Here is a 138,154-nt window from a genome sequence, read left to right as displayed (position 1 = left end):
CATTTTAGTTGGGTTAAGTGGCCGTTTTAGGCTTGTAAATAAATGTTATGTCATATGGACACTTATGAGAGATTTCGGTTTGTAGTAGACCATTTTAACCCTTTGTTGTGCAACCGTTCAGAGTTTTTAAAGTTTGTTTGTAATTTGCATTGGCTATGAAGTGTTTTCTTAGATGTTTGCTTGTGGATCCCGAGTGATGTGCTTTCTCTAACCCGTTTTCTCTTTTGTAGGTCCTAGGGACCATGGGAGGTTTCGAAGAAGCTGACCTTTGCGGACGGAAATGCAAGGGTACCGCACGACTTAATCAAAACCAGCTAAGTTCATGACATATGGTATCAGAGCGGGACAAGCACTCATAAAAACACTTGGCATGCAAATGTGGGGGATCTAGCGAGGCTGCATTGAGGGCTGCCAGCACACATGACCGTTTTGGGAAAAACGAGCATTGAGATGTAGGGAAATAGAGTTGCTCAGAGGAGCAAACATCTGAGCTTGACATTTAGAGGAATGGCCAACCCTTCGTGCAAGAGGCACCACGAAAACAAGCAAGCTGGGAAGAAAGTGTAGCGCACAAAAGTTAGGATTACTGAGTTTGAGCTATGGCTCAATGTTGGCAACTATACTTGATGGTACTCAAGGCAAGCGTGGCGCTTGGTAAAGAATGAGACAATGCAAGGCGGAATGGGTTGTTTAGCGATCGAAAGAGTTGTACAAAGCTCACAAAGGTGAGGGGAATTGCTAACTTGAAGAATTCGGTACTCATGCAAGGTCTTGTATACGAACGATGGAATGTTCATGGCCATCCCAAGGCAGCTGAAGCTCGGCGCCATGGAGCATTGAAACTTTCTCTTCGGTATGAGAGGGATACGTCCGTAGGAGGCTGAAGTGTGTAGTAAGTTCAGCATGTTACTAGGCCTTGAGGGGTGTAGCAGGGACTATATTAACATGGAGTTGCAATCTAGTAAGTGTGTTTGCAGGAGGCAAAACAATACACAATTTGTTTAGCAAGGCGGAGTAGTCCAAGGGGATGGTGGTCTCCGAAACATTCAAAGAGAAGGAAGCGAAGAGAGAAGTTGCTTCAACGGGATAGATATCCAGGAGGGATAAGTCCCAGCTCTTCAGAGGGAGAACTAAGTGCAATGGACCGCACATATTGAGGAGTACCTCAAAATCAACTTCACAAAGCTCAATTGACCGAACGAGCAATGTAGAATCGTTGCATGATCTCGCTTGAGAGAATGCATTGGTGGATGCATTGCGAGATCAAGTGGGGGAGCGACTCAAGGCAACACAAATGAAGGCACACTTAGAGTCGATATGGAGATCAGACTCAATGGAGTTGACCCGTGGAATGGTGGGCGCGAGGGCCACCATCAACTCAATGCAAAACAAGGAGCGAAAAAATTTAGGTTTAACTTGGCGATGTACCCAAGCCGCATGAAAGGAGCTAGCATAGAAGATGAAATATGGAGCAGAGGCATTGAGCTTTCCTTGGATAGAGGTCAATGACGTGAACTCTTGCAGAGGCAAGAGCGAGATCATGTCGTTCCATGGGTCCCTCATTCTGATAGAGTGGGCTCATCCTACATGGTGCCAAAGACGAAGAGAGCTTTGAGGCATATGCACCCTACCTTAGAGAAGCATTTGATGGAGGAACTGGGGTGACTCAACTTGCGGAGGCGAAGTTGGGTTCATAAGGCCTTGGTACGGGACAAGAGGACGCGGAGGCGAGTACTCTTGAAGAATATATCATAGCGTTGCCATTCAAGTTGCCATGAAGGAAGCGGTGTGCAGTAGAGATTGTGCTAGTAGGGTAGAGGCTCAGAATCTAAATAATTGTACACCAATTTTAGCGAAGTCGGTGGACTTTGGGAGCTACTAGGCGACGGATTGTCATAGAGCTGTGTTTCATCTGAGTGTGACCTGAGAGCGGGTGGATGAAGGTCGATTACCAAAAGAGCGAACAAAATCGAAGGTGGAAGAGGCCCTACGATATGTTGGCAGAGGACACACATGGAGGGATCACAATCCGAGTTCATCCCACAAGGATCAGAATGCAATGGAGACGTCACCAGGAGGCAACATGGTGCAGCGGATCATGGTGGAACAGTTTGTGGTAATGCTATACACATGAATATAGTCCCATGAGGGACTATATCATACGGAGGTACGATCGGGAGCTACTGAGAGCTCCACTTCGGTGAACAATACGATAGCAAGAAGGGTTATAAATTCAAGGGGTTAAGGCCATGGAACCGTAGAGGCAGATCTTCCGTGCGTGCATCGAGTTTTGCATCGGATGAAAGCCTTGGTCATCAGCATATGAGGGTTGTGTACCACTAAGGAAAAAAGTTTGAATGCAAGTAGCAGTGAATCCCATGGGAGGGACTTGATCATGCAGAGGTACGGTCATAGTGGCTGGAGAGTTGGACTGCTCTAGAGCCCATATTCGCTTAAGGGAGTCCGACAAGTCAAAGGACTAGGCCGAGTAAGCGAATATTGCTACCAAGGAAGCTAAGGAGAATAGAATCAATACGAACCCTACAACATAATGGCAGAGGTCATGCATGAGAGTTGCAATCTGTCTTTCCATCGACCAATGGGAACTGCTTGAAGAACATATAGGTGTTAAAGCAGAGGGTCGAAAGGTGCGAAGAAGCGACGACGAGTCTATAGGGACTTAGCTACCCAAAATAAATCATCGGTTGGAATAAAAGTGGACTCAAAGGAGTGCCATAGAGATAGATTTACCGATCATAAAGAAAAAGGGATGCTGATGCGAGGTCACGAATAGTAGGGCCATGGGCATAGCAGCGTCAAGGTACCGCAAAGGCGGGACTCCGTGAAGTCATTGATCCCTTATTCTCATGGAGGGAGAATGCTTGGTCGTGAAAGGGGCCATGGGGTGGGAGAATGCAGAGGCAAACTCCAAGTACTGAGACAAGGCCAAAAGGTAGAGTCTAGGAAAATTCGTAAGACCGATGTCAATGAGCTTCTCATCAAGATAGCCGAAAGTGAAGGACTTTAGGTCGTGCAAGAGTGCATGATAAAGGAACGAAGTAAGCAGTACGCGATGTTATACCTTTACTACTCTGTGGATTAGGCGGCAGGGTTGATGGAGAAGACGGTACAATCCCAGAGACTGATAGAAAATAAATAGACAAACAAGTTGCAGAAGAAGTTGATTGTTATTAACATATCCCCCTTCCTTTTATACAGGTTAGAATGGAGAATTTTCCTTAACAGGTTAGAGGATTTCCCTCAACAGAGTAGAGAGATTTCCTCAAACAGTTAGGGAAATCTCATCTACTTATCATGCCCCCGCAAGATGGTGCTCCTATCAAGGAGGCCAATCTTGGACTGATGTAATACAAAAAGTTTACGAGCTACAGGCTTCGTAAATGAGTCGGCCAATTGATCAGCCGTATGAACATGAGAAACATGAAGTTGACGGCGGACAACTTAATCGCGTACAAAGTGGAAGTCGATAGCAATATGTTTCATACGGGAGTGAAATACCGGATTAGCGCACAGATAGGTAGCTCCAATATTATCACAAAATATTGTAAGGGTGGAATCGATGTTGAGTTCTTGGAGAAGATTCGTAATCCAATTGAGTTCTGCAGTGGTAGCGACAATGGCACGGTATTCAGCTTCAGTGGTAGACCGGACGACTGTCTTTTGCTTCTTAGAACTCCAACTGATTGGATGAGCACCAAGGAAGATAATATATCCTGATGTGGATGTTCTATCATCAAGATTACCTACCCAATCAGCATCGGCAAAGGCATGAAGACGAAGTGGAGAGTTTTTACGGAAAAAGAGTCCATGATTTAGGGTCCCTTTAAGATATCGTAGAAGCCTCTTGACCGCAGACCAGTGTAGAGTAGATGGTTGCTGCATAAACTGTGATAATTTGTAGACAGCAAATGAGATGTCTAGATGCGTGAGAGCTAAGTATTGTAAAGAGCCAACAACTTGTCGGTATTGAGTGGGTTCCATAGCAGGACTTCCATGTTGGGAAATCTTGGGGGGCGACATCATATGCGCAGCGGAAGAACAAGAAAACAAAAATCCCCGATTCCCAAAAAGATGTTCGTCGTCGTGCGAAGATTGTTGCGCAAAAAATCCGCAAAACACAAAATTGCGTATAGAGATTGTGTTACCTAGGGAGATCGTATATCCCTGTTTCTTTGCAGATCCTTAGGAGAGGGTGAAGGAGGTCAAGCGTCCTCCTCTCTAGCGGTGATCCACACAGCAGGGTTCCGACGACGCTCCTCAAAACTCCAGGCCTACTCTGAGGTGGAGAGGGAGAGGAGAATAGGAAAGGCAAGCAAAGACTCTAGCCTATGAGGCTGTGAATCCCTCCTATTTATAGAGATCCCGTGTCAAACCCTAATGGTCCTTCCCTAGTGGGTATTGGATCTGCATCCAATAAGACAAGGGCTCCGTCGGATATCTCATATCCGAACCTCTACTCATCGCAATGCCTACCATATGTGTGTGACCCTCTAGGCCCAATATCGAGCTGGCCGTGAGTTATACCTGTCAGAACTCCTTCTAACTTAGTGAATTATTATCTCTGTAATAATTCACTCGACTCATCGACTACGGACGTACTAGGCCACTACGCCGTAGTCCCCAGACGATACAAGGGAATCCAATCCATTGGACCTATCTGTCCTCAGTTACCATGTACCTATAGTCCCTCATCCATCTAATATCCCAGAGACCGTATATCAAGCATGGTGTTGTCAGACCCATACGGTTTCTACTCGAGTCTCGCTCTAATCGGATTCTCCCGGAGAACTCTTTCTCTCTCAACCCGAATGACCCTGGCCAGGGATTTGTCTGAGCAAGAACACATAGGATATTCCTCTCATGACGCCGAGAGTGGATGATCCTCTATTGACACTCAATAGCCCTCGTAAGGTCGACTACCACTCCCAATGACCAGCTGTACTAGATCTGGGGACAGCCAAACCTATAAGTCTGGTATCAAAGAGTGGAGCACTCATACAGGACATCCTTGGTGTCTCAAGTCTAAGGACCAGATACACCACTAGGACTACGGAATCGTTGTCTGACAATAAGGCATCATCAACCATCCAGCATTCCGTAAGCGGATCAATCAGTGAACTCATTCTCCAATGAGCACCTGTACTGTATCCCTAGTGTCCCTACACGAGCAGCTATGAGACCAGCTGCATCCATCATATGGACGGGTATACAGCACACCAGTCTATCCGGTTATCACGATGTCCTTCTCGAGTAACCTATGACCGGGATTATTTAGGATATGTGTTTAAAGGTGAATCGATCTCATTATCGTGATCTCATCACGATCCGATTCCCATTGCACAAATCCAAGGATATCACAATATATATATGCACATATGCAATTGTTATAAAGTGATATACGCCAAAATATAATAAGCAAAAAGATTATGTATCAAGTCACACGTGCCATCACTCACGTGATTGGCTTGCTGGGCACCTATGACTAGCAATCTCCCACTTGACCTAAAGCCAATCACCTATGTGTCTGATCCCCATCAGACTCCTGTGACGCTCATAGACAATCTGAGACAACGGCTTTGTCAGTGGATCTGCAATGTTATCTTCGGATGGAACTCTTTCCACTACTACATCTCCTCGGGTTACGATCTCTCTTATAAGCTGGAACCTCCTCAGAACACTTCTGATGAGACCCGGGTTCCCTTATTTGAGTAATCACCCCATAGTTGTCGCAATATAAGGAAGTCGACTTGTCGCTATCTGTATCGACTCCCAAATCTGTGATGAACTTCTTCACCCAGACTCCCTCCTTTGCTGCATCTAATGCAGCAATGTACTCCGCCTCTGTGGTCGAGTCAGCAGTGATATCTTGCTTGGAACTCTTCCAGCACACTGCTCCTCCATTCAAGGTGTACACATACCCTGAATTCGACTTGCTATCATCGACATCAGACTGAAAACTTGAGTCAGTGAAGCCTTCAACCTTAAGGCTATTACCTCCATATACTAGTAAAAGATCCTTAGTCCTACTTAAGGATACACTTTACTGCTTTCCAGTGCTCCAAGCCTGGATCCGCCTGATACCTGCTCGTGACACTCAGAGCATACGCTATATCAGGCCTAGTACATAGCATTGCATACATGATAGACCCTATTGCTGAGGCATAAGGTATCATATTCATGTTTGCCCTTTCTTCTGGTAGTTTTCCATGTCAAACCTTTTGACAATGGTTTCTATATACCTGGACTGGGACAAGCCAAGCATCCTCTTGGATCTATCTCTATAGATTCTAATCCCCAAGATATAGGATGCTTCCCCTAAGTCCTTTATGGAGAAGTGTCTAGATAACCAAGTATTTACAGTGGATAGTATTCCTACGTCATTCCCAATGATGAGGATATCATCCACATATAACACCAAAAATGTGATAGCGCTCCCACTTACCTTCCTGTACACACAAGGCTCATCTTCGTTCTTAACGAAGTCATAAGATCTGATTGACTCATCAAATCTTATGTTCCAACTTCGGGTAGCTTGCTTTAGTCCACAAATGGATTTAAGCAACCTACACACTTTATTTGGGCAGTTCTTGGACACGAATCCCTCAGGTTGCATCATATACACCTCCTCCTCGAGGTTCCCATTGAGGAATGCGGTTTTCACATCCATCTACCAGATCTCATAATCATAGTGTGCTGCAATAGCCAATAGAATTCTGATGGATTTTAGCATTGCTACGGGTGAGAAGGTTTCGTCGTAGTCAACACCTTGCCTTTGACGATACCCTTTAGCCACTAGCCTTGCTTTATAGGTCTCTACCTTTCCATCTACTCCAATCTTTTTTCTTAAAGATCCACTTGCAACCGATGGGTACAATACCTTCGGGCGCATCAACTAGGTTCCAAACCTTATTGGAGTACATAGAATCCATCTCAGAATTCATGGCTTCTTGCCACTTCCCGGAGTCTATACTCATAATAGCCTCCTCGTAGGTCTAAAGATCAATATCCTCAGCATCCTCTCCTCTAATATGTCCCACATATCTCTCAGGAGGATGAGATACTCTATCAGACCTGCGTAAAGTTGAAACTTGTGTATTAGGTACCTGAACAGACTCGGGCTGTAGAGTGGTGCTTGAGCTTGGTTCTCTAACTTCGCTCAACTCTATCATTCTCCCACTGTCTCCGCCAAGAACGTGTTCCTTCTCAAGGAACACTGCTCTCTTAGCTACAAAGACCTTTTGGTCCTCGGGATGATAGAAGTAATACCCACAAGTTTCCTTGGGGTATCCCACAAATATGCATCGCTCTATCCTTGATTCTAACTTATCGGGGTTGTGTCTTTTAACGTGGGTAGGGCAGCCCCAAATCTTAACAACCTTAAGATCAGGCTTCTTCCCTTTCCATATCTCATATGGTGTAGACACTACCGACTTAGTTGGAACTCTGTTTAGAAGGTAAGCTGCGGTTTCTAGGGCATATCCCCAGAATGAGATGGGTAGGTCAGCGAAACTCATCATGGACCGTACCATATCTAATAACGTACGATTTCTCCTTTCAGAGACACCATTGAGCTGAGGTGTGTTAGGAGGTGTCCATTGGGATAATATCTCATGGTCCTTGAGGAACTGAGTAAACTCTGTACTTAAGTACTCACCTCCTCGATCTGATCGAAGAGTTTTGATACTCTTTCCAGTCTGGTTCTCCACCTCATTCTTATACTCTCCGAATTTCTCAAAGGCCTCGGACTTGTACTTCATTAAGTACACATATCCATACCTTGAGAAATCATCAGTAAATGTAATGAAGTAGGAGTAACCTCCAATGGCATGAGTTGACATGGGTCCACATACATCACTATGTATGAGTTCCAACAACTCAGTGGCTCTCTCTCCAGTTCCACTAAATGGAGAGTTGGTCAATTTTCCACGAATGCAAGGCTCACAAGTTGCATAAGACATATAGTCGAATGGATCTAGATATCCATCATTTAGTAACTTTTGAATCCTTCTTTCATGGATGTGACCTAGCCTACAATACCACAGGTATGCACTGTTCACCTCATCTCGTTTCCTCTTAGACACATTTACATTCATGATATGTGGAGTAGTGTCTAACATAAATAAATCATTATGCAATGTTCCTTTCGTGATGATCTTATCATCTAATAATATCGAACAACCATTGTTCTCAAAAACAAATTTATATCCACTAACTGTTAAACATAAAATGAAGATAATGTTTTTGATAATAGAAGGAACAAAATAACATGCATCTAATGCAATAAAAGCTCCACTAGGCAGATATAGGGTGACCTCGCTAACAGCTAATACAGCAACTTTTGCTCCATTACCCATCTTGAGGTCCATCTCGCCTCTCTCTAGTCTCTTAGGCCTTGCCAGAACCTGCAACGAATTGTATATATGATAAGCACTACCGGTATCCAATACCCATGTGTTATCATAAGAGTCTGACAAATGGAGACTGATCATGAATGTACCTGAAGCTTCATCAAGCTTTTGTTTCGCCCTTTCTGCAAGGTACTCTTTGCAGTTTCTCTTCCGGTGCCCATCTTTACCACAGTGGAAGCATTGGCCTTTGTCCTTTGTTGGGTCTTTCTTAGCAAACTTTGCTTTACCTTGTTTGCCCTTGCCCTTTCCCTTCTTAAGGGACCTTTCTGCTTTCCTTTTCTTTCTGGTCTCACCAGTGTAGAGAACTGGCTTCTCTTTCTTAATAGTACTCTCTGCCTCCCTCAACATATTGAGGAGCTCTGGGAGAGTCACCTCAAGCTTGTTCATATTAAAATTCATTATGAACTGTGAAAAGGAATCTGGTAGGGACTGAAGCACAATGTCCACACACAAGTTATCCTCTAGGACCATTCCTAGACCTGTGAGTTTCTCTATCCACTCAATCATTTTTAGGACATGGTTCTGAACCGGTGTCCCCTCAGTCATCCTAGCGCGGAAAAAGCTCTTGGATATCTCATATCGTTGAGTCCTTCCCTGTTCCTCAAACAATTTGCGGACATGTAGGAGAATGGATCTGGCATCCATCTTTTCATGTTGTCTCTGTAACTCTGGAGTCATAGAGCCCAACATATAGCACTGAGCAAGAGTGGAGTCATCAATGTACTTCACGTAGCGAGCGATCTCATCCTCGCTTGCCCCTTCTTCGAGCGTAGGCATCACTGTATCAAGGACGTACATGATTTTCTCCGCTGTGAGAACAATTCTCAAGTTACGGAGCCAATCCGTATAATTTGGACCAGTGAGGCGGTTGACATCAAGTATGCCACGTAAGGGATTTGAAAGCGACATTTTTTGAAAATAAAGATGTAGCAGAAATGAATAACATGCAGATTTTGCAAGAAATAAACTATCAAGATATGGACTTCTATCTTAATATGCTCCCACTATTTTACTAACGAGTCACGCGACACCCTCAGCACGTGAAACGGAAGTCTCCGGCAGACTTCTAGTGGGGATCAGGATCCAATCAGCATCTTAGTGTAACCTCGAGGGACTCGACCAATCACACTAAGCCTAAAAGGTAGGCAACTCTTGCCGATCACAACTCCTTGTGATTCCCGTCCTATTCGGCCTCCGAATCACCATGGCCTCGAGGGACTCGACCAACCATGATGCTCGGTTAAGTCAACACCTTCGTTACAAGATGAGTCTGATTTGATGATATACCCTCGAGGGACTCGACCAAGCATACCATGCCCTCAGGTCACCGGTGACATCTCTATGTCGTAAGCAAGATAGCGAATCGCGATATAGGTGAGTCTCGAGGGACTCGACCAACTCAACCTACACCGGGAATCGGTTCCTACTCATAACGATGGAAGGCCACGTGGGTCAATCTAATTGCCTTACGTTTACCGACTTAATATTATCGAGAGATGTTTCTATGATTTGGTCTCCTAATATGACATGTCACACATATACATATTTAATATATATCTACATCGCATGCAAATATATATACATATCTAGTATGTGCATAAGCAATCACATCAGATGATCATGGACCACAACCTAATATGATTAGACCCGAGCTAGTAGGCCTAATCACTCATATCAAGATCTATGTGTGCAACGGTGCATCTCCATGCCCTGTGATCGTCCATCTCGTCCTCGTCAGTTTCGTCGACATCTTGATGCATCTCCATGCATCACGATCGTCCGTCTCGTGGGTCCCGCTATCGCATCCACGCTCCCGCTGCACCTCCTCATATGATTACAACTTAATCATAGGCACGCAGGCCCGACAATAAACGAGAAATATAATGGAGATTCGCAGACCTCAATAATAATAATCACAAGTACACACATCACACGGTCCATGATCATCCGTCCACACATCATACATCACATGTATAAATAATCATCATCATGTAGGACTACTAGATAATAATAAAAATAATAATCAACTAAACCTTTTAATTAATTAATATTTTTCTGAAATCAGGGACATGTAGGGAATTTCTCAATTCCTAAGGGTATTTTCGTAATTTGGACAAAAGCAGAAAATGGAATTTCTCAAATTCCGAGGGGCAAAACTGTCTTTTTCCCAAAAAAAACCCTAATGCCCTTTCCCCCTTTCGCTGCTGCCGCCGCCGCCACCCTGCCGGCGGCGGCCTGTGCGGCGGGGCGAGGGCACTGCCCTCGCCTGCAGGCGGCACGCCCGCTGGCGGCGATGCCGCTGCGGGTGGGCGCCCCCTTCGGGCGCCGCTGCCTCCGCAGGCGGTGCTGTCCTGCCGGGCGGCCGCCCCTGTGGGGGGAGTTCCGCCCGGGGGAGCAGCGGCGGCAGGCATCGCTGCCTTGCGGCGGCAGACGCCGCTGCCCTTCGGCGGCAGGCACCGCTGCCCTACGACGCCTCTGCCCGCGGGCTGCCAGCCCCGCCAGTAGCAAGCATGCTGCAAGCAGACCGCCGGCCGGCTGCTGCAGGCACAGTGCTTGCGCATGCGCCAGCGCTGTGCTGCCTGGCTGCGGCTGCGGCTGCCGCTGCAGGTGGCTGCAGGCATGCAGATCGAGGGCAGCAACTGTTGCTGCCCTTCCTCGCTTTTGCGTCAACGATTTTGACGTCAAAATTCTTCCTAAACACAATACACGCAGTTCAAAACCAGAAACAAAAATCCCCGATTCCCAAAAAGATGTTCGTCGTCGTGCGAAGATTGGTGCGCAAAAAATCCGCAAAACACAAAACTGCGTATAGAGATTGTGTTACCTAGGGAGATCGTATATCCCTGTTTCCTTGCAGATCCTTAGGAGAGGGTGAAGGAGGTCAAGCGTCCTCCTCTCTAGCGGTGATCCACACAGCAGGGTTGCGACGACGCTCCTCAAAACTCCAGGCCTACTCTGAGGTGGAGAGGGAGAGGAGAATAGGAAAGGCAAGCAAAGACTCTAGCCTATGAGGCTGTGAATCCCTCCTATTTATAGAGATCCCGTGTCAAACCCTAATGGGTCCTTCCCTAGTGGGTATTGGATCTGCATCCAATAAGACAAGGGCTCCGTTGGATATCTCATATCCGAACCTCTACTCATCGCAATGCCTACCATATGTGTGTGACCCTCTAGGCCCAATATCGAGTTGGCCGTGAGTCATACCTGTCAGAACTCCTTCTAACTTAGTGAATTATTATCTCTGTAATAATTCACTCGACTCATCGACTACGGACGTACTAGGCCACTACGCCGTAGTCCCCAGACGATACAAGGGAATCCAATCCATTGGACCTGTCTGTCCTCAGTTACCATGTACCTATAGTCCCTCATCCATCTAATATCCCAGAGACCGTATATCGAGCATGGTGTTGTCAGACCCATACGGTTTCTACTCGAGTCTCGCTCTAATCGGATTCTCCCGGAGAACTCTTTCTCTCTCAACCCGAATGACCCTGGCCAGGGATTTGTCTGAGCAAGAACACATAGGATATTCCTCTCATGACGTCGAGAGTGGATGATCCTCTATTGACACTCAATAGCCCTCGTAAGGTCGACTACCACTCCCAATGACCAGCTGTACTAGATCTGGGGACAGCCAAACCTATAAGTCTGGTATCAAAGAGTGGAGCACTCATACAGGACATCCTTGGTGTCTCAAGTCTAAGGACCAGATACACCACTAGGACTACGGAATCGCTGTCTGACAATAAGGCATCATCAACCATCCAGCATTCCGTAAGCGGATCAATCAGTGAACTCATTCTCCAATGAGCACCTGTACTGTATCCCTAGTGTCCCTACACGAGCAGCTATGAGACTAGCTGCATCCATCATATGGACGGGTATACAGCACACCAGTCTATCCAGTTATCACGATGTCCTTCTCGAGTAACCTATGACCGGGATTATTTAGGATATGTGTTTAAAGGTGAATCGATCTCATTATCGTGATCTTATCACGATCTGATTCCCATTGCACAAATCCAAGGACATCACAATATATATATGCACATATGCAATTGTTATAAAGTGATATACGCCAAAATATAATAAGCAAAAAGATTATGTATCAAGTCACACGTGCCATCACTCACGTGATTGGCTTGCTGGGCACCTATGACTAGCATTCCATCCGATAATTTGAGAGAACCACTAGTAGAGATGGGGGTTGTAACTGCATTTGCATCCTGCATGTTTGTCTTTAATAACAAATCTTGAATGTACTTGCGTTGTGATAAAAGGAGACCGGAAGATGTGAAGGTAGCTTCGACGCCCAGAAAGTAGCTCAAGGGTCCGAGATCCTTAAGCGAGAATCGAGTTGCCAACTGTTTGATGAACGCTTGGATGCTGACGGGATTGTTGCCTGTGACAATAATATCATCCACATATACCAGAATATACATTGTGTTTCCATGATGATGTCGCAGAAACAACGAAGTGTCAGATTTGGAGTTAAGAAAGCCGACAAAAGTAAAAAATGAGCTAAGTTCAGTGTACCAAGCTCTCGGAGCCTGACGAAGTCCATAAATGGCTTTCCGAAGATTGCAAACATGCTGTGGATACTGAGGATGAATAAAACTATGGGGTTGTTGCATAAAAACATCTTCGGATAGAGATCCCTGTAGAAAGGCATTATTAACATCCAATTGTCGTAATTGCCAGCCTTGAGTGGTAGCCAGACTCAAGATAAACCGGATTGTAGTGGGTTTAACAACAGGACTAAACGTCTTAGTGAAATCAACTCCAGGTCGTTGATGAAACCCTTTGGCGACCAGGCGTGCCTTATATCGGGTAATAGAGCCATCTGGGTTCCGCTTAATTCTAAAGACCCACTTACACCCGATGATGTTTTGCGAAGGATGGAAAGGAATGAGATCCTACGTTGAATTATGGAGGAGGGCATTATATTCCTCACTCATGGCAGTAAGCCAATGTGGAGATTTTTGGGCTTGAGTGAAGGTGGTGGGTTCAACGTTGGGGGATGAGGAATTCATGATAGCTTGTAGGTTAAGTACCTGACGAGGTTTAAAAATACCATGCTTAGAGCGAGTGGTCATAGGATGATTGGAGATGACAGGATTGGGAGATGATATTGGGTGAGGATCTGTGACACAAGCCGGAACAAGTGGAGACACGTCAGGGGCACTCGGGCGAGAAGGAGGTAAAGAGAATGGTTGTGTTTCGGAACATATTGCCCCATCAATTGGGGAAGAGTGGAGTGGAGTAGGAACAGAGGAAATAGGCAAGTGTTGAACTGGAGTGATATAGTGCGGATCAGGAGGGGAGGAAGTAGACGAAGTCATGGGAGGCTCGTCCGATTGGTCCGAAGGTATACTCCAGTGAGATAGTGAAGTGGTCCGTATGGCAGGATATGGAAGGGTTTGGAAAGGAAAGTTAGACTCAACAAAGACAACATGACGTGATATGAAGATTTTGTGAGTGTGGAGATTATAGCAGCGGAAAGCATTATGTTCAAGTGAGTAACCAATAAAGACGCAAGGAGTAGATCGGGATGTTAACTTATGAGAGGCATAGGGACGTAACCAAGGATAACATAAACAACCGAACATGCGGAGTTTACGAAGGTTAGGGGGTTTGTGAAATAGTGTGTCAAAGGGGGACTGGTATTGTAGAACTGGTGTAGGCATTCGATTAATTAGGTAGACAGCAGTTTGAAAGGCTGATGTCCAAAAAGTGGAAGGCATGGAAGCCTGATGTAGAAGTGTGAGTCCAGTTTCTACTATATGCCGATGTTTGCGTTCGACAGAACCAACTAGTTGAGGAGTATGTGGGGGAGACTTGAGGTGTTGAATGCCACAAGCTGAGAGATGGGATGCCAGGGCTTGATATTCACCGCCACCATCAGAGTAGACTGTTTTAATGGTAGACTGAAAATAGTTTGCGACCAACTTCTGGAAAGTGGAAAAAATGCGAGAAATGTCTGATTTATGGGAAAGAGGATATATCCAAGTGTACTTAGAGAAGTGATCTACAAAAATAACATAAAATCGGAACTTATCAAAAGATAAGATTGGAGCAAGACCCCAAACATCAGTATATATAATTTCAAAAGGTTTAGAGGAGGAAATGGAAGAAGAGCCAAAAGGCTGCCGATGACTCTTATTACTAAGACAAGCATCACAATGCATCATAGAATTAGTGGACTTAAAAAGAGAAAGAGAGTGACGAGATAATAATTTCTACTGAATAAAGGACGAGGGATGACCAAGCCGACGATACCACACATCAACTAGAACCGCAACAGAAGAATGAACAGTGGGCTGGGTTATTCGAGAGGCTGACGGCCATTCGTAAATGTTGTCTTTATTCGGGCCTTGGACCAATGATGCCCCCGTGCTCAAGTCCTTAACAAGAAATGAATCAGGAAAGAATTCAATGGAAGTATTGTTATGTTAGCAAAATTGAGAAACAGAAATGAGATTGCGTGTAATATGAGGGGCGCATAAAACATCATCGAGAGTAAATGTATTAGAGTCAGAATTAAGCGTTGTGGAACCAGTATGAGTTATAGAAAGTCCTTTACCATCACCGATGATGATATCTTCATCGCCGCCATAGGGATTGTGAAGAGACAAATTCTGAAGATCAGCGGTGATGTGATGAGAGGCACCAGAGTCGACAATCCAATTGGACTGGCTAGGTGTCGGAGTAGTTAGGAGATTTGCCTGCGGCAAGTGTGACGGAGCAGGGAGGCGGGGACGAGACCGACAAACTTTAGCGGAGTGGCCGACTTTGTCACACAGTTGGCAAACGACCCGTCTCTGAGGGCTTGGTAGGGCAGGACGCCAAGACGGATGATGGCCGGAGTTGCCACTTTGCGAGAAGTGATGACTAGGAGGATAGGAGGGGTGTTGTATGGAACTCACAGAATCAAGAGGCGCATTAGCCAAACCTTGGGTGATGTTCGGCGAGTACCGAGTGCTCTTCCGTTTAGACTTGTGACTGACTTGAGCTGTGACAGTTGATCCAGGCAGTTTGTCCGCACGCTTCAAGTACATCTCGTAGTCAGTCGGCTTAATATAGAGATTTTCAAAAGAGACTGGCGAGTCGCGTGCCCGAATTGCAGCAGCCAATTCCTTGTAGTCGGTGTCGAGACCATTGATATGTTGTAATGACAACCTCTTTGTCACATAGGGAATGACCTATCAAGCCCAAGTCATCGATGATAACCTTGATATGTTGTAAATAATCAGAGATAGTACTTCCCTCTTGTTTTGTCACCATAAGCTTGGTTAGAAGACTGAGCTTGCGAGTACGCGAATGATTTGCCAGGGTGGTTTGCAGTTTAGACCATGCATCGGTAGCTGTCACACATGAAGATATCAATGGAGCAACGAATCCAGCAACTGAAGCTTGAATAGCTTGGAGGATGAGACGATATTGACGTAGCCATAGTTTTTGAGCTGGATTGGGTACTGGATTGGGATCGCCGGGGATGCTGAGCATGGCCGAAGGACAACTGAAAGAGCCATCAATGTAACCTAACAAATCGTATCCAAATAAAAGATTAGAAAATTGAGCTCGCCAGGACGCATAGTTGCCACCCTTTGATAACTTAAAGGGGATTAGCGTGGCAGCATTGATGGAGATAAGTCCTGTAGAAGAACAAGAAGTGGGAGTCCCTACAGGAACTGAAGCATCAGAAGAAGTGAACGAAGACATTTTTTTTTTTTTTCAGAACTACAACGAACCTTGTGTGATACTCACAGGTCACACAAGGTGAAGAATGAGGGAGGGGGCTGCTGCTATAGATTGCTTGCTTGCTGTAGCAGATTGAGCAATCTACAACAGTGCCCAAAGTCACCAGCAACTGTTGTGGATTGCTGCTTGCTGCAGCAGATTGTAGAGACTGCAGTCCGTCGGAAGATGCCGTGAAAACTGCAGCGGTACTCAAGACTGCGGTTTGATGCTGTGGATTGCTTGCTGTAGCAGATTGGGCAATCTACAACAGTGCCCAAAGTCGCCGGCAGCTGCTGTGGATTGCTGCTTGCTGCAGCAGATTGTAGAGGCTGCAGTTCGCCGAAAGGTGGCCGCGAAAATCTGCAGCGGTACTCAAGGAAACTGCAGTGAGAGAAATCTGCAGCAATTAGGTGTATAGAGGAAAGCGACAGCGAAAGCTGCTGCGGTAGAGGAAGGAAGATGCAGTAGTTGCGGCTGCTGCTGGCCAGGAAGTGGCTGCGACAGCGAAGGAGGGAGACGCGGCAGCCGTCGTTAAGCGAGGAAGACACCGCCGTTCGCCGCTATTGAGGAGGAAGACACCGCCGTTGAGGAGGTGCTGTTGTGTAGAGGGAAGCGACAGCGAAAGCTGCTGCGGTAGAGGAAGATGCAGCTGCTGGCCGGGAAGTGGCTACGACAGCGAAGGAGGGAGACGCGACAGCCGTCGTTAAGCAAGAAAGACTGAGCGAGGAAGACACCGTCGTTCGCCGTTCGTCGCTATTGAGGAGGAAGACACCGCCGTTGAGGAGGCGTTGTTACTGTGGCCGCTTGGCTAACACACGGCGATACTGCTGTCGCCAAGGAGAACCTGGCTCTGATACCATGATAGAAAGTAAATAGACAAACAAGTTGCAGAAGAAGTTGATTGTTATTAACATATCCCCCTTCCTTTTATACAGGTTAGAAGGGAGAATTTTCCTCAACAGGTTAGAGGATTTCCCTCAACAGAGTAGAGAGATTTTCTCAAACAGTTAGGGAAATCTCATATACTTATCAGAGGCGACCAAAACTTCTAGAGACTTACTCCAAGTTAGGGTGAAAAACTTCCTGCATTCCAGAAGTTCGATGGCATTGAGAAGGTGAATCACCATAACTAACTCAACGCAATGAGTGCAAACACTTCGAGTGCTTCAGAAGTATGAGCAAAGAGCAGGCAAAGGCTAGTAACCAGCTCGATGCATGGAATACAACCCTCGAGGAGGCGGGTGAAGTCAAGTAAACTTTGCCTTCTCGACTCTTAAGAGAATGTGCAAAACTGAGTACCTCAATTCTCTTATCTATCCAGCAGAGGAGCTCTACACAAGTTCAAAGACCCTTCGAAGATAATGAAAGATAATAGTTATCAAATCCTCACAATCGGTGATCAGTGCTACTGAGAGTAGATTGTCTGCTTTATTTCCCAACGAAATGCCAATTGAAAGCGGAAGTGATGTGAACCAACTTGGAAGGGACAACTAAGTGAAAGAAGAGTCGATGGACAAATTTTATGGAGGAAAGACCCAAAAACTTCAAAAGTTTACGAGACGATGCTCATCAAAGCTCCAATGAGCATCCACCCAGTTCAATCAGCATGAGGCATTTGAGAGACTAACGCATAGTAATGATGGTCTTTTCCTTCATTTGAAGGATTCATAGAAACCAACAGGGATCAACACAACTTATTCAACCCTACACTAGAGTCAAAGTCATTGACGAGTTGAAGCAGCATGGCGAATCAAGAGTTCGACTACTCAACAACAGTAGCAGAGAGCGGTTGAGAGCCACGAGACATATTATAGCTAGAGCAGAAGATTAAAGACTCAGCAAACGCGAAGAGTTACAATGTCGGCAAAGGATTCGATGAGAATGTCGAAGGAATAAGCGGGGGAGAATGTCACGGACAAAATTATAAATAAAATGAAGGAAAAGTCATTGACGGACAAAATTATAAATTATAAATAAGCAGGGATCAACACAACTTATTCAACCCTACACTAGAGTCAAAGTCATTGACGAGTTGAAGCAGCATGGCGGATCAAGAGTTCGACTATTCAACAACAGCAGCAGAGAACGGTTGAGAGCCACGAGACATATTATAGCTAGAGCAGAAGATTAAAGACTCAGCAAACATGAAGAGTTACAATGTCGGCAAAGGATTCGATGAGAACGTCAAAGGAATAAGCGGGGGAGAATGTCACGAACAAGGAATAAGGCGAAGAATTTCACAAGTCTTTTGGTTTGTTCATGCTTTGCACAACATTTAGATGGACGGTCAAAGGCTTGATAGCCTCATTTAGTTGGGTTTAGTAGTCATTTTAGGCTTGTAAATAAAGGTTGTGTCATGTGGACACTTGTGAAATATTTCAGTTTGTAGTGGACCATTTTGACCCATTGTTGTGCAAACCGTTCAGAGCTTGTAAAGTCTGTTTGTAATTTGCATTCACTATGAAGTATTTTATGAAATGTTAGCTTATGGATCCCGAGTGAAGCGCTTTCTCTAACCCATTTTCTATTTTATATGTCCTAAGAAAAATTTCTTCTTAAAATCTATATATATACACATCACCTTAATAAAAAAAAATCAAAACTCTTTACAAGTTCTTCAATTAATCATGATATCATAGCTCTTCTTACCTCAAGACTTCCCTCTCTTCATTATCTAGTGATAGTAGTCTCTCTTCTTCGTTGACCTATCGATTACCTCACTACTGATTTCCTCTTTTGCCCAACGGTCCTTCTCCAACGCCATCTATCGTAGATTTGTTCTTCTCTCTTACCATTACCCTCCATCATTGATTTTCTTATCTCACTAACGTGCTCGGCATAGCTTCCTCTATCTACAGTAACAACAACATTGCATCCTCGTCGCAGCAACAACGACAATGCGATCTCCCTTTCGTGATATGTTCTGTAGCAATAGCAACACTAGTCATCATTGGTCTGCAACAATGACACTGCCTCCTCGTCGTAGTAATAATGACAATGTGATCTCCCCTTCATGATCTGCGCAACAGATTTGCTTCACCACCTCGATCATTTTATCAATCCTCTGGTGACACTGATCTGATCTGCCGCCTTTGACAATTGTTACCCTCTCTATTACTAATATGATCAGTCATCCACCACACTGATTCAACTAGTCCTCTGGCAATCTACGATAAATCGTTCCCCTCTCTGATAATCTAATTTGATCGAAGGCCATCGTTGTCATTTCACAATGTGGCAATCTTAGCATCATTTGCTACTGTCCACTACTCTGGTGTGTCCTTTCTTCTGACTCTTTAACAATTATGACTTCTTCCTCTTCTAATTTTGATACTGTGATGTTAACTATATATTATTCCCTTAAGGAATAATATTTGCTCTTCACCTACAAGACTCATCTCTATTAATGCAACAACATCGATTCCCTTCGAACTCTCCAAAGGTGACAACTATATATCTTTCCTAATGGCAAATTCAAACCATAAATTATGGTTATATCAGGGCCATCTTATTCTATATGTCATCAAGCCCCAGTTACTGGCTCTATAATCCCACTAATCTCTTTCATACAATGTTATAATAGAAGCATGGTCTAAGTTATAAACCATCTTCATGAATCGCTCTCTCACTCGTAATGCCAAGTCTTTTTCTACTTCAATGAAAGCAATCACAAGAGAAAAGTTCTATTATTGATTATTTATAAAATCTAATAATTATTATAGATAATTTGATTTTAATAAGTTTTCCTAGAGTGATGAAGAAATCACTGTTCACACTCTCAATAGTCTAAGAGACGAATATAAAAAACTAGTGATAACAATTCGTGCACGTGACTCATCAATATTATTTGAAAAACTATATGATAAGATGATTGATCATGAAATGTATTTGAAATAAGAAGAGATGAAGATAGGACCAACTATTACAACTTAATTCAATCAAAAATCCAAAGAAAGAGATAATTAAAGGAGCAAGAACTTTAATAAATGACTGAACAAGAAGTCTCATGGATAATAAATAGAGACATCATCCTATATTACACAATTAACTCTCCAACCATGATGGTAGGTTCAACTCAAATAGCTCGGAAAATAAATTCAACCACACAACTTAGGAAATAACTCCATTATACTATTGGATTTTTTCTTGACTTGTTTATTATAAAGGATATGAGCATAGGGGCACGTTTAATCGAATGTCAAAATAAAGATAACATTTATGAACGATCATCAATTTCACAAATCATCAAACCAATCATTTTTGCTTCAATTACTGCTCCAATCAATGTGTGACATTGTCATCTTGGTCATTTGTCATCATGCAATCAACAATAGTTAATCTCTCCTTACTTTCTTCCAAATTTCAAATCAAATATAATTTTAATTCATTGTGATGATTATATTAGCAATAAAAGTCATCGACTATCTTTTGAAATGTCAGTCTAAGATTGACATCATTGACGAAAGCTCAATCTTGCGAGAGCATGATCGAAGATGATAATAAATGTAAACATAGAAAGATATTCTTATATTTGTTACATCCTCAATCAATCTTATATTTAAATATAAATTTGATTAAATAATTTGAGTACATTATCTCAAGACTTAAAACATGGAATGAGCTTGTGAGCAATGTACTGAGGAAACGAAATATGTCGTATAGCCACGATGGAAACCAGGAAGCCTCGAGTAGGGTTCATAGTCAAAGCCGGTCAACATTCGGTATAGTAGGGGATTTTTGGGTAGACATCTTATCGACGTGACCTCACATTTTCCAAAGTCGAACTGCATCGTAACGTTTTGGTCGTTTATTTCATGAGCTGATCTCCTCGTAGATGGGACAAGATGGCGGTTTAGTTGACCATGGAGAAAAGGTTTGACCAGGAACACGGCTTAGTTCCCGGTTATTTCCTCTGATTGGTATGTGAGATCTGATATGGAAGCTTGACGCAGTATAAAAGGTCCCAGTTGGCTCCATTTCTCTTCATCCGATCCATTCGAGAAGCAATACAGAAGCATAATTTTCAACCAGAGCATCATCTCCTCCTCGCTAGAAATGGCCATTCCAGTCATCGATTTCTCGAAGTTGGAGGGGAAGGAAAGAGCTGAAACCTTGGCACGGATTGCCAATGGATGCCAAGAATGGGGATTCTTTCAGGTTTGCATCCCATTTGACCGGTTCCTTCTTTGTCCTTACTGGGATCTTTTCGAGTTGACGCTGGTACTAAAGCAGAGGAATCTACCTGACCTGTTTGCAGCTGGTGAACCATGGGATTCCGGTGGAGCTCTTGGAACGCGTGAAGAAGGTGTGCTCCGAGTGCTACAGGCTCAGAGCGGAGGGCTTCAAGGCGTCCAAACCTGTGCAGCTGTTGAACAAGCTGGTGGAAGAAGAAAGCGACGCCGCCGATGCTAAGCCCTTGGATAACGTGGATTGGGAGGATGTCTTCCTTCTCCAGGATGACAACGAGTGGCCGGCCAACCCTCCAGAGTTCAGGTGATCATCAACTTCCACGCAGGGCTCGTCAGGCTAATTGATATGTAGTTATAAGTGCCTAACGTATGCGCTCTTCATGCGCAATCTTGCAGGGAGACCATGAAGGAGTACAGGGAAGAGCTGAGGAAGCTGGCTGAGAAGGTGATGGAAGTAATGGATGAGAATCTGGGGTTCGAGAAGGGCTCCATCAGGAACTCATTCTCCGGAAACGGCGAGCATCAACCCTTCTTCGGCACCAAGGTGAGCCACTACCCACCGTGCCCGCGCCTGGACATGGTGAACGGCCTTCGCGCCCACACCGACGCAGGCGGCGTCATCCTCCTCTTCCAAGACGACCAAGTGGGCGGCCTGCAGATCCTTAAAGACGGGCAGTGGATCGACGTGCAGCCAGTGGCCAATGCCATCGTCATCAACACGGGAGACCAGATCGAAGTCCTCAGCAACGGGTGGTACAAGAGCGTGTGGCACCGGGTGCTGACGACCAGCGACGGCAACCGCCGCTCCATCGCTTCCTTCTACAACCCCTCCTTGAAGGCCACCATCGCTCCAGGGACCAACAAGGGCGACGCTGCTACAGCGCTGTACCCCGAGTACGTTTTCGGGGACTACATGGATGTGTACGCGAAGCAGAAGTTCTTGGCCAAGGAGCCGCGGTTCGCGGCGGTGAGATCCGTGTGAGGATTGCAAAAGTGCACGTTGTTCATTAAGATATATTGTTCCTTCGATTTAATTCTTCGCATGAGAAGAACGTTTGTTTGTATCAGATTAATTCTTCATGTAATGAATAAAACGAGTCGTCTGCCTCTCAACATTGATGATATCCTTTCTGACTTCTTCTGTTCTTTCATCGTACGTTGGATTGCTGCAGTGGTGTAATTGATAGACTACGAGCCTCTCGAATGTACGGTATATATATATATATATATATATATATATACTGTTTGAGGAAAAAAATTATTTCCCATATAATTATATTTTTCAATCTCCTATGGTAAATGACCATTAGCACAAAATAATTATACTAATATTTTTTATATTATAAATGCTAATTATGTTTTCTATATTCTGCTTTTAATGTCTCTTTATTTTGCCTAATTTCCATTCCCTTCATATTAATGAATGGATTTACACCTAAATCAGGTTTGGACAAACTAAAAATGATCAATAGGTTTCTTGATATAGAAATGTTCAAAATAGTTGGTGAATATTTAGATTGATGTGGAGATTAGTTAATTTGCACCTACAATTATGTCACTCAAGATTTAAGGATGTACCCCTAAAGAATTAGTCTTGTAGAATTTGTATTCGATATTTTCTTTTTCTCTAATGAAAGAATGCGTATTTAAAACATTAATCTCGTGATAATGCATTAAGCTCGTTTATTAACAAATGAGGTTTCGAGACACAACATATCAACTTGTTTTAGTGGTGGCGAGATATCTGATTAATGAAATTAAATCTCATCTTACACTCGATAATAATAATAATAATAATAATAATAATAATAATAATAATAATAATAAATATTAATAAAAATAAAATAAATAAATTAGGTTAGGTATACACGGAAGGTTAAGCAATGACAAAGGCAGTACGAGTCGATGAGTTGGATATGAATCATCGTGGAAGCCTGTCATTTTGGTCTCATCCAGAGCGAGGGCCCGGCCGCCGGTGGTCGTAGCCACCCTATTAACGTGATGAACATTCTCCTTACCGAGTCAAGCATCCCTGTTTGTCCATTTATCTCATGAGTTACTGACTGTGACTTTGATGCTTGCCGTGTGGATGTAATGTTGGTCAACGTCTCGTACTACAACCGCGGAAAGAAGGTAGATCTGCAACTCCTGGGGTTACTTCCTGGTTGCTTCTTCTGATTGGTACGTAAGATCTGAAACCCATGCTTTGCGCACTATAAAAGGCCCCCAGTTGCCTCCATTTCCTTTCATCAATCACCATTCGAGAAGCAGTATAGTAGCAGAGTTGGTAACCGGATCACCCCATCTGTCTTTTGGAGAAATGGCCGTTCCAATCATCGATTTCTCGAAGCTGGAGGGGGAGGAGCGAGCCGAAACATTGGCACAGATTGCCAATGGATGCGAAGAATGGGGATTCTTTCAGGTCTGTTATCATGGCTTTGTTTTCTTTTTCCGCGGGTCCTCTTCTTTCTCCTTCCGATGTTCTTATGAAGTCGATGCGTTTGCAGCTGGTGAACCATGGGATTCCGGTGGAGCTCTTGGAACGCGTGAAGAAGGTGTGCTCGGAGTGCTACAGGCTCAGAGCCGAGGGCTTCAAGGGGTCGAAGCCTGTGCAGCTGTTGAACAAGCTGGTGGAAGAAGAAGAAGACGAAGCTGCCGACGCTAAGCGCTTGGACGACGTGGACTGGGAGGATGTCTTCCTACTCCAGGATGACAATGAGTGGCCGTCCAACCCACCAGAGTTCAGGTAATCATCAGCTTCCTATCGAGAATTGTTAGGCTGATTGATATGTGGCTGTACTCCGTCTGTCCTAGTGCTGAAAGTTTGCACGATCATGCAGGGAAACCATGAAGGAGTACAGGGAAGAGCTGAGGAAGCTGGCGGAGAAAGTGATGGAAGTGATGGACGAGAATCTGGGCTTCGAGAAGGGCTCCATCAGGAACTCATTCTCCGGAAACGGCGAGCATCAACCCTTCTTCGGCACCAAGGTGAGCCACTACCCACCGTGCCCGCGCCTGGACATGGTGAACGGCCTTCGCGCCCACACCGACGCAGGCGGCGTCATCCTCCTCTTCCAAGACGACCAAGTGGGCGGCCTGCAGATCCTTAAAGACGGGCAGTGGATCGACGTGCAGCCAGTGGCCAATGCCATCGTCATCAACACGGGAGACCAGATCGAAGTCCTCAGCAACGGGCGGTACAAGAGCGTGTGGCACCGCGTGCTGACGACCAGAGACGGCAACCGTCGCTCCATCGCTTCCTTCTACAACCCTTCCTTGAAGGCCACCATCGCTCCAGGGACCAACGAGGACGACTCTGCTGCAGCACTGTACCCCAAGTATGTTTTCGGGGACTACATGGATGTGTACGTGAAGCAGAAGTTCTCGCCAAAGGAACCCCGCTTTGAGGCAGTCAAAGCTCTGTGAGGATCGGAAAATGCATAATTGTTGGAATTTACTTCTCGTATATATATATATATATATATATATATATATGAATGATTCTTTGTGGTGTTTTATGAACATGTGTAATTTAATTAATGGTTTTGTTTTGACTTGGCATAAATAAAATAAAAAAATATATGTTTTGATTTATACATTCAAAATCCATATCAATGATGTGAAGTAAGTAAGTGATTTTTTTAAATAAAATTATTTATCAACTAAGTCAGTTAATATCTTCGAGGACGTAATGATTCAAAATATTATGGAGCATAAAAAATATTTCAGAAAATCTAAAATTTCAAAACAAAAAAAAAAAGATATCCTGTACCCAACCCGGCCCCAAAGAATAGATCATAAAATTAGAAGAATCTGATTGTGTTTCTAATGACATTTTATCTGACACAATTAAATAGAGTCTGAGACAGCAGTTGATGGGAACCCTTCTTGCTCTCACGTCCCAATCTCCAAACCGCAAATCACAATCTTATCTGCCCGCTGTGTGTGTCGTGTCCTCAGCTTGGCATGAACAGCCTGCCGACAGGCGTCTTTGGGAGGGAGTGAGTGGCCGGAATGGTCGTGTTGTGGGCGGCTAAGCTTGTCAACCTCTGCTTCCTTACTGACGTAACCAATAACGTTGCTGATGACGTCCGACGGTGAGAAATATCTCCCTCATTTGGCCAATATTGAATCTAAGAAATATATTGCATCCTTTGTACCAGTATTTTTCACTGGTCCTTCCTTTAAAACTACACAAGGACTACTGCTGACGTGACGTCACCAGATATAATATGTTTAATAATTTTTTTATTATCAAAATTTATTGTGTATGAATAATATATATCGATCTAATAAAAAATTAATATGAATGATACGATATTTTTCATGTCGATACGTTGATACATATCATAATCGATCGATACATTGGTATAAACGGATCGATAAGATAAATTATATTTATTAGTATGTCAAAATTTTTGATTGATTAAAAATAATAATAAATTTTAATATTGTTTGAAAAGGCATGATGGTTTGGGATTGGTCAAGTGTTGACCTTCGATGAACACCTCTCCCTTCGTTGCTGTCATTGGCTTTCTCACTCATCCTCGATCGCCATCAGTCTTTCTCACTCGTCACGTGAAGTAGGCATCACGGTCTTGTCGAAACCAATGTCATGCGACCCAATTCCCACAGCCACCACAAAAGTACAACGCCACCATCTCACTGACTTTTGCGTCTCTCTACCACTTACCCACATCGTTTCCTCCGCCACCACGTAAGACCACATTGTTCATGTTCGACTAAGACATCGTGACTCGATTAGTAATTTGTCTGCTCACGACTTTCAACATTTTCTAATCTATTTTGTTCACCAATAGAATGTGATGTTTTTATTTAAGAAGATTTTTATTGACAATCATTTTTTTACTATTTGTCATCATAACTTACTTTATAAATGAATATAAATATTATTAACTTATCACTTAATTTTAAATTATTTTCACCCACTTCCAGACAACTTATTTCTTTACCATCTTTCCTCTTTCTCTTCTTTTTATCATTCTTTCTCTTCTACTAATTGTCGAAGATGATCATAAGAGATTCACTTACGGTTTGGATATAGATGCTTGATGATTGATCAGTGGATGAAATAAGTTGTATGAGATAAGAGTAATTGAGGGGTTGTAAAAAATAAAAAGTACGTATATATATATCATTTGAATTACTATTCATTAAATAATTATTAGGATTGATTAGGGGCATTCAAATTGTATCGAAAAATCTTTTTTTTATCACCCTTCTTCATTAATTTTTTTTCGTTGATTTATATATTTTTAATTAATTTATATACATCATTGTATATCTTTATTATCAAGAAAAAAAAGCACTACATGCAAATTTGTTAAATTGGTTAGATAGGTCCCAAATGATTCCTTTTCAAAGTGTTTTGCTTTAATCGAATCAAACTATTTTTTTCAATTTGATTTGATTTGACCCTTAGTAGTTTAGTTCGAAACACCCCTATGATTGACATATTTGACTTTAATTAAAACCTTTGTATGTCAAATCCATTTGTAATCTCTTATGCTTTTAATATTATTGACCATCTAATGATAATTATCATGATAGATCATAAGTTCAAATATTGCGTCTGTTCTCTTTGTTTTACCTAATATATTTAATTACAATAATTATAAAATACTCCTTTATTATTTAAAAGTACATCATTCTTTTGAGTAAGTTTATGAGTCAATCTTACGTTCATTTCCCGATAGCTTAAGCCATTGAAATTATCGTTGGCTCGTCAAAAATATCTTATATATTAATGGTGCCATATATGTTTTATTAAATTTTAAATGTTATTTTGATTTAAATTAATTATTATCTTGACTATTATTATATTCAAATTTTATAAAAAAAAAAAGAAAAATATTAAAAAAAATAAAAGAAAAGAAAAGTCCTCCCCTTCATTGACCATGCGTTCACACCCACACGTCAAAGTATGAAATGCTACTAATAACCCATCTTCGTCGACGAGTATACGTCCAAAAAGGAAGTCACGGAACTTCTTGCAGCGGAAGCTGAGCGAGAAACGAGAATGGAAGGCCTGAAGGTGGAGGCGGAGCACTGCATGTAAGTACGCCTGCAATCCTACCATCTCTCTCTCTCTCTCTCTCTCTTATCGCGATCGGTGGAAGGGTCTCACCACATGTAGCTTAAAGGTTCGAGACTAGCCACGTCCTGGGGGCCCTCCTGGCGTCCTCCCCACTGCTCACACAAGCCTGGGGCCGCTGCGTGCACGCCAATGCCGGAAGCTCCAGCTTCGTCCTCCAACGCTGCGACGACGCCGTCTACGTCGCCTTCTCCTCCACGCCGTCGTCCACGGCCACTGCACTCGGCGGCGGATTCTTCGACCTTGTTCCTATCTCCAGCGGCGGCCACGAGCTCTTCGCGCCGCTGGAGGGAGCCGCGCAACCGGTGCTCGTCCAGGCCGGCGCTCTCCGTCTCTTTCTGATCTCCTACCGCAGCCCCGATTTCCAGGTGAACACACACCCACGCACAATTCTACTCCATTGGATTAGTGTTTCCGTGCTTAGATTTTGTGACTCGCTGGTGATCGATCTGCACATAATTCCCCTCAATCGCATCATTTGGATCCAGAAAACGCGTCCACGAGATGTGGAAGCCTTTTTCTGTTCTTGAGTGGGGAATACGATCTTTTGGACTTGGAACTGCTCATCCCACTTTTGCTTATGTCAATTACCACACCCACAAGTGGATTTCAAAGTCAACATGACCACCTTTAGGCTTATGGCTTCACATCGAAGGTTGTGAATCGGCGCAAACCTTCGATCCCGATCACACTAATAATTACTCTGCTTCGCATGTTCTAATCCGTCTGTGTCGGCCATTAAAGTGTGTTCCAGATTATGGATTTTTCTGATACATAAGGAAGCTTTAGGGATGATCATGTTGATTTGTGATATGTTCTAGAGGAAGATCGATGAGAGTCAGAATCATGTTTGATTCTCTGGTCTAAAGCTCGTTATCATCCATGGCGAGTCAAGAAGACTGGCCATGTCCAAACAGTTGCAGTCGGCCTACGCCGGCAGGCCATCGCCAAAGTCTTGGTCAAAACAAAAAGTTCAAATTTTGACCTGCTTACCCCAAAATTGAAATCATTTTGCTTCTGTTGCTGATTTGCCTCTGGTTGCGTTAACATCGGTAGCTGTGATTGAAGTCATTTTGCTTCTGTTGGTCTTTGTCTATGATTGCGTTAAGATTGCTAGTTGTGATTTCAAGTTTTGGACGGGTTTTGTATCGATGGAGTGATGCTCTGAGAAGATGTGAAGATTCCACGCTTTCTTCTTTGGCATTTTGGTTGGATTTGTAGCTCATGACAGGAACAATGTTCTGATCTGATCCGATCCGATCCGGTCTTTCTTCTTCCACCATGGTCAGATGCTGATAACAGAGACCAGAAACAAGTCGGTCATATTCACAGGCCACTCCGTGGGAGGTTCCATCGCCTCCCTTGCGGCCCTTTACTTCCTCTGCTCGTCTTCTCGACCCGACGCTCCATCACCGGCTTCCCTCGTGTGCATCACCTTCGGAAGCCCGCTGCTCGGAGACGAGACGCTCTCTCGAGCGATTCTGAGGGAAAGGTGGGGCGGAAGGTTCTGCCATGTCGTGTCGCAGCACGACATCATGCCCAGGCTGCTCTTCTGCCCTGTGAACGCCCTGCCTCCGCAGCTGGCAATGTCGATCTGCACCTTGATGCAGTCATGGCATCTCTCGATGCGTTATCCGCAGTTTCCGAGACCTGCGCTGCAGCTCACCGACGACCAGAAAGCAGAACTGCAGGGATACATCTCGATGCACATCGGTGCAGCAGCATCGGAGCAAACGCAGCACATCAGCCCTTATCGGCCCTACGGAAACTACGCTTTATGCTCTGCGGAAGGCGCGGTGTGCATCGACGATCCGCTCGTTGCAGCGAAGATGCTTCATCTGACATTTACGACAGGTTCTGCGAGCATCAGCTTCGAGGAGCAGCACATCTCCTACGGGGATCTCGTGGTAGAGCTATCACAAAACCTGCAGTTTAGGAGGAGCCTCCACCTCGAAGAAGGCGCTCCAGAGTCCAACCGCAGCGCCGGGGTCTCACTGGCTCTGGAGGCATCAGGGATGGGAATCCAGGTAGATCACTGGCCCTCGCGATCAAACATTCGCAGAAGAACATTAATCTCGCTTGAATGATCGATGTGGATGACAGGACATGGGCGCCATGGAGGCTCGGGAATGGCTCGAGATGAGCATGTGCCGACGGCCGAAGCTGCAATGTGCCAGTCTCGCTATCAAGCTCGCCAAGGTGACGCCTTGTCGCGCCCAGATCGAATGGTACAAGGCCCTGTGCGACGACGACACGGGCTACTACGACAGCTTCAAGCTCCGGAAGGCTTCCAAGAAAGACGCAAGGGTGAACATGAACCGCATCAGGCTCGGCCAGTTCTGGGACGAGCTGCTCGACATGATCCAGAACAACAACCTACCCCCCGACTTCCACAAGCGAAGCAAGTGGGTGAATGCAGCTCAATTCTACAAGCTCCTGGTGGAGCCGCTCGACATCGCGGAGTACTACAGATGCCAGTGGCCCAGGACCAGGCGCCATTACCTGACTCATGGCAGGGAGAGGAGGTACGAAGTGTTCGACAGATGGTGGAACGATCGCAACAAGGAGGCCCCCGAGAAGGCGGCGGCTCATCGGAAGAGGAGCAAGTTTGCTGGGCTGACGCAGGACTCGTGCTTCTGGGCCAAGGTGGAGGAGGCGAGGGACAGCGTGAAGAATGCTTGGGCCGAGAAGAACCCCACGAAGCTGGTGAAGCTTTGGGAGAACCTGCACGGTTTCGAGAGCTACGCCAACGGACTGATCCGGAGGAAGGAGGTGTCGGTGGATGTGTTGGCTCCGCGATCGAGTTACAGCTTGTGGGTGGAAGAGCTGAAGGATCTGAAGTCGAAGCAGGCGTGCCGTCTTCCTTCGTCCTCTGTTTTGGTCGGAGTAACAGGAGGAACGTAGAAGGACAAGAGAATCCACCCATCTCATCGACGTTGTAACAGAGATCAGTCTGTGACATTTTGTTGGAAAAAACTATCGTAGCCGAATAATTTTTTTCTTTATTTGAATATTAAAATAAGTTTTTTTTTTATTAAAATATTAATTTATTATAAAAAAAATTAATTAGAGTAACATAAACGATAGAAGAATGAATACAAAGTGAGATATCGAAGTTTTACATAAAAAACTTAATACGAGAAATATCATAAGATCGTAATAATAAGTTTACGATAGGATTTTTTAGAATAAATAAAAGATCATAATAACATCAAAAACATAAATCTTATATCAATGATAATATATCATCATGATCGATGGATTTGCAACAAATCGTCCGGTGCAAGCAGCTTGAGGCAACATATTTTGGGATAGATTTAGCAGTCAATACTTTCTGCTAAAAGCTTTCGATGTTAATGATTATTAATTACTGATATTAATTAAATAGCAGACATCTGCTTACGAGTAATCCTTTCCACTGTTGCTCGATTTCCTCCGTCCTCATCTTAAAAAAGATATCTTTCTGCACCCAACAAGCGTGCAGCTAAACCATAAAATGGAACTGTTGCTAGAAATCGGGAGTGGATCGTCTTTGAAGTGAGAGCTGACAGGAAAAAGAAGCAGCAGCAGCAGTGGACACACATCGGTGGTGGGGGCGACTTCATGCACGGGCATGAGAGAGACGTGACATAGTGGGTTTGATGCTCCCCACTTCGCTCTCGTTTGCTGAAACCCATCTTTATTCCCCCACAGTGACTCCATTGTGATCACAAGAATCACGTTTGAGAATTCCATCGTCTAATAACTGTGTACTGCTTGATGTACAGTATCGCTGTGTTCCAAGCTTTCTAGGCATGAAAACTAACGTCAATGCAGGTAAAGGGCAGGACAGAATGCATGTGCTTATTATACTTGTTCTTAATATTCCGGATAGCTTTAGAAGAATTGAAACAATTGGATCATAGGATATAAGAACTTTGGTCCTAAAAGTGCCCAAAAGACATGCTGATATCCTCCAAAGATCGCACAATAAAAGAAAACAATACATGTGGAACACGACAGATTAATAGTACCCACAAAAAGGACGAAGAATAACGACATGTCGATCGATGCTGGGAAATCAACGCATAATGTTAGTGGATCAATTTCACATGTGCTCCAGTGATCATTACGAAAGCACTCCATCTGATATGGATCACATCTTCGTACGCGCACTAATGGAACTTTTTGTTTTTTTCTTGCGGTAAAATTAAGTAGATATTATTGGAAGAGAGAGAGAGAGAGAGAGAGAGAGAGAGAGGAAACTAAAGTATATATCTTCATTAAACTTGATGTACGATTTTTGTTGTTCGATTCTATATCTATATATTCACAGAAAAATTTAAATTTTTCTTTAAGTGAGATTAACTAGAAGATTATCAAGTTATTTTCGCTTAAGTATAAATTTTTTATATATCATTTAAATTTATATTTCTTAAAAAATTAAAAATATCCTTTCTAAACACCCTTGATTGAATCCAAAAAACATATATAGTATTTCTTACTTTTTATTCTTCCACATTAAAATAAAAAAATATATATTATTTTTAAAAAAATTAAACTCTTATTATCATGTTTCCTTCCTTCTTATTGTAATCGGATTTCTTATATTATTGATATACTGGCTTTAGAAATCTCAAAATAATTATTAATCTCAATGTTAATATCACTAATATATATATATATATATATATATATATATATATATATAAAATGATGTTCGTGGATGTACATAATGAGAATTAGATTGTGATGATATCACGATAATGAGATCGATTCACCTTTAAACACAAACCCTAAATACTCTCGATCATAGGTTACTCGAGAGGAACATTGAGATAACCGGACATACCGATGTACTATATACATATCTATATGATGAAGACAGTTTGTCTCATAATTGCTCGTGTGAGGACAGTATAGATATAGTGCATATGCTTATTGGAGAATAAGTTCATTGATTGATCCGCTTACGAAATGTTGAATGATTAATGATACCTGATATCAAATAACGATTTCATAGTCCCAATTGTGTATCTAGTCCTTAGACTTACAGGCACAAAAAATGTTTTGTATTAGTACACCATTTTTTTATATTGGACTTACAGGTTTGAAAGTTTCAAATATAGTACAACCAATTCTTGGGAATGACAACTAACCTTATGTCTCATATGTTTTTGCTCGGGAATGACAACTAACCAATTCTCGGGAATGACAACTAACCAATTCTCGGCAAATGAGTGTCAATAGAGGATTATCCACTCTCGGTATCATGAGAGAAATATTTCATATGTTTTTGCTCAAATAAATCTCTAGCAAAAGTTATTCGGATTGAGAGAAAAAGAGTTCTCCAAGAGAATCTAGTTAGACTCTAATAAAAACTATTAGGATTAATATAACACTAAGAGAGGATTGAATTAGTGCTTATGTAAAAATTATGTCGATTTGAAAACTTGTTCAATGTAGAAAAATTATTTCGATAAAGCCCGTATTGGAAAGTATTTAAGCTTAACGTGGAGTAAATATGAAGTGAAGTAAGTAGCTACATAAACAATATAAGTAAGCAGCCAAAAAATAGAGCACATCGAATTTATAGTGGTTCAGTCATCGTGACCAACATCTACTTCTGATTCCTCCTCCATTGAGGTTATCGACATCTACTATCGGTCTTCTTTCAATTGGCAAAGACCAATTACCCTCTTACAATATTTTCTCATTTTCACAGGTTTAGGAGATAATCTTTACAAGTCACTCTTTTGCAAGTAGTCCCTCACACACCTCCCTTAGGACTAACTCTAAGCACTAGGAGGAGGGAACTCCAAGTTTTGGTAGAGTTTACTCATTTTTTTTCTTAAGAATTCTTGCTCCTTTCTTGCTGCCTATGTGGGGTATTTATAGGCTCCAAATGGTTTAAAAAATGGAGCTAAAAATTTAAATTTCTGGGTCTTCCGAGTACGGGCGGTACCACCGCCTGTAGCCTGACACTGGGTGATACTACTGCCTAGTTTGGTGGTACTATCACCTAACATATGTTATTAGGCGGTACTACCACCTAATTTGGCGGTACCACTACCTAACAGTCTTGGAGACCGAATTTTTTAAGTTTTCCAACTCACAAGCAATTCTACCGCCTATTCTGACGATGCCATCGCCTAATCCAACTTTTGGGTCACTGAATGAGCCTCCCAATGAGCCCAAATCAATCCCAATTAAGGCCCAACTAGCTCCCAATTGAGTTAGCATAACTATACCAAAAGCTAACTCAATTAGCTAAATAAACTACTTAAATCTTAGACAAATGATTATAAAGCATGAATCCTTTGTCCGACATATTATTGGTTTATCCGGCTCTTCGTCCGATCCTTCGACGCATCATCCTTTCCTTCGGTGTATTCCTCAATCAGTATGTTGACATTCGTAACTTTCGATCTCCTTGGCACAATATCCGATCCTTCGGCTCGATGCTTGAATTCACGGCATGAAGCCTTTTGCCGACACGACGACCGATCCTCTAGTCGACGTCCAATCTTCTGATATATTCACTCTGACCAAATGTCTGATTCCTCCTGCTTTAATCAATTTATCTCTCTTTGATTGAAGCTAGTTCTATATTATTCAAAATGTAGATTAGATCACAAACTCATTAATTAATTTTATCATTAAAATATGAGATTCAACAATCTCTCCCTTTTTTATGACGACAACTAATTGATGATGAAGTTTAAACTAACCCCCCCCCCCATTAATATGTCATATTGATAGAACATCATACCATACATGATTCAACTTATTATCATATCTTCTCCCCCATTGTCATAACAATAAAAGAGAAGTTTATCTTGTAAGTTTTTGAGATATATAAATTTTATAACATACAAGCTAGCAACAATTTTAAGTTTTACAAGTTTATAAATTTTACTTTTTGAGATATGTAAGTTAACATGTTTGCTTTTCTTTGCGATGTTTAAACTAACAAGTTTTTGAAAAAAAATATTATATAGTAAATAACAAGTTTAGAATATGCAAGTTAGTAAGTTTTTCACGTATGAAAGGTGGCAAAATTTTTACATCTTTTAATATTAGCAAGCTAGCAAGTTTTTCTTCCTTTTGTAATGCATAAGTTTTCAAATTTTGCATCTTGAGCTAGCAATTCTTTCTCTCCCTTTATCATTATCAAAAAGAAGGGAAGAATACAATGTTGTAATTTATTTCCATTTACATCAATTTTCACATCATGACAAAGATAAATAGAAAATATAAATTTACATCAATATTTCAATCATAAAAAATAAAAGATCAATTCGTGAATACCAAAACACTATGTATCATTTTTGACAAATCTCTTCTTTTGTAAATAGAAGGAATGATACAAAATTATCTTAATTAAAAATAATTCAAATAATAAAAAATCGAGTAATTAAGATAATGATTAAAAATATATATAAGAAGAATTTATGCATTTGAGAGATTTAAGTTTAACATTCAAGCTAATATTTTTTGGTTCTCTTTTGCAATGTGCAAGCTAACAATTTCCTTCGTTTACAACAATGATTCAATCATATCATGAAATATATAAATCATAAATATAAGAAAATTATACATAATAAAATTTAAATTATAAACATTAAAAAGTCCAGTGATATATCATAGTTAATTTGAATATATCCTTTTTTTTAGTGAATACTAAGAAGAATTGTAGGGATAATTTATGAAAAATCTTGATTCATAATAAATCTCAATTCATCAAGTAAAAGAATTAAGATTTGTTTGGATAAATCTCTTCTTTAGTGAAAGAAAAAATCTTGATTCATAGAAAATTTCAAGTTGTAATCAAAAGAATAATCATGATTTGTTTGGATGAATGTTCTCTTAAAATAGTGAATCATACAAGAATCAAGAAAAATATTTCATATAAAATACATCTCAATTTATGGAAGGTTGTTATCAAGTTCTTCATATGCATTACATGTCATTTCGTAGGTCATCAAAAACCCGTTAAGTTCTTTGAGCAAAAAATTGTTTAAGTCATTAGCTTCTTGAATTGTAATTACTTTAGAATCCCAACTCTTTGGAAGAGACTTTAAAATCTTGTTAACGAGTTCAAAATTAAAAAAAAATTTACTAAGTGCTTTTAGACCATTGATGACATCCATAAATCGGGTGTAAATGTCTCTAATTGTCTCGCTTAGTTTCATATGAAACAACTTAAAATCATGCATCAAAAGATTTATCTTAGAATCTTTAACTCTACTGGTGCCATTGTGTGATTTTAAATGTGTGCTAAATATCAAGCACAGTTTTGCAAATAGAAACCCGATTAAATTTATTATTATCTAGAGCACAAAACAAAGCGCTCATCGCTTTAGCATTCAAAGAAAAAATTTTCTTCTCCATTCGTTCATTGGGTTAGAAGACTTTTTAAAACCACATTCGATAATATTCTATAAATCAAGGTTTAAAGAAAGCAAAAAATCTCTCATCCGAGTTTTTCAATAAGTATAGTTTGTCCCATTAAATATAGGAGCACGACCGATAGAAAGACCCTCTTGAAATCTGATAAAAGTTATTTTTCTTAAGTGTTAAACCAAATAAGAAAAATGTGACTCTAATACTAACTATTATGATCAATACGACACTAAGAGAGGGGAGGTGAATTAGTGCTTATGTAAAAATTACGTCGATTTGAAAACTCGTTCAATGTAGAAAAATCGTTTCAATAAAACCCATATTAGAAAGTGTTTAAGCTTGACTTAGAGTAAATGTAAAGTGAAGTAAGCAGCTACATCCACTCCCGATTCCTCCTTCGTTAAGGCCACCAGCATTTACTATCGGTCTTCCTTCAATGGGCGAAGACCAACCACCTTCTTACAATACTTTTTCTTTTTCACAGGTTTAGGAGATAACCTTTACATGTCACTCTTTTACAAGTAGTCTCTCGCATACCTCACTTAGGACTAACTCTAACCACTAGGAGGAGGGAACTCAAAGTTTTGGTAGAGTTTACTCAGTTTTTTTCTCAAGAATTCTTGCTCCTTTCTTGTTGCCTAAGTGGGGTATTTATATGCCTCAAATTGTTTAAAAAATGGAGCCAAAAATTTAAATTTTTGGGTCTTCCAGGTACGGGTGGTACCATTGCCTGCAGCCTAACATTGGGCGATACCACTACCTAGTCTGATGGTATCACCACCTAGTATGGTGGTGCTACCGTCTGACACACTGTCACTAGACGATATCATCGCCTAGTCTGGTGGTACTATCGCCTAACAGCCTCGGAGATCGAGTTTTTTGAGTTTTCCAACTCACAAGCAGTTCCACTACATGTTCTAGCGGTGCCACTGCCTGACCCAACTTTTGGGTCACTGAATGGGCCTCCCAATGAGCCTAAATCAGTCCCAATTAGCCCTTAATTGAGGTAGCATGATTACACTAAAAGCTAACTCAATTAACCCTATAAACTACTTCGATCTTAGACAAATGATTACAAAGCATGAATCCTTTGTCCGACATGTCATTGGTTCATCCGGTGCTTCGTTTGATCTTTCGGCGCATTGTCCTCTCCTTTGGCGTATTACTTAATCGATATATTAACATCCGTAACTTTCTATCTCCTTGGCGCAATGTCTTATCCTTCGGTCTGATGCTCGAATTCACGACATGAAGCCTTTTGTCGACAGTCAACCGATCCTCCGGCCCGACGTCCAACCTTCTGACATGCTCACTCCGGCCCAACGTTCGATTCCTCTTGATTTAATCAATTTGTCTCTTCTTAATCAAAGCTAATCTTGCGTCACTCAAAACACAGATTAGATCATAAACTCATTAATTGATTTCATCATCGAAATTTGAGATTCAACAAAAATCGTATGAGACTGACAACACCATGCTTGATATACAGTCTATGGGGTATTAGAAGAATGAGGGACTATAGATACATGGTAACTAAGGATAAATAGGTCCAATGGATTGAATTCTTTTGTATCGTCTAGGGACTGCGGCGTAGTGGCATGGTATGTCCGTAGTCGATGAGCCAAGTAAATTATTATGCATATAATAATTCATTGAACCAGAAGAAGTTTTGATAAGTATGACTTACGGTCAGCTTGATATTAGGCCTAAATTGTTACACATATATGATAGATGTTGAGACAAGTAGAGATTCAGAAATGAGATATCCGTTGGAGTCCCTATCTTATTAAATATCAAATAAGTTTTTGATTTATTGGATTATATAGCTGAGATCTAATAAGAGCTAATAAGAAATTATTAGACAGAGATCCACTAATCTAAGAGGCTTGGATAGTTGGATGGATCCATTAGGGTTAAGTTGACAAGAGACCTATATAAATAAAAGAGAATCAAAATGTCATAGGTTGTGCCTTTTTTGCTACCACCTCGTATTCTCCTCTTTCATTCTTCTCCACAGCCAACAGGTATAGAGATTTATATAGTGATTGAAGGAGTGTTTTCATAGTCCCTGTCATATGGATCACTGCTAGAGAAGAGGAGATTTGACTTCCTTCATCCTCTCCCACAGATTTGTAAGATTTCAAGGATATACGATCTCTCTAGGTAACATAACTATCTCACACGTGATTTTCAGTTTTGTGAACTTTTACACATCAATGTTTGTACAATAAACACATTTTTGGGAAATATAAGATTTTTGTTTTCTATCCTTTCGTTTCGCATGTGATGTCATCATTTTTCTTTTATATATATATATATATATATATATATTTGATGACTTGATTCTAACGTCATATTATTGTGTTATCTTTGATATCAAAACCTACTTCCAATCATATACTTCAATAAAAAAAATGGCTGCCTTTCTGATCAGTCAATCTCAAAACTACAACTTAAAGTATTACATTATAGTTTCTTAATCATATTCTAATATATCAAAACTACACATGTTTTATCTTCTTCCACGTGCTCTGACATAACACTTACATATTGGTTCAGGTTAATGGCCACTTAATTAAGGACATGACTTGATGGTGATAGGTCATCAAATCACAGTTTGGAAGCCTTTTTTCATCAGATAATTACTCTTGTGCACATGGCAATTGAGATCATAATTCACAATTTTTGCCTCTCGTGTTGCATGCTTATCCACATCAGAGCTATTTTTCCTTGCTAGGACTCCATCAATATCATAGATAGTTGATCCAATCATCTATGTTATGTGAGAGCAACCTATTACTGTTCCTTTTTGTTGTTGTTGTTGTTGCTTCTTCCTATGTTCTTCCTTGGTTGAGCATTATCACTTTGGACCACTAAAGTAATTTTGTCTAATATTGCTTGCAGCATTTCAGAAATGTTTCTTATGTTCTTTTCCCACAAATTCTCTTTTTCCGTAGGTCTTCAGTATGCATAATGCATGCTAGCTTATAGAATGTAATCTAAGTTCTATTTACTACATGATCATAAACTTTCATGTGAAAATGTCCTCCTGCATGCATGTATGAGATTTTGTGGGACAATGTTATTTTATGTTATTCATCACTTGAAAGGGGCAATATTCGTGCCAATAAACAATCTATGACAGCCTGATCAACGTAAGGACATGAGATAAATACTAAAAAAAATAGGTTAAATATATTATAAAAAGTCTTATGGTAATAGAGATGACTGTTTACTCAAAATTAATCGTAGCATCGGAGGGATCTCGACGAGTACCACACTTGACTTCGGTCTTTATACTAATCGATCATCCAATGAATATCCGAATCTCCCGTTCGGTCCAATAGACTCCTTATGCATATACATCCAAATTAAATTGGGTTAACTCATACTTCATCGGCATTCACCGCAACGTCTTCCGATTTTTTTTTCTCAAAAAATCTATATTTTCTTTCTTAAGTTCGAAAAAATAACCACTTAAGAAAATTCCGATGGAAGATACAAATTTTCAATGTTAATTATACCTCTTCAAAGACAATAAAGAGCTTAAAATTCCTTATACCGTGTGTTGCATCAGAAAATTTTTGATACGTTTTAACTCTTTGCATTCGCTTCTTCCTTCTTCATAGTAAACTCTTCTTCATATTCTTGACAGGGATTGCAGAGTGAAAGCAAAGGTAGTGCACGATTCCTTCTCTGTGGCTTTCAAGCATAGTTAGTTCAGAAGAACTGATGCCCCTTTTGAACTTTGGCATCCCCCACCTCATATCCAACCTCTATTTTATTCTGCACAAATCCATGACAAAATGAGAGCTGAAAAAGCGGTCAATCAAATTAGTCTTGAATAGCTGCTTACACTTCCATCTCCTGTTGATGTGTTCTTCTATGAGTGCACAACTTAAATTTCATGCTTATGTTATCTTGACAATCTTGTCAATGATGTGCTGCAGGCCATCCAAAGTCTAATGACATGAATGAACTTTAAGCTCGCAGATCATAACATTATTCAGCACCCCTCATTGAACTTGGATCATAAATATTGAGGTTTGGTTAGCAAAGTTGGTAGCATCCTCTACTGGCTGGCTCAGTTGTTGAGTTCTGAAGAAACACTGATGTGTTTCACTGGCAACTTGTCAGCAGCTACACATTTGTCTTCTCTTGCACAAACATTTGATCTTTGTTCAGATAAGGATGATTGATGCTTGACAATGAGATCTACAAAAACTAGTTGTTTAAGAGAGTGATTCCCCTCTAACATAGTTTCAGATAATTTCATAGCAGGAGATGGACATGAGGGAACCATCAATCAAAGTGTTCCAACTAATGTTCTTAGCAGGATGTCCAAAAGTATGATGACTACTTACCATAATGAACAAAACAGTGGTCAAATGATTCCTATGGTTACTTTCAAGCACAGTAGATCAGAATATCTGAACACCTTTTTGACTTGTGGCATCATCAAACCTCTATTTCTGAACAAATGCTTGGATGGTTTGAACAGTATTTTTTATCCTCTCCATGATTGGATTTGTATGAGAGAATATAAACAACTTGCAAGCAGCTTATGATTTATCTTGGACAATCTAGTGAATTATGTAGTGTATGTAGATTTGTGATTACTCTCTTCAAGAAGATGTTTCTGAGATGTATTGCATTGCACCAATTAGGCTTTGCAGGTTGCTTTAGCATCAAAACATGAGTTTAGCATGCAGATAAACATCTCTTACACAAATGGGAGTAAGATTGTTGGTAAAGGCAAAGAGCAAAGTGATGCCTTTCACTGTTGCACCACTCACTACAAAGATTAAGTGGATGTGAGATGGCTGCTGTGTTAGAGATAAATCACATGCCATTATGCCATGAATTAGCTGCTTACTTTAGTGCTTCAATAAAACCTAAAAGTGGTAGAAAAATGTTCGATAAATATTAAATTAATACGATGATGATGATGATGACGATGATGATGTGGGATTGACAAGAAATAAACTTAATTATCTTTCTTGGCCGTTAATTTTAAATGAAAATTTTTAGTAATCAATCATCTAATTAAGTGTGAAATAACGTAACTCATCCGACACATTCAAATATTAACATTATCATGATAACAACAAAATCGTAGCTGACGTAGTTTGATTGTCATCTTTCGGGATTGATATTGACGGTGTTTCGTTGAGACATTAATGTTTATGGAAAATCTATTAAATAGATTAAAGAGAATAAATATTTGTGGAAAACCTTAATAGTCAAGCCACTAAACCTAATCGCATATATTAAGGGAGGATTAGCTAAAGCAGTAGGTAAAGAAAGGGTCCATCACATCATAGACCTCGCGGCGCCAAGTGCAGTGTCCATGGACAGCGACGTCGATACGCCAACCCCTTGTCTTTACCTCCGCCAAAGAATCGATTCTTGACCTCCCTCGACCGCGGGACCCACATCTGGACACCCAACGCGGCGTAAGGTCGACGCGTCGGCTAATTATACCATACGTTTTTGCACGAGTAGAGAATTCTAGCCTTCCGTACCCGCGTTGCCTAACCTGATGGACGAGGACCAGGTTTGTGAGTCCCGCTTGGGCCCCACATCCACTCCGAATTGCCATGCGAGTACCCGAGTGGGCCACACACCAACAGTTGTGGCGTGGTTAAAAAACAATTGTTTTTTTATGATATAAGAAAAATCTCCAGAAAAATAGAACAAAAAGGAAGAAAAATAAAATATCCTGATTTCAATTTCATTAATGCATCAAAATAGCGGATTCCATCAAATAAGAAGAAGGATCCACTCAAATTAATTGCTTTATCTACCATCATTTTTGTTATTGTTACTGTTATCATTACTACTATCATTTTAACACCTCAGGCAATGGCATCTTTCTTATCAGAAACACACAATCCCTCAACAAGAAGAGCCATTAATGACCTCTCTCTCTCTCCCTCGCTCTCGCATTCTCCTCGATATATTAAGCAGTCCTATCGCTTCTCCTCACTTCATTAAATTCCCTTGTGCTTTCAGAACAGCAGCAACAGAAGAAATACGGTGAAGTTGATGCACAAGGCAAGAGTTCTCTGTACTCTCTTTCTCCATTCAATTTGTGCCTCTAGTTTGGTGCTTGCATGCATGCATCGTTGTCGAGGAGGAAGAAAACGTCGGAACCAAGAGATTTAACGGGGAAGAGATAGAAACAGTGGTGGACGCATTAAGGGGTGCTCGCAGCAGGTAGAGGGAGAGATTTGGCTCTGATACAGAGTAGAGAGTGGTAGTGGAGGTTGGGGGTCGACGCCGCGTCGTTGACCTCCGCGTCAAAGCGTGGCAATTGGCACGCTGTCCTTTGGTGCTTCTATCGATAGATTCTTCTCGCTGCCTCCCCACCTCTATATAAAGCCGCGACCCAACAACCCTCTCTCCCTCACTGCCTTCCACACCTCCTCTGTTCCTTCTTCTCGATAGTAATTGCCTCGGTTTTGTAGCACGAACTGAGCCACTTTTTGCTTGTTTCTCCTTTAATTGTCTCTTTTTCTGGAGAAAAGATCGTTTTTTTACGACGGAGAGGTGACTTCTTTGTGCCGTAGCTTCCACCTCTCTCTCTCTCTCTCTCTCTCTCTCTCTCTCTCTCTCTCTCTCTCTCTCTCTGCCATTAGAATAGTGAGGCAAAAAGGTCTCACCTTTGCTGTGTTTTCTCTGTTTTTGGACGCAAGATGGGTTACCAACCACCGGCTTTTACTCCCATGGATGTCTCGGTTGAGCTCGGCCATGAGCATCAGCTCCAGGGGGCCACCAAGTGCTACGATGACGATGGGCGGCTCAAGAGGACCGGTAAAGATCGAAACTGGTTTTTTTAGTCCACTTCTTGCTTCTTCTTCGCTCTAGATTCTTGCTTTCGTCGTCTGAAGGAGGGAAGTTTTGGGCTTTTCCTTGGTTTCAGGGACCGTGTGGACGGCCACCGCCCACATCGTCACGGCGGTGATCGGGTCCGGCGTGCTGTCGTTGGCCTGGACCATAGCGCAGCTCGGCTGGGTCGCCGGCCCGGTGGTCATGTTCCTCTTCTCGTTCGTCACGTACTACACCTCCACTCTGCTCGCTGACTGCTACCGATCCGGCGACCCCATCACCGGGAAGCGCAACTACAACTACACGGATGCGGTCCACGCGTACCTCGGTGAGTTCGCGCAAACGACATGGCCAAGGTGACATCTTTCCGCCAGTTGTAGACCGAGTGCTTACCTCCCCTTCTTGCCTCGAACAACACAGGTGGGCTAAAGGTCAAGCTGTGTGGATTCATCCAGTACGCCAACCTCTTCGGCGTCGCCATTGGCTACACCATAGCCGCTTCCATTAGCATGATGTGAGTGGGTGCAAACAATACGAGCTTTCACTCTTGTTCCGGGAGAAAGCTTCTTTCTTTCTCATTCTAAACGAGTGGCTCTGTTTTTGCTGCGGGAAACAGGGCGATCAAGAGGTCCGATTGCTTCCACGAGAAAGGGCACAAGAACCCATGCCTCACCTCTAGCAATCCTTACATGATCATGTTCGGCGTCGCGGAGATTTTTTTGTCGCAAATCCCCGACTTCGATCAGATATGGTGGCTCTCCATCGTCGCCGCGGTCATGTCCTTCACCTACTCGTCCATCGGCCTCGCCCTCGGCATCGTCCTAGTCATCGGTGCGCCTCCATCACCGGACTCCTATGACCGACTCGGTTGAAGCATCCTAATCCTTCTCTTTCTGTCATGCTTTCGTCTCACTCCATACAGGCAACAAAAGCTTCAAAGGCAGCCTTACCGGAATCAGCATCGGCGTCATCTCCCCTACACAGAAGATATGGCGCAGCCTGAAGGCCTTGGGCGACATTGCCTTCGCCTATTCCTTCTCGGTCGTGCTCATCGAAATCCAGGTGTGTTTCGGCTGTCTAGCGAGCTAAATCGATCGATCGATCGATCGACTTTGATCTTGCAACTGTTCCTTGGTTTCACTGGCATGCTGTCGTTGCTTCAGGACACCATCAGAGCCCCACCGCCGTCGGAGGCGAAGGTGATGAAGAAGGCGTCGCTACTGAGCATCGTCGTGACCACGCTCTTCTACATGCTGTGCGGGTGCATGGGCTACGCCGCGTTCGGCGACTCGGCGCCCGGCAACCTCCTCACCGGCTTCGGCTTCTACAACCCCTACTGGCTCCTCAACATCGCCAACGCCGCCATCGTCGTCCACCTGGTCGGCGCCTACCAGGTATTCTGCCAGCCCCTCTTCGCCTTCATCGAGAAGTGGGCGGTCAAGACGTGGCCGGAGTCCACCTTCATCGCCAAGGAGATCGCGGTCCCCCTCACCCCGTCCCGGCGCTACAACCTCAGCCTCTTCCGCCTGGTGTGGCGCTCCGCCTTCGTGGTGCTGACCACCGTCATCTCGATGCTGCTACCCTTCTTCAACGACGTGGTGGGCCTGCTCGGCGCGCTCGGCTTCTGGCCGCTGACCGTCTACTTCCCAGTGGAGATGTACATTGTGCGGCAGAGGATCCCCAGGTGGAGCACCAGGTGGGTGTGCCTGCAAATGCTAAGCTTAGCCTGCCTCGCGGTCAGCATCGCCGCAGCCATCGGGTCCGTCGCCGGACTCGTCACCGACCTCAATCTCTACCGGCCATTTAAGACTAGTTACTAAGATGATAGGCCGCAGAAGCTGCCAAGTCTCTCTGTGCTTTGTCACTATTGTACTGCCGTCGTTTACTGTGGCCGTTCCTCGGAAGGGATACATAAATCGAATCCCACTCCCACGGGAGACGAGTCCTAAGAAAGAGTCAATCAGTGTATGGTAGTGTGCCTACCTACATATTGACTTCAGAGACAATATGTAGGCAATTAAAAGTCGTCTCAGTGGTTTTATAATACGATTAAAGTAAGCAATCCGATCTCTGCAGAATCACTGATTTAATTTGGATGAGTACATGTAATGGCTGAGAATCTTTATACAACATCATCATCATCTTCTTCTTCTTCTGAGTTCGGAACACCTGGACATCTTAGTATGACAACCCGTGTGTTGGTGGACCCATCTTTTGGGTAATATGATACGACGTAGACAAAAAGGACTGTTGGTGACTATACAACACCTGTGTTGCTCCAGTCTCCGTATAAAAATTCATCTCTGGAATCCTTATCTCCATTTTCGTCTCTTTGGAACAGCCTGTCGTTCCAAAGCAGTTCAAAAACACCTCAATAATGCCTATCACATGACGGTTCAATCTGGTTCGTCCAGATAGCCCCGACCGACTCCCCCACTCGTCATCGTGTCAGGAATCAAACAATATCGATAAGTTCCAAGTCAAATTGGTCACTTCAAGTTTCCTGATTCTTGCACCTGGAAGCGGATCGAATCGGACATCATCAACGACCGAGTACAAACGTAGGGAGTTTGTAGACCAACATGTGTATAACCTAAAGGAGAAAAAGGAGATAGACATCCAGGAGGGTAGCCCCCGAAAAGGTCGGTCTAAAGGAGACGTCGATTCCCCACCGGAGGAATTCATGTGGGGGGTTTGAGAACAAGATTTGATATCCTCTTCGGCAGGAGATTTGATTGGAGGGGTGGGGGAGGAGGAAGATGAGGGTGGCAGCTCCTCTCGGCCGCAGCTGTTGCTGTCGATGGCTTGCTTTAAGAAGAGGCGGGTCGATAAAGGGGAGGTGGTGAGAGGGGTTTGGGGCGGTCCACGCTCTGTGAGACACTAAATTTGGACTCACCCAAGCAAGTGGGTCCGGCCGAGCCGAGTCGGGCATTAGTCATATGATTTGTGATCCATAATGAACATAGTAAATCGAAGTTATTTGGTCGGCGTACGAATGGCGTAGCCGCTCGTATGCATCAGGAATCGTGGGGATATCTCTGCTTTTTGTGGCAGAGGCGAAGAATTCATTGGGAAGGTCACGGTGGAGATTGCCCCCCCCCAAGAAATTCTGGTATAGTAGCTCAAAAGAACATGAATTATCTATCTACTACCAGTCAGTCCAACAACAAAAAAATAAATACCTACTCAGATGCCTAGAATTAGAGTAAACCTGGAATCTATCTTGACATGGCGTTCACTGATTCCACGATATCCATCCAAATATCCAGTTTGATGCCATTTAAGCCAATGAATGCAGGCAGCGTATTCTCTAGTAATTAAAAGCTAGACTGAGAGCGTACTTGGTTGGCTCACCTCATGGCGCCCTCGAAGGCTCATGACACTTGAGAGGAATTCCTTCGTAGGTGTAACCGTTCTCATGGGCATGCTTGTGGAATCGCGACGGCGATGTCGCAAGACCTATCAACAAAAAAACAAGCTTTCAGCTCTTCGATCAAGTATGGTGTGCACTGCAACACCAACACCCTCGACGGAGAAGCACAACGTACCACCGTCGGCCATGTCCTTCGTCTTGTGAAGCAGGAATGTCCCTGAAAGAATCGTCACGAAACCGCACATCTCCGTGACGATCTGCGTCGGGTTCTGCCCATCCCATTCCTGCTAGTACAATTACAAGAACACCGATTCATCATCTATGACCAGAATCCATGCAGAACTAACTATACAAAGAATGCTGGCAATTCATTAAGTTGAAAGAAAAGAAAAGAAAAAAAGTAGCCAAGGCATCTCAAAAAAGAAATCTGTAACTGTTGGTGACAATGTGGTGCACATACGAATCTCCCAAGTTGTCCTGAGAGAACCAAGAAAACCAACATCCCAGGCAGTGTCTCTTCCTCGAGGAGGAAATAGAGACAGACGTATAACATTCACTACCTCCGGAAGCTTAGTAGCAGTATTCAAATCTAGAAAACATCATTTAATTATCAGAATTAGACTCAAATTCTATGCTATGGGTTATTCCATCTGCTAGTGCGTACTTAAGAAGAAATGACATGAAGATCCAAAGGCAAAAGAAGAGCATCTCAAATAAATCAACAACAAGAAACAAAGGATAACCATACAGATATACTTGTAAGTTGTTTTGATACGGACATGAAAAATCTAAAGCATGGTAAAATAAGCCAATGGGAGGAACAAATGAAGGAAAACTAAAACTGTGTAGCATACTTTTCTGCATTATGACGTCCAATATTATTATTCTTCTAATGAAAATAAATGAAGTTAACAGAACAAGTGCAAGCATTACCTTGAACATGATCGTGCTAGCCAAAATGGTCAACGATGTAAACATCACATAGTAAATTGGTGATACAACTGCCGTCTTAAACGTATCAAGTGCCTACAGTTAAAAGACAGACAGTTAAAAAGGGTTATTGGCCCACGAGTATGGCACCCACAAATCCAATTTATTTCGAAACCCAGCTTACCAAGTTGGTGACTTACTCGAGCTTAGATTAATTCCGTACATGTCTGATTTAGATATGCAGCAGTTTGGAAGGGTAATGAAATCTTAAGCATCAGTATAGTTGTTTCCAAGGCATATATGCTAATGTAATCATAGTCCAACCATAGTTATAACAAATTAAATAGGCATTATCAAGAAATTGGCCATCTTTCCCTCTTTTTTTTTTTAATAAAACTAAGCTGATATAAAAACAAATACAGTTGCCAAATACATTATTGTGAGACAGATTGCAGACAATGGATATCAGATCACTTTGTTTCAAAAGCATACATTATGAATATGCTAATGTGATCATTGTCCAACCATAGTTATAACAAATTCTTAATAGGCATTATCAAGAAATTGACCATCTTTCCCCATTTTTTTTATAAAAGTAAGCTAATATAAAAACAAATACAGTTGCCAAAGACATTATTGTGAGACAGATTGCAGACAATGGATATCAGTATCACTTTGTTTCAAAAAGCATACATTATGAATATGCTAATGTGATCATAGTCCAACCATAGTTATAACAAATTAATAGGCATTATCAAGAAATTGACCATCTTTCCCTTCTTCTTTTTTATAAAATTAAGTTGATATAAAAAAAAAACAGTTGCCAAAAGACATTATTGTGAGACAGATTGCAGACAATGGATATCATATCACTTTGTTTCAAAAAGCATACATTATGAATATGCTAATGTGATCATAGTCCAACCATAGTTATAACAAATTAATAGGCATTATCAAGAAATTGACCATCTTTCCCTTCTTCTTTTTTTTTATAAAACTAAGTTGATATAAAAAAAATACAGTTGCCAAAGACATTATTGTGAGACAGATTGCAGACAATGGATATCAGTATCACTTTGTTTCAAAAAGCATACATTATGAATATGCTAATGTGATCATAGTCCAACCATAGTTATAACAAATTAATAGGCATTATCAAGAAATTGACCATCTTTCCCTTCTTTTTTTTTTTATAAAACTAAGCTAATATAAAAACAAATACAGTTGCCAAAGACATTATTGTGAGATAGATTGCAGACAATGGATATCAGATCATTTTGTTTCAAAAAGCATACAATATAAAGAACATAAAGCCTAAAAACAATCTAAATCATAAGAAACATGATCTTATTAGACAAAGTAAAGGAACAAAAGTTGTCTTTAAAAGAACCGTCTGTTTTATAGAGAAACACTATAGCAATAAATGCTTTGACATATTTAGGAATGAATATGACAGGACTCCTTATCAGCTGTAGCTGTAGGCCATTGATAGGTGAAGCAATAGGACCAAATAAAGAAAGAAAAATATAAAATGTAAATAGGAAAGAGAAGAGAAGGATGCAAAATAGAGCTCAATGAGGACACTTGCACAAGCGGAGACTTCAAGCACTACATCATTTTCTCTAACTATAGCTAGATGTTACCTTCAAGCCAACAAAAGAATAGAAGACTGAGTTGTTGGCAACTTGTGTGCCTTCACAATTTGAACTAAGAACCTAAAGAACTTGGTCAAAATTAACAGTAGTCCCCCAGCTAAAATTAAGTTCATGAACCAACCGTCACTAGACCATTTAATCAGAATATCTGGAACATCCTAGTCACCTTTTCAATGTTTATTTCTTTCCAAACGTCTGTCTACTTTTCCACAGCATGGGCTTTCTTTTGCAGAAGTATGAAATTGATACATCAAGAATTTGTTAGTGTGTCCAATATGTTGGAATCATGCAGAAAATGGACTCAATAGACATATATAACACATTATATTTAAGATATTGATAAAAGGGGAAATTCATAATGAAACTCATCAAATCTTGGTACCTTATTTAGATAGTTCATTTGTGTAACCACACAAATAAGTACCACAATGGTGAAAGCCCAAGTTTGTGGGTATATCAATTGATTCATTCCTGAAAATGTTAATTTTAGAGCAATCCCAAGAGCTTTGACACTCATGACCTGTCCAATTTGAGATTTAATAAAAGTGAACATCATAAAAGCTCAAGAAAAACATGAAACTAATTATGTAGGGACAAGTCATTACCGATAAAGAACCAACTAGGGAACAGACACCAACATAAAACATTATATTTGTCTGCCCATACCGAGGGATATAACAAAAAATGAGCACCAAAATAACTGCACCCACGATAGTCGCATAGCAGAGGAAGGCTGCAAAGAACATGCAAATGAGCCTTAGTAATACTTCAAACATTTATTAGACTTCAAATTGAAACCAAAGTGACGAGTATCATAAAGAACTGCCAGGTAAAAGCAAAAGCAACTCAAGGCAGATCGCTATCCCTCACAATAATACACAAAGACCTGGTTCGGTAGCAAGATTCCACACTTCCTTCACGGATTCGATTTCCCTCTCCTGTGGAGCATGGAGAACAATTGTCGTTGATCCCACAACACAAAGAACACAGCCAACAATACCCAAAATATTCAGCCTTTCCCGTAGGATAATATGTGCTAATGCCGCACTGAAAAATAAAAATGGTCATTGCAATAAAATGTGAATATTTTTCATAAATAAATGACATGGAACTCACAGTAATACCTGATTATTATGCTAAGTGCACCAAGAGGAGTCACAAGAATGGCCGGAGCAAATGCGTAAGCAGCAAAATTGGCAGCTTCACCCACAATCACTAATCATCAGCTCAAAATGTTAGAATTCACTGGTGGTTGGATACCAATGCAATAAGTAGACAAGCAATTCATGCAGCAATAAATATGTCTGCGCAACATACTAGGATATGATCAACTAATGGCTAAGAAATACGAGTTGTCAAATCATAGAACAAACGTTGCAAAACACTTGTCAAAAACGCCGTTGACTTCCCATACTCTTCCACATGATCCACAAGGAGATATTTCATTCGCAAATGCATCTTAGTGATGCTCCCTAAAGTTTGTCTAGTACAAGCAGTATTCCATTTGTTGTAAATGAGCACATCTGGAGAAAGAATGTATACCACCAAAAGCATTTCTTTTGAACCTTTGCCATCTTAATAAGATAGTTAACAGAGTTCAAACATTAATTAAAATCTCAAGCAATAAATTGAAGTGCATAAGGATACAAATGATTGAATGTTAGTATATGACCAAAAGCAAGCTGCTCTTAGGGTCAATGAAATGTTAAACGATGATGGCCACGAAGGTCTGAACGGTCCATTTCAGCAAGCTTAGTGTGAGACCATTTACCAACCCTTGGTACATGCTTGGGCTCAGGTCCAGCACAAAGCAGCTAGGCGGTAATCAATAATGCACAGCACAAGATCTCTTGATGACAACGACACAAATAGCTCGTGGACTAATAAAGATAGTCAATGGAAGGTGACTGATTCTGCGTCGATCAAACGGCGAATCCGAAGAGCGATCGACGGGAGAAGATGGAGTCGTAGGTTTTGGATGGTGGGGTTTCGAGGAGGAGGAAGCGCGTCGTCGTCGTCGTCGTTATCGTTAGGAACGCGCGATGAAATCTCAACAGCCACAGACAGATACCGTTACTCCCCGGTGCCGTCACCTCACTTCCCCCGTCCCCTTCCCCTTCCTCCCTGGCTATCTGCGCGAATCTCAAAGCATTACGTAAACATTTCTTTTGTTTTATATTTAAATATGAAATGAGTGAATATTTTTCCTTTTTATTTTTTGATTTTTTTTACACAAGAAAAATTCCATTACTCATGGATTGTATTTACATGATGTTTAATTTCTAAATATTTTTGAATAAAAATAAAATAATTTTTCATTTCAACCTTGATTTAATTTTGTAAATACTTTTTTGGTTTCAACTCAACTCAAAATTAAGCCAATACGTGAAGGAATTCCGAATAGGGTTCATTTGGAAGAGGGGGTGACGACACTCACGTACGTGCATGGGAGGTCTGCGATTGCCACGTGGATTATGTGATTCCTTACCAATTAATTCTCTTCTCCTTATTTGATATTTTAATAATAAAATATATTTTAATATTTTTCATATACCGATATATATATATATATATATATATATATATATATGTATATACATACATACATACATACATACATATACATATATGGAGACTGATTTGTACATTACTACACAACAAATAAAGTGAAGGGAGAACAGAGAGGTCGACCGTATGTCCTGTTCTTCCTCTTCCACAAACAAGACAAGTTTCAATCTTGTTTCTCTTACCAATCAACTTCAAAATTCTTGTCATGGATGGAAATTTACCCCACAATTAAAACCATAATTTTCAGCTTCTCATAAACTAGATTTAAAAACATATGAGATCAAAGCACAAGTCGAAACCACTGTACATGTCATGCTGCATTCTCTTCTTCCAGTGATCAGCAAAACAAAATACTTGGCATCCCTAAATTTCCTTGGAGCTGCTTTTATTTGTGAGGAAGAAAGCGTAGCAGCCGTTCATCTTCCTGCAACATCAAACCATTATGTTACAATCATGGAATCTTCTTCATTATGTAGTTGCAGATGAGAAAGAAGAAGTTTCACCTGCTACCGCTTCTACTTGTGCTACTTCCGCTGCTACTTTTGGAGCTGCTACTGCTGCTGCTTTTGGAACTGCTACTGCTGCTTCCTCTGCCACCCAACTCCTTCTCCCACCACTCTCCCTCCGTGACCTCAAGCCCACCCTTCTCTGCTTCCCCCGAGACGGGCCTCGGTGAAACCTTTGAGCAAGTATTAGAGCCCCCAAAGCTCTTCCTTCTCCCTCCTCTTATGGAAATCGGCACGAACATCTTAAGGAACACCCCGGTCTCGATGCTCTCCTTCCTCAACAGCCTTCTCTTCTCTTTAGTTCGATCCGTCGATTCTGTCCTCCTCTTCTCTATCATCTCCTGCACCGTCTTCGCCACCCTCGGCGCCTCCACCATGTCCCTTAGCGAGAGCTCGTACGCGGGCTCCGGCATGTCCCTCACCAAGTCCAACATCTCCTGCCGGTACCTGGCGATCTCCTCAGCTCGTGACGTCGGAAACGCCTGCATACCGTGGTGGTGCTTGTGCGCCGGGGAATTGTCGGCAGACCGAGTCGCCGGGAGGCCCACGTTCTTCCACAACGGCGGCGAGGGAGTGCCTGAGTCATCGCCATCCTCCTTGGGCAGCCATCGGAAATCTTCGTCGCCGTCGCGCTGGCTGTAACCGGAGAGGTTCAAGGAAGCTCTCCGAGTCCATGGGCCGAGCTTGGCTTTGGTTCCTGCTGCAACCGTGGCACGCTCCATCGTCTGTCCGTCGCTTGCGCCGTGGGTTGGGTTCGCAAAACTGAACTGGTCTCCGGTGGAGAACTCTCGTCGTTGTCGGTGAGCTATCATGGCAAGAGACGGGGAGAGAGAGAGAGAGATGAGGATGAGGATGGTGTAAATGGTGAGGAGGAGGGAGGGCATGTGCTTGTGTCTTGAGCAAGACAAGGTCAGGTTTTAATGCAGGAGTCATTTGGGGTCCTTTTCCCGTCACCTTTCCTTTCTAAGCTTTTTGTGTGTGTGTGTGGTGGGAGAGGTGGATGCAAAGTCATGGGCTTCTAGATGTGCTATTGATGCGCTTGTCCTATTGCAAGGGAGACCGACTTAGAGCCTTCTACCTTCATCTAGAACACTTGTTTTCTTTGCCATGCACATGTGGTATTGATGGTGAAATGTCATGAGGGGATGGCCGCCTAAATCTCCCCCATTTGATGGAAGGCGAGTCTTTCTTATGGTGAATAATTGGCTTCTCTTAATTTTTATTTCGAAATTACCATCTCAATCTTATTTGTATATTTTCTAATTCCAAATGACGTCAGCAAAAGGATGCCGTGGTCCTATTAAGTTTCCCGGCCCTGACTTGGAAGACACGGTGATCAAATCAGCATTGAATGACTTCCTAACTTCAGAATTACGAGGGAGGAGGAAAGATTGTTTGGTACTCAAGAAAAAGCATCCGGACATCTTTTCTCACTCCCCACAAAAAAGACGTAAATCATGACGATGACAAGGGTAGTTTTGGTCAAACACATGTTGAAGTATACAGCACCGCAGATTGGACCCCACCCCGGTTTGCACGGCACGTTACTTCGGTCCAAAGCAAAGCCCTGAGCTCAGACCAAAAAAAAATCTACTTTCCACATCTATCTATTCATGCAATGCGTTTACCAGCGTTTCTCGGTCACAGGAATTATTCATTCTATATTTTTAAAAAATAAAAAAATTATTATATCAAATGATATATATATATATACACACATATATATACATAAATATGACACTCATGCCTAAAATCTATCATTTTTATAATACTATATTAATCAATTCAAATATCTCAAGATAAATATTTATTTTTATTACTCCTATATAAATTTATTATTTATGGATAGATCTCAAGGATGAATTATATATATTTTTTATGAGAAACTAATTTTTTGATTCTTCTAGAGATCTGCAACTAAATAAGTTAAGAATTCAAAATAATAAAAAAACTGAGAAAAAGAGAAACAACCTATACAGCCTATAAAGAGAGATGTTTGATGCATGTAATGAATAGCTAAAAAGTTTGAGTCCTGCAAGCATCTAATACAAAATGTTACATAATAATTAAATAAAAAATTCAGTCACAAAAAGCTATGATGTCAGATTTGGGACCATACTATTGACATTTGGAGTACAAGACAAAAATCCTGGAATCAAAGCCACAGAAAGCAAAGTCCTATTATTTTCTTTTTCTTTCATCTTAAGGGTAGTAAGTCACTAAGAACAAACAACATCACAGAAAGCAGATTTATCTTCTTGAAAGATAAGCATTGGAAGTGGGTCCAGCCTATTAAAATGCCTGCCCAATAATTGTGACATGGCCAACAGCTGTCCCTGATGCCCTCATCAAAGGGTGAGAATGAAACCAAGTTTGCTTCTAGAAGAACTACTGGTGTCAAATAAAGTATGACATCAACTGGTACAATGCATCCACACAATATCTGAGATAGTATCTCAACAAGGATATAAGAAAAGGCCAGAAGCCATAGAACATTCCCATGAGGTGTGTGTGTGTATAATAATATATATATATATATATATATATATATATATATATACACACACACACATGATGATGATTCAATACAGAAGTTGATCCTGGGTCATGTCCTAGCACAATTATGAGAGGCAATTGTCTCATGCCATTAGTTTATAACATCCTCAAGAAGATGCTCAAAATGTACAATCTTTGTGGTTGTTCACAAAGAAGGAAGTTGAAGTGCAAACAAACCAATCAGGCACAAAATTATCCATAGGCTGTTCACATTTCTTTCACATAAAGCAACACTTTGGAAAAATTGAAGGTGCTACATGTGCCAATAATAAACTAGTAGTTCCAAAGAGCTACGTATGCATGCTAGGCTCAAATATCACATGTTAAGGACATAAGTTAAAAACTCATTAACAGATTACTTCAAATGTACTGTTATCAGATCTAAAACATCTTAAACTAAAGCCATCTGTTTCACCAATAACAATCATGAGAAATTTATATCTTGCTAACTAGAACTGGAGGTCAGAGAAGCAATCCAAATATCTGGAGCATGAGTGATCCTCATTAATCTCAACATGGTGTCCATCAGTTCTTTTAGGTGGCAAACTAAGACACAAGGTACATCCAGACACCACAACCTGTGAGTTTTAGAGACTGCCATGACTTTGATAGGTTATTTGAGATGGAATTTGTGTGGACGTGGCAGAGCACTTAACGTCTCTTGGCAAAGGATTTGAGAGGAAATTGTGGTTCTTTTCCAACCATATTTTCAAGTGAAGACCAACTCTGGAATAATACATTAGGGTTGTCTTTTTAGATTCCTAACACATTTCGACTTCTTTGTCATTGTTCTGTGGACACCATGGGTCTGAGGTGGTTCACCTTATCAACACATTAGCTCTCTTCTCTTTTCTCTAGGAGACAGAAACAGTGCATCATCAATCCTAGAGAATAAATGTTACAATCTGAGAAAAAAATTTCAATAGGGTTAACAATCTGGCTCATAACTTGGGATGTACCAGCTACAGAATTAGAAATATCAAAAACAAAGTTCAATGTCACATATGAAAATGTCTATCAAAGATACTTGATTTTAGTTACATGACCTATAGTTTTTCCTATGAACTCCTCAACTATTGATTGTTTCACTTGACCTTTCAGTCGGGCAACATTTTTCCATCTAAGCAATTATACAAGTGACATGATTTGCCTAAGACAATGAAGCTTTGACGAGGCCCAAATAAATCATCTTTTTTACTAATGTAGAGTTCCTCAGTTTCTTCTCCATTCCAAAAATCTAGTTAACTTCACTAACTTTGAAATTGATGACAGCTGCTCTTATAGACTTAGTTGATGGACTTTAAACATGGAAAACAAGAGTGTACCTTTACATATTGATTCCTTCTCTGAAACATGTCTATCAATAAGAGGAACACCACAGAAGTGAAAAAATATGGACAACTGAATCTAGATCAATGCGTATTAGACAATGACGGTAACTTAATGTAGACAGTAACAGAATACCTACCAACTGTTCCAGATGTTATCTTTAGAATGACCAGACAAACTGTCCTTATATTTGAGTCAGAAATCTGGTGATGCCACATTTAATTGCAGCTAAAGCTGTAGTCATGGACGGATATCATTTTGTGCATGGAGTAGGGAGGCATGACAAGTGCTAGACTGTGTTTAACACACGAAGGAATAATTTTCTGCACACAAAAAAGATGTGACCCATGCATGTCACAATTGTGACAGATATCATCTTGAGCATGGAAATTGTGACCTAAGCTTGAAGTATATCTTTATTGTAGCTCACACAGACTAAGTTGCATGACCTTTTCCAGACCAAGTTGTAGGATGAATATAATCTTGTGGATCTATGCTTTTCTAAATCTTCAGTATCATTATCTTAACTACTTTACTGATGTTATGCCTTGGCACCTTGTGGCAACTGCAAGGAAAAAACTAGTTAAGGAATTGAGAAGTTCAGGTTATGTCAGATAGGCCTGAAGGGATGCCCATGACTTAATCAGGAATATTGATCAACCAATGACACTTTATAAGACTGAATCAGGCCGAGAATGTCATAAAATCATTTGTTTTTTTGTCACTATTTTGATGGGAGACAATTACCATGATCATTTTTCTAATATTGCATGTTTAAATAGATGTAACCAATGGAAAGCATTCCTGTCCAATAAATGACTGAAGAGATAGACATACATGAAAACCCTTTTGTTTCAGTACATTTCTACTTGCATTGGCTATATGACAATCAAGCAAAAAAAAAGTGAGCTGGTATTTTCAGAGATATGTTCAAGGGTATTTAAAAGAAAGAAAGAAAAAATCCATAAATCCCAACCTTCTAGGAGATCTAAATTTAAGTGTTTAGATTGAATGGGTCCTAAAATTGGCTGAAATTGACAAAATGGAAAGGAGATGTTTTATGGAAGACCTGCACCAATATACACAACGTTGAAGTGGAGTAAAACAGAACTCTTCCACATTCAAGCATAACTTGAGGGTTTCAGCATCACTTGCTTGGGGGTTCAGGATCATCATCCACGTCATATGCTGGGTTGCATAGGCATCTGAAGAGTCTTCCAATGCCCTGAAACCAAGAATATGAAAACTCAGGAGGCTTTCTCCACATGGTATAGTATTGGCTTATCCTAAGTTTGATCATTTTTAGTAATTTGTTGAAGGTCCAATTTTTTTCTGTGACAGAGACATTGAAAGTTTAGTTATAATTGAGAGAATCATAACTAGACTGCTGCATGTTATGCTCGAAATGTGACTCCGGTCAAAATTAGGTAATAGACCCTTTTTTTTGTGAAACTAACAAAAAAAGATAACAGGTTTACCTGTGTAAGAAATGGAGTTCGATAAGGAAGCCTCCGTGGTGAATCCTCAACTGAACTAGAATCGGAACTAGTGTCATCATCTTGGACTATTTTTTCTTTTGAAGCAGGAGCAGGTAATGCATACTTTTCCTTCTTCAGGGAACTACCCTGGGCACCACAAACCAAGAATTGTGCATGAGTTAAGAGTAGTTAGCATCGAATTGCATATAAAAAATTGAAGTAAAAAACCAAAGATTTTTCTGAATGCAGACTTTTTATCATCCCAAAAATCTGACCAGTTTCTCGTGTCAAAGCTCAAACAATTGGAACGTTAACCTCCACAGACTATGCCCCCTTCGTATTTTGAGTTTAATATTTTTTGTATGAGAACTTGATGCATACATGTGCATAATCTTGTTTAACATATAGGTCAAAGGTACTTGTAGTTGTAAAATTATCTAAATGTTTTGTATTCACACTTTTATCTAGAAGATTCATGGCATCAAAACCACATGCAGTTTGAAATTTAGCTTTAAACTTTGAAGCTATGAACTTCAGTCGATGATGATCTTAAATGTGGAGCCAAAATACCAAAATGTAGAAGAGAAGCAACACAGAGTTGAATCAGAGGTTTATGGACTAAGAGCAACCAAGGCTATATCAAAACCTAAAGTAGAGGAATAAGCACCAAATCATGGCGTAATTGGAAGTTCTATGCAAAGATTTATTTGCTCTTGACAATTTTAGGTGATTTTGGGCATGCCAGAATCCAACTCATCAAGTTTAGACCTTGCACTGTGTGAAAGAGCAACAGTAAAGTTAGATGGATTCCATACCTGGAAAATTTTTCCAAGGATTTTTAAAGCAACTGCCCGTGCCTTAAGTTCCTCCTTCTTGACACTGTTTTCTTGCAAAACCTGTAAAATATTTCAGCAAATGCCAAAATAAGTCTTCCACCAGTGAGATATCAAAATGCATACTTCAGACAGTGAGATACATGATCATAATTTAAGACACAGATCAGTATAGATTAGAATTTCTAGAGTAAACAGCAGGAACTTGGAAGGAACCAGAATGAAAAGGGTTTCAAGTCAGCTACTCTTCTGACCAAGAATTAAGGAGTGTCCTTGAGAAAAGACTAGACAAAATTTACCATGTCTATATTCCATGTGAGTTTAAAAATAAATGCCATTACGTCTTATGTCATGTTCAGGAAGGTGAACAGCCTTTCAAGAAAAATGATCTTCATGCTGGAATACATCTTAGATTTTGCATGAAGACCCGAAGACGTTTGATATCCAACAGAATGCCATATTTCCTTATAGTGTTATATACATAAATATCAATATTTTGTGGACTCGTATGACTGATGAACAAACTTCTGTAACCTACCATTTGGCATACATGTAGAAGTGTCACTTCAATATCTACAACATTCAGTTTCCACAACGATTCAACCATTAAGTCTTTATTCATTCGCATATGTAACTCGACATCCTTTTCTGTAATGGTGCCATCTTTGTTGAGTTGCCGGCAAATATCCTCTTGAATCTGCAGTAACTGGAAAGCGCCTAGGCCATTGATTGGGAACAAGTTAGTAAAGATGGAAGGGGGTACCCACCTTCAAGAAATAACTGAAACAACAAGGAGAGAGGAATAACTTCAAACCTTTAGCTGCTGAGATTTGTGATCTCCAGAAATGTCCCTTGTTCCGCACCCATTCCGCAACAAAAGGAACACCTAGATACATTACCTTTTTGCCTAGCTCTTTCGCAGCCTGCCTTGCATATACATAACCAATGGTTTGTAGAATCTCAACTCCAAAAGCTGTAGTCAGATTGGAAAATGATTTTAGCAATTGAACACATCTAACTTGATGCACCAGTTATGATGCTAATCAATATGGATAAGTGGAGTCAAACAAGGAACTTTCCTGTGTAATGGATAAGTGAACTGTGGTCCATGCAACTTGTATAGCCCCATCTCATTTCCATCTTTTTGTTTTTTTAAATGTTTCTTATCACCCCTCGTATGCAAAGCATGTGTATAATACTCTAGGGCATGGCCCAAATAGGGAACACAATAGAAAAGAGAAGATAGGAAGAAGATCGATCACACAATCGAAACACGAAATAGCTTAGTCAATAGGCCTATTCCATGTGCAGATATATTGAAAAACTTCAAATGGTAGAATAAGGTATACCAATGGTGTGGACACTCCAATTGAAGAGTCTCTCAGCTAAAATAGATTTTAAGTATTTAAAATCGAAGGAAGAGACAAAATTCCACTATTTTAGTAGCAGAGTTTACTGCAAAACAAAATATCACATTAAAAAATATAATTGTATTTGTGGGTTTCACTAAAGAGGATTTGATTTTTGTCCAAGATTGATGGTGGCATGCTTTTTATGTTTTTCATATTAGCATTTCTTAGTCCATAAATCACTTTGGTATTCCTAATTCGTTATTTATTAATTTTTGAGTGCGAATCTGACCTTGGGATCCTTGTATTAGGAGCATATCTCATATAGCATTCTCTTTCTCTCACTCTCTCTGCACTCAAGTATAGATTATTAGATTATATGTAATATAGAGATACACCTTACAATATGTCAATCAAAACCATAAACGAAATCAAGCATGACCTTTAGAATGTCCAGTTACAGAGATAACAAAAGAATTCAGTTACTGACCTGTGTTGGCGAGCCTCTTTGCTTCAGCTTCTGCATGATGAAAGAATCCTTCTTTGTCACCAGAAGCATATTGATTAAGGAAATCTTTCAAGAACCTAGCAAGCTTTTCTTCCCTTTCTCTCTGCACAGCCTACATGATAATAAATACGAAACTTCAGTTATGAGGATAACAACTAAAACAGATCCATTTCATCTTCTTTTACACAATTGGAATCCTAGAATGGTGAACCAATAACATTAAAAAAATGTGACAAGAATTAGTTTCCACAATTGAGATTATCCTTTTCCAACTTAATCCAGCATGGTTAAGTGGAATATTCCATGTACATCATAGAAATGTCATTCTGTATTCATAATCAAAGAAAAATATCTCCTGAGTCAATGGCCAGAAACTACAAAAACTAAAATAAAATTTAATTGTACTTCCATACACACCTTCATCCTATCTTGAAGTTTCTCGGGACTGTCATTTTCACTTGTTACTTCAGTTGAAGCCATTGATGCCACAGCGAGGTGTCCTATGTAGTCCTCAAAGAGTTCACTTCCAAAAAGAAGGGTAAAGATGGCAGTGCCGTCTACCATATTTTCTCTGAAATATTGTGAAACAATAGCTCATTAACAACGAAAGACTAAAGAAAAAAACCAGTTCACTTGATTTCAAATAATCAAATACCGAGCTTAGATATAAGCAGGACCGATTTTTAATAAACATCTATGCTATAAGATGGACAGAATAAATAAACAAAGAGTAGACCATCTAACTATTGTAGTCATGCTGGTAGAATAGGCAGAACATAGAACATGGTAAAAATGTGGAGGAGAATTTCAGTACACGTAATAGGAAACTGGATGCACACACCAATATTCGCACAAGAACGTCAACATAAAAACATGCATGCACAATCCTTGGCAAACAAGAAATCTAAGCAAAAAATTTTGCAGGACACTAACTATAGACAGCAAAGTGAGGGTTAATCTGAAGGTATTCAGAGTAGATGAAACAGATCTCTGTGTGCGGTGTGAGCATTTTTGCTCTCATAAAAGTCAAAGATGTAAATTTTAAAGGAAACAAGCTTCTGAGCTAGTAGGTAGAATCATGTTGTTCATCAGATACTATGCAACTTAAACCCCACATTCCCATAGTTTATTGGATTTTGCCGTGGGAGCAATGCTTGGCACATGTTTAACACAGACCGATCCTTTCAACAAGATAAGAAATCTTGAGTTACTTTCATGATGTTGAGTGTATCAAGGTCTTAAAACCTTAATTTTGGATATGGTTTCTGCAATATGGAAAACAGTTGGAATTTTCGACAATTCCATTAGTTCTCATTAGGACTGAATTATATCTAATATCATGCAAGAGATACGTCAAATGTGAAAAAAGTGCAAGACAAGGATCTCGATTGTACTGACGAAGGAAAGAGATGTGTGAGCAGAAAGACATGAATTACCTCGACACGCCGTCTTTGCCAAAACCATCATAAGCTCTTCTCTGCACCGGATCACTCAGGACCTGATATGCTTCCCCAAGTGCCTGCCCATACATGCAGCACAGACCATTCAACAAGCATCGTACAGGCAATATCATTTCTAAGCCAAACCCACAATCGAAGGCGATGGTTCCTTGGATCTTATCGATCAAGATGAGCCCCGACTTGCCTGAAACTTCTCCGCAGCTTGAGGATCATCCGGGTTCTTGTCAGGATGAACCTGCCTTGCCTGAATCAACACCCCCATCAAACACCATCTAGCGCCGATACAACTAAATAGCATCCTAAGAGGAATCAGGAAAGCCACCTTGAGATAATAAGCTCTGCGAATCTCCTCCTCGGAAGCCGACGGGGTGAGGCCAAGAACGTCGTAGTACTCCGTCTCCTTGGCCATCACCGGTTCCTCGAGCCAACGCTCTCCGCTCCTCTCCTCCTCCCGATTGTGCCAGGGTGCCTGTGTTAGGGGAGAGACATCGACAGGGGAAAAGGGGAGATGGAGGAGCCCCACATGGGCGCCTTCCCGGTGCCAACACCATGGATCGGATTAAAGAAGGGGAAGGAGAAGGGGAATCGGAGGAGGGTTTGGTTGCCCTTTCCTTCAATCTTTTAATTGGTGTTGGTTGGTCGGAGCTCTCTTTCTGCCTTTGGGTTGGGTTTGTTTAGTGGGATGCTTTTGGCGGTGGTGGGTTGGCGCTCTCACGCAAAAGAGGAGGGTGGGTTTGAATAATACAAAGGGTGGGTGGTGGCTTCACAAGCTGGGGATATGATCGTGGAGAGATGATTAGGCGACGTGGGGGGGCGATGCGCCGACCGCCTTCATTATGAGCGGTCGCCCGGCTGGGTTCGCTTTTGGCAGCCACACCATTATACTTGGAAATGTGCATTACGTGATAGTCCCTTAAATCTCGTCCTATAATTTATTTTTTATTTATTATATTAAAATTTTAAAATCTCATCCGATAAATTTATACCTAAAGAGGAAAATAAAGTTATAAATCAAATAATACATCTAAATTATATTAATAATAATAATAATAAATTATAATGACGATAGAGTAATACTTGACTTTTGCACATCACATATATATATTTTGTGAGTAATACTTGAGCTTGGCATAGTTAATGTATAGCATAACGTATAAATAAAATTAATAATAACATACTCATCAAGATTCTTATACATTAATCTTAATCTTACCCAATATTTGCATCACATATATATACGTGAGACTAATCAAGATATTACACAATAATCAGTGCAAAACATGCCATTGTTCAGCTGCCTAAAAACAAGTATAAGGAGCAACACAAGGCTTTAATTGCTAAAGTTTGGCATGTTCAGACTTGAGTTTGAACATCTAAAAATATAGGAACTGCTAACGGAGTCTGACACCATACATAGAACATATGATTCGCTTGCTTACCTACAGTGACGCACATATATCATCTATCAATCCATGAAGGACCACTTCAAGTTCAGGCAGCATTGAAGGGCCTAAACAGTGTGCATGAGGCACTTATTTCACTAGGAAACAATTATGCATAGTCGAATCACGGCAAATACTGATAGTTATGGAAGCCATGCGCCTCACTGAAGAATCAGGCAACCTTCTGGAAACTGAGGAGCGTGCATTGGATCTGAGGAATTTGATGGAGTCCCTTTCTCCTCGTCTTCATGGATCGTTTCTTCTTCAGGCTCCACAAGACCTATGGCCTCAAAGATGTAGGTTTTCACTTCATGGAACCTTTCCTCGGAGAGGGAGACCTCTGCCAAGAGCCTCCAAGCATAATCCTCTGATGCCTCTTCGTAGTCCTTCTTCCGTTTCAGCACCATGTGGCCACTGATCTCCCAAACAGCAGGGTTCACTTGTGTATCCAACAGCTCCTGGCCTACCTCACCAAGTGCCTGTTTCTCAGCATAACACTGCAAATTTGGGACAAGTGAGAAAGGCATCCAATCCACAAATATCATTCTTGTTGCAAATAGGTTCTCTACAGTGATCAAGGTTTAGTTCACATATTGAAAACTAAAAACACACACGCATACAAAGATATGCATAACAATTAAAGAGATGCAACTGAGAAAGAACGAGCATCTGTATCGGTGCCTAGCATAGTTAAGAGCTTCCTTTAGTTCTTATAAAAGATCTACTCCCATCGCATACACAAGTCAGTTAAAAAGCAAGAGCATCTGTATCAGTGCCTAGCATAGTTAAGAGCTTCCTTTAGTTCTTATAAAGATCTACTCCCATCGCATACACAAGTCAGTTAAAAGCACAAGCTTCACCAAGTATGCAATCCAAACATTCATTTCACACGCATAAAACCATTTTGTGGTTGCAATTTTGTTCCAATGTCTGTACCACCATTACTATTAATTTTTACTCTCTGGGATTAGATTGATGGGGTAGAAAGTATTGCAGATTCACTGTCCTTAATGCATGTAACTAGGAAACAAGTCAAGAGTATAAGTTGTCGAGTTTACAAATTATCCAGTAAAAAAAATAAGGATTTCCAGCATAAATGACATTGGAATTTGTGCTGCTACTGGCTGTAGTAAAAACTTCTTTGTGCAACTGTTTTATCATTACAGTTTATTTGCAAAAAAGTATATGTTGTTGCATAACAAAGGTTCAGCATAACTATGCTCATCAATTACTGAATTCATAAACTTATTTAGAATTTCACTGATTAGCAACATTCACTTTGATATTAAGCCAAGGAGCACAAGCAATCTTGAGAAGCTTTTTAGCCACAATAATAGCTGCGAGAACTAATATCCAAGGACACCAACAATAGGAATATATATTAAGACAAGTTAATTTCTTTTAATTTTAGCATTTGAGATTCAAGTGTTCTTGGTCATCATCAAGATCACATGCGAACAAGATAAAACCATATGAGGTCCAGAAGTTGACATGAGAGCCATGGTTGTTGCTCCATGAATCGTTAAATGGATGTCATTTCATAACTTTAATCTAATAAATAGGACTAGCATTTTATGATAAAAAGCATATATTAAGATTACGAATGTTTACCTGGGGGAAGAGGAAGACCCTCCGGCCTGAGTCAGAAATAAGCACATTAAAAGGGATATTGTTTGATTGAAGCCACACGCATGAATTAGCAACCATATCAGCCAGGTCCTTCAAATGTTTTCCTCCCTCATAGACGAGACCCCTCACAGGGTAGTTCAGCAAGCGTGAGACTGTCACTCCGCTCTTGGATCGACCCTGATTTGTGGGTATCTTTGCTGTAGGAGCTTTCTCCACCGGAAAGGGCACAGACAAGTAATAAGCCTGACATGATACGATTGAAAATTTCCCATCAGCAATCCCACAAGTTCATGACATCTCACAGCAATCCAATCTTTAGTCACAAGCAAGCAAATTGAATGGGCTCACCTGGAAGTGCAGGTGATTGATGGTGGCAAAGGCACCCAAACTGTTGTAACCGAGCCTGAAGTAAGGGCTTCCTGCTTCAGAAGCCATACGAAGGGCGAGCAAGAAGCTCTCCTGGTCAATTCTCTGAGGCAATGAGTCGAGCACACGGGGAATCAGGAGCACATGGCCATACTCAATAGGGCTAACCTGTAACCATTAGAAACTTCAATCACATAGTTCTTGATCAAGAAAAGGAGGGATGTATCGAAAATTGCTCTCACGTTGATCGCAACTACGCTGGGAGATTTGGTTCCTTCGTTGCCATCGCTCTCAAAGGGGTGAGCCTCATCGCCTCCAGCGGCCTCAAAGCGGAAGAGCACCTCCTCCTGCCCCACCTTGGTGAAATTAAACTTGGCAGGATCAAAAGCCTGGAGGACGCGATCCACACGGAACTCGGTGGGACGTTTCTTGAGGTGGCGACCCTCGTTCAGCTGCGCGATGAAGCCATGGTCTCCGGGGATCACCTTGGTCTCGCACGCAGTGACATCGTATCGGAACAGCCCACGGTTCATCCGATCCTCCCACTAGAAAGAACACCACAGCCACGTTGCACTACCAAACGGTAAAGAAGAAAAAGATCGAATCTTGAAGGGTTCCGCCCCGAGAAAATACCTGTCCAAGCAACAGGGTGTTGAGGAAGAAGTCAGGCGGCAGCTCGTCCGTCCCAACGGACGAAGCTTTCGGCCTTGGGTCGTTCTTGAAGGCATAAACCGGAAGCTTCGAGGCTGCCCACGATCACCACACAGAAATCTTGAGGACCAAATCGAGAAACCCGCGGGGCAAAAACATCGGATCTTGAAGGGGAACCACGGAATCAAGGCGAGTTTTGGGGCGCCTTACCGGGCAAGCAGCACTTGCCGAGGCAGCTACGGCCGCAGCCGAGGGGCTCGCCGGCGTTCTCCTCCTGGTAGTTGGAGAGCACGGTGGGAACCCTCTTGATGGACAGCATCTTTCGGCGCCTTGTTTCTCGCGGTTACTCAAACGAGAACAAGAAAAAAGGAGAGGTGGTGGTGGAGGAGGAGGAGGAAGCAGCGAGATCCGCCGCCGGCGAGGAAAAGGAGGTCAGAGGGGCTACCACCGGCGGAGGGGAGGGCGCCTCGACCACCGTGGGGTGCGGGGGTGCGGTTCTTGTCCAACACGGCGGCGGCGCCGAGCTTTAGGGTCTCCACCTGGGGTTGGAGGGGGCAGCGGCGTGCGCCAAACCTAGCCGTGATTGCCCAACTCGAAGGACCTCCACAACTCTCTCCTCTCCCCCTTTCCCTCTCGCTCGCTCGCCCGCCCTTCTCCTGCTTCATCGGATGGCAATGAGCGTGCTTTAATAGTAGGCGGATGGGAGCCTATGGATGTGGAGCCCACTCAAATTAGCCAATAAGAATTTACCATTTGATAAAATAATATAATTATAAATATAGTTAAAGTACGGTCGTAATGGTACAATTATGATGGATCGATGGATTCTCATGGCGGCGGCGGCGGCACGAGAGAACTACGGTAACGATCGTGGGTGGCTTCGTCTCCGTCTCCCCCCAGCCGCCGTGTGGTGGTCGGAGAGCCTTCTGTTGAGTCTCCATCATCCTTATCTTTACGAAACAGCCATGAAAGGCCCCTCCGGACGCAGTAGAAGTTTCCCACCTCACAAGTTTGTTTGGGCCAATTGTGTTCGCTTTTGTTGGCATCACATTTATTTGAGACCCCCTTTTTTTTTTTTGACTTGTATTGAACGGTCCATTAAATGTTTACACAAATTTTTCTTTCCCATTTTTTTTAATTATTAATTATTCAAGATGAGAGAGATATCCTCCCATTCCATATGCTCAAATTATTTTGGAGGGAAAAAAAAATCTTTTGATCATATCACGTTTCATAATAACTCGAGGATTAAAAAATCTTATTTAAGATAAATATATTTAATTAGAATTTAAAAATAATATGGTGTGGATTTCATACGCCTACGATCGATCTATGTTGTACGCTCAATCACATCAAACTCGAAGAAAAGTTTTCACGTACTTTTCCATGATCATATTCTTCATATCAATACGTTATTTGTCATGGATTAATATACATAATCTTATCTTTATATCGATTGATTTTATTTTTTTAATGAAACTAAAGACCAAATTAATTTAATGAAGATTAGCATGAATTTATTTATCTTTTGATTCTTGTACATGTAGATATAACAAGCAAATATCATAGTTCTTTTAGATAAGAAAGAATCCTCGCCCCCATATTGTTGTTGTCCCACATGCATGATGCATCGTGAGCCAACTTCTCTCTCTATCTACCATCTAAAGAATAACCCATGCATATTCGAAAAGCCAACCTTCTTGCAACAGCACATGATGCTCATCCTGTGATCCCCACCTTCTTCCTCTTCTTCTTATTTTCTTGAGAGGTGAAGATGATAAAGGGAAGTGGTGCAATGATATGGGATGGATGGATTCGCAAGCACATCATGGTTACTTTGTGCAGGTGATAGAGCTAAAAGATCACAATTAATTCACCCAAAACCGTCATGGTGGATTCTGTGACCCCTACCTAAGCGAGAAAGAAGACAGTCCTACGACAAATAGAACTCTTGTTGTCGTCCTTCTCGGCCAATTTGACAGTGCGGTATGGGTGAGGATGACCATTTCAACCGGACTCGGGATGGGCCAATTTTCGATCATATCATATTCGATCGATGTGATCATCGATACGACATCATTTATGCCACACCAAATACTATTATTTATTTTATATTCAATTTCTTGTTTTTGGGCGATAGCTCGTCCAAAGAGTCATCATCAGCTTAACACCATCTTAGGCACTCAGTTAACATGACGTGTTCGTTCCTAACAGAGCTTCATACGCAATGCATAATGTTTTCGGTGAATCCATACGTCCGAGTAACGCTTAACGACTTTGTGAAATCGTAGGTTACTTCCTATTAAATGCTGATGATGACTTTAACCATCTGTAGACGAGTCTTATATATCGACGGAGATATGTTTTTCTTCATGTTTATAACCTGAGTATTAAACCAATATTTATCGACTCTAAATCTAATTTTGTAAGCATAAATGTTGGTTATGATTGTTCGATTATGACATAAAAGATTGCCTTAAGTCATGTCGCGAAAGGATCCTTCCCTTAGCTCCAATGCATTAATATAAATTTTGATTGTTTGATCAAAATGCCAGCCAACTAAGATTTCATTTCACGTTTGTCTTTGAACGGTGCCAAGAAAATGTCGAATGTTTTCGATTCACAAAGTGTCAAACCTTACAAAATTATATCGAGGGTATAACCAACAAAGCTCCTTCAATACTTAAGTTAGTTTTGTTTATGAGGTGTCGATCAAGTGTTGAATCAATGGAGAGTCGAGGAACGAAACTGATGGTGATAGGACCTTTCATAGTGGGGTTTTAGGACATCTATACTTGAAGACGTATATTAACTTAATGTCGAGGAACAAGTATGCTACGTCGAATATGAAAAACGTGCAATAATCATAGACGTAACTTATAATGTCTTAGGTGCCAAACGTGATATCAACATAGTGCTAGAGTATCATGTCGAGTTATCGATCAATATAGTGTCAAGCTATCAAGCATGAGATATCAAAGTATCATCCACATAGTGCTAGAACATGACATTATGATGTTAGTAATAGGTGTCGGTTACACCAATCATCCCCATATGAGCAAGTGCGCTATGCCAACACCGACAGTGCAATTGCACGAGCATCAAACCGGGTTGACTCCACGACGTGCATTAGCACATCAGACAGTCAAATACGAACGAACACTGGGAATATAGCAAACCGGTGTTTAATCATTTTAGCACGAGCGTCGTACGAGCCCCGACATCAACCCAACACTAATAAGACAAACCACCAGCACCAGATTCTGCTCAATCATTGTCTTCGTATCGACTCAGAGGACACCGAGGATTAGATTAGATCATGCAAAGCAATCCGGTTTGGTTTGCCTTCTCGATCCCACATCAATGGTTGCATGAATCCACCTGTGTCACGGTGTGAGGCTGTATCAATGATTTGGACTCGGTAATTGCACTGCACCGATTGATTCTTCCAAAAGGTTGTGCAGCATGGCACGTTCGCTGTAACATTCTCGCAAAGGACAACGGAGCTGCTCTCCCCCAACACTAATTGCTTTTAGTGGAGCACGAAATCCAACATATAAAGTAGTGGTGCCATGTAAAGCTTCCTTCCTTGACACAGCCTCCTTTGCCCAAGCACCACTGCCATGGCTTCCTCTCCCTCCTCCTTCTTCTTCTTCTTCTTGCTTCTCCTCACACCCTCGCTTGCCTCCCCACCACCTCCACCTTCCTCCACGTTAATCCAAACCACATGCAGCCTGACGTCCAACTACGACTTCTGCGTCGCCGCGCTCCGATCCGACCCTCGCAGCCTGAGAGCCAAGGACGTCAAGTCCCTATCCGCCATCGCTCTCCGGATCGCCGTCGCCAAGGCGAAGACCACAGCGGCGTACGCGGCCAGCCTCGCCAAGAACGCTACCGAGGCGGCGGCGTCCCGGTCGGCGTTCGGGACCTGCGTGGAGAAGTACAAGAACGCCGGCGAGGCGCTGCGGTGGGCGCTCGGCTCGCTGGCGCAGGAGAACTACGACTACGCCTGCGTGCACATCGGTGCGGCCCAGGAGTACGCCAGCACATGCGGCAGGCTCTTCTTCCGGAGGAATCCCGGCATGGCGTTCCCGGCGGCGATGGCCAAAAGAGAGGATGAGCTGCAGCGCCTGTGTGGCACTGCCTTCGACATCATCTCCCAGCTTGGTTGATACACGCATTTTGTCAAACACTCGTACCGACTCATAACATATCAATGATATTAGCATCATAAGTTGTAGTTGTACTGTGGTATTTTGGGATTAGAAAACCCCAATTGATATCCAGTCATGCTGTCATGAACTTGTGGTGTGACTACCGTACCTTATTATATGAAGAGGAAGTGGTGAAGGTTGTTGCTTGTCTCCTAGCAATTACCATCCATATGAGAGACAGGACCTTCGAGCTTTACTGGTTGTAGCTATGATTGAAGGAATATGGTTTTGGCTGTGGCTTTCGGTAAAGGTCTTTGCCACACCCTCTTTTGAGAGGCTTCTCTACTAAGCACAGCATCCACAGCGTTGTCCTCTGCTCTTCATGTCTTGGGGTATATATAAAGCCTGTGTGATTGGACCACAGGGATCAAGTAGACTCACCGACGTCCTTGCGAGCAGGAGAGTCCACTCAGGCCTCTTGTCCACAGAGAGAATAGCCTGATGGGCCAAAGATGGGCCGACAACAAACAAGGATGCTTTTTTTTGAGTCGGAGCATCGTTAGAGTTAGGGTTTGTCGAGGGGCACCTTTCGTCTCTATATAGACGCGGTTGGCGACCATCGCATCGCCGTCCGGCCTCTGCGTCGTCTCCGTTGGTCCCCTTCTCACGGTTTTTGTTCTTGGTCTTTATCTTCTCTCTGGATCGGGCTGTGGCGATGATGAAGACGACAGTCATGCACCACGCTGATGAGGAATTCTCCTCGAATGTGCTGACGACAAAGTCTTGTACCCATTTTTCTCTCTGAGTCTTCCCGATCTGTGATTCTTTTCTTGTCAGTCTCTCGGTTGTGGTTGGCGAGGTTGGTTTGTCTTCTCATCTGATCGCCGGACTTGTCTCTTTTGTGTTAGATCTAAGCGTAATGCCTCTGTCTTTTCTCCGATCATTCTTTCCCTTCCTATTTTTCTTTGTGGGGGCAGAACAAAGATCAGATGATGAGGGCTCTAACAAGCCCAACCATGCTGCCGACCGAACTGGCTCCTCGTGTGCCCTGTAGATGCCGCATTTCTACATGCTGCTTTTAGTAGGTTAGATCGGAGATGTTTCCTGGGCAACACACTTGCAGTAGAATGACATTATGCACGCCTTTTGTTCATGCGGACGTCTGTTGACCCGAAGATGTAGTAAGCCTCTTCACAAGAATGCGGACGTCTTCACAGCCAAATACACATCGAAGAAATCACTGCCTGCAAAAGAATCAGAGACACACAACTTCGGAAGCAGTCATTTACCCTCTTGATCGATCGATACATCAACTGCTATAATGTCAGGACTTATTCACATTCCAGTTGAAACCTGGAAAGAAACTATACCCAAACATCAAACCGATAATTTAGCGTGGGAGGATGAGTCCATCAGGATTGACTTGAGCCGACGGGCTTCAGTACCAATACACTCGCGATCAAATAGAGCAGAGACGACGGCAACACCTTTCAGGCTCGGGACGCTAATCTCCATCACTGAGCCAGCATTTGCAGCGCTGATACCACCAATGGCGACCACAGGCACTTTGGAAGCCAGACAAACCGCCTTCAAGCCATCCAAACCCACCGTGAGATTGTTGGCCTTTGTAGTAGTCGGGAAAACACCTCCACAGCCGATGTAATCCGCGCCATCCGCCCATGCCTGCGCTGCTTGTGCTGCGGTCTTACATGAGACGCCGATGATCTTTTGAGGCCCTAAAATGCTACGAGCAACTCGAGCTGGCATATCAGATTGCCCTACATGCACGCCATCGGCATCACAGGCGAGTGCAACATCAACTCGGTCATTGATCAGCAGCGGCACTCCGTTGGATCGGCATATTTCCAAGCAAGCGTTTGCTGCTTCGATGAAGTCACGGGTCTCAGCCTCCTTGTCTCTGATGGCATGAGGAGAATAAGAAGAATCGAAACCTCAGCAGAACTAAGAACTGAAGGAATTCGCATGTTTCATACCTCAACTGAACAATGGTGGCACCTCCTTCGATGGACGCTTTCACGGCATCCACAATGGAACGACCCCACTTCCTGTTCATCCCAGAATCCGTAACTGCGTACAAGAAAAGATCATTAGCATCAAATGATCTCGCTCCTGCAGTATGGGCATGAGTGTTGAGATCAAATAAGTGGTCCAAGGGGCCTTGAGGTCCGTTTCCAATTAAGATATCTTTGCTGTAGTCAAGAGCACTCTCAACAAACGTCTTGGCCCTCTGCAAAAATTAACAGGCAACTTGAAGTTCATAAGCTTGTGTAATTGAATTTACAGTTTATATGCACAAGAGGATCACCTGAACAGCTTGCAGCATCGGGGAACCTTTGGCGAGTTCTGCTGCTATGCATGAAGCAAGAGTGCATCCAGTGCCATGGGTGTTACGGGTGTTTACGTGTGATCCGCGTAACACATGATAATTTTCTCCTACAAGAAGAAAATCCCAATTCAGTTCAATAACTAAGCAAAAAGGCTTACGGATGAGCCGATATGGCTGTCAAGAGGTAGAGGCATACCATCAAAAAATACATCAGTTGCTTCTGATGAACCTGGGAGATGGCCACCTTTCACAAGTACATTCCTGCAAATGATACCTCATCAAAATAATTCTCAAAGGAATCGAAATAGAAGCTTTGATCATTCATAGCATCTCGTTTTCTTGGTCTAACATCAAAAGGACAATCATGTCAGGATACCAGAATATTACGGTCACAACATGAAACTGAGGAAAAATACATCTTGGCATGATCATGTCTCTGATATTTTGGAAAACATCAATAGAAATTTTCATAATCTGGTTTCGACAAACTTCCAAGCAACTTATTAATAGATCCATCTGATGGGAGAAAACTTGCACAGAACAGATAAACTCAAGAACACAACAAAGATCAAGGAAACTACTGTTAGCATCAAGTCCTACATTTTCTAGCATCATACAATGCTCTAGATTAAAGACAACTCATAGGATCATTGGATAAAGAAGTAAGAAATAACACATATTTAACCTACGATTATAGAGTTTGCAAAACAAGAAGCATGGGTGACAAACTGAAAATACCACAGAAACATATAGTGAAGTAAAAATATCATGAATGACCTATTATCATTTTACCAAAACTATCCATGAAACACCGACACGATGAGTGCATATATGAGAGGTCAAAGGATAAGGTGACTGAAGTGGGTGATAAAGAAACAATGTATACTAGCATGAGAATGAAGAACGCTGAACGATTTAGAACATACACAACTTCAAAATGAATGCAGAAACTTACCTGGGACCTAAGTTATGTATAGATTTTGCTGCAGAACACATGTCAGATACTGTTCTAAATGACATGCCTCCAAGTAAAGCTGATGCTTCTTTGAGATTTGGAGTAACAATATCAGCCATCGCAAAAAGTTCATCCCTGAAATACAGAACTACATATTTCATGTGCACCTTCAAAATAAGTGCATTTAACTCATTTGTGTGACTCGTGATGGTTCACATCAACCAACAATTCATCTAATATCATATGGCCTATACCGATATCCTGAAAGTGTTGATGGCCCAGCAAGCATGTCGCCGCTTGTAGAAACCATGACTGGATCCACAACTAAAGCTGCCTTCCAAATTATAACAATATCAACTAAGGTACTGATAAATTATCATGCAAGTTCATTTGTCCTCGAGCCATTACCTTTAACAGGGAACTCCTGAAGACTACGGCATAGAACTTTTATTATGCCTACAGAAGGAAGCATCCCCGTCTTTACCTGTCAGGTTGAAACAAAAAATTGTATTGAAAGGAAAGAAGACCAGAAAAGAGACAGAAACAGAGAGCTAATAGCAATAAATACATTAGGGGAGAAAGGGTTTTAATAATTTCAACTCAAACTGCTGACAATTTAGCAATCTGGGAACAGAACATCCAAACAAAAGAAAAGAAAAATAACAAACAAAGGAAGCACTACAGCATATCAACAGACAGAAATTAACCACAAAAACAGAGTGAAGATGATCAAATGGAATGAACAAAAATTAGCAGGTAGCATGTTATCCAAGAATCGAATATGCTTGAGGTAACCATGGTGAATATATAATTAGATTTAGAATATGGAGAAGCCATCACACCTAATCTATTTACTTGCATCATCAAAGCTATCTCAACCAGACTAGATCTTTGAATGCACAGAATGGAGTACAACACCAATGCCACAAGAACTCATATCAGAGCACATATTCATAACAAAACCAATGTGATATATTTAAAGGCTTCCTATCTGCATTACCACATTTATTTCCCACATATACCTCATATCAGAGCACTTATTCAGACAAAGTTAGATGCCTATGCCAATTATCAACCATTTTTGCTCGAGTGAACAATAACTAGACTTCAACATCACACATCTCCAATGTGCAAATTACAAAGCTTAGGATGTACATTTCAGGAAAAAATATAAAGAAAGAATAAAGAAACTTCAACATATTAGAGAAACGTGTGAAAACATAACAATTAGATGGAATCATAGACATTAGAGAAATATCTTTTTATGTATTCAGTCGTATGGTGGGAAAAGAATACTATCATATTATAGTGGCAACATTTGTTACCATATAACATGGCATTTCAAACCACGCAAGAAAGAAGAAACACGCATCACCACAAGCGTTCACCGTTTAATATGCATGACTTGACATAGTTAAAGTTATCTCAGTATCATACCACATCGACCGCCATATCGGAAAGCACCGATCTCAGCTGCTCCGCCACGAACGCCTCCGGCACGGGATGGACACCCTGCCACACACCCAAATCAATCCCCAAAAGCCTGACGCCTACTCGTCGTAAAAGCAGAAAGAGGCCAAGAGATCTCAGACCTGAACCCCGACGGTATTCTGCGCGGTGACGGCCGTGATGACGGAGGAGCAGTATGCGCCGAGGGCCCCGCAGGCCTTGATGTCGGCCTGGATCCCGGCTCCGGCGCCAGAGTCGGACCCGGCGACGGTGAGCACGTGAGGCATCCTCCTCCCACCGCCGTTTCCCGCCGCCATCACCACTGCGGTCGTCCTCCGTGCGCTCCCAGGGATCCGCCCGCCGGATCTCGACGAAGGCCGCGTGTAAATCTGGAGAAAGTACGGTAGAGCAGATCATGATCGTAGGCTTGATTACGCTACAAAGCTGAGACGTGGAAATGATGAGTACCAGAGAAGACGGAGAAGCGGTCGCGACGGCGGCGACTGCCATGAAGCTTGATGTGTCAAATGAAGGGTTGATTTGCATCTTTGATGCCCTAAATCTTCGCGAATCGCACGAATCTAAAAGCTCAAACATTATCCCAAAATCCCTTAAAAATAACCCCGAAAATGGCCGTTAACGGGTTAGAGCACGCCGAGCCGATCCGATCCGCCTCGGTGTAGCCTCCGGATGAATCATTTCCAATCGGATCCTTCAATCCAACATCAGATGCTGCACACCCATGATCTGATCGGATCGGGTCGGATCAAAAGCGGACGGAGGCCGAACCGGATATTAATCTCCTTTGTACTCAGTCGACATTTTTTCCTTCGATTCCGGCCCTCCTTCCGCCGAAAAGAAACCCTACTCCGATCTCTCTTCGAGTCGGAATCCCTCAGCGGCATTGCGTCTCTCCCCCCGGCGTCTCTCGTGATCCCTTCTCACCTTTTCTCTTGCCTTATCTTGGGTGCCATTTCTTCGCACTGCGCTTAGGGAGGTCGTCGATCCTTGTCTGCATGATCAATGTCATCAAGTTGATGTAGTTATTGCGTTCAACATTTTGATTATATCTACATTGCGTTCGAGTAGGGTATGGATTATATTTCTTCTAACAAAATTGTCTCATTGCCATCACCATGCCATGTTTAATCCACATTGTTCATCTCAAGTGCTAGAAGCATTTCAACTCTGCAAGGTCAGATATGGATTACCAATGCATGGTAGGGTAGATCAGCCTAATCACTGGGGCTACCCTTCTAATGTTTCTTCTTTTATTTGTCTGTCTTATTCTATTAATCAATATTGGATAAGGGTAATAGAAGTGGGTATGATCAAGAAAAGGCTATACAGCTTTTGGGATTAGTACATCAAAGGAATGTGTAAGGTTGTGAGATATTGTTTGTGGCATAGTCAACTATTGCCACAAAGTGAATATTGGTGGGCTACAGGCTTCCTTGACATTGAAGCTTCATAAGTGGACAAGGAAGCATATCATGGTGAAAAGTCAAAATTCTAAAATTAGTATTTTGCAATTGGTATGGAGGATGTAGCAGCAGGGGTCAACACTTGGTGGTATTCAAGAAAGCTTTGGGGGTGCTGTTGGATGTTACTTTGAGATGAGTGCTTGAGCATTGCAATTAGTGCACCAGATCAAGGCGCTTAAAAGAAAACTTGGATAGGTTAAAAGTAACAAAGAATTGGCATGTGATGTAATCTTCAATGTTATAGTAAGCTGAGAGAATCTGTTACTATCTAAGCAAGTCAGAGGATGGTTGATAGTTCTATCTTTTCTCATAAATTCAAGAAATAAAACTCAATTACAATTTCTGCATTTGTCTTTATCTCCTACAAGTTCATACGAAATATAGTTCTACAGGATGTAATATGGGAACACACTAACAATTGTGTTTGATTTTGTGGTCCTTTTGCTGCTAGAGGATACAAAATTTTCATTCACAACCAATTTCCTTAGTCTCTAGCTTGTGTATGCTTTGGAGATTCTAGTCAGTTTAGTTCAAGTGTTATACCTCATGATGATCTTCATCTATAAGCCGAATCAACTTTGATCTTACTTTTTAATTCTGTAGTGTCTGAAGCATTCGTGATGGATCCAAAGGCAGATTCCGCTTTTGATCTGGATGAAGAACGTGTTGTAAGTGATGATTAGATTCCTTGTTGTTGTCTATGGTGCTTGCTCATTCTTTTCTTCCATCAATTTCTACAGTCCCTAGTTTGGTAGTTCGATGAAGTTCCATATTGAACACAAAAAGAAGTTAATGCTAGGTATATCTTTGTTCCAGTAGATCCTAATAAGCAAAACTTTATGAATCTGCAATTGACCAACTTCTGCTTCAATCAACTAAATATGGGCAACTAATGGTGTCTTCAATGGATCACCTTCAGTGGAAAGTCTCCGATAGGGCAGAAATAATGCCTAGGTGCTCATGGGTATCAGACCTTGCAATTGTAGACTCACAAAGTACAGCAGAATCCTCTGGTGAAAGGACAAATGCCCATACTGCTGGTTCAGAGTCTTGATTGGATTCTAGAGGTTTGAAAATTACAATGAGAAAAGCCAGAGTTGATTTAGAAGATTCTGCAAGGACATTGAATCCAAAACCAAAAGTTGCTCCCTCGTCATTTGACTTTCCTGGTGAAGATACCAAGCACTTTAACAAGGTGCAAACTAGCTTTTCCTCATTTCCTACAGCCTAAATTGGTTTAAGGTCACAATTTGATATGGCTTAACCTTGAGTAGGAATTTATTGCTTGCAAGCAGCCAAAAGTTTGGTGGGTGATTATTTACCTATTTTAAGTTTTCCTTATTGATATTAAGAGAAGAATTGCATGACATCCCTGTGTTTTGGTATGCAGTTTGCATCTGTCTCATGTAAAATTGAAGGATGAAATGCACTTGAGAATGTAGCATCAGGCCAATAATCATCACTGGTTTAGCTGAAAATGATATTGACTGTTCTACTTTTAACTGCAGTCGTGCAGTTCGATCAAATTAAGATGATTTATTTTAATTTGATATTTAAGTCTTTTGTATCTTCCCTTTGCCCATTTTATACAGCTCTTCTCTTTATCTCAGGCAGTTGATTTGTTTTCATCTCATGATTGTCTCAGGCTCCAAATCTGAGTTCTAGTTTACAAGCAGTTGAAGCTGCTCAAGGGTTCTCCCATGGTCGTGGTCGGATAATACCTTCACTCTCTAATGAAAGACAGGATGGGTTTTTCTATAGAGATAATCACATGAATCTGCGAAGGACCGCCCAGGCTGTTCATGGTCATAACCATTTTGGAGTGAATAAGAAATATAGCTCACACAAAACTTTCGAAGTTTCAAGAGAGCTAGTTCATGGTCCCCGGGCAAACAAATCGAATAGTTGTTTGGGCTCATCAACCAGAAACAACAATTTGAACCAGTTTGTTTGCCGAGATAAATATAACAAAACAGATTTTCAGATTGAATATGAAAATGCCAAGTTCTTCATGATAAAGTCATACAATGAAGATGATGTCCACAAAAGTGTCAAATACAATGTGTGGGCAAGTACTCCCAATGGTAATAAAAAGCTGGATGCTGTATTCTGGGTTGCAGAGAGATTAATGAAGAAGGGCTCAAAGTGTCCAATTTTCCTATTTTTCTCAGTGCGTAATGTTGTTTTATCTTATGCTTATTGGATTCGTTTAGTGTTTTATAAACTCAATATCTGGATCCTATAGCAATTACATATTAGTTCCTCAGTTTCTTCACATGAATTCTACTTTAGGCCTTCTTGTTGTTTAACCCTGCCATAGAAGAACGATTTTAATCAATTTGCTGATTGATAGATTACATTACAAGTGCCACTGCGAAGGTTGTTCATGATGTATTTATTTTTTGTGTCTTAAATTTGTTAATTTTGCTTTTCTTGTTAATTCAATGTTGATGTAAATTTCAGAAGCCAGACTTAATCTACTCCTCTTTTCTGATTATCTAGAGCTGTATAAATCACAATGGACATTACCCGTCAGAATTTCTCCATTGAGAAGTTATAGTTTATGGTTTTTATGGTCATTACTGAATTTTAAAATTCTCTTTTTGATTTCAGGTTAATGCCAGTGGTCAGTTTGTTGGTTTGGCTGAAATGATTGGACCTGTTGATTTCAACAAGAACCTTGATTTCTGGCAAAAAGAGACCTGGAATGGGTTTTTCCCAGTGAAGTGGCACATCATAAAGGACATACCCAACAGACTTTTTCAAAGTATTAGGCTTGAGAACAATGACAACAAGGCTGTAACATTTAGTAAGGATACTCAGGAGGTATCATTCTCTTTATCTTGCATTGGTAACCTCATAGATTGAAGTCCACAATCTCTATGTTTCAAAAACCTTTCAGAATCTGTAAATTGATAGAAGAAACAACTAATCTCTATGTTTCTTCTTCTTCTTCTTCTTCTTCTTCTTCTTCTTCTTTTGTTTGCCCGTTAGAGAGATTTCCTATCATGCAAGTGTTGCTTGGGCAACAATTTACTGTGGTTTTTGAGATGTTTGATCAAAAAAATAAAGATATAGAAAGAGAATTGTCATGTGCATGTGAGATCCAAAGATTCAGCAATCTGCAAGGGAATCTTTTACTTCAAATTTACTCTCTAGAGGACTTTGTTCCTGCATAGGGATAGACTATAAACAAATACTGTGTGATAGTAAATCACTAGTGATCAGTTACTCTTTCTACTACTGTCGAATGCCAGGGCGTCTTTAATCTCCCTTGTCAAGATGGGACTTCAAATGGTTGACCGACGAGCAATTTATTTTTTCTGACTTCCAGGAGATCTTATGTCTTTATTGATTATTGATATGCTTTGCAAAGGCTTTTGTGATTCTTTTGCAAGCAAAAAAATACTCAGTTTAACTTGACCTGTTATTATTATATACATTTTTTGTTTACATCTGCACTTAGCCTTTGTAGATAGGGCTGCCACAAGGTTTACAAATGCTGCACATATTCAAGGGCCACCCTCTGGGAACATCACTACTGGATGATTTCGGGTTCTATGAACAGAGAGAGAAATCACTCCAGGCCACAAGGAGAAGGAGGCCTGCTGTGATGGATGTAGATTTTGAATTCTATGATGACAGTTGTGGTAAAATTTTCATCCCCCATATCCCTTGTGGTTCTCATTTTTTGATTGCATGGAAAAAGGTTTCGCCAGACTTGAAGTAAAACTTCAGAAGTAAGAAGCTAACCTATTGCGATTTTTTTATGCAGGAAAAATTGGAAGCAGCAGTAAATGAAATGAATGTGACTGGAAAGCCTAGAAAATCTTGTGATTTCATGTGGGTGCCATCCAGCACCAGAGGACATTCAAATCATTCACAGGCAAGAAATTGACATGGCAGATTCTTGCCCTGATGGATGGGTAGGAGATTTCAAATTTACTGTTGCTCTCTCTCTCTCTCTCTTTTCTGTATGTAATATATATAGCATGCCATTTACAAACTTCCCGTGGCAGCTTACTGCTTGCAGTTTCTTTTCTCTATTTGAACTTCGAGAACTGTTTGGCTTCTTCCCAAAGAAGAATGAGAACTGCTTACATTGGCAGCAGCATCCCCAGCATACAGATTTAAACTTTTGGATCTACTTGAGAAGCAGATTTGCTTATGTTTATTTGCATTGGTACCAATATAAAGCACCAAACCATCAATCAATTTGAAAATGTATTAATCAAGTCAGAACTCATTGCAAAAAAAAATAGGCTTCTACAGAATACAAGGCCAGATTTCTTAACCATCTTTTGTAATTTTGTTGACAGAATTTGAAGCTAAGGTTCGTGCATTTGTGAATACATCATTCACAATCTTGAAACTAGGATATGGATTTTACCTACCACAACTTAGCATGAGAAGGGATAGATAACAATTTATTGAGAAACAACTGCAATTTAGTAGCATGTGACCATCTCATCTACAGGTTACTCTTTAATCAGAAAAGATGTAGAATCATACCAGCAATCTGTTGTCCTTACCCAATTCATTGAAATAAATATACAATCTAGAGGCCCCTGACCATCTCATCTACAGGTTGCTCTTTAGCCAGAAAAGATGTAGAATCATACAAGCAATATTGATGTTAATTGATTGATAGAGAACTACAATTTAGGGGCATGTGACCAATCTCACCTACAGGTTGTTATGAGTAAACAACTAAAGCCATAAGAGACTTGGTGTTAATTAATTTAGTTTCTCAGAGCAATATGCTAATTACTGGAAAAAGAATAGTAATACAAAATAATTCCTAGTACATTGAAAGAATTATGTAAATTATGACTCTATCTCACCTGTGCTCTTATGATAGTACATTTCTTTTCTTGCTCTGCCTTCTCCACAATGAACTTTGCCTGCTCAGCCTCCTGTGCTGCCACCTGTTTTGCTTCTGTCCCTACCAAAGCTCAAGGATGCAATTGAGACGTCATACAGTGACAGCCTGCAAATGCTGATCAAACACATCCTTTTTTTTTTAACCTTCAGTGTCATCCACATATCTATTTACACTGAAAAAAATTCCCTTACGAACTATATCAAGCATACCTCCCTTTGTGTGATCAGCTGGCTGGCATTGCATTGTGCCACCACAGATTTCAGTGTCTAATGAATAATAGATGACAGAACTGTCTCATTGTAATTCTCCCCAAGAGAAAGGTATATTGTAGCCAAGCAGTCCGCAAATGGCCATGTCAGAACACGAAGCCCAATTTTTACCTAAGCAAAAGGAAAAAAAAGATTTTAAAAACTAAATTGTTGTAAATCAAAAGACATCTTGATGCAAATATTCAAGCAACAAAAATGATATTGCTATCAAATTAACAGGCAGACTTTCCAAATATTCCGGATCAAGAGGGACAGTCTCAAACTGTTCACAATTGACAAGCACAGTTTCCAACCTTTTCTAGTATCAAAAGCACCAACATAAATATGAATATATCTTATCATAGTAAGCCACTACTCCTCGCTCCCATTGTCTTGACACAATAGACATACGTATCAATAGTAAAAGCTATAAAAAGATGATGCGAAGATGAGTATAATATTCTCAAAAAGGAATCATGTGCATGATACTCATTATATCAAATTCACAATAAAGCTATAGCTTGCCAAAACTAAAAGGTAAGAAATAGAACCCTTCGCTTCGTCTTCTAAAAATGAGAGCATTGAATGATGCATTGCTTAAAAGAGTAATAGAAGAAACAATATCTTAAGTTGTCTTAAAAAATAGATCAGAGTGATGAATGAAAATACATTTGAGAAGAAACAAATTAAAGAGGTCTAGATGGCTCAACAAATGGCTGTCATTATACTGTTGCCATTCAAACGGCGCCAATGATAGCCAGAATAAGGCAGATCTCTTTTTTCTCAAGTTAAAACTATCTCAAGAATCTGCTCATGCATCATTTTCACAACATGCAAACATTTGCCATTACAATAGCTACCAACTATTGAGAACAGAGGCTATGAGCCATTTAACTCCAGAAACAACTAATGTAAGAAATAGAAGATCTCCTCTAGCATGGTTGTGAGCCCATCGAGCCGATGCCTCACTTCGGGCAATCCTAATAATGACGAAACAATTCCATTGCTTGCAGGACATATGCAACCAATGCCTCACTTCATGAGTTATCAAAACAACACAACTTATAACAATTAGCAATGGTAGACAGTGTACCCAGAAATAATGAAACGTGAGTCCATAGGGCATCAGGGGAGTACCATTTGCAGATCACGGCTCCCTGAAGTACTCTCCACGAGCTGAGGCCATGCGCGAACATCGTATATGATTGGCCTCTCCAACCACGGCACCATCAGATGCGTTCCTTCGGGACAAACCTGCACAACGAAGCTCCACCTTACCTACGATAACCAGAACTAAAACCATCAAAACCGCATTCAGATAGCACTCCCTTCGATGAAACAGGAAAGATCCCCGAAACACAATCGCCACACCCGAATCGAACTTGGTAGCCTCAAAGGGCACTCCCCACACCAAACTAACGAGGAAACCACACGATCGCCCTATTAGTCGACTAATTAGATCATTCGGGAAGACTTCGAGACCTTGTCCTTGATGCCGTAGATGAGATTGAAGCCGATGGCGCGGTGGCCACCTTCGCCGTTGCAGAGGCCGGCGCCGCCAAAGATCGCGACCTTGAGGAGGTTCGCTGCGGCGTGGAAGCAAACGCGCCAGGAAGCGAGTAGTGGCGATCGGCAGTGGAGGGTTTTGGAACTTCTTGCCCGTGTCGAAGCAGAAACTCGTGGCGTTTATACGACCGAAACGATTTTATCTCGATCTTGGAGTGATAAGATGAACGGCGTAAAAACATTATAAGTCGAGTCATAAAAGCTTGGATTGAAATAAATGTTTTATATATCATGTAAAGTAATTTTAATCGGATCAGTAAACAAGTATCGGAGAACACTTACGTCCTAACATCGCGGGAGGGATTAAGCGGGCAATTGACTTGGTCAACGACCCATCAGGATATTGGAGCTGGCACGTGCGGACCTGACTCCACCCGTTTCGGTTCGTTCCTTTTTTTACAAGTCAATTCTCCAACCTGTACCTCTCGACCACCTCCGACCGTCAAGAACGGCACCCCTTCCATCTCTATTCTTCGCTCCTTTTCTAATTCTTTTACCGGTAATCTTTCCTCTCTCTCTCTCTCTCTCTCTCTCCCTCGTGATGTTCGTTCCTGTCCGATCCCTGCATCTCCAATTCCGAAGGGTTGCATGAATCCATTAGCATCTCGATCCCACCTCCGCCACCGCCACCTCGCCGACTCCCGGCTCATGAACGCGGGCTCTTCCCGATGGATTCTTCTTCTTCTTCTTCTTCGCCCGGAAACATCGTCTTCTTCAGCGTGTCCAAGGAGAAGGACCTTCTGTACTCCTACAATGGCGGCGGCCAGGAGATCCAGGCTTTGGCTCTGAGCTGGTCGGACAAGGCGAAATACCATCACGCTTGGCACTCCCACACCGTCGACAACATGACCTTCGGCTTCCTGATGCAGGACGGGTATACATTCTTCGCCATCGACGACGACGGGAACACCGGCAACTCGGAGATCCTGCTGTTCCTGGAGCGCCTCCGGGACGCCTTCAGGGAGGTGGCCAAGGACGACAAAGTGGGAGACGAGCTCAGCTGGGTTATCAGAGTCCGAGCAGGCGACAAGACCAGGAACGCCTCCATGAAGGCGCAGCAGCTGTCGGGGGACACGCACGAGGAGAAGAGTCCGGAGGATGTCGGCGGCATTTCGAGCAGGGCGTTGAAGGTGGACGTGCTGCAGGGGCCGGCGGGCGGTGTGATTTCTCTGAGCCGGAGCTTGAGCTGCAGGCTGATGGCGCAGCAGCGGGCGCGGCGGTTGTGGTGGCGCCAGGTGAAGATTGTTGCCGCGGTCGACGCGCTGCTGTGTTTGACCATGTTTGCCGTGTGGCTGGTAGTATGCGAAGGCTTTCAATGTGTGTCTTGATGAGAGGATGAGGACGACGACGACGATGAGACTGCATCATTAGACTTGAATCAGTCCACATCCTCTTGTTTTCGATCTGCAATTCTACGCCAAAGCAGAGTTGTTAGCCCAAAAAGATTTCATGCTGGAATGATGTTTGCTGAACGAAATGTTTGATTTATCACCAGTCAAATGTCCTGTCCAATCTGACTAAATGTCTTGTTTGTTGTCATCATCTCCTTCCCTTCATGGACTTCGCGTACCTGCATACATTTAGCCTCCAAAGATTCTTAAGGTACATGTATAATTATTAAGTTCTTCCACATTGGACCATAGCATCAACTTCAGCATGCATTCTGCTGTTGAAAAATGTCATGTCAACAAAGGGGAGTCACCACATGCAAACTAGTTTTACAAGCAAATTTCACCACATTGAACAAAAGCAGCAACATATCGACTGTATAAACATAGACGGTTAATCCATTTATCAACGAGGGAAGAAACATATAAGGTGTTATGCTTGTTACCCACTACCCTAATTGCATTGTTCTTCTTCCTCGGCATCAGGCAGTAGCCCATTTCAGGCTTGAAAGAAAGACCATAACCATAAGGATGTATATTTATCCGCATCACGAACACCAGACACAACATGGCAACTGGTGCAACAGCAACCTTGGCAATCAAAGAGCCCATATTGGTGCCACATACTAATGGCCAAACCGCTACCAAAAACAGCATGGACAATTGCATTCCTACATGGGGAGAAGGTACGTCAGTGATTCCTAACCAGAAACATCATCCTGGCCTCCAAGACCTTTCTGCCCCGCGGCTGCATTCGTGTCGGCATCAGCATCAAATAAGGCTTTCTTTGAACCAGACTTGACAACCTCACCAATGACTGGTGGCAGCTTCCTCTTAGGAGAAAGTCTCTTGGCTTCTTCGCTTGTGTAAATATATATCTTCCTCACCATGCTGCAGAACTCACTGCAAAAACATGTGCATAAATCCAAATCAGTTTGGTGGCAGATGTTCATACACCTCACCAAAAAAAATTCAGAAGCGGATTCAGGACATGATTTCTAGTAATTTATATATATAGTTAAAGGGGAATCTTTCGGAGACTTACAGCCAAGGGTCATCACCAACCAACATCATGTCATCCTCATTGTCTGTGTAGACAACCACCCACTTTTTGACTGCACCAGAGAGCTCTCCTTCAATACTAAACATGTTTTCCAGCTTGTAAAGAAGATCATCATATCCACATAATCTTGTCAAGTCCACTGCCCTTCCAACTGCCATACCTTGCATGTGAACCTGCATAACAAGAAGGGCTTCAGTCATACTTCAATCTTAGCAAGAATATCCTTCGCTGCAGAAATTTTTTTTTTTTTCTGCCAGCATCTCTGGCAAAACAATTTTCCAATATTCAAATAATGAGTTTCTCCTGACCAGAGAAGTAAACTTTCAATATTAAGATGCAAAATTATCATGATCAACGGAAGGCAAATCAAAATGAAACATCAATCCATAACCTTGGTGCAGCTCCTCGGTTGCCTGCTTTGTGTCTCCCAAGATGACCTTAAGCATAACTTCTCCGGCTCACTGTTGTCTGCAGGTGCATCAGACCTCTCAATGTTTGATGGCCGTGACTGTAGGTCTGAATCCACTTCCAAAGATATTGCAGGTTGGTCCACCCCAACCCCTGAAATTGTCGGGACTGGTGACATTTCTCCCATTCCAGAACTCTCAATCAGCTGAATCCCAAATAGCCTGCAGCCTTTGCTAGTTTCCTGTTTTCTATCACATGGTTCTCTATTGATGCTTGCCGAGAAGGTGTCACTTTGAGTTTCAGTCATGATTGGCCAGCATAGGCGGCTGTTGATAGCAGTAGATGGAGCATTGCTTGCATTGAATCCAATGGAACCAGACTGTGATGCAGATGAGAATATACATGCTGGTTTATATGATGAATATGGCTCTTCACCTCTTTGTGGCCCGGAAAAAGAGAACATTTGGGCAGTCTCGACTTGGGATTTCCAAGAACCTACATAAACAACTACAGCAGTGTGACGGCAGCTAGGAAAAATTATCTGAAGAGCGGAATTAAAAGAAGTAGCTGACCATCATTACAGGACAAAAATGCGTATCATGTACAGATTACTTCATCTATTGATTCATCGAATACAAAAATCTTCATCGATCAGTGCTAATGACAAGAATAGTGTGGCGTTCTTTTTGTTGTCATTTATGAACAATTAAGTGTGTTATATGAAACACTCTGATGCTCCCTTATCTTTCAGAATATCTTAGTCCTTAAGCAGTTGATACCAGATTTGATGCAAAAGCTGAAAAAAAAATTTTTTGCAAGTTTATCTCACAGCATCTGAGTACTTGTATGAAGACTGATCGCTTCTCAAAGCATACAGATGGAAGTTAATTCTCGGAATGTTCTACACAATTAGTTCAACTGCTTATTAAACAACTGACAGGTCATTAGTTTACTCAAAGGTCAACAGGTCAAATAGCATCACCAAAAACAATTGAAGGTACTCAAATTCAGAAAGAAAAAAAGGATAAAATAAAACCAAAAATTGAAACCTGATTCACAGGTAAAGAAGGGAACTGGAAGCAGTTACAGATAGCTAAATTCATACCAGGCGTAGGAGAAGGTCCTGGTGTTCCAACAGGTGAAGCAGGTAATCGTGCACGCTTGATTCGCTGGACTGGTTGGGCGGACGGAGGAGCAGCTGCGATCAGCGGCTCCAACTCCCAAGGTGAAACACTGTCTGGACGCAGCGTAGATGATGGTTCATCCCATTGGACCTAATCATAAAATTCAAACCCCTTACTTGGCAGACAGACAATTCAGTAATTACTATTTAAGAAAAAACATAGTACAATCTAAAAAGTAAAAGGTTTCATATCATTACATGGATGGGGGTTAAAAAACTTCCAGAAACTTCTAAGTGGCATCATGCTTCTATGCCCCATAGCAGGAAATCTTACCTTCAAGGATCTCCACTCTGAATCTGCCCATTGAGATGATACCTTGTCTATGGCACCAACAATAGTACCACTAAATCTGCAACAACATAGAATGATAACTAGCTCATCACTGTCACTAGCAAGTCTGATTATTTAGCTTAGAAAGACATCAAAAGTACCTCCTTTCAGGAGTATCATCACCCTCAAATCTCATCTTAAACCTCATCCCTACAGAAAATTTGTGACTCTTGGCTTCAATATACTTGTTGAGACTTATGATGAACTCAGATCGACTTGCTCTGCAGTATTCACATTTCATTATAAGTCAATTTCTGATTTTGTGCTCGCAAGAAAATGAATTTAAATTGACATCTAAGGCAAATCTATTAAGTTCAGATAAGCTGGCAAAAGAAGACATAATAACTAGCTAAAAGATGTGGACCAAATGACAAAATGCAAATTGTTCATTACAAGTTAAAAAAGGAACTAAATGAACATTAATGTTAAAAAAAGACTTTATCACTGCATTGGAAAGCTGGACCACCAAGTTCCTCAAAACATTTTAATCTGCCAAAACATATACCTCAAAGCAAGTGTAGCGTGCGAGGATGGCCAAAGAGATTTAAGAGCATAAATGCCATAAATGAAGGGGGATAAAAATGTAACCTTGGTTTGTAAAAAACAGAAAAAAGAGTCCCAGTAGTGATAGCATGGGATGCTGTAGCAAGAACTCCAAGATGCATACTATGACTGGAAATGACAGATGATGGCATGTTATTGAGTTGCCTCATGAGCCTCCTGACACCAACTCGCAGCTCACCATTTTCCCCTCTGACACGAACATATATAGATAGAAATTTCTAAGTTAAAACAAATTGTATTTCTTGCCAAATAAATGTCAAGCTTCTCAATTGCTCAATGAAACTAATGATTTCCTCACCTTAAAAATATAAAAGCATCACCAGCCACCAATCGCTTTGAGCTGACAAATACACTCCAACCTGTTGTAAGCAGGTGGCGCCTAGGTTGACCTGGAAGAAAAGAAAATGAAAAAGCATTATTATCTTAATTCCATAGTTTAAGCACTACGTGATCGCTACTTCAATTGTAAATGATGACAATATTTGGCAAGTATCATAAAGGATTGCAATTTTCCAACTCTGGAGCTTAATGAGAAAAACACTTTTGGCACCTCACGGCTTTCTTGAAAATTGTCATGCCTTGCAGAAGTGAAAACTACACATTGACCCATATCAGTTACAAATTATAAAAAGCACGCATTATCAGAGAGTCTTTCCTGCAAAATACATGTGTCTGTTGCAAATTATATTCACTTTCTGACTCGGAAAACTTTTTTTAAAACAGTATGGGGTCATCCACAACAGAAGATATCTAACATTCTTGTCTAGCTGTTAAAGAAATTCTCTGGCCCACGTGAAATCAACTCCTAGTCCCTAAGTGGGAAACCAAATATTTGGGAAAGCTCGAAAGGTGCAATAACAGCATTGAGTAACAGAAATATGAAGTATATTTTATATGATTAACAATTTGAAAAATAAAATATAAACCTCGAAAAATGTGGCGGAACCGCCACTCGTTTTGATGAAGATCTTTGGCAACTAGTTCTTGGCAAGGTGGATCCTGTGTCATGTCCTACACAAGGATGAATGAATTTAGCAAGAAAGTTGAAATATACAAAAAAATAAGAACTAATCAAATTCATTTGTGGGACAGTTAAGAATCATAGCCTGCTCAGATTGATGAATGAGCATATAAGTAACACGTAATATCAACTAACCAATGGAGGAAGACATTCATCTGCATGTCTCCTCAGAACTGAAAAACCTCCATGAGTGCTTGTGTCCGAGGCAGTTAAAGTCTTACAGAAGGAGTAGACTTTGCACCTTTCAGGCTCAGAAAAAGGAGGATCCGGACTAGTGACCTCACCTTGCTAATTTATAGATAGCAAGAAAAGAAATGATAGTATAAATAACAAAGAAATAATCCAAAGTATAGTGACATCAGTATCAAAAGACTAATCATTTGAAAGAAAAAAAACTATCAGGATACATAATCTTGTTTGTAGAATCATTAGAATCAGAAAACCAACTTTGTGGTAAACAGATGAAGGAAAAGCATTAACAGGAATACACAATAGCTTATGACAGACCACAAAAAGAAACTGAAGCTTCGATGGTCACTTCAAAAACATCTTTCTCTGTAGAAGGAGAGCACCTCAAAACATGCATCACACATTTCCTGAATAACTTGATATCACAGACAACTATATAAACTCAATTAAAAAAAACTCACATTTGGTTCAGGTAACAGTATAATGTGTGCATAAACTTCGTCTGTATCTGGTTCTGCCTGCATCATGACATTACACGAATGAAAATAGCATTATTCCCTTTTATTACAGGGACATACATCAAAAAGAATGTTACAGGTAGAAAATAAACATGAACTTTATAGCACTTACTCGAAGTTCAACATTTACCACCCTGCACAGGATCTTTGGTGGTAGATTGAACACAGGCACATGCTGGTCAAGTCCCTGATTTGTTGATGCCTCCAGCTATAACATTGAAAAAAGAAAACTAAGGCAGAGACGAATATGTATCTAATGTTGTTTTATCATTAAAGCCCTTCCACAATCAGGATAATGGAAACAAGATGGAACTGGTGATCAACTACACTTTCCTAAAAGGCTGCATCACTGGTAGCAACTAATGCAAAACTCTCAAACCAAGTAAACAGAAGACACTCAAAAGCTTCTTGCACCTGTTCCATGTGACCTTGGGGAAAGTAATACACACGTTCATTTTCACGAGGTAAGGTAACCAAGGGTCCAGCACAAGCATGCCATAGTTCCTTGTACAAGACATCACCAGAAGTCCCTGGGAAAGAAGATATAACATATAAGTCCCAAGAACCAAGAAGAATTACAGCAGCCCCAAGAACCAAGCAAATTGAAAACAAACCCTCAATAGAAAGACGACCAAGAAGAATCTTGCTGTATATGAGAAAACAAGTTTGAAGGACTAGCAGTTTAGAAGAGATTATTGTTTAATGAATCTGCAACATACGATTGGACAAGCCAGAATCTAAGGCTATTAACGACATTGAACATCTTGAAGAAACAATACTGAGGAGGAGGAAAAACCCCCAAAAAACAATAAGCAAAGCAACATTAAAATTAGATTCGAAGCCCATCAAAGTAACATAATAAAGAATAAAAAGTGAACCAAACGAAATACCACATTCAGCGCACATCAAATTAGCAGAATCTAATGTGAAAACAAAACAGGACAAAAATAGAAAGAGTATGGTTGTGAGGAAAGGGCAAACATAGATGAGAAATCTTTTTAATCTTTGGACTTAATTTGTTTGTAGGAGCAATATCCAGAAATGCAGATTTCCTCAACCAAGGTACAAAAAGTATTACAAAAGCCAAGCAACTAAAACTAGAAGAGTAAAGAAAGAACCATTTAAAACACCATATTTCAAGCATAAAAATGAACACAGTAGCTCTCTATAGTAGAGATGCAATCACTGAAAGAAACCACTACTCAATTATATATATATGTTAACAAAAATAAACACTAAATGAAACCTGATGAGATATTCACATTTGCCACCGCCATATGGGAACAGCTGAAGCTTCACTCCAACAGCTAAGCAAGCAAAGGATTGAAATTGGGACAAAATCACAACAAAACAGATACTCTGCTTCAGGTTTCGTTACCCCATGACCACAAGGTATATGACAAACGGAGGTGGATCGGATCTCTTCTTCTTCCGGACCTTCAAGACAGAATAAATACTCATTAAAGCCTGCTGATCACAACATTAACTCCAACTCCAAACTACAGCACACCTACAAATCCCTACAAAACCCACCTAACTCTAGACTAATTCCGGGTCGGTGCAACACCTAATATAGAATATGAAGCCTATTTCTGATCCCGGCTTTGACGCTTTTACTCCAGTGGAAAAGGAAACAATCCCTCGCAGCCCTCACTCTTCAACTCCTGAGAAACAGATAGAATACAATCTTTAACGGCCGTAAGGAACAATAAAGGTGGCCATCTTGCCCTCTTGAAAACGCCTTCGGTGCGAATTCCTCTTGTAAACCACAGATCTGAAGCGAAGAACACGAACAACTCCGGAATTTACGGACTTGGAAACCTCACTCTAATGTCCAACTTCATTATTTGTTCTGAACATCAAATTCCACCAAAGATTCGTACTGACCTTCAAGATTCACGCGATCCTACAGAGAGAAAAAGAATAAGCAAGTCGACTGAAACCAGAACAAATCCGGCTACCAAGAAAATCGAATACCGATCTGAAGAGAGGCGCAGATCAAAGAAATCAAAGGAATCTACCTAGATCAGTCGATCTTTAGCACTCGAGCCGAAGTTCCTAACTGAAAACCGCTAAACCCCGAAAAGTAATCCCAATTCCGCGACAATCTTTCAGAGAAGACCCACAAAAACCAAGAATCCAAAATTCCTACGGAAACCGATCCCTTTCCGCCCCGTTCACCCCACGAACCGGCGGCACTCCGGTCCACGACCCACCGAGGACGCGAGATTCCGACCGATCTGATCCCTAAATTGCTCAAGATCGGAAGAACGAGAAGAAGAAGAAGAAGAAGAAGAAGAAGCGGCAGAAATGTGTGGCTTTGAGGAAGAAAGATAGGATTTCTCTATATTATTTCTTCATGTGTGTTGTGTGCGTGCTGCCTCTGCGAGACCCTACACGGACTCCCCGGCAGCGATGTCTCCTGCCCTAAAGGTCGCTCGTACAAGTCTCACCGCATGATGTACCAAACGACTTTTACTATCGAGTGCCACGAGACCCGCTTCTCCAATCCCAGCCGTCCGCTTCGTGCGAGGATAATTAAGTTCGCTTAGCTGGCCTCGTCAGTACCCAATTGTACGAAACGCTTTGCAAACCACTGGTAGGCTATTACTGATCTACCCCGAGACTTCGAACCGGACGGTTCAGGCCATCGCCAATGAATTTGATCGATCTGATGTCGAGCGGATAAACGAGGATTTCCGCGAGGCGAATCCGACCGTCGATGCCGATACATCTGGCGGCTGGAACCGCGACACGTCGACGAGGTAGGGGGTGGGGAAACCGTGGCGTGTGGGATAGTCTATGCTCGGGTGCGCGTTTATCCCGTGAGGGATGAAGCATCTCGTGTACGGTCCCAGACAGGGTTGAGGGAGTTCGTGGTTGGGACCCCGGGAAGCAGCGGCCACGAGGCGTGACGTCGGGTGGGGTCCAGCTGCTGGCGAGCCACCGGACACAGATCTCCGCGTGTCTGCGGTCCGCGTTGGCCCATCGTACGACCATTTATGTGAGGTGGATTAGTTGCGTAAATATTCAATTTGTGGCTGCCATCGAAGGATTTTAATTATTTTATATATTATATATTATTTGCTTCTTCTAAAAAGTTTTATATATATATATATATATATATATATCAACAAAGGTGGAAACTTGGTTGGGTATAAGAACTGGATGGGCATTAACAATGAATAATGCTACAGCAATAAGCCTCATGCAATCAGGGTTGGTCACTGGGCTGGGAAGAAGAAGACAACGGAAAGAGAGGAAGCAACTCCGGCGCGTCGGCGTTACGCGGCCGCGGCGAGGGGTGCAAGTAAAACCTCCTCTCCTTGATAGCCTTCTCCTCCTCGTTCGGATCCACCTGCACCTTGTTGCCTCCCTCCTCGCGTATGTGAAGCCTGGCGAAGCTGGTCGAAGGAGACGCCACCACGGGGCTCATGGCAGGGGAGATGGCGGCGGGGCTGGCCGGGAGGGAGAGCGGCCGAGGCCGGAGGGCGGTGAACCTGCGCCGAGGGACTCCCCGCCGCTGCTCGTGCTGCCGCTTGAGCCCCGGCGTCTTCAGCTTGTGGGAAGAGGAGGAGGAGGAGGAGAGGGCGGGGTGGTGCTTGTGGGCGTCGTCGATCTGGGGGCCGGCCGTCAGCCGCTGCACGAGCTCTTTGAAGGTGGCCGTGTCGGTTCGCACGAAGGTGGTGGCCGGAGCGGGGCTTCGCGGCGCTGCCTTCTCCATGCACGTAAGTCTTCTCAGTCACTGCGGCATGAAAGCATGAAGAAAGAGCACAAAGCTAACATAGAACTCAAAAGAATTAATCGAGCAAAAACGGCGTGGAATTAAACATTATTTTAGATTCCAAAACATTAAATATTATTTCTAACTTCATATGATTATACATATCGATAGCATATAATACAAATCAACTCCAAGAAATATACCACCGCACATAACCAAACCTATCGATAGCATATAACCAAACCTACTCGTAGAACAGATTAAATGAGAAGGAACAAAAGAAGAAGAATTCCTCCTCACAGTGAACACACAGCTTTAGAGGTGTTCTTTGTAGAAAGGGCAAAAAGGTAACGACCGTTATCCAACACCTCTTCCTCATTTGATGGGCTTTTCGTGTACGACTCGCCACCGAGCATCCCTCGTCACAACCAGAAACAGCAGGCGTTGGATGAGAGAGAGAGGGGGAGAGAGAGAGAGAGAGAGAGAGAGGTGAGTTTCTGCAATTCGTATATCATCTCATATTTAATCTGATATTTGAAGTGAGTAAAAGCATATACATAATCTAAACACGAAGAACAGCAAAAACATCACAAGAATCTCTCTCTATATATACATATACATGTATATATTCATTTATTTTCTCTCTATATATGTTCCATCAAGTGGTAGCCAAAAAGAACAACTCCTCACCAGGTTATCTTCTTTGCGCAGTAGAAGACCTACTTCAAGCTGGAACTCGTCCATCGAGCTCTGCCAACCCGAGCCATAAACAAATCGAGATCAATTCGGCTTCCAAGAGGCCAAGCAAGAAGCGAAACGAAGAACCGGGCGAGGAGGAGGAGAGAAAGGAAGAAAGAGGAGAAGGCTATGGGCGTGAGGGCTTCATTTGCAGGGGAGGTGGACAAAGGAGCAGAGGGAGCTCCACAAGATTACGTTGGAAGCGTGAGGGGTTTCTTTGCGTTCAAGTGTCCATTTCAGATATTTTTAGCTAAACGGAACGGGTCAGCAAAGACACAGCCGAGCTGAGGAGGAATGCCAATAGACTAGAGAGGTTTGGCACCACACCAACCTCCTCCCGTGGCATGACAGAATAGAAACTCCAGCCATGGCGTGCGAGGCCGTTTCTAATAATACCAGCGGAGGCCGGTTGGGACAAAGCATTTAGCGGACGGTAATGCTTTGTGTGCACACAATGCCTGCATCAGGAAATCCTTCAGGTTTTCACAAGAAGACGACGCACAAACCGCTGTTTCGGCGTATCCTTTCGATATAGCCTGTCAACCTGCAGACCGAAAAGCCAGCCGTCATGAATTAATTGCTCCCTCGGCATCAGCTGCAATACAAAACTACGAATCCAGTAAATTAGATGATGACAATTTCGATTCGTATCACACACAGTACGTGTAAGCAACTGCATAAACAAAGGAAAGTTCAACAAAATGCAGATCAATTCTACTACCAAGCAAAAGCTCTCGAAGAAAATTACTAAATATCAAATGTTTTCCGAAGGCCACAAAATTCTGTAGAGAATAAATAAAGAGGATCCAAAACCGATTCGATCCGAACTAAGATTCACCAATGGTTCCTTCAACTTTGAAGAATCAAATTAATTTTAATTTAAGAGATATATATATCAGTACGATTGAATTAACTATCCCAGGCTCTTAGTCAATTATTCAAACAAACCTAAATATCCAATTTTATAGATGACATGAACTCGATTTTATAAATTTTATCATGTCAATCAGATTTCAATTTGATTCAATTAAATTTAACTAATTCATTTAATATATATATATATATATAATTACTTAAAATTATAAATCAATTAACTAAATCAAATGAATACATTTTAAATAGATTCAATTAAGTAGATCAGAATCGATTCCGGTTCGAATTACATTCCTTTAATCGAACCAAACCGGAAAAAACAATTGAACCAGATGGTATATACACAGGTAACAGATAGCTGCTCGGACTTATATATTGCACATCACAAATGAATGTAAAAGAACTCAAAACTTCAGGAGCTTGTCACAAGTTGAGCACCGCACGTCGTTGGAATGGCAAAATGAACATTTACTGATAGTACCTTGAAACCAAAGATCATTGCACTTCCAGCCAGCATCTAAAGCTTCTCAAAACTTTTAGCAGGAGGAGGCTAACAAAGATTTAAAAAAAAAAAGGTAATGATAACCTGACACCGAACGAAGACTCGTGGATCATAACTATCAATCAATACTTCTTATCGAACTGTCTGTCTGCCTGAAGACCTACCGGAGTATCTCTTCTCTTCCTTCCTCTTCAACTTTTTGTTACTAGGCTCATCACTACGATCATTGTCGTCGCCCTTTTCCTGGTGAAGATTTCTCTTTCTACTGCTTCTATCATGTTTCTTTTCTCGCCTGCTTCTGCTATGTGGTAAACGAGCATCAGCATCCTCTAGATCAGAACCTTCACTTCTGGCTTTCCAATCAAGATCATGAGAAGAAACTCTCAAATGGTGATCATTTGGTTTTCCAAATTTACCACTATGACCATCGATCTCATAGTCATAGGACTTATGCTTTGATCGTCGACCATATTCTCTACTTTCAGTGAGGCAACCACTGTGCTGTGAGGTGATTCTGCGAGAAGGGTCTACGTCGGAACCAAGATCATCAGAACAACTTCTTCCATTGTAGCGTTCTTCATCGATGCTAAGCCTGTGACTGGACTTGTCACTTGAGAGGCTATTGGAATGGTCATCACTAAGTTCTCTGTCATCATCAGTGTAGTCTGAAAATTGTGCATACTTCTGTTGTTCCTGAAATCTTGATTTGTACCTTTTTGATTTCATGTGCTCATTGACATAGGGCTTTACTCTTTTTTGCCCCGATGAGTCTTCCCTGTGTTTCCTCTTATATTCCCGGTCATCATAATAGTTTAACTTATCATATTCTTCAGATCGTTCATGCTTTTCCACAGAAGTGGGCTTCTCTTTGCTCCTACTTGATTGCTCCCTCCTGTTTTTGGCAGGAGAATCATTATCGAGTTCATCCAGCTCACTGTCAGACCTTCTAGAGAAGTACCTACTGCATCAAAACAAAAATATCGATTAGAGGTTAAATCACGAACTTGCAAAGATGGCAAGCATGGATAAGGAATCATATTTAACAGCAATATTCCAAATTATTAACCAGTGTGTATTTGTATACAGTCTTCTATTTAACATTAATAGAAGCGGCTTAATTGGGAAAGGACATGCATCTCTTTATATGCATGAATCTGTTTTATGAGTGGATAATGTAAGCAGAATATGAGCGTACTTCTAATCTCTGATTTTACCTTAAGCATGAACAACTGCTAACCATGGATCTGATTACAAATACTGACAGCTGATGCTATCCCACTTCTACCTAATAAACTCATCATGTTCCTCTCACTTCACACCAGTCACAAGTGAAACAGGATATTCATTCAATATGAAAGCACCTAATAGGTTCTATAAGCCATAAGTCACTTGACAAAAGAAACCTTATATTTCAACTTTGAAGAGAGAAGAGTTGCATGATGAATTTACAACTGGAAATCTGAAATGTTGATCAAGTAGGAAATTTCAGCAAGCAAGCCTACCTGATGTTTCTTTAGACCCCAACACAATTTATGGGATTGCACAAACTCTACATGAATTTAGAGTCATAAAATTACTGGATTCCTAAAAAAAAACTTAAAACAGATGTGCTTCTCATCTTGGAACTCTCAATTTACATTTCAAGGGTGCAGCACAACACATTCAATCCTTTTCCTCGGCTTCAAATTTGTTGCCAGAAACAATGTCCCAAAAACTAAAGGATGTAGAATACTAGAAACAAACATATATGACCAGACAAATTAAAACTAAGTTAAAGTCACAACATGAACCTGAGTCCATGAGAAGATGGGCCGATTTTGAGGTCCAACTTAACCCGCCACAAGTTTTCTAAGATACGGTGAAGGATACAAGTATGCAACCCATAACCCATGTGTATTCATGACCCCACCCCCAACCCCCAAACCAGAATATATATATATATATATATATATATATAGCATGTACCAGTTCAGTCATGACCATATCTTGGATATAATATCTATTAACCAAGTTCATAGTAAAGGTATGTGCAGCAATGGAGAGATACCAAAGGACTTCAAGTGAATATTCTCTTTGAAGCCAAAACAAGAACAATAGAACATACCGTTTGTCTATTGGTGTTCTCTTCCTATCTGAACACCTTGGCCTATCAAATTCTTTCAAATCCACCTGCTTGTGATGCTCATACTCATTTGAAGGACCAAATAAAGCAATCATCTTTCTGATCCAGTACTTGGGTGGAGGGTTGTCCCAATCAGCCCACTCATAATCTCCTCCAGGGTTGCGGAAGCAGTGAATGAAATTGCAAGCAGACCCATGAGAACAAGTCTGATAAAAAGAATGTAGAGTATGAATATGATGCGTCAACTTCCTACCTCAACTGCGAATGGTCATAAGTAAGAACTTAGAGAAAGAAGAAATACAATATAGAAGTGGAAAAGCATTTCTTTTTTCTGCATACACCAAAGGAAAAGGGATAACATAGAACCATACTTTTAACTTTGATTTCATGTATTCGCCACATATAGCAACCTTCCACTTTGTCACACCAACGAACTCACATGTTATCTGATTCAGATAAGTAATACTTTAGAACCATGAGACGTGGAAAACAGGAAGAACTAGTAAATGGCAGGAGAGTTATTTCAACTTTCAACACTGGCCTACAAGCAAAAAATATGCTGTCACACAGGACATGATGGAAAAAAAAAAAAAAAGCATGCACAAAACTTGAGATCTCAAGAAGAAGATGAAGATCCACAAGTGCTTCAACAAAGAAAGATGAAAAACAAGTGACAGTCCAGGTACCTGTTTTCCAGCGAAAAAACGACCGTTAATGTTGTTATAAGCAAGAACAGCCGAGTCCAGGGACTTGTAGTGTACATATACATTTCCACGTAGATGGTAAGAACCATTCTTGCACACCTGAAAAAAGAAATATCAGAATTTACTTCCCAGATGGCCAACATAAGCAATTAAGCATAACAGGCATGTTGGTAAAAAGATTACAAACCATCAAATTTCTATCTGGGGATAAGTTAATTTTGTGGCTACCATAACCTTGTTGATAAAAATGAAGTGACTTTTGAACATGCAGAGCAAAACTTATGATTGAATCAACAGAGAACTGAATTCTAAGAGTAAAATTAGATTGTATTAACTCTTAAGCAATATTGAAGTTATTTTAAGGAACAGGCACATAAGATGGAACAGTTTCCAATATAGATAATGGGGTTACCAATGTGGAAAACAAAATCTACAAACCAATATTTAGAGAAGTTTCCTTAAAGGCCAACCGAGTTTGTGAGTAAAATTAATGATGAGATAGAACAATAGAGAATACTTGTTACTTTGCAAATTCCCCTTGATGATAATGTTGCTTAACTAGGAAATTATTAGTTATGATTATGCAATAGCACAGTAAAACCGTTCAAAAACTTTATCACAATTCAAAATATTGCATCTAGACAACAGGAACCATAAATGACACTTGGATTTTAGGACCACCTCTGTTTCTGATCACTAAATAAGAATGCAAAGGTCCAGACATGAATGTAATGGCCACAAAGTGCAGAATGATTTGGCAACACAAGAATTGCAGCTACGCAAAGCCAAAGCATTGGAGCTTAAATTATGTTATAAGAGAATGAGTAGTAAGAATGAAGTTAGGAACAGATAGCAACCAAGGCTCATAAAGCTAGCACGACTAATTAAACATTCCAAAAGCTACAAATCCAGAAAAACAAATCATTGAATATCAATCTCCAATTGATAACCGGAAATATTTGAAGTTAAAATTTTTAACTGCTGCCAGAAGACTGATAAATGATAGAAATAACAGCTCGTCTGCTATGTCACAAAAAAAAGGTGGTAAAACAGTCAAATCACCTTGGAGCACAACAATGAATGAGATATAAAGATGATTCTGTGGAATCTTATTAGGTTTTCTCATAGCAAACTAATAGGAAGTAACAACAAAACTAAGCACATGATTTAAATTGGTTGCCTAGATCAGGTAAGCCAAGAACTGTCTGGATAATTTTCAGTTGCTAAAATCTTTAATAATTTCCAATCCACAGAAAACACAAATTATTCCACAACTACCTATAAGATGTGAAAGAACAAAAAATTTTGGCTGAGGTGTTTTGATAATCAAGCAACCTTGAAGTTTACAAGTTCACCGAACTTCAGGAACTCTGTATGCACATCTTCATAAAATTCTTCATAACAACGTTCAACCTCTTCATCTGTATACTGATAAATGCATGGGTTAAGAAGAGTAAGTTGTGCATACAAGACAATCAAGTAAACGTTGATGTTATCCTGTAACTACTTTCCAAGAAACAAAATGCACCTAAAATACAATAGAAAAATTTACTGGAAAAGAAAACACGAGTACGAAAATATACCAAGCTCATAAAATACTTGATTCCGGTTAAATTTAAGGCATCAAATAATTAATCCAAACACATTTTTTGATTCACATGACAGTTCTTTATCTTTTAATTCTACAAAATTCATTAATTGAATACATAAGTTACACAGAAGGAACACTTGAAAAAAATTAATTATCTTTCTCTGTTGCTACAACGACAAACTCCATATTCCAGCTCAAACGTGGGACTGATAGAAACCTAGAACCTTCACATCTTTCTAGTTTGGTTTAGCAGATAAGACCACAACAAAACTTAAGCTCCATAAATACTTGGAGGATCAGCCAATAACTATACAGGTGAATACCAATGAGATACAAGAGATAAACATAAGAATATGTTCCACTCTAAAGAGAAGCCAACAGGAGAAATTGACTTTTTGCTCCAGTAGTAAATAAAGAACGGAATCTGGATATCTTAAAAAAATATAACTAGCTTAAACAACAAAATTGTTGTGTCACACAAAAGAGACCAACACATGCTAGGCCTAGCCCAGGACTGCAAATTCCAAGTTCAATACATGATTAATTCCTACACGTGCATATTACAAACTTCCTAAAGTAGTTTTTATAAGGAAAATTTTAAAAGCCAACTGGTACAGTAAGGATATAACATCTTTATGTCAAGAAAATTACTAAAAATTTTATGTAACTTGTGACCTGCATTGGGTTTCTGATACTACATAGGTATAATCTGACATGTTTTTCAGGATTCCAACAAGTAACTCTTTTTACTTCTTTTATGATTCTGACATTACCTATGTCTACATTTCCTTGCACATTTTATCACTGCAGTTTCTCAATCCACAGTCAACAATTCAAGTGTCCTCGCAACAATTGACAGTTACAAATGCATACAAACTCAGTTAAGAATCAGACAATATGTTGAATTTAAAATCATGGATAAACAGCAAACTTACATTATAGTTACAAGATATATTATCACCTGCCAAGGAAATTCAAAATAACTTCCAAGCGCAGAATAGCATCAACAGATCATAAATAGATGACCAGATATATACTAGAGGTCAAGGAACTGCTTAAATAATCAGAGACATAAAACAATGTACATTGTTTAAGTACTCATCTCAAATCAACAAAAACATTATAAGACACTAAAAGGAAAGAAGATGCATTATTGACACTTCATCTTCTAAAATACATGATTGCTACTTGGTTGACAAAATATTAAACATGCTTAAACAAAAATAGCTCTGATTCAACGACATAGGATACAGAAGAATAATCAAACTTTCCAGCCTCAACCAAGAGAGAAACCTTGAGTCTCCATTCGAGCTCCTTGAGATAAAATCTGATGCTATAGTTGTTAAAGAACATGGAATCGTGTTGTAGATCTTATAGAGAAAGGGCTTACAATATTTCACCGGCAAGAAACCATTGTGTAGATCCATATCCAAGACAATATCAGTAAGTGTAATGAGAATAATTAGTTAAAAAATAAAAAAAGAAGCCCATTGCACAAGGCTCCTGCCAAGAGGATCAGGTTACATCATTTTTTAATAGCTGATTTGTATACTTAAACTTAGTTTTTAAATTGACATTGCTATTTTCAAATGCGTGCCAGTCTTACTAAGACTTTCTCTAAGATATTTTTATAGCATATCAAGCAGTAACCTTTCTGCGTTTCTATTAAAACAAAACCGACAAACATGCTGTCAGGAATCATGACTCCTACTGACAAGTTTACCAGGACAAGAAGAAGCCGTAACAAATTCTAAGCTATCTTCTGCATAGAACTCTCAATATAGAGATGTTTTGCTCTCAACATAAACCACAAAATGATGCAAAGGCCACGGGGGTTGGAAAATGATGTTCTATTCATTAAATTTATGAGGTTGCAAAATATATAAGTGTCAGTAGTTAATTTCATAAACAGAAGAGCTACAATAAGAGCATATTTTCATTGAAGAATGTCTCCAGCAGCTTAATTTGTCACATACTTCTCCAGCAGCTTAATCCAGAAACAGCTTCCATATAGTATGTGTATAATGTTTCTTGCAGTCTTCTCAGCCTTCTGGCTTCAATCACTTTCCTAGGTTAGAATTGTGACATCATCCAAGGACAAGGCAGACCTCTACAAAGCATGAAAGTACAATAGCTAGAGCATCTAATTAAAGTAGGTGCCAATCTTCCAAAGCTTTCCTGGTGCATAAACAGCTCATAATGATAACTTATGTTTACAAATATATGCAACAAGTGCATGAAAGACTAAAAAAACAATAATTTGCAGCAGAATAAAAAAGGCAATAGTCAGGATACCACATTATCCACGAGAGAGTATCATCTTACAAACCTCAAGCCCCTCATCCTGCTCCGAAACAAGGCCTGGACCATTATACATATTTTTGATGAGCAATGTGCAAGATTTATCAGGATGAAAATGAACTCTACTACAGCGTGGCCCAAAACGACAAGCTCCTGTCTTGAGGTGAAATGGGCAATGAGCTTTATCCTAAAAAGGAACAGAAAAAAGGTTAATTAACAATTACTGCAAAATATGAATATGTTTCATATGAAAATCAGAAATCATCTTAAAATCAGCATAGACATAAGATATCATAATAAATTAAAGGTCAAAGTTTTTAGTAAGACATACTTGCTCTGTTCCAAAATTTGGAACTTCTTGGGCAACCCTTTCCAGCACTTCTTGTGCAGAAATTGATGGACCGTTCATGTATGAAGCAAAAGCTACAGACTGTGGAGGTAGCGGATTGGAAGTTGGTCTGTTATCATCCTGTATGTTAATGAAGCTTTCAGATCATATCCAGGAACATATACCACATGAGTTCAGTAAACAAATTCTTTCTCCAAACAACCAAAAAGAATGGAGTGAAGAACTACACCTCTTCAGATTGCTGTTTATTAGCATTTTTCTTTGCAACTCTCACCCTTTTCTTTTTTACTATGATCTCATTCCCCTGCCAGATGATTTCAGCAGGGCCTTCTTCAATATAATCCCATTCATCATCTCCATCCTCCTCATTTACATGAGCATCATGCTGATTCTGTTACAATTCACAATGAAGAACAAAATAAGACAGTTGGAAGGGAACATGAAAGGTTGACACTTGAAGTACAAAGTACATCAAAAAACGTATTTGTAAAATCCAATTGTCAATTACCTCAAAATGCATGGGGTTTATCACACAATGATCCAGTTCATGGTCAGTTTGCTATTAAAAAATTAACTGATACATTGGTCATCAATCAATCCACAAGGTCACATGGCTTAGTAGTTTGTAAAGTGACACATTAACGTAGGACTGAGAAATATTTGATTACCACATCCTGACTCTCTCTCAGTCTCTCCTGTTTATGAAAGGTCAAGAGACATCCAACAAACTTTGGTATTAATCCATCGTCTAACATAGGGACTGGCAATTGCTTCAACTTGTCATATTACTTGGAACAATATAACAAAGGGACTGGTGATTGTTTCAACTCAGTACAATTCAGATTAGCATAGGCAAACAATATAGGGCCCAACCCCAACTATCTTTGAACAGCCAACCAGGTACCGAAACCTTTTCTCAAAGAAGCTACAAAGTCCAAATAATGATCCATTAACCTATCAAAGCCTACAAGTTAATAACAAACCACACACTTAATAAACGACTTTGGACCCACCATTAGGTTTCCTTGGAATAGCAAAATTATAGTTCATTGCAGTGAACGCCATTAACAACAAATATAAACACAGCAATCGAAGGCTCAAATAGCACGTTCTCATATGAATTGATTCATGGAAAACCCCCTTCTGTTCACATAGACAATCTGATATAAAACCTAACTTGAACCAACAAGGGGATCGTGCCAGTTTTGTTCGGTACGTTTAAAAGATCGAACAAAAGAGATTTACCAGAAACATGGTGCCAATTTTAGGTTAATTAGTCGATGCAACAAGCTCAACTAAGCAGTGAGAACACCAACTAGAATTTTTCTTAAATTAACAGCACCTTTTTCCAAGATGATTTTGAGGGAGAGAGGGAATACACGAAATCCATAACTACTATCAAATTAGAGATGGCAGGATGAATACCTTCTCTTGAGATTTCTCCATGAGCTCCTTCCGCCGCTGCTCCTCCTCTTCCTCAGCCGCCTTCCTCGCCGCGGCCGCCTCGAACCACAACCTCTCCCGCTCCTCGAACAGCTTCCGCTCCCTCTCCGCGATCTCGACCTCCTCCTGCTCCCTCAGTCGGATCTTACGCTTCTCCTCCGGGTCATTGGACCGCGCCTCGTCCTCCTCCCTCTCCCGAATCGCGGCCTCCCTTCTCGTCTGCTTCCGCTTCAGTTTCTTCAGAGCCTTCCGCTTCTCCTTCCTCGACGTGCATCCAACATCCGCGGTGGCACCAGCTTCCGCCACCGGCTCCGGCGACACCGCGCCGGAACTCGGGTCCGCCATCGGAGGAGGATCGCCCGCGAAGGAATCGGTTGGTTGGGGTTCGCTCATCGCCTTCAAATCGAGGGTTCAACCGTCGCCGAGACCAGAAAAGGTGGCGGAAAAGCTAGCTACGGAACATAGTTAGGGTTCTCTCGCGTCCAAGCGACCGATAGAACGAACCAGTCGAAGGCGTTATAGACTTGCAGAGACGCAGCGTTACCTTCGAGAAATAGCACGGTCACCCTTTTATTTAAGCGGGTTTACATATTTATCTTTTTTAAAATTACTTAATTATCCTATATATATATATATATATATGATCGTCTTCCCGGACCATCTCAACCTCTTGTCATTATCCTTCGTCTTTTACCTTCATCGTCCCATCGTGCTAAATTATGAGTTGCCTTTGCATGGTCGTCATCTCCTCCACCTGTCCCCTCCACATAAGACCTGATCTTATGAAGCCTCTATCCCTAGTGTTAACTACTTTTCTTATTATCATTCTAGTCATCGCTTTATTGAGAATGAAGGAGGATGAGATGATCATTAGCGATGTGATAGGGGACAAGACATAACTTCTATCACATTATCATCATCTGTGATTCCCATAACCTCACCCCCAACTTTCTCTCGATTTTATTGGATTCCCTTGTTAGGATCAAGAGCACTAAGAGGGGGGTAAATTAGTGCAGCAGAAAACCTTCTACGAAAAATAAAAACTGTATTCGTTCGTTAAAAGTGATTTTGGTAAGAAAGCTGATTCGTAAATCACTTTAACTTTTGTTTAAGCGAGATGCAGCAAAGATATAAATGCAGTTTGCAATTATGATTCTAATCAGATAGTAGGCGCAAACTGAAATATGATATTCGTACGAAAAAACTGATTTACGTCTAAATGCTGATTCGTAAATCACTTGATTAAGCGAGATGCAGTTTAAGCAAGGATATAAAGGCAGTTTGCAGTTATGATAGAAATCAAAACGTAAACGCAAACAGAAATATGATGATCGTACGATGAAACTTTTTTACGTCTAAACGCCGATTCGGAAAGTGCAAAGCTTGAAACCCGATTGTATATGTGCAGAAAGCAGTAAGCTTTAGAGGAGGTTTGCAGTAAAGATAATATGCTCAAAGTAAATGCAAATCGAGATTTAGAGTGGTTCAGTCAATCTTGACCTACTCCACTTTTGACTTCCTCCACCGACGAGGTCACCGACGTCAACTAGAGGCCTTCCTTCAATAGGCGAAGGTCAACCACCCTTTTACAGTTTCACTCCTTTTGACAGGCTTAGGAGACAACCCTTACAGAATTTTCTCTCCTCTCTTTAAAGCTCAGAACTTGGAAGAAAAAAGGGAGAAGAACTTTTGGCCTTTACAACAATTTTGAGCTCTAAAAATCACAGAACAAGATCAGGATTTCGGTGTATATTCAATGCCCTTTCAGTGCTGAATGGGTGGGGTATTTATAGGCCCCAATCCAGTTTGAATTTGGAGCTCAAAACTGTCAATTCCCGGAATTTCGGGATATGGCGGTTGCACCTCCTAACTGGAGCGGTTGCACTGCCTGGCAGAGCTCGAAGACTGAGCCTCTGGGCGGTGCCACCTCCTGTCAGGGGTGGTTGCACCTCTTGCCAGAGCTCGAAGACCGAGCTCAGGCGGTGCCACCTCCTGACTGAGGTGGTTGCACCGCTCAGCCAGAGCTCGGAGACCGAGCCCAGGCGGTGCCACCTCTGTCAGGGGAGGTTGCACCGCCCAATCTCGCTCGGAGACTGAGCCCAGGCGGTGCCACCTCCTGGCTGGGGCGATTGCACCACCCAGTCTTGCTCGGAGACTTAGCCCAGGCGGTGCCACCTCCTGGCTTAGGCGGTTCAACCGCCTGGCAGAAATCAGGGTCCGAATGGGTTGATCCATTCGGCCCAATTTGGGTTTTTCAGGGGCCCAATTGCCCCAAGATTAAGTTAATGGGATCACCTCTCATTTCCAACTTAATCATTATGCTAACTACAATTTTTTCTAAGATATTTACTGTAACTTGCTCCGGTGCGTCAATCGCTTCTTCCGGCGAGCTTCCGTCGATCATCCGATGAACCCTCGGTGATGCTCCTGTGGACTTCCGGAAAACTCCTAGACTTGCGACGATCCACTTGGCGAGTTCCGACGAGCTTCTTTGGCAAGCTCATAGACTTCTCGGATTTGTTCCCGCAGAACCTCCGACGATTGTCCGAACTTCCGTCGAACTCTCAAACTCCCAACGTGATCATTGTCTTTTCTCCGGCGTAACTCCTGTTGCATATCTTATTTTCATCGTAGTTAATCCTGCACACTTATCTCAACATATAGATTAGATAACAAATGATAATTGATTTTATCATAAAAATTCGAGATTCAATATCCCTCACATTTGACTTTTATAATTTAAAAGAATAATTTTACCTCCTCCTTAGACACCTATCCCTTGTTGTCGTCCTTGTCTTTTTATGATTATGTTACCATGCTATACTGTGGATCGCCTATACATGATCATCACATCTATCTGTAATACCCCTTTGCTAAGGCATGGTCATATCCCCATGAAGTCTTTATCCCTAACATTAACTACTCCCATTATCATTACCCGTGTTACCCTTCCTCCAATGAAGGGTGAGAAGATAGATGGAGTGGTCTAGCGATACAGTAAATGAGGAGGTATGGCTCCGTAATGCCCATAGCCTCACCCCCAATTTCCTCCTACTTCTTTTGGACTTCCTCACACTTGATTTCGACACCATAGTATAACAACTTTCCCTCATTAACACTATAAATTACCTCACTTGAATCTCTTACACCTCTTCCACCGCTCCTCCCTCCCCTCCCCCCTCCCAAATCATCCCCTTTCTCCCCAAGTATCCCGCCTTCACTTAGCCCCCACAACCAATGTTGTCTCTAGATTCCAACCTTATATCCTCATCTCCAATTTTGACATTGGAGAGGATGAAACATCGAGATAAGGTGATGACGATAAGAGCCTCGAGATGATAGAGATATCGGACAACGATAAAGGACATAGGTGATCACGATGAGGCAATAGAGCAATGGGACAAATGTCAATGTCGACATGATTAAGGCCATGAGTAATCTTAACTTTTACTTAAAAAAAAAGTAAAAACTTAATATGAGTATTCAAGCTAAACTAATTCATCGAAGAGATATATTTTTTGGTTTAATTAATCAATTTTGATTGAATTAAATTATTTTTAATTTAAAAAATATCATCGATCGAGTTTGTTGTCTTAAGCTCTTAACCAGTTCAAAATTGATCCAAATGCCCAATTTGATCTAATTTCAATGCTATAATTTCATAAATAATATAGGTCTAATTTTGCACATCCCAATCGAATCCTTCCACAATGGGATGATTTATCTTAAATAGCTCGATTTTTTTTAATTTTACTTTTTTTAATTTATAGTCATATTATTTTTAGTCTTGTTATGTTATTAATTCTTTTTCGTGTGCTATTTTAGTTCCTTTAAACAATTAATTTCCATGGCTTCCTTAGCCGGCCGATACAGACGGCGCAGGTTCCAGCCGTTAATCCTCCGTCATGTACCGGGAGAATCACGGCCGTTCATATTTAAACCCAACCATCTCAGGATCTCTACAGCTGTCACGTCCACGAGGATCTTTCCCTCCCGTCTTCTTCCACCGTGAGTCAACGCGAGGATCCTACCCACACGCGGAAACTTCCCGGCCATAGTTTTATCCCCAAAATACTCCTCATATCATCCGATCATTTACAATCAAATCAATCGAACGGTCTCCACGTAAGGGTAATTTAGGAATTTAACTCCAATGGGAATTTGGTCTCGGTATTTAGTTCCCTTCTCCGGTCAGGAGTTCGCCGCGTTCTTCCGCAACCTGATCGAGGTCGTCGTCTGGTCCAGGGAAAATCGCCGCCGCCGTGCCTCATGATGGATTCATCTTCTTCCTCCCCTTTGCTGATCGCCGCTTTCCTGATTTGCAATCTGAATAGCCTCGCTGTCCAGCCTTCCGATCTCCCTTTTTTGGTACCGTCGACGCCGTGGTTTCGAGAACTGTGGATCGGAGTCTCGAAATAGCGGGAGAAGGTAATACGTTAATTGTTGCTCACAAAGGTTGTTCTTTTTTTTTGACATTCTTCTTCTTTTTTGAGCCTTCTCGTTGGGTTTCTTGGGATGATTTGTGGAAATTGCTCTTTCACCTGTTTGGTTCTTTTATTATCTGTTTACTAGGAGTCAGTGAGCTGTATATATATATATATATATATATATATATATATATATATATATATATATATATATATATATATATATATATATAAAGGAGAAACAGGTTTTAGGCATGTTGATGAATTCAAATAGCTGAAGTTGTGAAATTGCTTAAACTTAACAAGGTTGATATGTTAAGTAGTTGAAGAACATAATATTTCAAACTTGTTTTAATTTTTTTCTGATTCTGAGGATATAAATTAGTGCAGTTGTGAATTTTCAAAGTTACATGACTCCCAGATTATTTACCTGATTATTTATGATCTCACTTTTTCTCAAGATCTTAGACTTTCTTATCTGTAGCTTTATAACTGAGTTGTTAGATTTTTCTTCTGTGACAAATATCAAGCAGAATAAGGTGCATGAGGTGGCCCACCGTGACCTATCAGTTCAACTGCCTCAGTTTTATTTATGTGAATTTTCATCTGCTTTTTTGTTTTCTTCTAGTGATTTCATTATCAGTCAAGCCAACTAGATCTCGAAAACTCCTTGCCCATTCATGTTTTTTCTACTTTTAGTTTGTACTAATGATTATAATGGCCAGTGAAGTGTTTCTTCTACTTTCAAGATTTAGTGATTGCTTTATTATGTACTTGCCTTTACATTAAAGGCTCTGAATGATTATAATGATCTAGTGATTGCTTTATTATATGCTTGCCTTTATATTAGTGATTGATTTATTTTTACTTGTCTTTACATCAAAGATTCTGAATGATTTAGCGATTGCTTTATTATCTGCTTTTTTGTTTTCTTCTAGTGATTTCATTATCAGTGCAGCCAACTAGATCTGGAAACCTCTTTGTGTCGGTCTTCCTTTCCAGCTCACACTTTTGAACTTCAGGGATTACGTCCATTCATGTTTTTTCTACTTTCAGTTTGTGCTAATGATTATAATGGCCAGTGAAGTGTTTCTTCTACTTTCAAGATTTAGTGATTGCTTTATTATGTACATGCCTTTACATTAAAGGCTCTGAATGAAACAGGTTTGTGTAGAAATTGGTGCAATCTTCTTAAGTTCAATCATCTTGGTGAAAAGAGTTGAAGAAGGTGTTGATTGTTCTCATATTTTCAATATTGAGAACCCAATTTTTAAGTCCAGGATGCAGCGGCCTAAGATTCAAAATTCTGGTTGGGCTGCTTTTGGTCGCAAGCATCAAGGGAAAGAAGGCACGCTTCCTACAGACACTGTGGATCCCTTCCCATCCATCTCAGACTCGAGTTCTTCCTTTGCTACAAAAAATTTGATGACTAACAATTTTCCACCATTGAAGTCCTTTTCTTCAGTAGTTCATCCCCCTCTGGATGTCCCACCACTTGGGACTAGCTGCATGATCAGGACAGTAAATAATAATCCGTGCAGGAAGCATGTTGATTGTCAGGCTACTACTGAAACTAATAGAGGTTCTGCCATAAAGTTGCTAAAAGATGTCCATACTTGGGCTGACCAACAGCTGATTGAAGGTGTTTTATCGGCTGTAGATTATGATGTAGGCCAAGCATCTGTTCTTCTTAAAGCCATGGTTTCACCTGATACCAAAATCAAGGAAGCTAGTCTTGCTAACCCAAGTTCTTCGATAACAATGGATCGGTGCGGAGAGAATAATAAAATTGTCCAGCAAGGCACTTCATTAGAAAATAAAATTTCAGGTAGCGCACATAAAGCGTTAATATCAACCAAATTGTTATCTGTACCTGCTGAACCTGAGTGGGAAGAAGATGATGTCTACTTGAGTCACCGGAAAGATGCAATAAAGAAGATAAGGTATGCTGTTTTATACAGAATTTATTTGGGTCTTTTGGTTAACTTGTTTTTTTTTTTGGTTGTCACATGTTAATTTATAAGGAGGAACAAGTGGATACAAGAGCACAAATGCCATCAGAAGATTTTCAGATGATACTGATTACAGAAACTTCCCATTGATAAAATCCATTAGGGTTTTCTAAATCAACAATAAGAAGATGAGTTATGCAGCATTAAACATGAATCGAGGGGTTGTGGTTAGGAACTAAAATCACTGTCGACTTGCAACTTATGATTTTCTTTATTGGATAATTTGTTGTATAGGTGAATCAATTTGATCTCTGGACTCTTGTATGTTTCTATGAACAATCTTACTCACCATATGATGTAAGATCAGAGATAAAATTCAAATTCATTATTTCTCCTAATAGTTAATATCATCCAATATGCATTTCCAAATACCTCTAAAACATATTTCTTAGTCTTGGTGCTTTCATGCTTTATATGGTCCATGAAATCAAGGTTTAGGTATAAGCATGACTATGTAGATAAAGACAGACGAGTGTATGTCTAGCATGCCAAACATGGCCAAGTTTAGCTTTAGATTTGATGCATAAATTAAATGGAAAGATCAGTATCTGTCGTAAAATTGTCAACTACAAGTATCAAGGAGATAAAGATAGTCAGGAACAGGAGAATAGCATATGTTCTGATTGTTGTCAGATATGCTTATAACTATTCATTCTTCCTTCTTTTATATCAAGAGGTTGCAAGTCATGAACTTTCGTATCGTGCACTTCATTTACTTTTTCTAAGATATGCCATTTTGTTGTTGTTTCCTACCAGAAAGCATTAGTTGTTTTACACTGTGACCTGTTGAGTATCTTTGCTTAAAATAAGACCTAAAATGCCGTTTTTCAAAAGAAAGAAAAACAATTAAAATGCCCAGCAGAAGTGTGGCCCCACAAGTTAGTACAAAGGAAAATTTATTACATGACTACGTGAATTATCCCTTCTAAACCTGTTAGCTTTATACTAGGCTCTGATTCTTTCCTATGTAGAGCTGCATTATACACTTTATGATTCAGTTTATAGAATGCAATAGTTTAGTTATGATATCAGAAGAACCTCAAATCTGTTTTAATGTGTTTGAAAGATTCTGTGGTGTCTCAGACAATAATTTGGGCAAAGAAATGATGACGAAGTTGTCCAGTATGTTAGTGACTGCAAAACAATTACACATCAAAATCCATAGAGAATGGTACACTCAAGTTGAAGAACTAAAAGATAAAGCCTTGCCAGTGGAAACATTTAGAATTGTTCATTATAAGAAGCCTAAACAATAAGCTTGAATGCAAAAGGACAATGATTTAATTATAAGGTGGGAATTGGCACAGAACCACCTATTGAGCCCAATGGCATTCATGAAATTCCATTAGTTTATTCGACGTGAACCTTTTTTATTGAAAGACTATTTGCTCCTTAAATGTTTCTTGATTATGTAATTTGTTTTATTTTTTGCTTTCTTACTGATTTGTGATGCTACTGGATATACATATCATGTTGTCTTAGGAAAATTGTCATCATAACAGTGGTGTTCTCATTAGCTCTGTGTATGCTTAAGAAGTTCACATATTTCTATTTAGGCTTTTTTTTTTGTGCAACAGGGCAGCATCTCGGCATTCACGGGCTGCTAGTAATGCCTTTTTCAGGGGTGACCATTTTTCTGCACATCAGCTTTCTGTAAAAGCTCAAGATGAGTGGATGGCAGCTGAAAAGTTGAACAATAAGGCAGCAGACGAAATTTTACATATTAGAAATAGCAATAATGACTTATGGAAGATAGACTTACATGGTCTGCATGCACCTGAAGCTGTTAGGGCACTGATGAACCATCTTCATATGATAGAGTCTGGGATCTTGATGAATCGTGTAGCTTCTTCTGATGGATTAGCAAAACCAGAAGCTGGTATGGTATCCTCTCCATCATCTGAATCAGTTAAAGACTTTCAAGCAGATTCTATGACCAGGAAGGCATTACCTCGGCAAAGGCAGACAGTATTGCATGTTATCACGGGTAAATAGGTTAACATGCACTAACTTATGCTTAATAGTAGCTGCTGTAAGCTAAATTGCATACTAGGATTATGTCATTGGTAGCATAACATCGACGGGTGCTTTTAGTAATCAGCATGAATCACTAATCCTCTTGTTTGGTCCCCGGTGCTGATGAACTCAGGTTAGGTATGGCCATAGCTGTCATTGTAGGTAGTTTTATACTTGCACGGACACGTGCTATTCTTATCATCAATCTATCCACATTTTTCTAGGAGCTTGTAAATAATGAAACATGAGTTTTCAAGTTTTTGCAATTTAAAACATATGTTAGGTATATATCGATGGTTCAAGTCATCTTGCTGTGTGGTGGACCTTATACTTGATGTTTGGTATATACTAATGTGCTATACGTTGCTAATCAATTTACATGAAGGAAGCATGACTTCAAAGAAATCATGCATAAGCTGATTCTTGAGCATCAATTAAAAATGATTCAGTTGGATGTTCGTAGAGACCATAGCTCTTGTGATTTAGATCTCATCAAACATTTCTACTAGTTCTAAAATTTTTCTATTTTCACTTACCTGTAGTCTTCTCAAGACATGATCTGGAAATGCTTGATCTAATGATTCATTTTCTTACAGGGATGGGCAACCATAGCAGAGGGCAAGCATCACTTCCTTCGGCAGTCAAAAGCTTTCTTATTGAAAAGGGGTAAAAATTATTAGAACCCATCTTAGCTTAGCTGTATGATCTTCGAGAACTTTCTTGTTTCCGTTATCACCTTTGATCTCCATTAACATCCTGCAGATACCGTTTCGACGAGGTAAGACCTGGTGTAGTTGCTGTCCGTCTGAAATTTCGCCACAAGTGAGGGTGGGATCCTACAAATCATCTGTGGATACATGGCTTCTGAATCCTCATCTGCTACTTCTCAAATCAGTCTTCGAGTACTTGCCATCCTTCTTTCCTTCTCCAGTAGTCAACCATAGAAGCTTCAAGAGTGTCAATTTAGCCACCCAACTGATAGATGCGTGAATGCTTGATGATTCCTCTGTGGCACACTTCAGATTAGGTGTATGTTGTGCCACACACACTGTCATCATCCTTTTGGAATTTACAATGATGCAAGTCATGCTTAATGTGTTGTGATTTGTCGCAATTCACCAGCACACAATGCAGTCTGGTTTCTTTAAGAAAGAAAAAAGATTCAATATAAGAGGCTTCCATCAACATTGAATTTTTATAAAAAGAAACAAAACGAAATTGAAAATTCATTTTATGATTCCCAAGTTACCTGCATTTTGCTTCATTAGATATGATGTTTCTTCAACACAAAGTATCACGTTGACTTATTGAGGTGTCATTGACTTGTTTTGTATCAATGTATATAATCTTATCTTACCTTTTCCCCGAAATAAAGAGGATATTACGAAGGTGGGAGTGCTAATTTCTAACGGCAGGGAAGTCTTGTCCTATTAATAGACGTATCGAGCGAATGCAACATACACGGAGATGGACATTGATCCGACGCTACCCGACCCGTGGTCTGGTCCGATTAGACCGGGATTTGTTTGAACCCGTGCTGCCAAAGATCGGCGCGTGAATCCGACCCAGGATAGATCAAATTATGGGTTTTAGTTAACGATATTAACCCTTCGATTTAAATCCAACGGTGGAAGAAGGTTCCCTGACCCGAAGAAAACTAGTTTGTGTTCCATGTACTCTCAAGTTCCGGCCCCCCTCTTACGTCTACCTTTCCCTTCTTTGCGTCACCGACGGCCGGAGACCGACCTCTTCCGTGACTCCATCAGCCGACGGCGCTCGCCACCCTTCCGTCCCTTCGGGGATTGGAAGTCCGTCTTCACCGGCGGCGGGAGTGCCACAGACACCGCCTCCTACTCCCTGATCAAAGGCGCGCTGTCGAAGGCCGATTCGGCCCGCGATCGGGCACTTTCTTCTCCTCCCTCAATAACTGAATGCCTGCGTGCCGCCGCATCCACCTTCTTCTTGGTCGTATTGGGAGGAGAAAGTGAAGGGATTGATCTTGATCTTCCAATATTCAAGGTTCTTCCTCGCCCCTTTTTCCTTTCAGGATAGATATGGTGTGTGGCGCGCCCCGCCCTAAGGTTACAGTTCTTGGTGAAAAATGGGTAGAATTGAAGATACAATAATTGATTTCTCATTATAAGATGTGCATGAACTGCTATGTAACTGGTCGTTTCGAGATCTGTTTGTGTATCTGCTTGATTGGTGTTGGGATAGCTTCTAATCTTGAGACATGGGTTTGTTCTCGTTAATGTAATTGGGCGCAAGCTCTATCCTCCGGATCCCATATCGTTAGTTGCCCTAAAGCCTTTGCTGGGATTTTATGGCTTCTCCTCAAGCTTGACCTGTAAGTCGATGATAAACTACACTCAGCAGATATCCATGTAGCTGGGTCACATTGGATCAAGCAATCTCTGGGCGATAATTGGATCAGGCATGGATTTTAGTATCGGATTTACCAAGCATTGCATTCAATGTGGATCAAACCCAATCATATCTAGGTTCTATCCTTTTGCAGGCCTAAGAATGGTGATTGAAGCCCATTGAAGTTAAATAAATAATTATATGTTTTTTAAGCATGCTAATTTTATGTATCACACACATAACAGAAAGATTGAATTTGTTAAAAGTTTTTGGGATTTTAAAAGCTTGATGAAGTCGCAATAAATACGATTGATTTATGTGATTGTATTTGCAGAATTATTTTTATTTCAAAAAAGGAAGGATTTCACTGGTGTTGTGAATACTGATTTGTTTTTTTTTTTAAACAATTAATGCTGCATAACTAATTCTGTTTATTTGGATGAGAGTTTTATTCTTCTTCATTATGTGAATTATAGAAGGAACTCCATATTTTTCTTATGTCTCGCTCAGTGATTTTGTTAAATGAATTCTAGTAGTAGTTGTTATGTTCTTTCGGTGTTTATGTTAGTAACTCTATGATCCACTGCATTGTTTCAGTGTGCTTAAATATCATTCTTCTTCTTTTGGAAAACACTGTAGGATATGTGGATGAATTCTATAAATTAATTTGCTGTATTCTTTAATGAAAGGTAAGAACACACTGTCAATAGCTTGAAATGATTTTGAACAGATGGCCGAAAAGAATGAGTTATGTATTAGCAAGGTAAAAAGTAGGAGTGTCTAGTTGTTCTACTTGTTTCCGATATTGTTTGATGAAAAATGACCTTATTACCACTCTGGTGAAAACCTTTTGTACCAATTGCTTGTAGAATGCTACAACTAGGTGACTTTAGTTGATTGAATGTTTGCTTTGGAATATGATTTTATTTTCAGGAGCTATGTTGTTAGTGTTAGTTTACAAGTTGCATGGGGTCCCTGTCGAGTGCCTCTTTTTGTATTTTATTTTTTAATTAGTTTTCTACATTTGAAAATGCTTTCTGATTTGAAGATTCAGTCATCCTAGGTTTCTTTGGTTTTTTTGGATCTTAAACAGTTTGCAAAAATTGATGCTTCTGCTTGGAAAGTGTGGTGTCTAAATTTCACTTTCGGTTGCTATATTGCTATCAGAAAAATACAGTTTGTGCTTAGATCATATTTGTATCTAGCTACAAAATTCATCTATAAATCTTATTCAGTTCACATGCACTTAATCAACCTGTTGTTAGAGAGCATCTTTTTGCCATTTGTACACTTATTGGAGCTTGCCTTCACTTGATCTTCAAAGTCTGGAATTTATGGTACTATCAGCCGCTGAGCACGATTGAAGGTTCAGTTTTTTATGAGAGTTTGCTCTAAAACACATCTTCCAAATTATTTTTAGCTTAGTTTATAAACCAGGATATTGAAGATATTGTGCTTCCAAAACCATGCCAAAACGAGGTTTCTTGTTCTTCTGCTCGAGGAACAATGGATGGGACCTATAATGCTGAGACTGCATTCATGATGTTATACTTGTTAGTCATTAACTTATTTACTCATTGTTTTATTAATTATTATACATAAATAAATTGATCGGAAGCCATATAACCTATACAATCTATACAACCTCATATAAACTCATGGCTGATTAGTTAGAGAATCATATAAACTCATGGCTGATATAGCATAGAGATCTACAAAGTTCAAAGGGGTTTGGACTTTGGATTGAGTGAGAATCATGGAGGGATGGTGATGATGTAAAGTGATTGCCAATAAACAACAAAAATCAATTCAGATAGCCAAAACATTCTCGGTCATTGGATGAAGAAATAAAGACCAATATGTTAGATCCGAGATAAAGTGAATCTTTATTATGGTAGTGAAGATCTTTTTCCCCCATTGTGGGAGCCAGCTTAAAGCTTTGCCAAAGCATCAAGTTTCTTGAGTGAAACCCAAACTAATTGTTGAAAAGTAAAGTGACACTGTTTATAATTTTACATGTTGATGAGACCATATCTAATTCCATATTGGTTAGAGAACCGGATAGCCAGGGTCAATCCTCTCCTTGAAGTGCCTTTTGGGGTTTACCCTAAAGATAAAATCATGCATGGCTTAGCCCAGAGTGGACAATACCCTGTGGGTCACTAAGTCTGAATTAGTGATGGCTTGGTGATGGACCTCATCATATGATGGTTTAGGCAAGTCTAAGTCCTGTGGCTTTCCAACCATGAGGCTATAATAATACCACTGGTTAGAGAGTTGGAGAGCGAAAGCCTCAAAAGAGCTAAGGTCACTCATTCCTCAATGTGCCTTTTGGGATCCCATCAAAAAGACAAAGCCATGTGGGGCTCACCTTAGAGGAATAATACCTCATGGGTCACTAAAACCGGCCCACTGATGACCTAATGATGGACTTCAGTATATGCATCTTGCAATCAAATGCTTTAAGTTAAACTATTGAAGAGTACTTTTGGCAGTGGATACTGGTGGTTAGATGATTATTTCATCTTGAAAATGCGAGAAAAAACATATTATTCAAGAGGAAAGAATGACTTTCTTTCCTTATCTTTGAAATTCAATTAACTACATTGCTGAAGTGCATTACATGGCTACAGAAACAAAGTTTATGAAAATTTTTTTTGGGGTCATAGGCAATCATATGTAAACATGAGTAACCAATTTTACAAGTTCCATTAGCGAACTTGTGTCACATAATTTTTGTTTCAAAGAAGCTGTACATCCTAATTATTTGGGATGCTTACATGGACTGGGGATCTATCACTAGTTGAACCAAGAGCTTTTAGATAGTATGTTAATCATTATATGCAAATCCTGTAGTTGGTAATCATTATATGCTAGCTTCATGATTGTGTGTGGATCACTTTCATGTTGTATTTGTAGCTTAATCCTACTCATCTTTTGATGTCATATTGGTATATTCTTCTACATAGGATTCCTAGTATCTTGAATCCGATATGACAATATAATCATCGTTCTTTTTTGTTTTTGTCAGCTCCTGAGATAATTGAACTGAAGAGGCTTGTAATGTAAACTCATAGAAATAGAACATAGTCCAATGTATTGAATGATGTTTTGCACTTTGCAATTGATTTGATGACCTTATGTATTTGAATAATTTGTTTATCTTTAGGGATTTACATCTGTCATTTTCCTTTATATCATCAAGGCTTTTATTTGTTGTCATATTCAGGGTATTCTTCCAATCAATTGTTCTGATGCAGAAATAATATCTGAAGAAGATAGAGCCATGTTAAATGTTTATGATGATCCATCAGAACAAAGGTCTTTGTCTCTGGACGACACTAGCAGCACAGGGGAATCCCAAGAGGACACAAGGCTTTCACTGGAAACTTCTAATGATGTCATTCCCTATATTGGTCAAAGGTTTGAAACCCATGATGCTGCATATGAGTTCTATAGTGAGTTTGCAAAGCGATGTGGCTTCTCTATTCGTCGTCATCGAACCGAGGGGAAAGATGGGATTGGAAAGGGACTAACAAGGCGGTATTTTGTCTGCCATCGTTCTGGCAATACTCCTGTAAAGGCAACTACTGATACCAAGCAGCAGAGGAACCGTAAATCTTCTCGATGTGGATGTCAAGCATACATGCGCATCGGCAAAAGCATGGATATGGGTGTTTCTGAATGGCGAGTCACAGGTTTTGAAAGCCACCACAACCATGAATTGTTAGAACCAAATCAAGTGCGGTTTCTTCCTGCCTATCGAACTATCTCCGATGCTGATAAAATCCGCATCCAGATGTTTGCAAAGAGTGGCATTTCAGTGCAGCAAATGATGAGGCTCATGGAGCTGGAAAGGTGTGTCGAACCAGGCTATTTGCCTTTCACAGAAAAGGATGTAAGGAACCTTCTTCAGTCCTTTAGAAAGGTAAAGCAGGATGAGGAGAGTATTGATCTCCTCAGAATGTGCAAGAGTATTAAGGCGAAAGAGCCCAACTTTAAGTATGATTTCACAACAAATTCAAATAAAGGGCTTGAGAATATTGCTTGGTCATATGCCTCATCAGTCCAGTCATATGAGATTTTTGGTGATGCAGTTGTATTTGACACAACCCATCGTTTGACTGCCTTTGACACGCCACTTGGAATTTGGGTTGGCATGAACAATTACGGAATGCCATGCTTCTTTGGTTGTGTGCTTTTGCAAGAAGAGAATGTTCAGTCCTTCACATGGGCATTAAAGGTAAAGCCACTAAGAAGCCCCCATTTTCATTTCTCTATATATATGCTTATTGTTGTGGTTTATGCCAGGTGTTTTTGAACTTCATGAATGGAAAAGCTCCACGAACAATTTTAACTGACCAAAATATGTGTCTCAAAGAAGCAATAGCTATCGAAATGCCAAACACAAAACATGCCCTATGCATTTGGTTAATTGTGGTGAAGTTCCCGTCATGGTTCAATGCAGTTCTTGGGGAGCGGTACAGTGAGTGGAAGGTTGAGTTCTACAAGCTTTATAACTTGGAAAATATAGATGATTTTGAGCTTGGATGGAGGGATATGGTCAACTCCTTTGGACTCCATGCCAATAGACATATTGTAAACCTGTTTGCTCTTCGAACGCAGTGGGCATTGCCATACCTGAGGAGTCATTTTCTTGCAGGATTGACTCTAAAAGGTGTGTCAAAAGCAATAAATTCTTTCATTCAGCGGTTCTTGAGTGCACAGACGCGTCTTACTCATTTCATCGAACAAGTATGCCCTTTTTTATCCATTAAGTATAGTTTACACACGTGGAAATTTAATTTTGAATGTGATTAGTCTGCCAAACTTGTTGATTACATGTGGAAATTTAATTTTGAATGTAATTTAATCATTGTACGTGATTAAAAGTCTGCCAAATTATAGTTTACACTTGGAATTAGTCTGCCTATTTTTATCCATTAATTGAACTTGTAGTTTACACATGTGAAAATTTAATTTTGTATGGGATTAGTCTGCCAAACATGTAGGTTACGTGCGGGCATGATCAAACGAGCCAGATATAATATAATTTATCTACTTGAAGACTTGCATCACATTTAAATTTTCCATATTAATGAGGAATCACTGAGCCTTAGTGAGTCAAATCGTTGTATGTGATTAAAAATCTTTTATTAGGGAAAAAAATGACATTTCTCTCTACACAGGTGGCTGTGGCTGTTGACTTCAGAGACCAAATGGGGGAGCAGCAGACCATGCAACAGAACTTACAGAACATCTGTTTCAAAACAGGTGCTCCTATGGAAGCTCATGCAGCCTCATTCCTCACTCCATATGCTTTTGGTAAGCTACAAGATGAGCTTGTCTTGGCGGCACACTATGCCTCCTTTCCGATGGGAGAAGGTCTTTTTCTTGTTAGACACCACACAAAGATGGATGGTGGACGGAAAGTGATATGGATGCCACAGGAAGAGTTGCTCTCGTGCAGTTGTCGTATGTTCGAATTTTCGGGGATCCTCTGTCGACATACTCTCAGAGTTCTCTCAACACTAAACTGCTTTCAGATTCCGGAACGCTATCTGCCCATCCGATGGCGCCGAATCAGCACAGTAGTGCCTTCAAACCTAGCTTATGGAGCTGCCTCGTGTGAGCAAGCTGAACGGGTACAGGCACTGCAAGCTATGGCCTCATCTCTGGTATCAGAGGCTGCCAAGTCCAAGGAAAGGATGGATATTGCAACCAGGGAGATATCATTTCTCCTATCCCGCATAAAGGAACAACCACTTTCCTTGAATGCTTCAAGAAACTGTATTCATAGGAGTCGGTAGATTTACTTTGCTGGGGATAGCATTATTGACAGAAAAGAGATTATTGCTGATTGAGAGAAGAAATTGAGTTTTTTTGTTGTCATGGCTACATGGAGTCAATGGTATCTGATGAGCATAATTATGATCATTTGTGCACAACGTGTAATCAGCATTGCTGTCGAGTGGAAGAACACAAGGTCTGTTTTCTATCTTCGATCCTTTACATCTGGAAGATGAAATCCAATGTATTATTTATCTACAGCTATTTCTGCACACATGCAAAATCAAGATTGCTTGGCTTCTCTAACTTAAAAACACTTTTCCCACATTCCAGATGCTTAATTGGCACGTGCTTGATCCCACCCTATGCACAAGTCACGTGATGCGGTCTTATACACGAGAGGACTCGTTTTAAGAACAGATATTTCTATCAATAATTCTCTTTTTATTATTTATAATCTCATCTTAAATTTTTTTAATAATTTTAAAATACTCGTTAATGCTCTCATCTTTCTCTTCTTATTCTTCTTCTAGTATTTTTGGTTGGTCGAGTGATCACTATCATCGCATGAGTCACAATAATGGTCGTCTCTATCATGGTTGTAATGGTTGTCACGATAATAATCGTGTGCTTGTTCTATTTGTTGTTCATCGTTTTGAATGACTTTGACACTTTTCTCCATGGAGGACTCAACATTATTGGTAGGATCCACCTTCTTCCTGCCTTCTTCTCGAACAACAAAGGAGTATGGAGCATAGTAACGAGTGACATCAATAGCGAACGGAGATGCAATAAGCTACATCTAGTTATACCTATAGTGAGCATCGAGTGAATATCAATAGTACTGACAACAAGCTATCATGGACAAATTCACACTAAGGGTATTTGAGATAATGTTTATATATATTTCTATATTTCGATTATGTTCATACTTTATACAATATATACAGAACTTGTATTAGGTTTGACAGTCCCATTTTAATTGGCTCTTATAGTCATTTTAATTCTTTAAACACATGTATGCAGTCATCGTATAGAAATAAAATTGTCCAAAAATAGAACATCTAAGCAATCATTTGAGGGATTTTCTAGCTTCATATAGTGGTATAAACAGCATAGCACCATAGAGCTATCCGAATGACACATGACTGAATAGACCTTTAAGGTAGTGTTTAGGGTTGGTTCACTGTCTTGTTCCACAGCAGTATCATATGGGGACTTTTGGTTACGGTGGACCATATTGGACCCATTTTCATATAACTATTCAAAGTTTGTGCAGTATATATTTATAGTTTACATTGCTTATCAAGTATTTACCGAGATATCTACTTAAAAGGATCTCGAGTTAAACATATTATCTAACTTATCTTCTCTTTTGCATGTCTTTAATGGAACCATAAGAGGTTTTGGGAAAGTGACCCTTTGTAGATAGACATGCAAGAGTGTCACATAACTTAGGTAAAACTAACTAAGTCTACGACATATGATATTAGAGAGGGACAAACACACTTAGAAATACTTGATGTTAGGAAAATTTATCATTGATATCTATATCAACACGACATGGCCCTGATCCGAGTGCGAGGAGCTATCCGGGATGATATAGGGTCATTCCAACCTTCTTCCTACACAAAGATTAAGACTAGGGGGGATGTAGTTTCCTCGTGATTCGATCCCTCAAACATTCAAGTTAATGACTTTTTCTTTCTCTTTTGGGAACTATGAACGTGTTTTTATACTAACCTTTATGGGGGGAAGAATACCTAATGTAGATCTCATTGAAGGGGAGATTTGTAACTAACTTGAATTGTCCTATCTTCCTGGAATATATTTGTAATTGACTCGAATTATTTCTTGATCTTATTGGAATATTCCTATGGATATTCCGTAGGGAGTTAATTTGTAACTAGTCCAAACTATCCCTTAATCCTCTTGGAATATTCATGCAAATATTTCGTTGGAAAACTGATTCATAACCGATCTAAATTGTCTTTTAATCTTTTTAAAATATTCCAACAAATATTCCGTAGGGGGTTTGGCTTGTAATTGATTTAAATTGTCCCTTAATATTCTTAAGAGGCATCTCGACAACTCAATAGCTAAATAGCTCGACAGCTCCAAAATTGGCCTGAGCCACTTTTTGGATCCCGACCCTTATGGATAAGATAATATCAATCCTAATATAGTACTGGCATAGTGAATGATGGCTAGCTGATCTCATATTCCCTGTCACTTAGACATGTAAATGTGGGTAAACTAGAGGGGTTGTGCTGAGTATAACCAACATGTACAACTATTTAAGGGAAATGAGCATAGAGATGAAGGGAAAGGAGTTGCTCAAAGGAATGAGTGTCTGAAATTGACACTTAGAAAAATGATCAACCCTTTTATGTAAGAGGCACGATGAGGATAAGTGAGCTGGGAAGAACACATAGCATATAAAGGTTGAGATGGTTGAGTTTAAGCTATGGCTCGACATTGGTAATCAATCTTGATAATGCTAAGGGGCAGAGGTGCTTGGCAAAAGATGAAACCCTACAAGGAGGGATGGATTGCTTGGTGATTCAAAGAGTTGTGTAAAGCTCATAAAGGCTAGGAGAATTATTAACTTGAAGAATTCGATACTCACACAAAGGCTTATATGCGGATGATGGACTATCCATGACCATCCTAAGGTGACTTGGCAGATAAAATCTCTCTTTAGAATAAGAAGGATATATCCATTAGTGGTTGAATTGTACAATAAGTTCAGTATATTGTTAGACCTTGAGAGGTACGTCGAGGGCTATATTGGTGAAGAATTTTAATTTAGTATGTGCATTCGTGAAGATAAAGTAATACATAGTTTGTTCAGCAAAGTGAAGCAATCCAAAGGGATGGTGGTCCTTGAAACTTCCAGAGAGAGATTCAAAGAGAAAAGTTGTTCTAGTGAGATAAATATCTAGGAGTAATAAGTCTCGATTATTTATAGTAAAAATCATGTGCAACAAATTACATATATTGAGTGGGATACTTTAAGATGATAGTTCTATAAAACTTAATGGATCAAGCGAGTAACGAGGAGCCGTCGCATGATCTTTATACAAGGTAATGCATTTGTAGATGTATTGTAAGATCAAGTGAGGGAGCAACCAAAGTAACACCAAATGAATGCACACTAATAGTCAATGTGGAGATTGGACTCAATGGAGAACTAACCTATGAAATGGTGTGCGTGAGACTACTATTAACTTAATGTAAATTGAGAAGCAAAACAACTTAGGTGAAGATTAGTGAAGTGCCCAAGCTAAATGAAGAGAGTCAACATAGAAGACGTATTATAGAGCGGAGGTTCGAAGCTTTTCTTAGATAACAGTCAAAGACAAACTTTTGTAGAGGCAAGAGCGATATCATGTTGTTCCATGGGTCTCTCGTTCTGATAAAGCCAACTTATCTTGCATGGTGTTAAAGTCGAAGGGAGCTTCAAGACACATGCGTTTTATCTCGACGAATCAAACTAAGGTGACTCAACTTATGGAGGTGAAATTAGAGTTAGAAGCCTTAACATGGGGCAAGAGAATATAGTGGCAGATACTCTTAAAGAATATACTATAGTACTACTATTCGAGTTGACGCAAAGGAAGTTATGTATAGTGGAGATTGTGTTGGTGGGCTAGGGACTCAAGATCTAAAAAATAATGCATCAATTTTAGCGAAGTCGATGTACTTCGAGAGCTATTGGACAATGAACTATCTAAAAGCTATGCTTTATCTATTAATTTCTTTATCTTATTTCGGTGAAGCAATTGATTAAGGAATTTAGGTGACTTAACTTGCAGAGGCAAAGTTAAGGTTAAAAACCTTAGCATAGTGCAAGAGAATGTAGTAACTGATACTCTTGAATAATATGCTATAGTGGTACCATTCGAGTTGCCACAAAAGAAGTTGTGTAGTCGAGATTGAGATTAGGGGCCTGAGATCCAGACAATAGTGTATCAATTTCGATGAAATCAATAGACTTTAATAGTTACTAGACAATTGAGTGTACAAGAGCTACGCTTTATCCATATATCACTCGAGAGAAAGTGAATAAAAGTTAATTGCCAAAGGAACAAATATAATCTAGGGTGGCGAAGGGCTTGCGATATATTGGCAGAGGTCACACATGGAGAGATCACAATCTGAGTTTATTCCATAAAGATAAAAATACAATAAAGATATCACTAGAAAGCGACTTGATACAATGAATTATGGTGAAATAGTTCAAGGTAATGCAACACACATATAATAAGTCTCATGAGGGACTTGATTATATAGAGGTATGTTTGGGAGCTATTAAGAGCTCCACTTCCATAATAACAAGAAGAGTTATCAATTTAAGAAGTGAATGATATAGTATCATAGAGACAGGTCTTCCATGCATAAATTAAATTTTGTATTAGATGAAAGTCTTGGTCATCAATATATAGGTGGTGTATACCACTAAGGGAGATTCCGAGTGCAAGTATCAATGAGTCCTATGTGGAAAACTTGATTATTTAGAGATATAAGTAGGGCGGTTAGAGAGTTGGACTGCTTCATAACTCATATTTGCTTGAGAGAATTTGGCAAGTTGGAAGACAAAGTAAAGCAAACAAAAATTGCTACCAAGAAAGTGATAAAGAGCATAATCGATACAAGCCCTATAACATAATGATAGAGAACATACATGAGAGTTATAGTATATCTTTCTATTAACCATGAAGAATTGCTTAGAGAACATAGAGGTATTGAAGCAAGTGGTCGAAAGGGATGAGGAAGTGTTGACAAGTCTTGAGGGACTTAGTTACTTAAAACCAAGCATCGATTAAGATGAAGATAGACTTAGAGAAGTGCTATAGTGGAGAAATATCTACCGATCATGAAAAAAATGAGACATATGTAAGACAACATATAGTAGCCTCATTTACATGACAACATTAGGATACTATAGAGATGAGACTTCTATAAAGTCATCAGTCTCTTACTCTCACGGAGTAAGAGCACATAGTCATGAAAGAGGGCCAAGGAGGTGTAGAATACATATGCAAACTCTAAGTATCGAGATAAAGCCAAAGGGTAAAACCCATGAAACTTTGTATTATCGACTAGTCGATTTCTTATCAAGATAGTTGAAAGTGGTAGACTTTAAGTTGATGCAGGAGTGCTTAACCTAGGAATTAAGTAGGCAATAGACGAGATTAAATTATGTTTTTTTTCTTGCAAAACTTCTTGCATTCGAGAAGTTTAATAGCAATAAAGATGCAAATAGTAGCAGCTAACTCAAACGCAAAGAGTGCAAACAATTTGAATACTTTGAAAGTGTGGGCAAAGAATAGATAAAAGCTAGTTACCAGCTTAATTCATGAAGTACAACCATCAAAGAGATGGGCGAAGTCAAGTAACATTTGCCTTCTTAACTTCTAAGAGAATGTAAAAAAATTAAATATCTTAGTTATCTTATTTATCCAGCAGAGGAGTTTTGCATATATTCAAAGATCAATTGAAGAAACTTAGTGGATGAGAATAGTTGTAAATCTCTCACTAATGGTGATCAGTTCTACTAAGAATATATTATTCGTTTTATTTTCTAATAAAATATTAATTAAAAATAAAAGTAATGTAAACCTGCTTAGAGGTGATAACTAAGTAGAAGAGGAATTGATAGACAAATTTTATAGAGGAAAGACCTCAAAAAACTTAAAAGTTTATGAGACGATACATGTTAAAGTTCTAAAAGATATCCACCCAAATCCAATGATGGAAGACATTTAAGAGACTAGTGCACAATAATGAAAGTCTTTTCCTTCATCTACGGATCTGATAAACTAGTAAAGATTAGTATAACTCGATCGACCTAACATCGGAGTTTAAGTCATTCATATTCATAAGTGAAAGCAACATTAACATATCAAAGTTCGATTACTCAACAATAGTGACGGAGAATAGCTAGGAGCTAAGAGACACATTGCAACTAGGGTAGAAAAATAAATATTCACCAAAAGCGATGAGATATAATATTCATAAAGCTTTCGACAAAAATATCGAAGGAATAAGTGGAGGTGAATATCATGCATAAATCTATATAAAGAGTGTTCAATATAATGTTTGTATATATCCGTACCTTTCAATTTTATTCATGCTTTGTATAGTATATAGAGAGCTTACAGTATACTTAGCAGCTCTATTTTGGTTTGTTCTTGAGGTTATTTTAGTTCTGTAAACATAAGTCGTGTGCAGTCATCATGCTAACGTAAAACTGTTCAAAAATAGGTCATTTAAGTAGTTATCTTTGAGGTTTTCTAACTCCACAGAAGAGTATGAAGTGTCAACCAATATAGCACTTTTAAGCTACTCGGGTGGCACATAGTTAGATGGGTATTTGAGGTAATATCTAAGACTAGTTCATTGCCTTATTCTACAATGATGTCATGTGAATACTTATGGAGAGTTTTGACTATAGTAAACTACTTTAGACCCTTTATCATGCGATCATTCAAAATTTAGAACTATGTTTTTGTAATTTATATTGTCTATAAAATATTTCTTAGAATATTTACTTATGAGATCTCGTGCTAAACATTTTCTCTAACCTATTTTCTTTTTTGTAGGTCGTTAAGGGACAATAAGATGTTTTGAGAAGATTAACTCTTCATGAACATACATGCAAAGGTATCATATGACTTAGATAAAGCTAGCTAAGTTTATAACAGAGCAGTGTTGATGGATGAAGCAAAGAGTTATATAGAAGAAGAACAAAGAAATGATAAGATTAATAATAGTGGGATTGTAAATAGTAAAATAATATTTTATTATTTTTGAAAAGATTGACAATAGCAAAGGATTGTCAATGGATTGTGAATTACAAATTTTTTAAAGATTTTTTAATATTCAATGAATGTCCCTTTATAAATGAACATAAATGTTATTTACTTATCACTTATTTAAACAAACTTTTCTTACTCCTTTTATATATTTTTTTGCTCTTCTTTTTTCTCCTCTTCTAATCGTCCAATGATCTTTTATTGATTAAAAATTAAAGGATAAAAAAGAAGTTGAGAAATATTTTTTTATGTTAGTTAGATTGATTTAATAATTTTAGGGTGACATCATGTTACAACTAAAAAGATCATATTTAAGGTATTTCTATAATAGCTAGGCAGGTCATATTCTAGGACTATAATTATTATTTTAGGTATTTATATAAGTAAGGTCAATCTTCTTACATAATTTAAATGATAATATCTGAGTATTTGGCAGCGATGTTATCGGCAAGGAGCGACATCAACAATGAGATAAAGGGTTAGAAGGAAGAAGAAAAAAAGAAAAAAAAAGGTAAGATCAATAATAGGAGGATTGTATATAGTAAAATAATATTTTTATTATTTTTTTATGAGTTGTCAATAGCAAAAGGGTTTCAATTGTAAAAATGGATGGTGAATAACAATTTCTTTCTTACCATAAAATCCTTTTTTTATTCTCCTCCTTATTCTTCTCTTAATTATCACAATAAAATCTTTTTCTTACCATAAAAAGGGATCAGAGAGGATATGAGAAATAAATGTTTACGTTTGTTAGATCAATTTAATACTTTTAGGGTTTAATACATGACAAGCCCTAAAGATAATATTCCAGATGTTTTTACAAACAACTCAGAAGGTCATATTTCCAGCCTATAATTATTATTTTATTATTATTATAGATAATTGTATAAAGTAAGTGATAAAAAGAAAAAAAAAGTATGTAGTTGGATTGTAAATAGTAAAATAATTTTTTTTTATGAGTTACTTTGCTATTAGCAAAGGGGTTTCCATTAGTAAAAAGGGATCACAAATAACAAACTTCTTTAAAAACATATAATATTCCTAAGATACTAAATACTCTTAATTTATCACTTAATTTCAATAATTTTTTTAACTCATTCTATACAATCTCTTTTTTTTTTTCTTCTTCTTCTTCTTTTAACATCATTCATCGATGACGACGATATAAAGATATTTATTAGATCAATTTAACGTTTTAAAATTTTAATATATCAAATTACAAGTCGAAAAGATAATATTCTAGACCTATAAATATTAAAATTATATTTTATTTTTTATATAATTGAATGAAGTAAAAGAGTCACCCTTAGAAAGTGTCTTTCTATTCAATAGTTTTTTTTTTTCCTTCTTCTTGTTTTTCTCTTAATCGCCGAAACATCTTTCAACGACGAAAACGATATGAAGTTCGAAGAGAAAGATGTGAAAAATAATTTTTTATATTTTTTAGATCAATTTAACGTTTTAAAATTTTAATATATCATATTACAAGTCTAAAAGATAATATTCGGGACCTATAAATATTAAAATTATATTTTATTTTTTATATAATTGGATGAAGTAAAAGAGTTGCCCTTAGAAAAAGGATTGTCAGCGGCAATCTCCTTTGGAGAATGCAAGGTAATTTGCATGTTTGCGGTCTTCCTCTTCGCAGCCTTTCGTGCCCGAATCTCATGCGCTTTCTTCTTATTGCAGATAACAGCTAACAACAAACAAATACCTTCTTGTCTATGACGTACGATTAAATCCTCGCCATTTTTGCACTACCTCGTTCTCGATCTATAAATCTGATCCCCGCAGACCCTCGGTGATATCACGGCGCACTTCCACCGAAATGGCTAGTTTTGTCGTCGGACTGCGCCGCTTCCTCGGCGCTCTCGCACTCATGCTTCTCGCTCATCAAGCAGCGGCGGCAGAGCCACTCGCGTTCGTCGGGAGAAGTGGCTCCAAGTTGGTCGTCAACGGCTCCCCCTTCCTCTTCAACGGGTTCAACGCATACTGGCTGATGAACGTCGCGTCGGAGGACCAGGTGAACGTCTCCAAGACCCTGAGCGAGGCTGCGGCGGCCGGGCTCACCGTGTGCCGAACGTGGGCGTTCAACGACGGCGGCAACCCCGCGTTGCAGTCGTCGCCGGGGGTCTACAACGAGAAAATGTTCCAGGTGCGTCCTGCCTCCGCTTCCTTCCCATATCGCAACGCTGTCGACAAGCGTTCGTGTGGCGACCTCAATCCATCCTCGTCTCTTTAGGGGCTCGACTTCGCCGTCTCGGAGGCCAAAAATCACGGTATCCGTCTCGTTATGAGCCTGATCAACAACTTCAAGGACTTCGGCGGCAAAACTCAGTATGTACAATGGGCTCGCGACGCAGGTGAGGCCATAAAAACCGATGATGACTTCTACACCAATGCCAAAGTGAAGCAGTACTACAAGAACCATGTCCTGGTAAATTACGCGTCGTATCATATCATATCATATTCATGTATGTCGATGAAATTGATCTCAACTCTCTTCCTCTTCTCTCCTGCAGAAGGTGCTAACACGAGTCAACACCATCACCAAAGTAGCCTACAAAGACGATCCCACCATCATGACGTGGGATCTAATGAACGAACCGCGCTGTCCATCAGAACCCTCCGGCCAAACAGTCACGGTGAGAACCCTCTCGTTAGCATCAACCACAGCAGGGAATGCTGCTGCTGCATTCATTAGTGTCATCGTTTGAGTTAAGCGATTGCATCGAGTAGGCGTGGGTTAAGGAGATGGCAGCGTACACGAAGTCCATCGACAGCAAGCACTTGTTGCAGGTAGGATTCGAGGGTTTCTACGGGAGTTCCACCCCGGACAAGATCGGGCTCTACAACCCTGGTGGCTACAAGTATGGCACGGACTTCATCATCGGCAATCAAGTCAATGAGATCGACTACACCACCATCCATGCTTACCCGGATGCATGGTAGACCGCATTGATAAATTCATATATATATATATATATATATATATATATATATATATATATATATATATATATATAATGTAAAACTCATTATATATATATATATGGTAGACCGCATTGATGTTCTTTCTCCTACGGTAGGCTCCCACAGAAGTCGGAGGAGGAGCGGAAGACGTTCCTGCAGCAGTGGATTTCGAGCCACTTCAACGACTCCGTGAAGGTCATCGGCAAGCCAATGGTGTTCGAGGAGTTCGGGAAGTCGACGACGACTCCGGGATACTCGCAGAAGGTCCGCGACGACTTCTTGTCCTACGTCTACGGCATGATCTACAGCGACGCCGAGACCAGCGGCGGGTCCTTCAGCGGCGGGCTACTATGGCAGATCATGGGCGAGGGGATGAAGTCATACTACGACGGGTTCGCCATCGTGCTGCCTCGGGATTCAACGACGACGGCGGTGATAAAGAAACAGTCGGACGCCATGGCGGCGCTCAAGAACAGGCTGAGCGGCTCTCGTCATTAGAGGCCTCTCTCGATACCTCGTTGCTTTTGCCATCCGATTCGAAATTATTATGATAACAAAAAAATAAAGTTATTATGATGACAACAAAACGCATGTCCTGATATCATCATGACAACAAATTTATAGTCATCAAATTTCTCGTTTTTGATATTGTTTGATGATGTTAACTTATTATTATCGTGTTCTTTTATAATAATAATAATAATAAATAAATAAATAAATAAATCATATAAGAAACTTAAAATTAGCGAAAATAAAAAAGAAAAGAAACTTTAAATTAATGAAAATAAAAACGTGAACGGCAGGATTCGAACCTGCGCGGTCAGAAACCATATGATTTCTAGTCATACCCGATAACCACTCCGGCACGTCCACGGTGACGTGTCATCTTTCATTATCAATTATTAATAATTAATTAATTAATTAAACATAAAATAAAAAATTAAGAAAACGGAAATACAATAATTATTAGTTCTATTGTCCAATTTATAAGGTCTATCATAATTTTTTTTAAATAATCTTTATTGGAATTAAGGTCATGAGGAAATCCTTTAGCCTAGTAAAAAATTGGAGATCTCACTCTAATTGCATACTCGTTAGCAAAAATAACTTAGGTTAATCATACATGATTCATGTTTGTCGAACTATCTTGTTACGTAGTGGTGTCAGATTAGACGAGAATATATCAAACTAATATCCAACATAGTTAAAGAGTTCAAAATGGCACAACAAGTTTTTTTATAGTCAAATAAAACCATGTGAAAGATCACCCGATCAATGAAACGAGCATTTGATTTGACAAATTACATCAGCATTGCGGAAGCAACACTAATACACAGAAGATAAAGGTTGGAAATAATCAGGCCAATCACTCATAAAATTGCCCCTAATGCTAGGTAAAGAAAAACACACAGGAGGGAAAAGCACGTTTAGATCAAACCTCTTAATTTCCATCTATTGCCCTGTGAAAGGCCTGTATCAATCATAAAGATACTTCACAATGCAGATAACACTCATTAAACAGGAGAACACTACCATAATAAGTGAAAAGAAGAAATCTACAACTTCACAGGTATATGGTCAGCTACCAATGTGCAATATGTGTAATTAGTACTCTATCATTTCGGCATTCCGTATCTCATCTCATCTCAACGACAATACAGGCCTTCGAGACACATCACCGCCTTCTAGAAAAGCTTTTATGACAGACACATTTCTTCTGGTCGGCGATGCTGCATCAACAGTAAGCTGAGGCGCCATCTGCAAAACTTAACATGTATCAACGAAACTGGAGATTCGTTCACCGAAATGTTTGCTGACAGGAAACTTAAATCTAAGCTATGTTGATTGAAATATTCTATCGAGTAAAACATCTAGGTAAAGAACATACGAGAAAGATTGCTTCGGAAAGTACTTTGCTCCAGCAGACAGAAGGAAAAATGATTTCGAAATGTATCAAACAACAAGAGATTTTGTAGCATAATTAAACATACTTGACCATTGTGATGAAGTCTTTTATGCATTTGATATAGTTAAACAGAAATTGATATGGTGGGAGATGGCATATATTGTGTGCATCAGTTATTAGTTGATTCACAATCAACAACTTTCTTGTCACCTCAGATATCATTTTCTACCTTATTAAGCACTTGAAGAATTGTTAAGAGTTCATTAGTTCCTTGGTGCACACTATCATTTTGTCTAATTTGAAAACTCATTTTCATCTGAAGAAAACTCAACCATAGTTCAGTATTTTCCTACAACATGGTTGGTGCATCTCTAAGCAATACCCTTCTTGAATCAGATTTTTTAAACAATAAAATGATTTTTTGTTCTTGCTGCATTGCAGGGATAATGCAAATTGTTCTTTGTATACGTGAAGGACCAATTTGTCCCAAATGACCAACAGATTTCTCTTCCGAATCAATTCGGAGTTTCTACATGCATATTTTTCTCAAAAGCATAAGAGGTTAGCACTAAGATCAGTTACTAGAGGATTAAATCAATTAAATTACTTTGTCATATATGGTAATGCAATAGCAAATTGAATTTAAGAAATATTCAATATTTAAAATCAAAAAATAAAATGATCCACATCCTAAAAGAGCTTAATGTTCTAACTGGAATATAGCAGTAAACAAAGAATAAAAAAATTGACTTCAAAGAACAAAATGAACACACATCCTGGAAGCAGCACAGTGTGCTACTGGAATACCAAGAAGCTATACTCAATGGTCAATTTACTTAGAGATCATTAAGAAAAATTCGTAACACATGTAATGTGAATCAAGTATGAAAGGAATAGTGTTCGATGAATGAAAGTGTGATTCTATTGATGGAAGATTGACTCAAGCCTTTACTTAATTGAGCAACGGAGGTAAAAAGCATGCATTTCAAATGAAATTGATTCTATTGACACAATAACAAATTTTGAGGGTCTTAATTGCGTTTAGATTCTTCACATAAAGATAATAAGACTGTCTTTGGGTAATGGTTGGAGAAAAGAATTTGAATGAATGTACACTTCTGAATATTTGGTAAACAAAATCTGCATTTTAAATATGTATTGACGTAAATATTCTTTTTTATAAAATCATATTTTAAAAGTCTAATAATTGTTTTATGATAAATTTATCTTTTTAATATTTTAATATTTATTCAAAAGTGAATAGATTTTTTTTATTTGAATTATAAGTAAATAGTAAATCCATATCCCTAAGATATATGAATCTACCAAGCACAAAATTTCCCCTGCTATTTGCTCGAATGCAGAGATGAGCTCACCTTGTCACCCGTGAAAACCCTATGCAAAACGCTTGGGTTCTCCTGTTTGATACTGTTGAGCATTCTTCGCAGCACGGCGAACCCCACGAAGGCGGCGAGGACGGAGACTGACCAAATCGGCTTCACCTTAAACAGGTTAAGTTTCAGGTTTCGGAATGGCATCGACCACCACATCACTCCTCTCCTCTCTTCTCCACAACAACCACTAATACCAGAAGCATCGGTCTCCCCATACTCCTCTTTCAACTCCTCAATCTCATCTGATGTCAACTCCCAGGCTTCCTCATGCTCTATCTCGTTAGCCCCACGAATGCCGTCGATCCCGTTAGAGCACGACTCTTTCAGGATCAGGTCATCACTAGAACTCGATTGCGTCATCGAGTCCCCTCCATCGCTTGAATCGATCATCTGCCTCTCGTTGGAATCTTCGAGATCGGAGACCACCGTTTCGTCTCCCCGTTCAGCAGCACGCTGCGTCATCAAATCCCCTCCATGCCTCAAATCGATCGTCTTTGTCTCGTCATCGGAGTTGGAACCCTCGTGATCGTAGCCAGCCATTGCCTCTCCGTGGCTCGAATCGATCATCTTCGTCTCGTACTCGGCGTTGGAATCCTCGCGATAGGAAACCACCAATTCCTCTCGTCCGTCAGCAGCACGCTCGGAATCTGAATCAGGGAAGCCCCATCTGAGGTAAACGGAATCGAGTCCCCCATCTCCGCTCTCCTCCTCCTCCTGCTCCTCCGACGCGGATGGGGTGGGCGTCCTCGCGTCGGAATCAAAGTTCTCGGACCTGACGTCATCCGCGGTTCCATGTATAACTACGAAGCCGTCACTCGCGGCGGAGGAGGAGAAGGACAGCACTTCCCAGTCTTCAAACTCACGCACTGCCTCCATATCAGAACTAACGATGGAGGAGCGTCAATGGCGGCCTGTGTACCTCACGGGGCACGCTTGATTCGACGTGGAAGTGTTTGCAGAGAGAACACTGCAGGGCGTTGGACTCCACCGACGAGGAAAGGATCGAGCGGAAAGAGAAGAACGAAAAAAGATGACAGATTTCTCTCTCTCTCTCTCTCTCTCTCTCTCTCTCTATATATATATATATATATATATATATATACATATCTGCTTGTCGGTAAGTCTGAGAAGATTAATTTGTTTGTTATTAGTTGCATGATTAAAGCAATTTAATTTGGATAACTTGAGATAAAAATAACTAAATAAGTAGTTTAAATTGTGGACAGAATTAGAATAAGTTAAATTAATTTTAATTATGTTATATTTATGTATTAAAGAAATATATATTTACTGATTTTATAGTAAATCATAAAATTATGGGATGGTTGAGTGTTGAGATGGAAACTTCAAATTTCTAGAGGTAGGAAAATTTGAAGAGAGGAAAACAACAGATTAAGTAGTTTGGGTCGATTTGGATCTTCATAAAATTAGTTAGGATTGAAATATTCAAGAAAGTTATAATTTTCTTTGATTTTTACATCTTCAAAGTCAATGACGGTAATGTATTATATTTACAGACTTTTATTTTTATATTTGATTTTTGTTATCGCCTATAAACTCAATAATAACATACAAAGAAGCCTTTTTTTTTTTTAATCTTAGGTTAGTAAATTTGCTATTTTTATTCATATTTAAGACAAGTTTTTGAGTTGAACATATCATACACAAAAGAAAATATTCGTATATTTTTTATCCTACGTAAACACATCATGATCGCGTCTAATATTTTAGATGTGTATTATCTCAAGTGAATAAATCTGACGTAAAAAGGATGTGTTGGTTATTTTAGGTGAATAAATCTAATGTAAAAAAGGATGTTATGTTTTATATATATTTTTATTATGGTTACATTAGATACAGCTAAAAGAACACATTGGTTACATTAAATATTTTATATATTTTTTTATTATGGACAAATATATCACACACAAAGGGGACGCATTGGTTGTGTCGAGCTTTTCAAATGCTTCATCTTGGGTAGATTTATAATGAGATCAAATAAGTATATTATATATTTATGTTATCAGCTTTAATATATTTTCATTCGCCTTATGTTAATGATGCTTATAGAATTCTGATATGGGCTGTGAGAGGTCGGTCGGTTCTGAGAATGATGTTTGTGTTGTCAAGATGAGTAATAACGAGTCACTCTTTCGTTTGGTGGTTGAGCTTTGTTGTATTAAAGAGAATATTACGTCTCGGTAATCGGTAGATCAAAAATACATTATTTCATTATTTCTGCCTTATCGATATGAACAAGTCATGTATAACTTAACCAAGTCATCTTAAAAATGTCTTAATTGTACGGCCACCATCCTTCTAATGAATCTTATATTCGGTGTTCTTAGCGTGTGAATGCTTCTAAGTAGTCATGGAGAACTCGGACTGACTATGCTACTATGCAAAGTGTTGCAGGTCCACCGTCATGAAATAAGATATTTTTTTAAAAAAACTTTAAGATAATTGATATGAATAAGACATTTTATATTATTGGCATTGAGATATTTAGGGATAGAATCTCAAGGATTATTAAGATTGTCTCATAAAGGATATCGCAATCGTATCTTGGAGAGATTTAATATATAGTTTTGCTTAGCTAATTATATACCTATTACTAGAGGTAAAAAATTCAGCCAAAACCAGTACCTGAAAAATGACTTAGAAAAAAAATGAAATAAATAATAATCCTTATGGGTGCGCAATTGAAAGTCTATTATATGCTCAAACCTGTACAAGATCAGATATCAATTTTGTAGTTGTAATATTGGAAAGATACTAAAGTAGCCCAGGAATGAAATATTGGAAAACTGTAAAAAAAGTAATGAGATATCTGCAAGGGATGAAAGATTATATGCTCATATACAAGATCAGCTTGAAGTAACAAGATATTCAGTAACAATGGAAGCTGAATTTGTGGCATGCTTTGAGACCACAAATCAAGCTTTATAGTTGTGAAATTTCATCTCAGGACTTAGTGTGGTCGATTCAATTGCCAAGTCACTAAAGATATTTTATGATAATATCATAATAGTTTTCTTCTCTAAGAATGGTAAGTACTATAGTGGTTCCAAGCACATCGAGACAAAGTACTTGGTGGTTAAAAAAAGAGTCTAGAAACAACAAGTATAAGAATCTAAGCATCAGTATGATGATTACTCATCCATTGATAAAAGCTTTATAGTGTAAAATATTTAAAGAACATGTCCTGAGAATGAGACTTGTGAGCAAGTCATAAAAAATATGGTGATACATATTTACGTGGATACTATTATTGATATTCTTTTGCTTAATTAAAGTTATTTGTTTTTACTATCTTGTTTACATTTATGTTTATACATATTATAGTTAAATGTAATAACAGGATTGTCTTAACAAGATAAATTACAGGGATCATTATGGACTATATTAGGAAAGAGTAATAATATTGTGGTACATTGAAGGGAGTATGACATGAATGATATACAACCGCTATGACTCGTATTGATAGATGGACTTAATATAGTATTATTGTTCTTATTGGACTTGTTGACTTATTTTAAAAATTTATGATCATGTATAAAATACTTTTCAAAAATTCTTTGAAATACAATTAAGTAAAATTATTTTTAAATTATTTTTATTTTATTTATTTTGATTTTGAAATAAAGTAAAGGAGTTGTTCGAAGCAACTCCTTTATTTTAATTTTTATACAATTAAGCCTATAATTATTATTTTATTATTATTTTAGATAATTATATAAAGTTAAGGAGTTGTTCGAAGCATAAAGGAATGTTAGCAGCCATGGTGTGGACAGCCAGCGGATAAAATAAGAGGTTACGAGGAAGAAGAATAAAAAAGAGTAATATATATATATATATATATATATATATATATATATATATATATATTATAAGTTACTAATAGCAAAGGGGTTTCTATTAGTAACAAACTTCTTTAATATTCCTAAGATACCTTCTACAAATAAACATAAATACTCTTAACTTATTACTTAATTTCAACGATTCTTTTTAACTCGTTTCATACAATATACAATCTATTGTTCTTCTTCTTCCTCTTCTTTTTCTATTAAAACATCTTTCATTGATGAGAAGGATGTGAGAAATAATTTTTTACGTTTGTTAGATCAATTTAAAGTCTTAGGATTTAATATATCGGATGACAAATTCAAAAGATAATATTAAGAAGATTTCTACAATAGCTTGGAAGATTATATTCTGGACCTATATATATTAAAATTATATTTTATTTTTTATATAATTGAATGAAGTAAAAGAGTTATCATTAGAAAAAGGATTGTCAACGGCAATCTCCTTGGAGAATTTAAGGTAACTGATGATATCCATTTTCCATGTTTGCGGTCTTCCTCTTCGCAACCCTCTGTGCCCTAATCTCATGGCTTTCTTCTTATTGTAGGTAACAACTGACCACAAACAAATAACTTCTTGTATATGACATACGATGAAATCCTTGCCATGCTTGCACTACCTCGCATTCGATCTATAAATCTGATCCCCGCGCCTGCAGATGTAAGCATAAAGTTTATAATTATGCTATATCTAAAATGCGGAAATAACTTATATGCCAGGATTGAAATAAAAAATGTATAGATCTAATTACAATGCGTACCTTTTGATGCCATCCCTTTAGAGATCTCGGTTGATCTGCTAAGCACCGTCTTTAATCCAAGATTGCTGCAGGCAGCCAGCCACCGATCCAAAGTTGCAGGCACCGTCGTCGTCTGCAAGGAGTGCAAGAAGAAGTAGATCCTTTCTCCTCTCTTCCTATCCTTTCACAGGACCCACATTGAGAGTGATGGTTTTTGGGAGAAAGGGGTTTGAAATCACTCGGAGAGATGCGTCTGTACGTAATGCCAACGCTCTAACACTCCCTCAACCCCTAGAGGTCCTGTCCTTTTACCCATCAAGGTTATCTCTCGAGGAATCGTTCCGTAGTGGACTTAGTCTATTGGCTAAAATATCTGAACGAAACCCAATTAGTTATTCTATTATATATCTTATTCAA

General features: G+C 40.2%; 19 protein-coding genes and 2 non-coding genes across 34 annotated transcripts; 11 read left to right on the top strand and 10 right to left on the bottom strand.

Annotated features, from left to right (window-relative positions):
- The first annotated feature begins 21,152 nt into the window (after nt 1-21,152).
- Nucleotides 21,153-22,485, top strand: LOC135676211 (1-aminocyclopropane-1-carboxylate oxidase-like). The gene is made up of 3 exons (XM_065187137.1): nt 21,153-21,329; nt 21,430-21,665; nt 21,758-22,485. The coding sequence occupies exons 1-3, from the start codon at nt 21,228-21,230 to the stop codon at nt 22,341-22,343; spliced, it is 924 nt and encodes a 307-aa protein (XP_065043209.1). The 5' UTR covers nt 21,153-21,227; the 3' UTR covers nt 22,344-22,485.
- A 1,117-nt stretch (nt 22,486-23,602) lies between these two features.
- On the top strand, nt 23,603-24,970 carry LOC103987677 (1-aminocyclopropane-1-carboxylate oxidase). Its single transcript, XM_009406049.3, has 3 exons — nt 23,603-23,783; nt 23,869-24,107; nt 24,202-24,970. Exons 1-3 carry the CDS (start codon nt 23,682-23,684, stop codon nt 24,785-24,787), a joined length of 927 nt encoding a protein of 308 aa, XP_009404324.2. The 5' UTR covers nt 23,603-23,681; the 3' UTR covers nt 24,788-24,970.
- Nucleotides 24,971-27,309: 2,339 nt separating this feature from the next.
- On the top strand, nt 27,310-30,481 carry LOC103987676 (lipase-like PAD4). The gene is made up of 4 exons (XM_009406048.3): nt 27,310-27,436; nt 27,526-27,844; nt 28,766-29,503; nt 29,580-30,481. The coding sequence occupies exons 1-4, from the start codon at nt 27,402-27,404 to the stop codon at nt 30,378-30,380; spliced, it is 1,893 nt and encodes a 630-aa protein (XP_009404323.2). The 5' UTR covers nt 27,310-27,401; the 3' UTR covers nt 30,381-30,481.
- Nucleotides 30,482-42,273: 11,792 nt separating this feature from the next.
- Nucleotides 42,274-44,782, top strand: LOC135676210 (amino acid permease 4-like). Of its 2 annotated transcripts, XM_065187135.1 has the most exons (7): nt 42,274-42,413; nt 42,560-42,677; nt 42,787-43,020; nt 43,113-43,206; nt 43,309-43,523; nt 43,615-43,754; nt 43,856-44,782. In XM_065187135.1, the coding sequence occupies exons 2-7, from the start codon at nt 42,560-42,562 to the stop codon at nt 44,510-44,512; spliced, it is 1,458 nt and encodes a 485-aa protein (XP_065043207.1). In that variant the 5' UTR covers nt 42,274-42,413; the 3' UTR covers nt 44,513-44,782. The 2 variants fall into 2 exon arrangements, with proteins under 2 accessions (XP_065043207.1, XP_065043208.1); XM_065187136.1 differs by lacking the exon at nt 42,274-42,413 and having other exon boundaries at nt 42,427-42,677.
- Nucleotides 44,783-45,889: 1,107 nt separating this feature from the next.
- LOC135677423 (probable magnesium transporter NIPA4) lies at nt 45,890-50,096 on the bottom strand. Its single transcript, XM_065189778.1, has 8 exons — nt 50,024-50,096; nt 49,775-49,865; nt 49,537-49,697; nt 49,256-49,383; nt 49,033-49,170; nt 46,999-47,091; nt 46,241-46,349; nt 45,890-46,151 (listed from the first exon to the last, which is right to left on the bottom strand). The coding sequence occupies exons 1-8, from the start codon at nt 50,094-50,096 to the stop codon at nt 46,048-46,050; spliced, it is 897 nt and encodes a 298-aa protein (XP_065045850.1). The 3' UTR covers nt 45,890-46,047.
- Nucleotides 50,097-51,446: 1,350 nt separating this feature from the next.
- LOC103987673 (uncharacterized) lies at nt 51,447-52,670 on the bottom strand. The gene is made up of 2 exons (XM_009406044.3): nt 51,722-52,670; nt 51,447-51,642 (listed from the first exon to the last, which is right to left on the bottom strand). Exons 1-2 carry the CDS (start codon nt 52,606-52,608, stop codon nt 51,582-51,584), a joined length of 948 nt encoding a protein of 315 aa, XP_009404319.2. The 5' UTR covers nt 52,609-52,670; the 3' UTR covers nt 51,447-51,581.
- Nucleotides 52,671-56,416: 3,746 nt separating this feature from the next.
- LOC103987672 (chaperone protein dnaJ 10) lies at nt 56,417-61,953 on the bottom strand. Its single transcript, XM_009406043.3, has 10 exons — nt 61,560-61,953; nt 61,422-61,481; nt 61,214-61,296; nt 60,195-60,348; nt 59,760-59,889; nt 58,735-58,893; nt 58,459-58,637; nt 57,903-57,983; nt 57,088-57,234; nt 56,417-56,834 (listed from the first exon to the last, which is right to left on the bottom strand). The coding sequence occupies exons 1-10, from the start codon at nt 61,644-61,646 to the stop codon at nt 56,757-56,759; spliced, it is 1,158 nt and encodes a 385-aa protein (XP_009404318.2). The 5' UTR covers nt 61,647-61,953; the 3' UTR covers nt 56,417-56,756.
- Nucleotides 61,954-62,548: 595 nt separating this feature from the next.
- LOC135676209 (GDP-L-galactose phosphorylase 2-like) lies at nt 62,549-66,000 on the bottom strand. The gene is made up of 6 exons (XM_065187133.1): nt 65,536-66,000; nt 65,308-65,420; nt 64,917-65,219; nt 64,657-64,842; nt 64,291-64,551; nt 62,549-63,176 (listed from the first exon to the last, which is right to left on the bottom strand). The coding sequence occupies exons 1-6, from the start codon at nt 65,642-65,644 to the stop codon at nt 62,841-62,843; spliced, it is 1,308 nt and encodes a 435-aa protein (XP_065043205.1). The 5' UTR covers nt 65,645-66,000; the 3' UTR covers nt 62,549-62,840.
- A 2,948-nt stretch (nt 66,001-68,948) lies between these two features.
- LOC135677422 (pectinesterase inhibitor 28-like) lies at nt 68,949-69,497 on the top strand. The gene has a single exon (XM_065189777.1). It carries the CDS (start codon nt 68,949-68,951, stop codon nt 69,495-69,497), a length of 549 nt encoding a protein of 182 aa, XP_065045849.1.
- A 692-nt stretch (nt 69,498-70,189) lies between these two features.
- LOC135677956 (small nucleolar RNA Z221/R21b) lies at nt 70,190-70,288 on the top strand. Its single transcript, XR_010514785.1, has one exon. It is a non-coding gene; the product is annotated as a small nucleolar RNA Z221/R21b (small nucleolar RNA).
- A 451-nt stretch (nt 70,289-70,739) lies between these two features.
- LOC135676208 (probable thiamine biosynthetic bifunctional enzyme, chloroplastic) lies at nt 70,740-74,831 on the bottom strand. Its single transcript, XM_065187130.1, has 10 exons — nt 74,699-74,831; nt 74,374-74,619; nt 74,219-74,293; nt 73,190-73,265; nt 73,036-73,111; nt 72,782-72,916; nt 72,023-72,087; nt 71,806-71,933; nt 71,474-71,727; nt 70,740-71,397 (listed from the first exon to the last, which is right to left on the bottom strand). Exons 1-10 carry the CDS (start codon nt 74,825-74,827, stop codon nt 70,857-70,859), a joined length of 1,725 nt encoding a protein of 574 aa, XP_065043202.1. The 5' UTR covers nt 74,828-74,831; the 3' UTR covers nt 70,740-70,856.
- A 255-nt stretch (nt 74,832-75,086) lies between these two features.
- LOC103987668 (YTH domain-containing protein ECT4) lies at nt 75,087-79,918 on the top strand. 7 transcript variants are annotated; one of them, XM_065187131.1, is made up of 7 exons: nt 75,238-75,320; nt 76,318-76,382; nt 76,531-76,909; nt 77,360-77,884; nt 78,328-78,540; nt 79,190-79,364; nt 79,490-79,918. In XM_065187131.1, the coding sequence occupies exons 3-7, from the start codon at nt 76,796-76,798 to the stop codon at nt 79,513-79,515; spliced, it is 1,053 nt and encodes a 350-aa protein (XP_065043203.1). In that variant the 5' UTR covers nt 75,238-75,320; nt 76,318-76,382; nt 76,531-76,795; the 3' UTR covers nt 79,516-79,918. The 7 variants fall into 7 exon arrangements, with proteins under 7 accessions (XP_009404310.2, XP_009404314.2, XP_009404309.2 ...); XM_009406035.3 differs by lacking the exons at nt 75,238-75,320; nt 76,531-76,909 and adding an exon at nt 75,087-75,227; XM_009406034.3 differs by lacking the exon at nt 76,531-76,909 and having other exon boundaries at nt 75,180-75,320.
- A 3,163-nt stretch (nt 79,919-83,081) lies between these two features.
- On the top strand, nt 83,082-83,741 carry LOC135677421 (phytolongin Phyl1.1-like). Its single transcript, XM_065189776.1, has one exon. It carries the CDS (start codon nt 83,082-83,084, stop codon nt 83,739-83,741), a length of 660 nt encoding a protein of 219 aa, XP_065045848.1.
- Nucleotides 83,742-84,152: 411 nt separating this feature from the next.
- On the bottom strand, nt 84,153-91,480 carry LOC135583327 (auxin response factor 7-like). 4 transcript variants are annotated; one of them, XM_065187126.1, is made up of 16 exons: nt 91,100-91,480; nt 90,612-90,984; nt 90,325-90,515; nt 89,493-89,608; nt 89,191-89,286; nt 89,022-89,078; nt 88,507-88,659; nt 88,277-88,361; nt 87,649-87,739; nt 87,375-87,539; nt 86,888-87,007; nt 86,730-86,805; nt 86,378-86,546; nt 85,256-85,779; nt 84,847-85,037; nt 84,153-84,704 (listed from the first exon to the last, which is right to left on the bottom strand). In XM_065187126.1, exons 3-16 carry the CDS (start codon nt 90,353-90,355, stop codon nt 84,503-84,505), a joined length of 2,076 nt encoding a protein of 691 aa, XP_065043198.1. In that variant the 5' UTR covers nt 90,356-90,515; nt 90,612-90,984; nt 91,100-91,480; the 3' UTR covers nt 84,153-84,502. The 4 variants fall into 4 exon arrangements, with proteins under 4 accessions (XP_065043198.1, XP_065043201.1, XP_065043199.1 ...); XM_065187129.1 differs by having other exon boundaries at nt 90,341-90,515; XM_065187127.1 differs by having other exon boundaries at nt 90,646-90,984.
- A 773-nt stretch (nt 91,481-92,253) lies between these two features.
- On the bottom strand, nt 92,254-93,911 carry LOC135677710 (VQ motif-containing protein 31-like). Its single transcript, XM_065190085.1, has 2 exons — nt 93,493-93,911; nt 92,254-92,823 (listed from the first exon to the last, which is right to left on the bottom strand). The coding sequence occupies exon 2, from the start codon at nt 92,800-92,802 to the stop codon at nt 92,293-92,295; it is 510 nt and encodes a 169-aa protein (XP_065046157.1). The 5' UTR covers nt 92,803-92,823; nt 93,493-93,911; the 3' UTR covers nt 92,254-92,292.
- Nucleotides 93,912-94,753: 842 nt separating this feature from the next.
- Nucleotides 94,754-103,974, bottom strand: LOC135676207 (zinc finger CCCH domain-containing protein 5-like). 2 transcript variants are annotated; one of them, XM_065187124.1, is made up of 9 exons: nt 103,408-103,974; nt 102,212-102,373; nt 101,965-102,102; nt 101,662-101,820; nt 99,077-99,169; nt 97,724-97,840; nt 97,409-97,483; nt 97,020-97,243; nt 94,754-95,876 (listed from the first exon to the last, which is right to left on the bottom strand). In XM_065187124.1, the coding sequence occupies exons 1-9, from the start codon at nt 103,816-103,818 to the stop codon at nt 95,048-95,050; spliced, it is 2,208 nt and encodes a 735-aa protein (XP_065043196.1). In that variant the 5' UTR covers nt 103,819-103,974; the 3' UTR covers nt 94,754-95,047. The 2 variants fall into 2 exon arrangements, with proteins under 2 accessions (XP_065043196.1, XP_065043197.1); XM_065187125.1 differs by having other exon boundaries at nt 94,754-95,873.
- A 3,658-nt stretch (nt 103,975-107,632) lies between these two features.
- On the top strand, nt 107,633-112,974 carry LOC135585716 (uncharacterized). Of its 2 annotated transcripts, none has more exons than XM_065187123.1 (5): nt 107,633-107,853; nt 109,017-109,795; nt 111,442-111,851; nt 112,477-112,546; nt 112,643-112,974. In XM_065187123.1, exons 2-5 carry the CDS (start codon nt 109,134-109,136, stop codon nt 112,704-112,706), a joined length of 1,206 nt encoding a protein of 401 aa, XP_065043195.1. In that variant the 5' UTR covers nt 107,633-107,853; nt 109,017-109,133; the 3' UTR covers nt 112,707-112,974. The 2 variants fall into 2 exon arrangements, with proteins under 2 accessions (XP_065043195.1, XP_009404300.2); XM_009406025.3 differs by having other exon boundaries at nt 109,001-109,795.
- Nucleotides 112,975-113,536: 562 nt separating this feature from the next.
- Nucleotides 113,537-120,294, top strand: LOC135583320 (protein FAR1-RELATED SEQUENCE 11-like). 2 transcript variants are annotated; one of them, XM_065187122.1, is made up of 4 exons: nt 113,537-113,899; nt 117,474-118,487; nt 118,556-118,999; nt 119,434-120,294. In XM_065187122.1, the coding sequence occupies exons 1-4, from the start codon at nt 113,552-113,554 to the stop codon at nt 120,052-120,054; spliced, it is 2,427 nt and encodes an 808-aa protein (XP_065043194.1). In that variant the 5' UTR covers nt 113,537-113,551; the 3' UTR covers nt 120,055-120,294. The 2 variants fall into 2 exon arrangements, with proteins under 2 accessions (XP_065043194.1, XP_009404297.2); XM_009406022.3 differs by having other exon boundaries at nt 113,761-113,899; nt 117,505-118,487.
- Nucleotides 120,295-128,686: 8,392 nt separating this feature from the next.
- Nucleotides 128,687-130,329, top strand: LOC135677420 (mannan endo-1,4-beta-mannosidase 5-like). Its single transcript, XM_065189775.1, has 5 exons — nt 128,687-129,013; nt 129,101-129,295; nt 129,381-129,503; nt 129,598-129,806; nt 129,948-130,329. The coding sequence occupies exons 1-5, from the start codon at nt 128,687-128,689 to the stop codon at nt 130,327-130,329; spliced, it is 1,236 nt and encodes a 411-aa protein (XP_065045847.1).
- A 293-nt stretch (nt 130,330-130,622) lies between these two features.
- On the bottom strand, nt 130,623-130,704 carry TRNAS-AGA (transfer RNA serine (anticodon AGA)). Its single transcript has one exon. It is a non-coding gene; the product is annotated as a tRNA-Ser (tRNA).
- Nucleotides 130,705-131,086: 382 nt separating this feature from the next.
- Nucleotides 131,087-134,166, bottom strand: LOC103988375 (uncharacterized). Its single transcript, XM_009406913.3, has 2 exons — nt 133,114-134,166; nt 131,087-131,589 (listed from the first exon to the last, which is right to left on the bottom strand). The coding sequence occupies exons 1-2, from the start codon at nt 134,005-134,007 to the stop codon at nt 131,473-131,475; spliced, it is 1,011 nt and encodes a 336-aa protein (XP_009405188.2). The 5' UTR covers nt 134,008-134,166; the 3' UTR covers nt 131,087-131,472.
- Nucleotides 134,167-138,154: the final 3,988 nt, after the last annotated feature.

The sequence above is a fragment of the Musa acuminata genome, chromosome BXJ1-6 (genome assembly GCF_036884655.1).
Source record: "Musa acuminata AAA Group cultivar baxijiao chromosome BXJ1-6, Cavendish_Baxijiao_AAA, whole genome shotgun sequence".
NCBI lineage: Eukaryota > Viridiplantae > Streptophyta > Magnoliopsida > Zingiberales > Musaceae > Musa > Musa acuminata.
The sequence above is the reverse complement of the archived record's forward strand: the minus strand, read 5'-3'. Positions and strand labels throughout refer to the sequence as shown.

Bases quoted from the DNA above. Each gene is read 5' to 3' on its own strand.
- LOC103987677 (XM_009406049.3), top strand. From the start codon at position 23,682: ATGGCCGTTCCAATCATCGATTTCTCGAAGCTGGAGGGGGAGGAGCGA. The intron at 23,784-23,868 runs GTCTGTTATCAT...ATGCGTTTGCAG, and splicing joins AAGAATGGGGATTCTTTCAG to CTGGTGAACCATGGGATTCC. The intron at 24,108-24,201 runs GTAATCATCAGC...ACGATCATGCAG, and splicing joins TCCAACCCACCAGAGTTCAG to GGAAACCATGAAGGAGTACA.
- LOC103987672 (XM_009406043.3), bottom strand. From the start codon at position 61,646: ATGGCCAAGGAGACGGAGTACTACGACGTTCTTGGCCTCACCCCGTCG. The intron at 61,297-61,421 runs GCAAGTCGGGGC...ATGTATGGGCAG, and splicing joins AAGCTGCGGAGAAGTTTCAG to GCACTTGGGGAAGCATATCA. The intron at 58,638-58,734 runs GTTTGAAGTTAT...TCAATGGCCTAG, and splicing joins ACAAATCTCAGCAGCTAAAG to GCGCTTTCCAGTTACTGCAG.
- LOC135676210 (XM_065187135.1), top strand. From the start codon at position 42,560: ATGGGTTACCAACCACCGGCTTTTACTCCCATGGATGTCTCGGTTGAG. The intron at 42,678-42,786 runs GTAAAGATCGAA...CCTTGGTTTCAG, and splicing joins TGGGCGGCTCAAGAGGACCG to GGACCGTGTGGACGGCCACC. The intron at 43,207-43,308 runs GTGAGTGGGTGC...TGCGGGAAACAG, and splicing joins GCCGCTTCCATTAGCATGAT to GGCGATCAAGAGGTCCGATT.
- LOC135676207 (XM_065187124.1), bottom strand. From the start codon at position 103,818: ATGAGCGAACCCCAACCAACCGATTCCTTCGCGGGCGATCCTCCTCCG. The intron at 102,103-102,211 runs GTGTAGTTCTTC...ATTAACATACAG, and splicing joins ATAAACAGCAATCTGAAGAG to GATGATAACAGACCAACTTC. The intron at 101,821-101,964 runs GTATGTCTTACT...GTTCCTTTTTAG, and splicing joins CAAATTTTGGAACAGAGCAA to GATAAAGCTCATTGCCCATT.
- LOC103988375 (XM_009406913.3), bottom strand. From the start codon at position 134,007: ATGGAGGCAGTGCGTGAGTTTGAAGACTGGGAAGTGCTGTCCTTCTCC. The intron at 131,590-133,113 runs GTGAGCTCATCT...TAAGTTTTGCAG, and splicing joins GGGTTTTCACGGGTGACAAG to ATGGCGCCTCAGCTTACTGT.
- LOC135583327 (XM_065187126.1), bottom strand. From the start codon at position 90,355: ATGGCGGTGGCAAATGTGAATATCTCATCAG. The intron at 85,780-86,377 runs GTATGAATTTAG...ACACTGCTGTAG, and splicing joins AGGACCTTCTCCTACGCCTG to TTGTTTATGTAGGTTCTTGG. The intron at 84,705-84,846 runs GTAAGTCTCCGA...ATGTTTTTGCAG, and splicing joins GTTGGTGATGACCCTTGGCT to TGAGTTCTGCAGCATGGTGA.
- LOC103987673 (XM_009406044.3), bottom strand. From the start codon at position 52,608: ATGCCCTCCCTCCTCCTCACCATTTACACCATCCTCATCCTCATCTCT. The intron at 51,643-51,721 runs GTGAAACTTCTT...TTGATGTTGCAG, and splicing joins ACAAGTAGAAGCGGTAGCAG to GAAGATGAACGGCTGCTACG.
- LOC135677422 (XM_065189777.1), top strand. From the start codon at position 68,949: ATGGCTTCCTCTCCCTCCTCCTTCTTCTTCTTCTTCTTGCTTCTCCTC.
- LOC135676211 (XM_065187137.1), top strand. From the start codon at position 21,228: ATGGCCATTCCAGTCATCGATTTCTCGAAGTTGGAGGGGAAGGAAAGA. The intron at 21,330-21,429 runs GTTTGCATCCCA...ACCTGTTTGCAG, and splicing joins AAGAATGGGGATTCTTTCAG to CTGGTGAACCATGGGATTCC. The intron at 21,666-21,757 runs GTGATCATCAAC...GCAATCTTGCAG, and splicing joins GCCAACCCTCCAGAGTTCAG to GGAGACCATGAAGGAGTACA.
- LOC135677420 (XM_065189775.1), top strand. From the start codon at position 128,687: ATGGCTAGTTTTGTCGTCGGACTGCGCCGCTTCCTCGGCGCTCTCGCA. The intron at 129,014-129,100 runs GTGCGTCCTGCC...TCGTCTCTTTAG, and splicing joins ACAACGAGAAAATGTTCCAG to GGGCTCGACTTCGCCGTCTC. The intron at 129,504-129,597 runs GTGAGAACCCTC...TGCATCGAGTAG, and splicing joins CCTCCGGCCAAACAGTCACG to GCGTGGGTTAAGGAGATGGC.
- LOC135585716 (XM_009406025.3), top strand. From the start codon at position 109,008: ATGAAACAGGTTTGTGTAGAAATTGGTGCAATCTTCTTAAGTTCAATC. The intron at 109,796-111,441 runs GTATGCTGTTTT...TTTGTGCAACAG, and splicing joins GATGCAATAAAGAAGATAAG to GGCAGCATCTCGGCATTCAC. The intron at 111,852-112,476 runs GTAAATAGGTTA...ATTTTCTTACAG, and splicing joins AGTATTGCATGTTATCACGG to GGATGGGCAACCATAGCAGA.
- LOC135676208 (XM_065187130.1), bottom strand. From the start codon at position 74,827: ATGTTTGAGCTTTTAGATTCGTGCGATTCGCGAAGATTTAGGGCATCA. The intron at 74,294-74,373 runs GTCTGAGATCTC...GGTGTGTGGCAG, and splicing joins AGAATACCGTCGGGGTTCAG to GGTGTCCATCCCGTGCCGGA. The intron at 71,728-71,805 runs GTGATCCTCTTG...TAATTTTTGCAG, and splicing joins CGATGCTGCAAGCTGTTCAG to AGGGCCAAGACGTTTGTTGA.
- LOC135677710 (XM_065190085.1), bottom strand. From the start codon at position 92,802: ATGGAGAAGGCAGCGCCGCGAAGCCCCGCTCCGGCCACCACCTTCGTG.
- LOC103987668 (XM_065187131.1), top strand. From the start codon at position 76,796: ATGAGAAAAGCCAGAGTTGATTTAGAAGATTCTGCAAGGACATTGAAT. The intron at 77,885-78,327 runs GTGCGTAATGTT...TTTTGATTTCAG, and splicing joins CAATTTTCCTATTTTTCTCA to GTTAATGCCAGTGGTCAGTT. The intron at 79,365-79,489 runs GTAAAATTTTCA...TTTTTTATGCAG, and splicing joins ATTCTATGATGACAGTTGTG to GAAAAATTGGAAGCAGCAGT.
- LOC135676209 (XM_065187133.1), bottom strand. From the start codon at position 65,644: ATGCTGTCCATCAAGAGGGTTCCCACCGTGCTCTCCAACTACCAGGAG. The intron at 64,843-64,916 runs GTGAGAGCAATT...TAATGGTTACAG, and splicing joins CCAGCGTAGTTGCGATCAAC to GTTAGCCCTATTGAGTATGG. The intron at 64,552-64,656 runs GTGAGCCCATTC...GTATCATGTCAG, and splicing joins TCAATCACCTGCACTTCCAG to GCTTATTACTTGTCTGTGCC.
- LOC135583320 (XM_065187122.1), top strand. From the start codon at position 113,552: ATGTACTCTCAAGTTCCGGCCCCCCTCTTACGTCTACCTTTCCCTTCT. The intron at 113,900-117,473 runs GTTCTTCCTCGC...TGTCATATTCAG, and splicing joins TTGATCTTCCAATATTCAAG to GGTATTCTTCCAATCAATTG. The intron at 118,488-118,555 runs GTAAAGCCACTA...GGTTTATGCCAG, and splicing joins CCTTCACATGGGCATTAAAG to GTGTTTTTGAACTTCATGAA.
- LOC135677423 (XM_065189778.1), bottom strand. From the start codon at position 50,096: ATGAAATATCTCCTTGTGGATCATGTGGAAGAGTATGGGAAGTCAACG. The intron at 49,866-50,023 runs GTTTGTTCTATG...GCTGATGATTAG, and splicing joins TTTGACAAGTGTTTTGCAAC to TGATTGTGGGTGAAGCTGCC. The intron at 47,092-49,032 runs GTACCAAGATTT...TTTTAACTGTAG, and splicing joins AAATGAACTATCTAAATAAG to GCACTTGATACGTTTAAGAC.
- LOC103987676 (XM_009406048.3), top strand. From the start codon at position 27,402: ATGGAAGGCCTGAAGGTGGAGGCGGAGCACTGCAT. The intron at 27,437-27,525 runs GTAAGTACGCCT...TGTAGCTTAAAG, and splicing joins GTGGAGGCGGAGCACTGCAT to GTTCGAGACTAGCCACGTCC. The intron at 29,504-29,579 runs GTAGATCACTGG...TGTGGATGACAG, and splicing joins CATCAGGGATGGGAATCCAG to GACATGGGCGCCATGGAGGC.
- LOC135677421 (XM_065189776.1), top strand. From the start codon at position 83,082: ATGGATTCTTCTTCTTCTTCTTCTTCGCCCGGAAACATCGTCTTCTTC.